This window comes from Cricetulus griseus, chromosome 2 (genome assembly GCF_003668045.3).
Source record: "Cricetulus griseus strain 17A/GY chromosome 2, alternate assembly CriGri-PICRH-1.0, whole genome shotgun sequence".
NCBI lineage: Eukaryota > Metazoa > Chordata > Mammalia > Rodentia > Cricetidae > Cricetulus > Cricetulus griseus.
Window position 1 is genome coordinate 96093764 of NC_048595.1, and position 144179 is coordinate 96237942.

The window sequence follows — 144179 nt, forward strand, 5'->3', positions numbered from 1 at the left end:
TGCACCATAGACCCTGGAACTTCAGTTGGACTGCATAGCTGGATGTCATTTTGGCCGTCAGTCCTTAAAGACGCAGTGAATCTGTTTTATTGAGTTGAACAGTCTTGGAATTGTAAATGAGGAAATGTTCAATGTGTATTTGTATGTGTGTGTAGTGTTTAACTTAAGGGATAGGATGCAAGGGACAGCTTTTTTTTTTTTTTTTTCCTGAGTGTCTCATGTAGCCCAGGCTTGCCTCAAGCTTACTATACAGACAAAGATATCTTGAGATTCTGATCCTCCTACATTTATCTCCCAAGTTCTGGAATTATGAGCCTGTACTGCCATTCATGGTTTATGTGGTGCACTGACCGAAGCCAGGGCTTTGTGCGTGTTAAACAAGATTATTACCAATGAAACTACATGCCCAGCCTTAGTGGGCAGGGATTTTGTTTTTGTTTGGAGGGTGTTGTTGATGTTGCTTTGTTTCTTTGTTTTTTTCTGAAACAGGGTTTCTCTATGTCTCCTTGGCTGTCCTGGAAATCACCCTGTAAACCAGGCTGGCCTTGAACTCAGAGATCCAACTGCCTCTGCCTCCCGAGTGCTGGGATTAAAGGCATGTGCCACCACCGCCTGACTCAGTGGACAGTTTTAATTGTCACTTGTCCCTTCTTTTTTTTTCTATAGCATCTTCCTTTCCTTGAGGAACTGCCCCAATACTACCCATAAGTACATATGTGGAATGTGGGAAGCTGAGCATATTTTTTAAAATATTCTTTTTTATTTCATTTGTAACTAGTGAAATATTCAGGTTGTCTGCATCAGCTGTGCTCACAATATTTTTGTAGCATATTACTCATTGTATCTGCATCTTGAATTCAAATTAATAAATTGTAGATAGGGTCTTTTATACTTCTACAGTACCTTTTATTTATTCTTTGAGAACTTCACATGTATATATAATGTATCTTAATCATAACCTCCTCCAACAGACCCCTTAAAATCTTTCATATTTTAAAATGGCTCCTATGTCAGTGGTTTATATTTTTACTATAATTTTATTCATATATGTTTTTCTTTCTTTTGCCATAAAAATGCTTGCCAGACTTGCATGAGGTATTCTCTGCCTTGGGCCATTAAACAAAATACAAGTTAGTGAACATTTTGAAAGTCACTCTATACTGGGATGACTACTAAATGGCCAATGGAGTGTCCTAGTTTTATTTCTGTTGCTGTAATGAGGTACTCTTGACAAGAGCAACTTTAAGGAGAAAAGGATTTATTTGGCTGAGAGTTCCAGGTTATAGCATGTCACTGTGGGGAAATCAAGGCAGGAACTGGAGGCAACTAGCCACATCTGCAGTCAACAGCAGGCAGAAAATTCATGTATGTTTACCGTGCCTTCTCCACTCTTACACAGTTCAGGGCCCAGCTCATGTAAAGGTGTAACCCACATTCAGGGTGGGACTTCTGACTTCAACCCAATTAAGGAAATGGGGGTGCAGATATGGTCTAGTGGTTAAGGGTGTTTGTTGTACCTGTAGAGGTGCTGGGTTCATTTCAAGCATCCACACAGTGGCTCACAGTCATCTATAACTCCAGTTTCAGAGGATCTGACAACCTCTTCTGACCTCGAAGGGCACTAGGCATGTACATAGTATGAATACATATACACAGACAAAACACTCATACACATTGTAAACATGTATGTATATGTATGTGTGTGTGTGTATGGAAGTTCCCACAGATATGCTTACAACTGGTTAATCTGGTCTAGACAGTTCCTCACTAAAACTCTTCTTAAATGGTCAAATGACCTCAAGTATGTCAAGTTGACAGTTAAAAACAACCAGCAAGGGGAGGGTGGCTATGCTGTCCAGAATGATGTACAATATAAAACTTGTGAATAGTTTAGGTTGTCATATTCTATTTAATATTTCTGGGTGGCAGGTGGCCATGGATAAAGAAAACTATAGAAAACAAAACCCATTGATAAGGAGAACAAAATGGTGCCTGGGGCTCTGATGACAAGGGGTAGAAGTCGTCTTCTGAGGGGTGTAGTAAATGCTGCCTATGACAACCTTGGCCCCTTTAGCTTAGCTGCAGCCATAGCTGTGATACATGGCTCTGAGTTAACTTGTACTGCTAGGATTCCACCTCAAGACACACCCTATTGCATTTTTTTCCATGCTAGGAAGCAGAAGTGAAAATTTAGTTATGTACCATTCCAGCAATATGCCATCCTAACAATATATAACCAACCATATGCATCCTAGCCATATACTTCCTGATATCACCCTAACAGTACACATCCTAACCATATACCACCCTAACCATGCATATCCTAACAATGCACCATCTTAACAACACAGTCCTAACCATATACCATCCCAACAATATATCACCCAAACATGTCCATTCTAACAATGTACCATGATAACAATTACATCCTAACCCCACGCCACCCTAACAATATACATCCTAACCACATACATCTTAACATACCATCCTAACCACATCCTTCCTAACCCTGTACCATCCTAACAATGCACATCTAACAGCATGCGTCCTAACCACATATGGCCTGTGCCATTAGTTGCCTAATATCTTTCCTTCATCAAACACTTTAAGTTTTTTATGTATCCATTTTAGTTTCACATATTAAATGAAAATAAATGTGAAAGTATGAATTTAATAACTACTTACAATTTTTTCCTAACGCATGTCAGAATAATAAAGTAAAAGGCACCTTAGTCCAGATGATGTATACATATTATACATTAGAAACCACTGGTTTGAACATAACTGTGAGTTATTCTGACTTTTTGACCTCATTAGATTTCTATTATGGTGCTTTGACCTCTACTGTGTGAGATCTCAATTCTCCATCAATTTTCATTTGGTTACAATTTTCCAAAAGGTTTTTTTCACAGCTGGGTACCTCCATGTGTGTATGCATGTGTGTGTGTATCTGTGTGTGCGTCTGTGTCTGTATATGTGTGTGTGTTCACATGTGTACTTTTATGCCACTGCACATGTGGAGGTCAGAAGACAACTCTCTAGAGTTGCATCTTTCCTTCTATGATGTACTTGGGGCTGAAGCTCAGGCCAGCAGGCTTGTTCGGCAGCTCTTTTACCCAGTGAGCCACCCCACTGGCACATTATTTTATCTCCAAGGACTGTTGCTGATCCTCCTAAATTTATCTAATTTCTTGTCCTCTAAAATTTCACTGAGAATACAAATTTGAATTTACAAAGTTGTCTCTTTTTTGTTATAATCTCTCTTTTAAATAGAAACCATTGGTTCTGACCCATCTGCTAGTTCCTGCTTGAGAGCTGCTGGGATGCCTCGGATGACTGACACGATTGTTGCTGATGTTCATGAATATGGAAAACTAGAGATGAGTGTGAGCAGCTCTGCTGAGGCCAGGCTCCATGACACAGGTGTCAGAGGAAGAGATCCCCACCTCTTCCTCAGCATGCATGAGACTTCAGGCCCTGCTTGCAATGGCCAGCAGTCAGAGCACAACTGGGGCCCAGGCCTGGTCTTTGCTGAGGTTATTCGACACTCAGCCATGCCAGATTCCTGCTTCTCAGGAAGCATTCAGTTTCGGGCCCGTCGCTGTACTTGTAGGTTGTCGCCTCGTCCTCTTCTTTCTCCTCCCTTTCCTCCTGCTCTTCTTCTTCCTCCTCCACCATCTCTTCCTGTACCACATCTTCATTGTTTCTTCTTCTGTCTCCTCCACCACCTTTCCCCCTCTTCTGTCTTCTCACCTCAGTAAGGTTCTAAAAAGTCGTAAGCTCAATTTGTTATCTTGAAATCAAACCTGAGCGGTTTCCTGAACGTGATGTAACAAGTCTTGGTGCACCACCCATAAACCTCTAAATTCCTGTAAGGGAACTTCTTGCCCTGAGAGCTTACTCTGACCCTCAGAGCCTACTCTGTGTGGCCAGCTGGAGTTTGATACAGTACCATGACCCCCTGCCACTCACACCCACACCTTTCAGTAACCAATTGGAGTTGGTCTACAGTTCTGGAATAGCCTAGCTTCAGTGTACCAACCAGGACTGGTCCCAGTGTGCCCGGAGACTGAAGAAAAGGAGGCAGACAGATCAAGGACTGGAGAGAAAAAATTTTAACCATATGTTAATGATGAAAATATGGTTCTTGAGGGCAGCAAGACCAGTCGAGTTCCCAAAATTTGGGTGAGAAAAAAGGTAGATTTGTGGGTGAGAGCAAAGTTGACTTCATCAAGGATGGAATGCGTCTGTGTTTTCTTCAGATCTGTGGAAGAGTCAGGAATGTCTCTGGAAACAGGGTTCAGTTGTAAAGCTCCATATATGTTTGGGGTGAAGCCATCCACTATAGTTTGCTTCGGGAAACTAGATGCAGGAAAAGCTGACTAGTGTTACTACAGAATGCTGGTGGCTATGATTCAAGGTGACTGCTGTAATTTAAAGCTGAATCCACAAATACATGAATACCACAGTACCCTTGTTCTGTGGAAACTCTGAGGTTCCTGAATATAGGTCCTAGGGTTCCCGAGGGAAGAGTGTGAGTTAGCTACCCACAGCAATAACCAGCTGTACCCTTCATGTCCTGCTATCTATCCCTTTCTCAAGGGTTTCCAGGAGCACTTCCCTTTACGAGATGGTTGTAAATGAATCCCTTCTAAAGGGGAGCCCAAGACAGACTGATGTAGTATAGTAGGGTTTTTGTTTCTTTGATTGTTTGGTTGTTTTATAAACTGTCTCTTCAGGTATGAAGAATGAACTGAGAGAGAAGTTAAAGTCCAGAGGCAAAGAAGGGAGCCAGCTAGGCATGAGTTCTAAAGAAGACAACCACGTGCACTCAGAAAGCCCCAGGTATCTAAACTCTTAAATATCAGCAGGAGGGGCTAGAGAGACGGCTTAAGAATGCTTGCAGCTTTTGTAGAGGACTAGAGTTTAGATCCCAGGGCCCACATTAGGAAGCTCATAACCGCCTGTAACTCCAGCTCCAGGGGATCCAACACTCTTCTGGCCTCTGTGGGTGTTTGCATACACACCCATACACACAGAGAGATAACCACACATATACAAAAATATGTTCTAGCATAAAGTATCTAAACTTTATCTTACAAGGAATGAACAGGCCACATTGGGAATAAATCTTTTAAAAAACCGAAGTGGCCGTCATTTAAACGACTACACTTTGTTGGATCTACTTGTCACCTTTCTTGTGTGTGAGACAAAACATCTACCTCCCCTTTCTTCCTACCTCACCCCCCCCCCAAGAAGGAAGGCTTATTTTGGCCCATAAACTCAGAGAGTTTTCAGTCCGTGGTGGTGGGGAAGCATGGGGGTTCGAAATGTTCCAGCTGTGGCAGCAGGAGCATGAGGCAGAGACGGTTCACATGGCTCACTGGCAGACATAACCTTAAAAGGTCAGCCCCCAGTGATATACTTCTGCCAGCCAGTCCCCTAATTCTACAACTTCCACATAGTGCCACAGGCTGGGGACCAAGCATTCAGATCATGAGTCTGTGGGGAACATTTTGGATACAATCCATAGCACCGAAGTCCTAAGCACTTACTATTTTTCGATGTTATGGTACTAAAGGGACAGTCAATCAATAACTGCTGAACAAAATGGCTGGTGAAGGAGACTTTGGATCATTTACAACACAAAGAAATGATAGATATGGGAGAAGATGTGATGTCAATCATCCTGATCTGATCATTACTCTCTGTATTTGTGTATTGAAACATCACACTGTCTGTATATCATATGTAAATATGATTTCATTGCATCAAGTGGAAATAACACAAATATTTGTTGAATGAGTGAATAAATGACTTTCCAGACCCCAGTTAGATGTTGGTGTCATTCATTGAGAAGGAGAGCAACTCTAGAAGGAGAACAAAGTGGAAAGTTTCTTCCTACTAGAGTTCTGGATTCTTCTTGGAACTCAGGGCACTGGACGGCTTGTGCAGGAGATAGTAAGTCTACTTAACAGTATAATGTATGTTCCTGCTAACCTGAAGGAATCTAGCCCTAGTATACTGAGCTCTGGAGTCCCTACTAAGCAAGATGATAAAACATTTTAGTTGTTGGATTGTGGGAAAAGGAGTGGAGCAGGGCATCCAGGGTACTGGTGTTAGGGATGTTACATATTTAACAACAGCACTCACGGTAGTACCAGTTAGGCCATGGTAAATCAGTCCTGGGCTTGAAGATGGGCAGAGTAGCTAGGCTGATTGGAAGATACCATCTAGAAGAGCTGGGGGAAGGAGACCTAGCTTCTCCTGGAGACACCTGGGTAGGCCAAGGATGATGGGCACACTGATGGAGTGCTTGCTTGGGCTAGCAACTCACTCCCAATCCTACCAGTGAGCTCATCCAATGGAGGTACTTTCTGTGTTTCCCCCAGTGTTTCCTCAGAGGGAAACACTGAGTTGCTGGGAAGGATTAAGAGCAGGGATTGTATTCAGTACCTTGGAGAACTTGCCAATGATGACACTGACAGCAAATGGCAGAGCCAAATTCAGACCTAGGTAAAGACCTCTCTGCATTCAACTCGTGTGATTTACAGTACAAGATGGAAGTCAAGAGGGGGGAACCAGCTGCTGGCTATTACAGGACTTTGAAGAGGGTCAGTGGTACCCTGGTGACTCAGGAGCTCAGAAGTAAGAGCAAAAGTCTCTAGCTGCTAGGATAAGCAAGACCTGAACAATAGATTTGTCCCTACTGTAGGGTTCCTGAGTGCTTAAGGATGCACGTGGAATTCAGAACTGTCTTGGTCAGGTTGTATTTATATATTTATACACACAGTAACAAATAAAGAAGAGGAGGCCAGGAATTTGAGGAGTCATTGGATGAGATGGAGGAAGGAAAAGGAATGAATGGAAATGATGTAATTATGTTTTACATTTAAAATGTTAAAAAACGGAAGATGTTGGTGGACTTGAAAAAGAGAGCCATCATTTATCTTTGTGCCTCCATATTGAAATATGATTATAAGTAGAAAGTAATTATCTCAGATATTTCAGAGTAGATGAGCAAATTAACAGAGCTGATTCCATCTCTTCCATTCTTCCCAATGTGGCCTGTTCATTCATTGTAAGATAAAGTTTAGATACTTTATGCTAGAACTCAGGGCTGGCATGATCTCACTTTTGACTGTTACTCCAAGCCCACCCTATCCCATCCCTATTGCTGGGTATGATGAGTCTATGTTTTGATCTTTTCAATGTTCTAGTCATTTCAAAAACCTTAGGCATTTTGGATTTTTTTCTGCACATATCATCTCTGGTGAGGCCTCCAGTCACAGCCCAGGACACACAACTCAAACGGGGCCAATAGCGGTCATTTTAAGGAACTGATGTAATCCCAGAGGGAGAGGAAGCCTCTTCTTCCCACTGTGGCTCTTGGTTATTAGAGGGCAACACAAGTCTGAAGCCCTGCCCCACAAAGGCAGCTTGTCTTTGGCTGGAAAGAAGAACATATACAGAGAAAAAGCAGAAGCAAGCCAGACAGACAGACAGATGGGAAGATGGGCACACACCCTAACCCAAGTGCTACATTGCCAGATTGAGTCTGCATTCCATGTCCTACTTCTTGGTCTCATGAACCAACTCATTCCTCTTTTTTATTTTTACTTTTTTGAACCTTGGTTAATACTCAGCCATACCAGGCTGCTGACAGATCCCATGATTCTGCTCTTATCCCTTTCAAATTCAAGTGGCACAGCCATGGGATCCAGAGGAGACTGGAAACATGAGGGTGGTTCTTGTGACCCTGTTTCTTCATCTTACCAGGTCTGTTTTGGGCCACATCATGGGACCAAATAAGATTCTCCAGACCATCTTGTTGCTGGCTGTCCTACTACCACAGGAGCTGCCCAGTTCTTTTGCTACTTTGTCCTCCTAAGTTGTCTTCATGGCATCTGGCCCCTGTCTACAACATGGGTTGGCAGCCCTTCCTTCCCCAGGTTCTATTGCTGGTGGAAGATTCAGGAAGCTTGAAGCCACAGGCTTCAGATCTGAAAATCTTTCTTACAGACTCAGAGCAAGTACCCCAAAGCCCTCCACCTTATAGAGGTTATTAGCAATGCATGCCAAATCTTACTTCCTGTGTTTGACCAGAGTGTGAGAGTTGGCTTAACAGCCTTCTAATACCTCCAAGTCTTTCAAAAAAATGGACAGTGAAGATTTAGAGACCCTTAAGCCATTATAGTTTAACTAGCTGAGTGACAAATCAGATGTGAGATACACCAGACATCCAGAGGGAGGAGTATGACACCAGGTAGGCAGGTCTAAGTAGGAAGAGGAGGAGAGGGAAGGGAAAGGGAGGAATGGCACACTTCGTGATTGTGGCTTTTCCAAGATGGCACAGGGCAGATCAGGCAAAGGCAGAGATTTGGCCAAGACTCTTGAATGCCAGGCACAGGGCTGTGATGGTTAGTCAGAGGGCATGGGGCTGCAGTCGACTATGGAACTCCATCTTTGAGGTTCGGTTCTCTAGTGTGAGCAGGGGCAAGCCTCAAGGCCCTCTCCTAGAGTCAGGAGAAGTGGATGTCTTTCTTCCTGGCTTCTCTTCTCATCCCATTCATCCCATTCCACCCTGTCCTTTCTGTGGTCTTGGGTCTTGTGGCATCTATACTTCCTGACTCAGGATCTCCCTATCCTCTCTCCTGTCACTGTTGTCCATGCCAAGCACCCCACCTGTAACTCAGCAGTGGGTCTACCCTCAACCATCCGTCCCTGGGGCTTTCCCCTGCAACCATTTTCAGTTCATGACTCATTAGAGAAATTCCAACTGCTCTTCCTACCGTGAAATCTGAAGTGGAGGTTCCTGGACTGTTATTTGTGTCTTGATTTATTTATTTATTTATTTATTTATTTATTTATTTATTTATTCATTTCCTTCCTACTTCAAGGACTTAGGAGGATGCATTCACTATGGTGACTTTCTGGGCCAGCCCCACTGAATGGGAAGAAATATCTCAACATGCTTCTTGCCTACTAATTATGCTTCCAGAGTCACACAGTTGGGGTGGACAGGGGCCAACAGGCAGCCATATCCAGTAGTGCCTTGGAAAGACCTTGGTCACTGAAGAGAGACAAAGCCTAAGTCTGAAGCCAGCCCTGCACACGCCAGTCATGTGACTGGACCCAGGAAGGACTTGTGTTGGGGAATATTATTTTAAGGTGTGTGATTTCTGTTTATGTTGCATTTGTTTAACTCTGTGAAGCTGTGATTCTTTGCCTGTCTAAAACACCTGGTGGCCTTAATAAAGAGCTGAACAGCCAATAGTGAGGCAGAAGCAAGCATAGGCAGGGCTGGCAGGCAGAGGGTATAAATAGAAGGAGAGGAGGACATTAGGGGCCAGTCACTCAGCCACAGAGTAAAAGTAAGATTTACAGAAAAGAACAGGAAAAGCCCAAAGGCAAAAGGTAGACAGGATAATTTACATTAAGAAAAGCTGGCTAGAAACAAGCCAAGCTAAGGCCATACATTCATAACTAAAAATAAACCTCTGTGTGTGATTTACTTGGGAGCTGGGTGGCGGGCCCCCCAAAAGAGAAAAAACAGCTTACTACAGAACTGAGCCAGCCCCTTCTCTCTTTTTTCTTTATTTATAAAGTGAAGGTTTAAAAAAATACTCACTTGGCAGAAGTAGAGGACCTCTGATGAGTAGCATTTACTCAGTAAAGCTGATACTGATGCCTATCCCAGTCTCCTTGAGACAGAAGAGCCCACTGTCATGCACTGAGACATTGGTGCAGTCACAGCAGGGCTTGTCTCCCACTCAGGCTCATCTGTCCCACCTCCCCCCCACCCCTCTTCAATTCTGTAATGAATCATCCCCAGTGCTGGTAACAAGATTAGCACATCCACCCAAGCCACTTCTGCCTCAGTGGCAAAGAATAAAAGACCCAGGGGAAAGAAGTCAAACAGAAGAAATTACCTGGAAAAGATGTCTTTATGTTCTTACATGGAAAAAGGCAGCAAAATCTATATAGCACAATGATACAGATTTTTCAGATAGCTCATCTCAACGAATCTGTTTCAGCTGCAGTAGTAATTCAAGACTTGCCAAATGGAAACCAGAAAATTGGGGTGGGGGATGGGAAGGAGGACCAGCAAGGGAAAGGTAATGATTATGTGTTGTGTCTTTTCTAGAGTCTTGACTTTCCCAGAAAGTCAGAATTACATAAACAGATGCCACGCTCAACTATGATTGGGTAAACATGCAAAACTCTACAGCATGATGGCAATAACATTTTAAGGGGAAACCATACTAAAGCCTGATAGAAGAAAAATGAACGTGACCTTTGGATGGATGGATGGATGGATGGATATATATGGAATCACCAAGCACTGGATTCACACATAACTTAGAAAGGGGCTGTGGGTCTAAAAGCTGACCTTGTAAGCAAACATGAAGGACATCTTACACTCAGTCATGGTTGGAAGGAAGGAGTTACTTTCTGAAGAATGCACTGAGCAATCACTCTGGCCTCTGTTCTCAGATTGCCCTACTCTGGGTTGGGATGTGTTCACACTGCTGGGGGCTTCCTGCAGAGTCTAGCACCAATATGTGGGTTGGATTTGACTTGGATCTGAGTCCTTTGTGTCTTTCCTTTTGAGTATACTGAGGTATGTTTTCTTTGGTTTCTCTTTTGACAGATGTGGAATATATATAAAAAAAACCTGTAATATTTACAACGTTTTAGACTTCAGTGTTAACTCTTCACATGAGAAAAATTAGAAAACTCTTTAAGATTCATGGGAAGGCTATTACTTCCTAGCGTCTGTCATGAAACTGTTTTCAATACACAGGACAATTAGCCTATTAGCACAGCTATAAGCTTTCTGGTCCAGAATCTTCCCTGTGCTCAGTGGGGAGGCAAATCCCGTTACTGCCATGTCTGTGGTTCGCCAGGCTTCACAGTACTTATCCACAAGACGGACACCTCGGGGGTTGGATCCATGCCAAATGACTTTCTGGGGCCTAGGAAGGAATTTCATAGTGTTACTTTTTGAGTGACATTTTTAATAACATGAAGTTCTTTATTTCTTATTTTATTTTACAGTTATTGTGTGGTTCGTGTGTGTGTGTGTGTGTGTGTGTGTGTGTGTGTGTGTGTGTGTGTGTGTACACATGTATGTGGGCATATGCATGTGGTCAGAGATCAATAGTGGATATCTTCCTCAAGCATTCTTCACCTTATTTTTGAGGCAGGGTCTCTCACTGAACCAGGAGCTTGCTAATTTAGCTAGATCTGATGGCCACCAAACCCCAAGGATCCATCAATTTCTACCACTCCATGCTGGAATTATGGATGCATACCACCTACCTGGCTAGTCTATGTATGATGGGGATCTGAATTCAGGTTAGCACACTTATGCAGCAAGCATTTTACCCCCTGAGCCATCACTCCAGTTCTAAATAGCAGTTCTTTGTGGTATAACTTGGTAAGTGAATTGGCATAAGACTACGAACTAAGACACATTCCTCCTCATCCATAGTCCATGATCCAATGCCAAATCCCTTTTTTAGCTTTGTGGCTGTTACCAGCTTTCTAGGCATACTCTATTTCCAGCCATACTCAGCTTTCAACCATCTCCCAATAGCACCTTTAGTTTTCATGAATATGGACCGTTGCTCCTGAGGTCACTTCTTCAGGAGCCACTTTTATGATCAAACTTGTGACTCCATCACCTTAGGGGCCCCCTCTTGCTGGACTCTACTTTTGATTCTCACCCTCAAAAAATGAATGGCTCCTCTATGATCCTGTTGTCATCTTTCTATTTTGAAATTACAAAACTGTCTATATTTATATTTGGCCTGTTATCTATTGTCCTTTGACTCTGAGAACCTTTAAAGTGAAGGGGCCATGTAGGTGTACTACTGTGCTTTCCAGACCCAGCAATAGAGGTGTTATAGCATGGGCATGGAGTATTCTGAAGAACACATATTGTTTTCAGAGACTGAGAGTACCATTTATAGGACAAAGCTGCAGGATCACCAGTCACATCATGTCTACCGCATACTGTATTTTCACCCTCAGTCATCTGCACAACTGTCCTGTGGTATACACACGCTTGTCGACTCATTTGACAGAAACAGAGGTTCCTAGAGTGAATTGCTCTGCCCAAGTCTTATAGTGAGCTACTAGACCAGGGTCTTCCGGCTTCAAAGCCATGGCTTTCCTATGACTCAGCTGCCTCCCTGTGGCAGTATTCCAGGGTGGTAGCTGATAAAGGCATTTCTTTGTTAGAGAATATTCTAAAAACACCTATCATGCTATATAACAGGGCCCCAGCCTGCACTTACCAAGAAGGATCGGTCATCACGTCTCGGCCATCAAAAGAATATATTGGAATGTGGGTGTTGAACTGACCTCCATCACCAGAAAATATTGAGTCCCAATTGTTAAAAAGCACTTGGCCCTACAAAGAAAAATGCAACATTAGTAGTTTTATGCCATTGGCTTACAGCTAGGCTTTTGCTCATCCTTGAGGGTTCTGATGTCAGTTCTGAAGTCCCCAGCTTGGAGAGGAAAGTGATTTGAAAAGTGGGAAGGTATGGCTTTGGTTGAAGGCAAATGCTTGGGTCATTTGAGGCAGTGATGAAAGTTTATCTTTACCTTGAGGTTCACAATTGGAAGGCTGAATCTCTCTGCTTTCCTCACAACTGTGGAGAGATCCTGCAAGTGGGATGACAGGAAAGCTCTGAAGGTGGACAGCAGTCCTGCTGCCCGGGCCTGCTGGAAGCACTGGAAATCAGCTCGGATGTCCCCAGCCACTGGTGTGTTCAGAGCAACCAGATGCAGCTGAAAAGAGGAAGACAGCGTAGTTAGCAGCCCTGCTATCATCTCCTATTTTGGCTGGAAGGTGTGGCATAGGCTTCCCAACCACCTGTAATTATAGTGAAACTGCCCATCCCCAGTAAAGATAGCCTTGGTGCTTCAGCCAGCTCATCCCAGCCCTGTGAATAGCCCTTGGGGTGGGAATCTTGCTTAGATTTAAAAAAGGATGCAAAATTCTCTTTGGACCAAGTAAAGTCCTTTGGAGATATGGTTCCAGCCTGCAGGCCATGCTTGAGCACTCTGGATATGCTCCTAGCTTAATTCTCAGCATGGCTTCTAAATTGACTTTGTCCTGGCTCCCAAGTTTCCTCTAGTTATTATTTCTTCCCTTACTTCTTACTTCTTCCTGGTCAGACCAGGGGCTGATCATAGGAGACACCCAGGGATGGACACACAGCATTTATTATTAAGACTGTTGGGATGGACCCTTCTAGAAACGAGGCTCATATAGTCATTCTAGGCTTCCATTCCTGACACCCCGTTCATCAGCCCCAAACCAAAGCCATTCTAGACGGTTTCCTCTCATACGCTGGCATCCATTTGTTGACCTCCCCATCAGCCCTTTCTGCTAGCATTCCATATGAATTACAGTCCAGGGCCTGAGCATGCTCCCTCTCCCTGTCTCTAGCCTCATCTCAGGGTAAGACGTTGGCACTGACTTCCAAAAGCATGTGCACACACACACTCTCTCTCTCTCTCTCTCTCTCTCTCTCTCTCTCTCTCTCTCTCTCTCTCTCTCACACACACACACACACACACACACACAAAGATATCATAATAAAAATTAAAACACCAATATACTGCATTAAAACTCCATTAGCCACTTCACTAACTTTTGGCACTAATTAAGGGTTTACCTAAATTCACTTCTCTTTTCCTTGAGCAGTTGCTCCTAGAATCTTCTTGGTCTCAGAAATGCTTTGCTCTCTCTTCTAAATCCAAAGGGCCTCTTTCAGTCATTTTTGTGTCCCCTTCCCCAGCAGCCTGTGACTCCTGAGTACCTCGTATGGCCTTCTTTCTTTGTCTCATTCGACCTTGGCTTCTTATTTGCCTCTCATGTTTCTTCCACCAGCCTCTCTGCTTTTGTCCCATATAGACTGTCTTTGGGACTCCTGCCATCCCCATGACAATGGCCATAGCTCTGCTGAAGGCAGGTTTAAGACATTCATATTCTACCCCTCCTTCCCACTTTCCCCTGAGTGTCCTGAGGCCACTTCAGACTTACTCTGCTGACCTTAAGGTCTTCTCTGGAGGTGTCAGTATTCCAGAAAGCATATTTTTATGCTGTGTGGCTGGCTCTTTAAAGGCCTTAGGCCTTTGACCCTAACTCCCCGCTGAGACTGCTCCCCCTCCCCCACAAGAATCTAAACTGACTTGGGTAGATTGGGCTCTGTAGCCATAAGGTAAGAGAGTTAGGGCATGAGATAGGGCTGTGGAAACCCAGAGCTGTATGCAAGCTCATGTATGCCATGCCTGTATGGGGGACAGGAAGAGAGACTCTTATACAAGGGGGTCTGTGGAAATAGCAAAGAGACTGAGAGCAGGGACAAGAGCTCCCAAGCTGGCTGTACTTTCTGTTATCAAGTTCTATGAAGTCCCTGAAGTGGCTGGGACATGGTCTTTATTTACACTAGTGAAGGAGTGGGGTGTGGCTCCAATCCCCACCATGGCAGATGATGGCTGGGAAGGAGCCTGTGACCACTGAATCACCCCAGTGGGGATTTGGCCATTATCCTCCAGCTCACTGATTCTCCTGGCAACACATGCACCAGGTGACCAACCTGGCTTCCCCTGTCTCTTCATGTCTCTCCCACAAGCCCTCTTCTACAGCCTAAGCCTTGCGCCCCTGTTCCTGTCCCTTCCAATGGACTTGTACACTCAAACCAAAGTCATTTCAAAACACCAACCTTACTACTTATCCTTGTTCTACTTTCAACTTATCAGTAACTCCCACTGATTGCAGAAAAGGGTCAAAATCCCTAGCTCTGGCCCTTGTGGACTTCTACAGACCAAACTTTTTTCTTCGATGTAAAGTACTTCTCTGGCCAGTTTGAAATGCAGTCAGGATGGAGCCGCACACACATCCCACCCTTCCATGTTCCTTCTTCTCCTCTTCTGGGAATTACTCCTTTTTTGTCCCCCTGCCTGACTCACTCCTGAACTCCCGGGTCTTTAGGTCTGAAGCCAGAGGTCACCTACTCCAGACTGACTGCCTTCGTCTCTCTGGTGTGCCTTCCTGGCTAGTTTGTAAGCAGTTGGGTGGTAAGAACTATTTACCAGGGCTGAAGAGATGGCCCATCACTTAAGAGTACTTGCTGCCCTTTCAAACAGTCAGGATTTGATTCCCAGAACGCACATGGTGGCTCACAGATGTTTGTAATCCTAGTTAAAGGGAACATGATTCCCTCTCCTGACCTCTACAGGCATCAGACAAACACATGGTGCACATACATACATGTAGGCAAAAAAGAAAGAAAGAAAAAAAAACACACTCATATAATTGAAATAAAATAAACCTTAAAAAAAAAACTTAGATACTGAACACAGGGCTTAGCACTTACGGGCATGCTCACATACTCATTATCTGTAAAGCAAACATATAACTTATACTTACAACAGGCCTCTCATAATTGGCACTTAAAATGGGGTTCAGTGGAGGCTTTGGCTGGTATGGCTGTAATATGAGATGGGAAAGGATAAAGTATGAATACACACTCAGAATTTACACCGTACTCTCCAGAGTCCAAGGAGGTATGAGTCTAATGCCTTCTGGCACGATGCTCTACATGGCTGGACATTGCCTTTAACTGTGATTCTTCAGTGGGAGGATTTTCATTGCCAAATGAAAAGGTCATCAGGAAAGGAGGGAGTGTTCTCAAGATCTTTAAGAAGATCCCTGAGCTGGGGAAGCAGAGGACCTCAGCGTAAAAGCCAAATGTCCACCTCTTCAAAGGTTCAGTTTTATAATCTGAAAAATGGGGTGATGGTAGTGGTCTCAAAGAGTTGCAATAGAATTCAACAACAGACTATGCCAGTTGTCTGTGCTCTTTAACAGTAGTGAGTAAAAGTTAAGAGTTTGCCTGTCAGGTGTGGTAACAGAAACCTTTAAGCCCAGAATTCAGGAGACAGAGGCATGTGGCTCTCTCTGAGTTCCAGGCCAGCCAGGACTACTAGTCTGATTTTGTCTCAAAATAAGTAAATAAAGGAGGGAGAGATTCTTCCAGATGGCTTATGGGTAAACTGGGAACAGGGGGTCTCCAGCCTTTGCACCCGGCTCTCCCTCCACCCTGTGGTGATGATCTTCTGTCTAGTAAATACTAGGTTTCCACCAGTTGCTAAGTCACACAGAACAGTCTAGGCCTGGAGAGCTTGGTCCAGGGCACTGGGAACACTCAGGGAGCAGGTAGAGAAGCTACTCACATTGCTAGAAAGTGCTGGTGGTGGGGGACTGTCAGCAGGAATGGGGATCAGTTCTCCCAACTGCAAGAGAAGGAAGATGCTGAAAATGAAACAGCTATAAGAAACAGTTTCCAAGACAGAAAACTGGCACTAACGGGGAGTTATTTACATTGAAGGGTATTTGGAAGGGAGCGAGCTATAAAGGGAGTTTAAGAATTACCTGTAATTTTTTCCAACCATCTCGGACACGAATGAAGAATTCTGCACTGTCCTTCAGGTAGATAAATGTCCCTTCTATGACCAAGTGAGCTTTCTGCAGCATGTCACCCATGTCGCTGAGTGCCGTGACCTGTCAGGGCATTTTAAATTCCAAACTGTCACCAAACAGAAGCAAAATGTGATACACCCTCCCATCTATAAATAACCCCTCATTCAAGAAGAAGGTTTGTTGCCTTGGACAGTGATGCGTCACTAATAACTAAAGTCTGTTTTCAGTGTTCTGACTCAAACCCAGGCCTGCACATGCTAGGCAAGTGTTCTACTACCCAACTGCATCACTAGATCATGGTTGTTCTCTCTTTCCTGTGTGTCTGTGTGTGTGTGTAGTGAGGTGCCAGAGATAGACATGGGGTCTCTTCATCACTTGCTCTCTATCTTATCGTTTGGGACAAAGTCACTCACTGAACCCAGCACTAACTGATTGTCTACACTGGTCAGTCAGGAAGCTCTGGTGATCCACTTGTCTCTGCTTCCACTCCACTAGAACTGGGTTACAGATGTGTGCAACCACACTTAGCTTTTATTTTACTTATTTATTATTTATTTATTTATTTTTGTTCATTCGTTTGTTTGTTTTGAGACAGGGTTTCTCTGTATTGTTTTGAGCCTGTCCTGGAACTCACAGAGATCTGCCTGCCTCTGCCTCCCGAGTGCTGGGATTAAAGGTGTGTGCCACCAACGCTGGGCAGCTTTTTATTTTTAACAGTGAATGCTGAAGATCTGAACTGGGATCTCCATGCCTGTGTGCGAGGTACTTGTCCCACTGATCTTCTCCCCAGCCCCTAGTTTTTTGAGACGTTGTCACTATGTAGCCAAGACATGCCTTGAACTCATAATCCTTTTGCCTCAGCCTCCCAAGTACTATCATGCTTGGCTAAGGGAGTTCTTTTCCATGAAATAAAAACATGCATTGCTTTGAACCACAAGTCTAAATTATAAAAAAGAATGAATAAAAACACATGATAATTTCCTGTGAAGATAAAGATGTAGCAACAGAATTATCTTTGCTAGGTTTTGGTTTTAGCAAAATCATCAGTACATTGCTTTTTTTTTTTTTTTTTTCTGCCACTTGCATTGATTTTTAACACAGCTCTGTAGCATCCACACTGGCTAATGGAGTCATCTCACATTCCTTAGTGACTTTCAAATCCATTTTCATTTGGGATAAGAAATGCAAGCAAGTGGGCAATTATACTTAGCACTTAGTCTTTAGTCTAGCTGGATGGTTGCAATATTAAATATGTGTTTAAAAAGCGGGGGCTTACAGCATCTCTGTCTCAAAAGTTGCCTAAAATAAGAATGGCAGCCGTTTAGCATATCTAGAAGCAGATTCAGGAAGCTGAAGCTGCAAAAAATATTCTGAATAGCACCAAGTCTCAAGGAACTATCAGCTGAGTCTCATTGTAACTGAGAAAAAGTACACAAAAAACCCCCAAAACCTATTATCTCACCTTGAGATAATAACATTCATCAAAATGGCATAGAAAACCCCCAAAGAGGCAAATAGGCAAATTTTGTCATCTGCTGGACAGTTCTGTCTTTTGAAAGTCAGTCTTTTTAAGAATGAAACCCAGTAGTCATAAAGAGGCTTCCTAGGACTGCTGACAGTCTGGTAGGTGTTTGTCTGTCTCGCTGTGCATTGTAACAATCCAGGCAAGCCATACCGGCTGCAGTGCACTGAGGGATTGTGAATGCACATGAGCCATGCTCCAGGTGATTGACAACCCAGAGTGAGTGTGACCATCAAAGCACCTGTGGTATTGTTTACACATGTGTGGGTGCTGTTTTCAAAAACAGAATATGATTGGGTTTTAGTCACTTAAAGATCTACAGATTATAACTTCAATAATCGGTCATTATTTTTTCTGTAGCTCTTTATTGAATAAGCCATCCTAATAGGAAATAAATGGCAATCTATTACTGGTGGCATGGCACATTCTTTTGTCATGGAATTTGTTTGTTTGTTTAGAGATAATGTATTGTGTATCCCAGACTGGCTCTAACTTGTATAGCTGAGGACAACCTTGAATTCCTGGTCTTCCTGCCTCCATCTCTCAAGTGTTAGGACAACAGGCATCTGCCACCAGGAGTGGTTTTATGGTGGTGCCAGGGATCAAACTATGCCTCCTACATTAGGAAAACAGTTTACCCACTGAGCTATATCTCCAATACCTGTCAGAGAGTTCTAATTTCAAAATACAAGGTGTCCTGTCCTCCAAAACACTGCCACCTGAGTCTGAAGTCAGTCTATCCAATGTGAGGTGTCAACTGCCCAAGATACTGACCAAGTTTCTGGATCCCGGGAGTCCTGGCTGTCCCGGAGGGCCAGGTGGGCCTGGAAGGGCCACAGCTGGGACAAGACAAAAAAGAGAAAAGTTATATAAAGCATAGTGTTTGGCACAGGGGGCCCCTGTTGATCCCTAGAATGATGCTCAGAGTCCTTTCCATGTTGTGGGCTATCCACCTTGCACCTAGAATCCAGGGGCTCTGACCCAGCAAGAGATTAAGCCATACTGATGGGCTTGGGGGAGGAGCTCAGATTCTTCACCATCACCATGGATGAAGCTGTATCCAAGACTTTTCAGGATTGTGAGGAAATCCCATTGGTGGCTATTTGTAAAAGCCACTTTGAGTCAAATTTTCTGTTACTTGCTCCTGAAAAATACCCTGACTCATACAACTTGTTCAAGAGACAAAGCATGTGACCACCAAGCAGAGGAAGTGGGCCACAGACAGGGAAGAGCCCAGGTCGATGGTGACAGGAGTGATGACCAGGTTGTCAATTTCCATTGTGCATCTAAGGAAGCAGCAGGCTCCCAAAGGCTGTTTGCCAGATCTGGGCAGACATTCCTCCTACTGTAACATTCTATTGGCATGTTGGTGACAGCCAGTGAAATTCAGGCTAGGCATGCACATTGCAGTCTGCCCAGGGTTTCTTAGTTCTTGCAGTGTCACAGGACCCTTAAAAATCAACTCAAGGCTGCCATACTGATTCCCAAAAAAATGAGGGGGCATGAGTGTCCCTGCCTCAGGCAAACACAGAAGTATTAGAATTTCCCCTTTGTTTTTCTTCTGACTCTCTTAGCCCCATCCCTTCAGTATCTGCACAGCTCTTGGCAGACATAAAGATGTCTTTATGAGTCCTAGAAAACATCCGCATTGACTCTTCGGGACACTGCAAGCAGGTCTTCAGCTCCAACACAGGGCTTGAATGTCCACACATAGGTGGTAAGTGGCCAGTGGATACAGGGTCAGAGGAGGACTTGGATGTGGTAGCAACCATGTGTCCCTCAGGCATGAATGACCTTGAGCAAGTCTTATATCCTCTCTGAGCCTCAGTGTCTGCCTCCTTGGAGTTACAACATTATCCACTTCATCTCCCTTCTGCATCTCTGGTAAGACTATGTGGGTAGTGTCTATGCAAGTGTTTTATAAACTGTGACCTGTCGTGCATTAGGTGAAAGGCATCCCTGCTCAGTGCAGCAAAGTATCTGTGTACCCCTAAAGTAGTGCTTTTTCAGACAACAGATTCTCTGTATCCTGCATTCACTCTGCCAACTGTCTATATCTTCTGCAACACCTATGCATCCACCAAGGCCCTGTTGGTACATCTGGTTTTATCTTCCCAGCACCCTTCTTTGCAGGATCAAAGTCCTTATGGTCTTCTCCAGAGGTCTTTCCCTTCACACCCACAACAGAAAGAGCTACTATGTTCTCAGGTGGTCCTACCTCCTCATTATAGATGATTGGTCCAAAGTTGGCACCTAGCTCAAGACAGGCCAATTAGAATTTTTTCCTGGAACTGCCATAGGACTAGATATTTCAGACTAGAGCTGAGAAAGAAGCTCATGATTTCCAGCTCACAGTGGAAGCACTATGCTGTCAGTAACCATCTTCCCCTCTGTGTAGAGGATGTGGTCTGTGGGGAGCAAGGAGGAAACTGGTACAGAGAGACAAGAGATGGCCAGAGCATCCTTACAGGGTGTAAGTCTTAGCTTCTGGCTGTTCTTGGGGTCCAATTTCCGGTCTACTCGCCTCACAAGCTGATTGCTTAGCCCCTCCTTCCAGCCAGCAGCAAACTTCCCTTTCACTCAGCCTGCTTTGAGCCTGGCTTCTGTTTTCAACCAGGAAATCCAAAGCCATGTTAAAGCCTGCCCCAAGGTCGCCCTCTGTAAGGCTCTCTCTGACACCCAGGCTCTGTGGGTCTCCACCAGGCATGCTTCACCATATCTGACTCCTGCCAATGCAATTATCAAGAAGCAGCCATGTGCTTATTGCTGCTTCTGGGTGAAGGTGTGTTTCAGAGGTTTTTTTTTTATTTTTTTAAGTTTTAGAATATTTACATATACATGAAATATCTTGGGGCTAGGGTCAGCATTATAAACTCAAGGTAATTTCATATTTTATTTATTTATTTAGGTGTGGTTCTGGGGATTGACTTGAGGGTTTCAGATAAGCTAGAGAAGCACTTCACCACTAGGATAAACCCTGAGTCCTCAATGATTTAAATCATGATTTTCGACATTGAACAGTCTCGGGGTACAGAGCTTCCACCTGTGGCACCACACTGCTACTCACAAGGTTTGAGATAGTGGAGTACTTCACATTTTGAGCTTTTGGGACTAGGGGTGTTGAGCTTTATTGACCTTTATAGAATATCCACCATGTACAACATTAAGAAAAGCATGAGCCTTGCAGCTACAGGTATCTGGGCTCTGATGTTGTGGGTGCCACTTACTAGACATTAGATGAAGCTACCACTCATCTTCTTGTATGTGTGTTTGCATCTACACACACACCCAGGGTGTGTGACAGTCAGAGGACAACCTCAGGTGTTAGCTTCTCTCAGGTGCAACCTGATTTTTGTTTTTAAGACAGTGTAAGTGTCTCTCAATGGCCTGAAGCTCACCAATTAGGCCAGGCTGGCTGATGTCGAGCCCCAGGGATCTTGTCTTTATCTCTCCAGCACCATGATTATATTACCTGACTGTTTTGTAGAAATTCTGGGGATCTTGGATCCCCACACTGGCATAGAAAGCACTTTGAGTGCTTCCATGAGTCACCACCCCAAGCCTCATTATTCATTTTCCTGAATTACCAGAGAACTGTAGTAAAATGGTCTGCAAATTCCTGGCAGTTGTTATTGTACAGTGAATGAATATTTTCTTTAATTCCAATCATTTTTTTTTCATTTGCATCCTAGAAGTTTCAAGGGTTGAATGGAATTCTGCACCAGCAATGACAGTTAATGCTGGTCCTTAAGCCAAGTTTATGTTAACACAAACTAAAGTCATCGGAGAGGAAGGAACCTCAATTGAGAAAATAGCTTCATAAGATCAAACTGTACATAAGCCAGTAGGACAATTTCTTAATTAGTGATTGATGGGGGAGGGCCCAGCCTGTTGTGTGTGGTTCAATCCCTAGACTAATAAGAAAGTAGCCTGAGAAAGCCATGAGGAGCAAGCCAGTAAGCAGTACTCCTCCATGGCCTCTGCATCAGCTCCTGACCCCAGGTTCCTGCCTTGCCTGAGCTCCTATCCTGACTTCCTTCAGTGATGGACTATAATGTGGAAGGGTAATCCAACTTACTTTTGGTTGTGGTGGTTTTTTTGTTTTTGTTTTTGTTTTTGACAGGGTTTCTGTGTGTAGCTTTGGAGCCTATCCTGGAGGACAGGCTGGCCTCGAACTCACAGAGATCTGCCTGCCTCTGATTCCCGAGTGCTGGGATTAAAGGCATGCGCCACCAATGCCCGGCTTGGTTGTGGTGTTTTATCATAGCAATAACCTAACTAGGACAGTCAGATTCTTAAAGCATTGGCAAAACAGCCAGAAAAGTTCTAGAATATGTGAAAAGATGCTCAGCACTATTGTGCACTCAGGAAACTCAGAGCAAACCACAGTGAGCTAGCACCTCACAGCTATCAGCACTGCAAAGGGATGACCATGGGTGCTGGTGAAGATGAGGGAAGACTGGGACCCTCCTCCACTCTGGCAGCAATGTAAAATGATGAGGTTGCTTTAGAATGTAGTCTGGCAGGTCACAAAGAGTTAAACAGAGTTCCCTACGACCCAACAGTTTCACTCTGTATGTGCCCCAAAGCATTGAGGCCATGTTTACATAAAACCTTAGATTCCAGTCTTCATGAGTAGTATTATGCCAACAGCTGGAAAATCAAAGCAACTCAAACAGATGGGTGACTAGGCGAAAAATATATAGCAATAAGATGGCAGATTATTTGGCCAGAAAAAAAAGTAGTGAAGAACTGAAACATACTACAGCATGGATGCAACTTAACAACATCATGCCAAATGAAGGAAACAGACATAAAAGGCCTCATATTATATGATTCTGTTTATATGGTATCTTAGTTAGGGTTATTGTTGCTGTGATGAAACACCATGCCCAAAAGCATCTTGGGGAGGAAAGGGTTTATTCACTCACAGTTTCATATAACAATTCTTCCTCAAAAACAGTGAGGGCAGGAACTCAAGCAAGGTAGGAACCTGGAGGCAAGAGCTGATGCAGAGACCATGGAGGGGTGCTGCTTACTGGCTTGCTCCCCATGGCTTGCTCAGTCTGCTTTCTTATAGAACCCAGGGCCACAGGCCCAGGGATGACACCACCCACAATGGGCTGGACCCTCACCCACCAATCACTACTTAAGAACCTGATTTTTTGGAGGCATTTTCTCAATTGAGGTTTCCTCTTTTCAGATAACTCTAGGTTGTATCAAGTTGACATAGAACTAGCTAGCACTTATTGCTTATATATAATGTCCAGAACAGGAAAATTTAGAGACAAAGTTTGATCTGGGGAAGTAACTGCTTATAACAAAATCAGCCTTCCTTCCTTCCTTCCTTCCTTCCTTCCTTCCTTCCTTCCTTCCTTCCTTCTTCCTCATTTCAGTTCTGAGAATGAAACCTAGGGCTTCCCCAATACTCTACCACTGAGCTTTATCTCCATGCCATGAGGCTGCTTTTTGGTGTGATGAAATGTCTAGAATTAAGCAATTGTGATAGTTACATGACTTGTGAGTATTTGCAACATTACTGAATTGAACATTAGAAGTGGATGTATATTATAATATCTGAACAATATCCATTTTAAAGAAAAAAAGAAGGTAGGCTCCATCCAACACACAGCCCTGTTAGACAGAGAGGCTCTGACATGCCATTCAGGTGTGCCATCCTGATCACAAACGCTGAGGCAGCAGGAATGAGGCACCACTCAGTACTAACCTGCACCCAGGATGGCAGGAGGTCCTGGTGGCCCAGGGGGTCCTGGTGGTCCAGGGACACCAGGTCTCCCAAAGCCAGGTGGCCCAGGCAGGCCTGGAATTCCTGGGGGGCCCTGGGGCCCCACAACAGCCTCTCCTTTCTGTCCCTGTTGAGGCAAGCACATAGTCATGGAGAAATCTCTTTTATGAGGATGTTTGTTTTCTTCCAGAGGTCCTGAGTTCAATTCCCAGCAATCCCATGGTGGCTCACAACTATCTATAATGGGATCTGATGCCCTCTTCTGTACTGCAGGCATTTGTGCAAACAAAACACGTAAAATAATAAATAAAATACACAGAAAAAAATACATAAACGAGGATGTTTGTAAAATCCAATAATTGCAGGAGGTGTCAGCCCCAGTGAGTAGCAGCTCAGACATGGAGTCCAAAGACACCAGGGAGCCCAGGCAGCCAGAGGGCCCTGGAGATCTATTCTGGCTTTTCCACTCCATACACGAAGAACTGAACCTTTGGTGTAGAGAGGACTTGCCTCAAATCACAGTAAAAGTTAGGACTGCAGCTGGAGCTGAAGTCAACCATGTCGTCCCCAAGGTCAGAGACCTGGGGCAATCTTTGCTCTTCTCTTGCAGCCGGCTGACCCGCCCACCTGCCCCATCTAGAAATACCAGGCCTTTGGATAAGCTCTACCTGCAGTCAAATGTCACAAAAATCAAAGAGTCCTTACTATTGATAGCTCTGTTCAGAGTGAAGTATGTGTGCATGCCTGACTGGTGCCTGTGGGTTTACTAACTGTGTATAGTCTGGGCAGTTCTAGAGACTTTGATAATGTCCCACCAACCAACACAGGAGAAGAACCTGCTCATGCCTAAGTATGCACTACACTGACTTCAACTCTAAAACCACATACTTATGTTGGGGGTGGAACACAGGAAAAGCCACAGATTCCCAGGGAGTCACTACTCACAACCAGGCCTGGATGTCCTGGTAGGCCTGGAGGCCCAGAGACAAAGAGATTGTTGCTGGACTCTCCTCTGATTGCTGCATCTCCATTCTCTCTCTAGAAGAAAGACCATGGGAGGTTGCATTAAGACTGACCTGAACCTTTTCTCACAGAAACTTAAGAAACTGAGTCTCAGGCTGCTGTGGTTTCAGTGGGACCCCACAAAATCCACATGTTAGAAACGTCATCCTCAAACTTGTACATTGCTGGCACTGAGAGGTGAAGTCTTCGGGTTAGCAGAGTAACTTGTGACCTAGGGAGTGGCTTTGCTGTATAAACAGACCCACTAGCATATTTGTTCCATCTTGTAATATCATTCTTACATAGTCTCAGGACTTTGCAGAATCTCAACCAGTAAGTCGTCCTAGGCCTCCAGAATCATGTGCTAGAGAAACCTTTACTCTTTCAAAGTTACTCAGTTTGTGGTGTCCAGTTATAACAACAGCAGACTAGGATAACAGATCAAACATTTAATAATGAATATTCACCTTCAAGCTGTGGAGAAAATGTCTCAGGTAAACTGGATCAACCGGAGGGCCTGAAGAAGAAAAGCTTTGTAAGTTTTCCACCACTGTAATGGCAGAGATTTCAAAGAGTTTCCATGTTAGTAACCATGATTATCTCTTAGTAAAAGTGACACTAACTACATTGGTTTATTAGGGTTGACACTACGCTTGGAGGCATATCCAGTCCTAATCTAGGTCCTACTACCTAGGGACTGTAGGATCCTGGGCAAGTCCCTGGTTCTCTTAGTGCTATATTTTACCTATGAACAATAAGAGAAAGTGGGTCCTCTCCCTCTGACCCCCACCCTGCCTGTAACTCTGGGGCTGGATGTCAGGGACCTGAATACACTAAGCAGTACTCTACCTTCAGCCCTTCAGCCCTTGCCCCTGGGTCTCACTAGGACCAATAGCACTTGTGGGCAGGGTGACAAGCTTCTGTAGCTAGCCTGACTTAGCAAGGTCTTGAACAGGAACAGGCATACCTGGTGGTCCTTGGGCTCCTTGGTCCCCCTTTTCTCCTTTTGAACCAGGAAGACCCCAGGACCCTTTCTCTCCTTTAACACCTGTCACCAAACACACACACACACACGTTTAAGAACAAGAAAAAATAGGTTGTGGGGAATCAAGTTTTGGAACTATCCTCTTTGGCAAACTCCATCAGACCAAATGTTTCAGGGAAGGAAAGGGCCTGGGAGGGCCATGGTCCCTGCATCAGACAGGGTTCCAGATCCTGACCCAGTTACAGGAATGTAGTATTGTCCAGAGAAGAGGGACAAAGAGTTGAATCCAGCAGGGGCTGTTGTGACTCAGCAGGGGCTGAATTTGTACTCCCTAGGGACAGTGGGTGAATACTGATGGAAGCCCCAGCTTACTCAGATCTCCAGGCTCATCTCCCCTGGGCCTGTGCAGCCTGGTGTCTTGAGGAGCAGATAAATCTCCCAGGGGAGATGACACAGTGCAGCTAAGGGGGTTGAGTCACTGGCTCACACAGCTGGATGAGGGGATGAACACCCACTTTGGGTCATATGTCACCCTAAGTGGCAGGAAGTGAGTCTGAGGGGCTGGCCTTCCACACCCACCATTTCCTCTGCTCCTCATAGGGGAGAGGCATGTGAGGGAGGCTTAGAGGAAAACAGTGTTTGGTCCCCGCTTGATGGGACCTGAAGGTGGATACAAGACCTCCCAGTTTATGAGTGCAGCAGATAAGTCTTCCAGTGTTCTCTAGTCTAGAGATGCTGTCATAAGGTTGGTGGGTCCAGGCCTCCTCGATGTAGGAGAATGGTCAAGAGCACCAAAGGTGTGATGAGGGAGCAGCAGGGAAGTACAATCACATGGCCCCAGGTCCTACAGATGCCCAGGAACCACTAAGACTAAGGGCATAGGCAGAGGATTGTGGGTTCCCACCTAAGCCTCAGCCAGCGGTGAGGGAGAAGATGATAGTGAGGAGGGAACCACAGGTGCTCCCCTGAGAGGCAACAATAATCCCAGAAGCACTTATGGAATACCACTTCTCACTAGGGCTAGAACATCCAGGAAGTTCTGTTCTTGCCCCCTCCCCCGACCACAGGGTAACCTCACAGGACAGGGAGCAACTGAGGATCTGAGAAGGCAAACCCAGCTCCCCTTCTTACCCAAGGCCTACCACAACCAAACAATAATAATAAAACAAGCCAAAGGCACAGTGATGTTCACACCTTTAATCCCAGCTGTCCAGTGGCAGAGGCAGGTGAATCTCTTTGAGTTCAAGGCCACTCTGGTTTACATTGTAATTTCCAGGCCAGCCAAAGCTGCACAGAGAAAACCTTCTCTCAAGTGACAACAAAACCCCATAAAAACAAGGTTCACTTGACACCAAGGAGAAAAGGACCTTGGGAGCAGGTCTGAGTACTAGGTCAGATTATGGCCTGGACTTGGCAATCAAAGTGACAAAAAAAAAATACAGAAAGGCCCATGAGGGAGACCCCTACCTGGCAGACCAGGGTGACACGGCCAAGATGCAGGGGATTTCAGATTAAGAAAGGCTTTTCCTTATTTAAACTGTGTTTCCATTCTTCCATCAAATACCAGCCATTGTGTGACAAGGAGTGGAGGTGGAAGAGGATTAGTGACTGCTCTCTTACAGGCCTGTGCCTCTCTGGTGTACTCTTGAGAGGCTGAGCATGCTAACATTTACTAACCACCCCCTCCAACCACTCACACATGTATACACACTGAGCAAGGTTTCTCACAAACTCCACCTGAAGACTAGGAGAACACAGGCTCCGATGGATCAATGAGGACAGATGCTGACCTTGAACTTGTGATCGTCCTGCCTCAGCCTCTTGAGTACTGGGATTATAGGTATGTATCATGCCATGCCTCACCCTCTCCTCACAGCACTGATGATCAAACCTAAGGACTCACAAATGCTAGGCAAGTGCTCTTGATCAACTGAGCCATTATTTCTGTCTTATAACTAGTTCTAATGGTTCCTGGCACCTGAAAGGTTTTAAGGACTGAGGGGGCAGGAGAAGCATGGGGCAGCACCACGCAGGCATCCGTGGCTGTCTTCTGAACAGATTAGCAAAGGAATGAACACAGGGAGAGCTTCCTGTTACCCAGGAGGCTTTTCGAGAATGCACAAGTACATGGGATGTATCCCACAGCTCAGCTGCCACTTCTTCCCCAGGCCCAGTGAGCCCTTCCCAACTACCTCATCTATGGCCAGCACTAGACACATGTAAACAACTACAGCCACTAGGTCAGGAATGTCCCAGAGAAGCTTAATGAAGAAAGTGTGTACCGTGGAAAGTGACAAGCTCTGGGTCACCAGGGTGAGCAGTACCAACCTGGAGAGAGAGAGAAAAGCCTGGTCAGACATGAGAAGCCTTGCCCCAGCTTTTGTCTGGACACTCACAGTCTTGGGGACATATTGCAGAGGAGATGACACAGGGACGGGCTTAGACTTGGCTCTGGAGCTCCAGATCCTCCAGCACCCTCAACACAGATACTCCAGGCCTTTGGTGGAGAAGCCCGTGATGTAGCTGACCTCAAGAACACAGCATCAAGACTTCTGGCCAAAAATCTCAGCAAAAGGGAAACCCAGGGCCTTCAGATAGTGTTGGTGAGAGTGCTGGCCAACGCTGGACATCTTGGCCTCCTTCCTTATCAATTAGGATTGGCTCACGAGTGAGGCCAAGCGTCTGAGCCAGCTCTGAAGCTGGGCCAGTTGTCTGCTACTGAGTGTAATCAAAGACAGGCACAAGGCACAGGTCCTGGCAGGAGTCGCAGTGATGAATTACAGGGCTGTCATTAGATTGGAGGGGCTATTATGGACTCCTCATTAGGCGACAGGGGTCTGGAATCCAAGCAGTTCTGGATAATATAATTCTCAGTTCTTTCCCATATCCCTGCCCCCACTCATCTCTCCCCTCCCCGCCTCTCTTTCTTTCTGCATTGTATAGGTCAATCTTAGGTGTGATTCTTCAGGAGCTGTCCACTTTGGTTTTTGGGATATTGGCCCGGAGCTGGTCAGTGAGCCCCAGGCATTCCCATCTCCACCTCTGGGGCACTGGGATTACAAACGTGCAACACCATGGGTTCTGCTCATGCAGAACCCACTTCACCAACTAAGCCATCTCCCCAGATCCCCATCTATTCAGGCAGAACCACCTGCGAACTGTTGTTACTGTGACAGGACACCCTAGCAAAAGCAGCTTACAGAAGATAGGATTTATTACTATAACTCCAGATTACTGGAGTTATATTGCTAGGGATTCAAGGTAGCATTGCAAGAAAGCAGCTAGTCACATTCAACCCATAGTCAAGAGCAGAGAGCAAGGAAGGAATGTATGCGTGAGTGCTTGGTTGACTCTCTCCCCCTCTTACACAGTTTGGAATCTCTTGCCTTGGGTATGGTGCCAGCCGTAGTGGACAGGTGATACAGATAATACTCTACAGACAGGCCAATCTGATCCACACAATCCCTCATCAAGACCCTCTTCTCCGGCGATTCTTGATTTTGCTGGGCCTACTATTAAAGGGAACCACCAGACTCCATTTCCATTGTCTCCCCAGCTGAGTGATAGTACTCCTCCTTGATCCAGGATCTTTCTGTGCTTATAAGTGGGGGTTTGCCAGCTGCTTAGGGGTCATCATGAAAGGAGGAAGAAATCTTCCAGAAAAAAAAAATAAGGATGAACATTGCAGAGATTCTGGTTAAGCAGCATGGTCATCATGAAAGGAGGAAGAAATCTTCCAGAAAAAAAAAATAAGGATGAACATTGCAGAGATTCTGGTTAAGCAGCATGGTGGGAATATAAACTGTGAGTTGTGAACTGTCATGATGTTAAATGGCTGGAATTGGAAGGTGTGTGTGAAGTTCTGGATATGTTTCCGTTTGATAATGTCCGCTTTGAGGGCTGTGTAGGAAACATCCATGCCTCCAAATCCCATGGTGTCCCAATGTGCCACAGGAAATTAAAACAAAACAAAACTCATTCCAAATACTCTAAGCCTAGCAGCGGCTTCTTTTAAAGTAATTCTGTGACACTACCCCCATATGTGGATATTGCACAAGGTCCTACTATAGGTCATGTAACTGCAGTAGTATTTTGCACAACACTCTAAAGTTTGTGGTGGGCTGTCCCTCACTGGGTGCATTGGGATTGCTTGTGGGAGGTGGTGATGAGGCTGGGCTCTGTGCTGGGAGAAGTGACCCTCAACACTCACAGACAGTGGGGCCTAGGCAGCCTACTGCCCCTTCATGAGCAGGTGAGTGCCCAGCTGTCTTGAAGTATCTCTAGAACCTGCACTTGAATCAGACGCTGCTCTGCAGTTATCTGTATAAACATGACCTTGGTGCTGCTGTTGGACCTGCTTGGAGCTTCAGCACTGAACCCAGGTGGATCCCATGCTCTGCCTTCCAGGCTACAATGCTTGGCTGCCCACTTGGATGCCTCAAAGGTCAGACTTGGACATTTGCCTAAGGCAACACCCAGCCAGCCAGACTGTGTCAGTCAGAAGTATCAGAGTCCAGCCCCATCACCCCTCCCACAGGAATCAATTCAAGCCCACTTCAAAGAAGATTTTGAAATGATCATTTGCAAACTCCAGAAAGCAGAGACCAAGTCTGTCTAGGTCATCCCTGTGTCCCCAGGGCCTAGCAGAGTCCTTGGCACTGGTGAGAGCTCAGTAAATATTTACTGAATGAATGAGAGAATGATTACTCACAGATCTGACTCATGCCTGTCCCCGTGTTTCCTCACAGAAATAAATGCTTCTCTATGATACTGGCAAAATCCTAGAGACAATGCTGCCAACTGCCTGCATATGGGGAGGGTGTGGGGGAGGGGCTGGGCAAGGGATCACAGTGCCTGCACCTGCTTCCTGATGACCAAGAGATCTGAGCTATGGTCCTAGTTGCTCCATACCCCATGACCTTGGGCTAGCCAGAGAGCTTCTGTGGGCAGTTGCCTTCCCAAGATGAAGGGGAAAGATAACGCTTGCCTCTTGGGGAGGTATGGTAAGCAGTAACACAATCCTCAGAAAGGGTGGAACAAAGTAGCTACAGATTTCAGCCCCAAGTTCCCAGCACACAGGCCATGAGTTGGCATCACTTCTTCCTGTTATATGGGTTGTATTTTGCAGTTTTAGGCTCCTCCTGCCCATGAGGCCAATGCAGTCTCACTAACAACAGTAGCTGTACTGGTCATATTAAAAGAAGCCAGTGTGTACATATTTCATTACCAGGGTCTATCATCTAGAAATGTCTAGACCTTTAAGGGTCCACATGTGGCTAGAAGATACCAGGCTAGACATCCAGAGATGGAAGGTACCCAAGGCAAGACTGGTCTATTTCTTTGAGTGGGCACCTGTGCTTAGCCTGCTGCTGAAGACAAGGATGTATGTTACTTACTGGCGTTTTGCAGTGTGGTCGGGCAGGTATTGGGAAAACAGCCTGTAGGAAAGAGAATATAAGAAGTAAGGCCACCAGGAAACCCAGCTCTGACTGAGGCCAGTCTGGTGCCATTGCATGGTCCCCAGGAAAGCCTTCCCCCACCCCCAACTCCATCCTAACTTACACCTTTGATGTTAACCACAGCTCCAGGGGGTCCTGGGGGTCCTGGGGGTCCAGGTAGGCCAGGTGGACCCTGAAGGAAAAAAATAAAAGCTGCTCCTGAATTTGGAGATTGGGGAGTAAGATGCGACTACAGGATATGCCCCACACTCTGGGTTGGAAGCTGGGGAGAGAAGATCCTCTGGAGGCAACCAACATCTGCCTCTGGTCTACTAGTCCTATCCACAGAGCACTTACACATCTGGGCCATGTTGCAAAAAATGACGGTAAACCGTGAGGAAGATAGCAGAGCAACTATGTCATCCTGGTTGACACCCACCCATAACGAGGCCCAGAGAGGGGACACAACTTGCTCAAAGCCATACAGCAGATTACAGACAGCTGACATCAGAACCCAGATTCTGGTTTTAGGACAATGCTCCATCAACATCAGCATTCCCAGGGCTGTGTGCAGGAGGGAGGAGGGGACACTAGGATTCTAGGATGCTCCAGTTCCTTTCCCCTTATGTCCCCCTTCATCTGGTGTCTGCATGGGGAGACTGATACTCTTCAGCATGGACTAGGTGGCTCAGGACCCTTCTGAGAATGAGATGAGGTTAGCACTTATGTGATGGTGGGGAAGGGAGCACACACTCCCGAACATGTATTCTACAAGCCCCACTCACTGGACTTCATGGTACTGGACCCTCTCTAACAGGGTCTGGTAAGTACTCCAGCTCCAGGGCACGTGAGATGGGGGAAGTGGCTGTAGCACTCACTGGCATCATGATCCCTCGATCTCCTTTGGCACCCTTGAGACCATTCAATCCTGGGCGACCCTGAGATAGATGCACACAAGACACCTTAGTGAGCTCTTGCTGTGGGCCAGTCTGGTCAACCACATGCCCCATCTTTTAGTGGGCTAACACTGATACCTACAGGTCGTCCGGGGAGGCCAAATTCTCCTTTATGTCCTGGTGGTCCCTTAGGTCCCTAGAGGCAAAACAAACACCAGGGTAGTAAATGACAGAAACTCAGGCTCCAGAGATCTGGAAGGTTGGGCATCCTCTTGTAGGCGGTAAAGTAGGGATGGAAGGAAGGAACATGAGCAACAACCCTGAAGCACCCACCTGCCAATTTCCTGGTCTCCGGCCTCTCCTCACCTAGAAGTGTTTGCTTGGTCCTTCAGTTCTCCCTGTTTTTCTGACGGCTATATACTCAACCCCTCAGTCAGGGTGAATGGCATAGCAAGAAACCAGCAGCTCAGTGCCTCAAGTCCCAGGTGGCCACATGCTAGAGCTTTGCCATTGGTCAGACATTCCAGGGTCCCCAAGTCCTCTATTCTGAGTACTGCAGCCCTACCTTTCCCTATACTCGTATGCTCAAGAACTGGCTGCAGGATGTGGTCCTGCCAAGCTCCTACTCATCTTGAGGTATACCCTCAGCATGGTGCCCCTGTGCTCTTACAGAGTCCCTGACCCACAGACCCTACTTCAGTGATGGTTTTCTGGATCCATATGCTTCTTGAGTAATTGCCCTGATCCAAGCTCCCAGCAGGAATCATCTTGCCTACTGGAGCCTAAAGAATGGCAGCTATGATTATGTCTGGGGGCCTTAAGCCCCTCTGCCCACCACCATTAACATAGGTAGCATGTCCTGAAAGATGACAAGGAAGTACTGCATTAAGACAGGGTCTGCCAATATATGAGATCATGGCAGGGGATCTAAGACCTAACACTAATGCACAAACTGACTTAGTGGAGCCCATTCTCTATGGAGAGATACCATGCCCAGCATAGACATGGGGGTTTGGGGGTGGAGAGGTGCCTTGGTCCTGCCTCAACTAGATGATGAGACAGACTTAGTAGACTTCCTATGGGAGGTCTTACTCTCTTTGTGGAGCAGATAGGAGGAGGGGGGAGTGGAGGGAGTGGGGAACTAGGATTGGAATGTAAAATATAATAAATTAATAAATCTCTTCAGGGTCAGCATGAAAAATCTTGAGTCTATGTTACTCTTAGAAGGAGTTTCCAGGGTATGGGCCACATGGTGGGTGGTTCTTTGGAACACTTCATGAGTGTGCATGTACACAGAGTGTCCTGAGTCTTGTTAAAGTGCAGATCAGTAGTATCTGAGCTGGTATCTGGGCTGGGGCCTGCAGCTCTGCATTTTTACCAAATTCCCAGGTGATGTCAGGGATGCTGATCCATGGACCACACTTTGAGCAACAAGCCTTAGCATATTTGTAAAAGAGTTGTAAGCTACTCTGGTCTCTAGGGCCACAGTTAGCCCAGATGGAAGCATTATGCAAATTAAAAGGTGCCCTTACTGCCTGTGTTTGGCAAGCTGTGCACAAGCTGGCCTTCAGTGGGATACCCGCCATAGCCATCTGTAGCCGCCTGCTGGCCCCACTACTAACTGTTTGCATTTCCCATAGAACTGGAGGTTACTTAGTGGTTAACCAGTTGGGAACAATTCTCTCCCATCTGCCTTCACTCTCAGCCCATGTACTCTATATTCAGTCTTTTCTGCCTGACTTCAGGGACCCAAAGCCTCAGAAGGTTTTCTGAAAAATGTGCTTGGAGCACATAGGTGTTCACTTCAGTGTGAGTCTTTTCCCCATGGCCTAAGATCCAGCTTCAGTCAAACAGACCCCCCTACCCCATGCAATTTGACAGTCCACAGTGCTCCAATAAACAAACAAACAAACAAATAATAAAGGGCAGCTTATCTTTTGGAAGATGTGTGGGAGCATGGGGCGGGGCAGAGAGTATGGATACAGAGCATGCTGGGTTGGCCTCATCTCCCACCAGCCTCTTTATTACATCTTGCTTACCCTCTTTGAGCCCTGTTTCCTTGTCTGGGGTTGGGGGTTATGTGATCACACTAGAGGCTGAAATGAGATGTCCCACAGGAAGCTTACACAGTGCCTGACCTACAGTGGTGATCCGTACCTGAGCTTTCTTCATTTCAGGGGGAATGCATGACAGGGAAGTTTAGGGTTCATTCTTGGGAGAAATAACTCAGAAGTTTTCAAAAGTCTAAGTACCTGTTTCTAGAACAGCAAAGCCCAATAGCCTCTAATACTATCTAACATGAGTCCAACCAATTCAGCATTCAGATGGGCATACTGAAGCCTAGAAAAAGAGAAAGGGAGGAGGGCATGTCCCAGCCTCATAGCAATAAAACAGCAGCACCATGTGAAGGTCCTTGGGGGGGGGCTCCCTAGTGCTTGACAATCAGTTCTCTTCTGTTTCCTGGACACACAGCTCCACTACACATTTGAGTCCCCCAAGAATCTGAGTTCTGACCAGCAGAACATGCTAGAAGTGATGGTCATTACCCTTCATAGTCTCTTCCACTTTCTCTAGTCTTAGCCTGACCACTAGACAGTTCCTGTAATTTTGAATCCAGAAGATACAGAGTCACTGCTTGGAGGGGAGAGATCTGGCAGGAATTGGCCACAGTGGATTGTGTAAGAATGAGGGGTCTGTTTGTCTGTTGTTTAGAGTTATTATTATATGTAAGAGGGTTTTGCCTACAGGTATGTATGTGTGCCTCATGCATGTCTGGTGCCCACTGAAGCCAGAATAAGGTGCTAGGTCCCCTAGAACTGGAGTTATGGGTGGTTAATCCACCATGTGGGCACTGGGAACTGAACCTGAGGCCTCTGCAAGAACAGCAGGTGCTCTTAATTACTGAGCCATTGCTCTAGCCCTGTTTTGTTTGTTTTTCAGAGCCTCTCGTAAGCCTGGCAACCACTGAGATTTCTGTGTCACTGTAGTTCGCCTCCCACAAACATGGACACATGTTTTGCCACCTGTCACTATCTTACTCTTTATATTTTCACAAGTAGAACAATCTGACTGAGCTAGGCTTGAAACCCTTATTCCAACCCAGTGGAGAGATGCTCAGCTTACCATGGGTCCTGGGGATCCATGCATTCCAGGTTCACCCTAAGACAGGAGATAGGCACTTGTCACTCAAAAGACACTGTTTATGATACAACTAAGATGGCAAGCCAAAGCAATTATATGCCCTTGGGCTGTGGTGATGAATTACCTTTCTCCCCTTCACCATTTCCAGAGGAATGTCTCCTGTCAGTATCGCACCTGGCTCTCCCTTCTCGCCCTGCAACACAGAGAATCTTTTAAAGTCCAGCCTCCTCCTGCCACCTTGTTCAAGAGGTCATTAAGACCTCTCCATTCTGCCAGCATGACTTCTCATCTTCAGACCATCCCTCCAGCCCCACCACTCTAGTGTAGCCTTCTTGCTAGAGGAAATAACAGCATCTTACATGATGGAATGCTCTCTGTCAGCTGTCCAAGTGCACTGTCCAAGTGCACCCTCAAGGGCTCTAACCAAGAACAGATATATACCCTCACTTTCAGACTCCACTCCTGCCCCAGGATGGCCATCTACTTCTTGCCATAGAATGCCCTTCCAGGAACCCCTGGCTCCTGACATATTTGATAATTTGCTTTCCTGACAACTTGAGATCTGTCTCCACCAAGAATCCTTATTGTTTAAATAGCTGAAATCAGGAGAGACAAAGCTATAAGCATGGTGCTTCTCTCAACACAGGAGCCATCTGTTTTAATGCACAACTGTCCTCCACTCACCAAATCTCTGTGCAAACGCCTTATTGGTTAGGCAAAACTAGCCTAGATGCTGGGAAAGAGATGATGGCAGACAGGGTTAAGGATGCAGGATCCTGTTCCTAAATCCTGTCCTCAATAGGGTCATCTACTATCCCAAGACTTCCAGAAAGACATTCATGAAGAAAACAAGGCCAGGTGGAGAAACTGGTATACTTCTGGGCCTCCACATCAGCCCTGGGGAATGGGGTTGGATATACAGCAAGCTGCTTTCCATAGTTGGAAGTGCCCAGGCAGGGTACCAAAGTGAGCAGAGAAGCCCCTCTCTGCATCCCCCCAAACCCGTAGCTGATATGTGGGTCTTACCACTTCTCTGGCGAGGAAAGGCAGTCCCAGCAGCAGGAAAAGGCAAGCACAAAAGCGTTAGAGGCAGAGCGACAGGAAGTGCAGGTGCTGTAAGGGCTGGAGCAGAGCTGCCTGGTGTCTGTCCCAGACATTCAAAGTAGCAGAGGATTAGAGGCAAGAGTAGCCCCTGGGATCTAGAGTCTAGGTCCACCTACTTTGCCACATAGGAAAAGTAGCATTGAAAGCAAGACCTGCCAGAGCCAACTCAACCCCATTCCTCCTCTGCAAGCCTGTGACAGCGACAGCAGCTCAGGCAACACCACTCTCTGTGCTTCCAAACTTTGCCCAGAACATCAAGCTCTCTATGCCCTAGTGTTGAAGGCAATAGTCTCTGGGGCCCTCTTTTTTTGTCCTGGGGCAATGTGGTACAATTGGGACAAAGACATAGAGAAAATTCCAGTCCCCAATCCTTCTAGACTCCCCAGGAGGTGTAGCCTCCTCTCTGCAGCCTCTGAGACAGCCAGGTGCTCTGCCCCCTGTCCTGTTTTTGTCTTCCTATAATACTTGGCATAAGAAACTGCTGGGCCCCTTCAGGGATCAAAAGATGAGAGGAGATAGCACACAAAGAATGTGGGACTAAGAGACTATAGTCCATTCATAGATGTATATTATATTCATGGATATTCCGGTCCTCCTCAGCTATGAAAGCCTACCAGGAAGTTGATTGTAAGAGGCTGTGGGGATACAAAGGGTGGCTCTGAGTCCTGGGGTTCTCCAGTGGTGCCCTGCATAAAATTTACTTCAACTACACAATGTCCGACTTGCAATCAACAAATATCCATTTCATTCACTGGGTTGTACATTCTTCTGTGTGGCAAGGGTTTGGGGTGTCATTTGTGAGCCAGAGTCTGTACTGATTCCAGAGTTCCAGAAAAGTCTGTTGCCAGGAAACACATATGATAACCAGGAGACTAGACAGGTCAACATGTGAGAACAACCTCCAGACATACTCTTTTTTCAGATGGGGGAAGGGCGGAATCAGCAGTGCCCTCCAGACACCAATATGAGATCAGGGAAGTCATTAGCTGGAAAGTGACTGTGAAAAGGCATGGGATTTCTTTGGGAGGACTTAAAAAAAACATTCCACGGGCTAGAGAGATGGCTCAGAGGTTAGGGGCACTGGCTGCTCTTCCAGAGGACTGGGGTTTGATTCCCAGAACCCACATGGTCCCAAACAACCTTCATTATCTTCCGCTCCAGGAATTTGATGTCCTCTTCTGACCTCTGTAATCACTGCATGCATGTGGCACATAGACACCCATGCAGGCACAATACTCACACATACAAAGATAAAATAAATTTTAATTAAAGAAAGCATCCTAGAATTAGAGAGTAGTGATGGTGGAGAATCTTCTGAATGCAACCAAATTTCACTGTAGGGACTGTGTCTCCAGAGGGAAACAGCTGGCCAAATGGAAATGGTCAGCCAATTCCAAGCACATCCCCACCCAGACACCAGGCCCTTACCTGTTCTCCTTTTAGACCTGGGAATCCAGGCACACCGGTGTCACCTTTTGGTCCTCTGGGGCCCTGCAAAAAGTCATTGGAGGCCACTGTGTTGATGGTTAAAAGGGTTTGCACAAAAAGAAAAACATCTCTGTTTCTGTCTCTCTCTGTCTCTCCCTGTTTCTCTGTCTGTGTCTCTCCCTGTCTTTGTGTGTCTCTCTGTCTCTGTATCTGTGTATCTCTCTCTGTCTCTGTGTGTCTCTGTCTCTGTGTCTCTGTTTCTCTCTGTCTCTCTCTGTGTCTCTGTGTGTCTCTGTCTCTCTCTATGTCTGTCTCTGTGTCTTTCTGTCTCTGTCTCTGTGTCTCTGTGTCTCTCTGTGTCACTCTCTGTCTCTGTGTTTCTTTCCTTCTCTGTGTCTCTGACTTTGTCTCTCTGTGTCTCTGTCTCTGTGTGTTTCTCTCCTTCTTTGTCTCTGTCTCTCTCTGTCTCTGTCTCTCTGTATGTCTCTGTGTTTCTCTCTCTGTCTCTGTCAGTCTTTCCTTCAGAACAACCACTTATCAAGCAGCCAGAAGCCATGATAAGCTCTGATCTTTTCCTAACCAGAAGAAGATTGGAGGCCGGGGACAGAGCCCATACTGCTGTGGAGATTGAAACATACTTTAGGGGTTAATCCAGCAGGGCAGGTCAGGGGCTTGGCTAGGGAATTCCTCCTAGGAAGGCTATTCATCTCAGGTCAATGTGTTTTTCCTTCCCTGAGCCTGGTGCAGTTCCCACAGTGGGGGCTGAGGTCCTGCCATGTTGGTCCCTCTCTCCTCAAGAGGATCTATTTCTTTTTCTTCTCCCCTGCCTTTTTCTTTTTGGGTGCTGGCCAGAGCCCAAGGATGCTTTTTAAAGTCCCTAACGAAAGATCTGGCTCCCTTGCTCTGTTTCTAAACCCTGCTCCTGCTCTGTGGCTGCGGGCCACCAGATGGCTGACCTCCAAGTTAATCTTCTTCTTTCTCCTCCTCCAGGCAGCTGTCTACTCTGAGTTTTCCTTCTAGATGCTAACAAAATACCCCTGTGCTTCCCACTTGAGTATGTTAATTCTTTTATTAATGAAACTAAGAATGCCATGAGGAGACCACAGTTTTCATGGTATATGATGGCTCTGTTGATAGGATTCCCCAAGACTTCCAGTAACACCTCTTTCCTGCCTTTTAATTCTTTGACAGAGAAAATGAGCCTGTTTCTGCACACATAGACAGTATCACTCCTTTGAACTTTGGTTTCCTACAGGAGGGCAGATGCTACTGGATCTGCTCTCATCTTGTCCTGGGCTCACTCACAGTTCCCCTGGTGCATCCTATACCTACCACATATCAGCTACGGGTTTGGGGGGATGCAGAGAGGGGCTTCTCTGCTCACTTTGGTACCCTACCTGGGCACTTCCAACTATGGAAAGAAAGTTGTGGAGCATAACTTTCGCTCCACAAGATGGGATACAGCATCCTAGCCCATCATTAACCTTGGCAGGACCTCACACTTAGTCTCCCATGCTCTGGAGGTGACTCCCTTCCACTGGCATCCTCATACTGGACCTGCTGTCGCTGTATGAAAGCTAGTGAGCTGCTGAGCTGCCTCACACCCTCTGCACTCTGCAGAGTCAAATCCTGCACACCAGCCAGAGGCCATGCCCTTCAACTCCAATAGACACAGAACGTTTGTAACAGTAACTTGCCTACTCATAGCGTCCATTGTCCCAAGGCATTTTGCTGCTCTATTACTATTAAACCTTCTGCAAGCACTGTCTTGCCTCTAGGTCAGTGGATGTGCCATCCATCACAGCGGGGAGTTGGAAATATTTGAGTGTTATTTATTATTTAGCAGTTAACTTTTCCTTCACTCCCTTTTCAAATAACTTTAAAGGACAAATTGGCAAAATCAGTTAAGGGAAAATCTCACATCTGGGATGTGTGGTCTGGATCCTGCCCATGACCCATTCCCCTCCGCAGTGGCCCCTCAGAACACAGAGCCATTTGCATGGAGGAAGGCACTTTGCAGAATGTGCTCTGAGTCTTGAAGTGGCCACCTTGGGAGCTGTAGCTGAGAGGTCAGACCTCTTCAGCTAATTAGAACACTGCCTCCTCTCCACCACTTCTGTTCTAATATCTAGTGAATATGATTTTTTTTACCATTGTCATAGTTTATGGTTTAGAAGTAAAAAAATGTTTCAGTATATTAAAAAGGAAATATGAAAAGTTCAGAAAAGTCTGAAAAGATAAAAACAAGATCATCTACAGTTCAGTCATCAAGGACAAGCTTCTATGACATTTTTAACCATTTCCTTCATTTGTTCCAGAAGTGGCCCCTCAGGCCTTTCCAAGTTGCAGAGTTTCAGAGAAGCAGGTCTCACCCTGGGGCCAGCCTTGGCCTTCTGCATAGGCACATACTCTAGACAAAAACGATCACTTCTTATGCAAGAACACATGTCCCTCTAAAAAGGTGCACAAGGCTGTTGATTACAGCCTTCCTTCCATTCTGGGGCTGTCCTCTGTCCTCTTTACACCATTGCCTTCCTATGTCTTGAGGGACTTTATCTGCACAGACTGTCATTAGAAACGCTAGGGTTATCCAGCTGCTGCCTGCGGTTGATGGCCCAGAGGTAGAGATATAATACCTAGCCCTCTAGAGCTGTTATTGAGTGCACACACACACACACACACACACACACACACACACACACACACACACACACACAGAGGAGAACCTGTCACTTCAGGCAAAAAAAAAAAAAAAGAATCACAAAATGGTAAAGATAAACCCTATAGGTCTTAAAGGAAGGAATGCTTCTGGGGAGAGTATGAAAAACATATGAATGTGTGCGATGGTGATGCAGCTTGGTCATGCATGGATGGATGGAGCAGTATTCCAGCGGTAGGATCAGAATGAGCATAGTGCCTGAGCACAGATGGAAGCTAGCCACTGCAGTACTTACTGGAAATCCTGGTAGCCCGGGCACACCATCTGGCCCCTGCAACACACCAAGAACAAAAAGTTCTCAGAGTCAGAAGTACTGTGCCCCAGCGGCTACTGTACCTCAGGAGGGCCAAGCTTGGTCCCAGGGTCACTGCTTCTCAGGACCCTGCCCAAGATCCAAGCTTATTTCCACCCAGTGTGAATCACTGTCCCACTTTGTAGAAGGGCATGCTGAGGACTGGGAGGGAAAGTGCCACCAAGTCACACAGCTAGTTAAGGATGGAGGCAGGGACTATCCTCAATCACTCACAGGCTCATGCTGCTCACATGATATGTTAATAAATTAGATTTTAAAAACAACTAGATAGAAACAACTGTCTTAACCCACTGAATATGCCGGTGCGGGGGAGGGGGGACATGAAGGTAGTGACTTGAGTCCTCTTAGGAGGAAGTTGCCACAGAGTAAGGTGAAGCTTGGGTCCAGCTTTAGGGATGAGGGGGGCCAGGACTCACCCTCAGGGAGGACATTGATGAGGAAGAAAGTCAGGAAGGTGAGGGCTTGAGAGAAGGACCCAGGCTCAGGGCCTAGACCACAGGGATACCTTCTTGTGGTTAGGCCGTCTCCCTTGATCTACTATCAACCCACCAACACTCTAAACCTCTCTTTCTAGCAGTTCCAGGGAGAACCAGACCCCCTGTGAATGAATTTTTGTCCAGTATCTGGCCTGCCTTAAGCTTTGAATATTGGGTTTTTGGATTATTCATTTCAGAAGCAGTCGATGGAAAGGGGCTGTATGGGACTCAGCATAGACGAGGTGATGAGATGAGCCCCATGGATGCTGTTCCACAGAAGGAGAAAGATGGGGCAGAGGCTTCTCCCAGATAGCCACAGAAATCTTGAGATATGATCCAGGTCCTCCCCCAACAACATGGTTGGCCAGCCTCCCTGGGAGCTAGGGGGTAGCCTGCCCCCCCCCACCCCAGGCATCTGCTAGGCACAGCTGTGGGCATGCACCTCTGGCTCCACAGTGACTTGCCACAGTGTGCCAAACATTTTCACCTCCCCCACCTCAGCTGTCCCAAAGCCTGGAAAGAGAACCGGGGACTCTGAGTGGCCTGCAGAGATGAGGCTAGACCCCAAGGCTCCTATAGCCAGCACTTTTCTCCCCTTGATACCCATCAGATACGGGGGGGGGTGTTATTGAACAAAGGGAAACTACTTCCTTCTTTTGCGACCCTATCAAACGTGGTCAGCGCTAAAGCCTTGGGCATCATGTGAGTCCCTTGTATGTTCATTTCCTTGTCTCTAAAATGGTGTGAGAAAGGCTGAAGTGGGTGTCAATCCTCCTTTGGCTCCACTGTCCCATTAGAAGAGTCCTGTTCTAAGAAGTGAGGCCGAGCTGACACATGTAGGCCATGATGACAACATCACCCAGACTGCATGGCATGAAGAGCTCTCCGATCTCGCACAGAGCCCTGGTGCACGGGATTGAAAACTTCCACTCCACTGAACACAACTCTGCATGACGGAATTAGTGTTATAAAAACTTCTCAAAAAATTCAGGTTTCCTTCCTTTCAACTTTGATAGACTCTGGATCCAGGAGCTAAAAGGATTCTAACCCAAGCCAGCACTTCCAGTGGGGACATGTGGGTAGAAGCCCACTCAGGGGCAGCAACAGATACAAACCGGAGGTCCCACAAGCTCAGGAATGTCGGAGAAATTCATGGATCCATTAGTGATGTTGATCAAAGACTGAAAGAGAAAAATTACTCAGTAAGGACAAAGGACAGCACATGCTCCCTCCTTGCTTCTGGCAAGGAGGCCTTAATTGAAGTCACCCGCATGGAGCACATTGATCACACCCTAAAGCCACTGCCAAACACACCCAACCCTCCCTATCAAACAGTCCCAGCCTGCCTGTCACATTTCCTTTTTAATTAACTTTAAAATTACCTAGTAGATGAATGCCTTCTCTCTTTTAAAATTGTAAACATATGTACGTATGTATGTATACACACATACATATACGGGTGTCCACATGTAATGTATGTATGTATGTATGTATGTATGTATGTATGTGTAAAATAACTCATGTATGTCGTTATTTTACATAAATGGCATCAGGCTGTGTGAACTCCCTTTCAACTCATTCTTTTCTACTCAATCATCTTGTATGGAGAGCTTTCCATGTGCAGTTCTGGAAGACATCTATTTTTAGTTTGAACAGACTGTCAGGGAGCCCTCCAAAGGGGCCATGCAATTTACACTTCTCCCACAAGCACTCAAGATCGTTTATTTCCCCACATGCTTGGCACTTTTAAATCACACTCTTTTTCCTCTTTAACTCTGGTCATTCTTTTTCCAGATCTTTGGGACTTTTTTGGGGGGGGGGCTTTTTCTTGTCTGCCTACCTGGTTGTTATTCTCTTAGAAATACCTTGGTCTCAAAGGCAGTGACCTAGTATGTGCATATCTGATGGACAGAGGGATGGATGGATGGATGGATGGATGGATGGATGGATGGATGGACAGGTAGGCATACAGCTGATCCAGGCACAGTTTAGCTTCTCTCTATCACTCTAGTCATTCCCAAGCCTGCTACCCATTTTAGTGAGTTCCTGGTGTACTGGCAGCACAGTTCTGTCTCCTCCCTTGGCTCAGAGTGCCACTGCCACCAGAATACTGAGAGTCCTATCCTCATGCCTCCCCAGGCAAACCCTCCTCCCTTGTCTAGGCCCTGCCCAAAGATACTGCATCCAGAAAGTCCTCCTTGGTTTCTCATATCCTGAACCCACTTTCCTCCCCTCCTCTCTTTGGTCTCTGTCCTCTGAGTCACACTTTGTCCCAGTCATCCTCTTAACAGCCAGGAGTGTGTGCTTCTTAGTTATCTTAGACCCTGGGTCTGGTACACAGTCTTGTGAGTGCACGAATGTTTGCATCAGGGTGTTAATAGTAGGCACAGAGATTTAAATGACACTCATGTGCAGGCAGAAGACATGGAGCATGTAGGAGGACAAGCATGCTACCAAGCCTTTGCTTTGTGATATGGATTAATGATGACATCAAAACCACACATTACTACTTCCCCCGGAATGGGGGTAAGTGTGGGGAGAGGCTTGCTTTGCTCATCCATGTGGAGAACTTTCCAAGTGAAATTTTGGAATCTGTCTATTATAGTTTTTAAAGAAATTGCCAAAGAGCCATCCAATGAGCTCATCTGAGGATGCCTCCCTGACAGGAACTGGCCCTCAGGGGTATAACTCTGACTTCTCTTGATCTCTTTACTTCCACCCTGGAAAATGGGGGACACTTCCTGATGGAAGTTTGTGGGATGTCCTTCTCTCTCTCGCCTGACTCTGGAATTAGTGAGAAGCCATGTATGGCTGTCCCATGGCGTGGAGGCCATCAGCCTCAACACACACTACCATCAGTGAGCAGGTGTGTATAGCTCTCACACAGGGTGAAGCCATTAGTACACCCTCTGCCAGCAGTAAGCAAGCGATCTCAGGCCTGTGTCTCTAGCTTTGACTTTCCTTTTTAACCAAAAGGTTCTGAGCCAGTTAAGGAAAGTCAAACTTATTTGGGGTTTCCTCAAGACTCCAGTATTTTCTAGGCTGCTGTCTGACCCCTGATCTCGCCAAGCAGAAGATCAGACTTTGCAGGTTATATATAGGAGAGTGGTGGCAGGGAGTGGGTAGGGACAGATAGGTGAGCATGCAGGCAGGTGCAAGTTCTGACATTTTGTATAGCCACCAGTCCTGTAGTTCTGAAGGGTCGGTGACCTGCTGCCCCCTTTAGCAAAGCAGAAAGCACAACCAAGCTCCAATCTGGATGATACTCACACTGGACAGGACCTCGACACGCCCAGGCGGTCCCCTGGGCCCAGGGGGCCCCACAGTACTGGTTCCGTCCATTCCCCGTTCGCCCTAGTTACAGCAGAGGGATATAAGAACAAAACTCACAGTCTATGAATAATAGGAAGACCCCACCTCAGATGGGCTATCTTACCTTGGGTCCTTGCTCTCCTTTTTCTCCTTTGGGACCCTGACAAAAATAACCAAACAGATGAAGAGACATTCTTTGGTTTTCTCCTGTCTGCTGGTGCAGTCTGACTACTTGGCATCTTGCCATCTCTCTCTAAGCTCTGCAATCAATGCTGTCCCAGGTGATGGGATCAAAAGGTGAAGGGAAAAATCCCCCTTCTAGGGTCAGAAGAGAAGTGCCTATAGAGGGCAAGCCCCAGAGGCCCTCTTTTAGCATGGAAGTATCCTCTGACTCTGCCCTCAGATCCTGTGTGTACAGGAAGCTTTATTTTCTGTGCCACAAGAAACTCCCTGGGCACTTGGCTCTGGGTTCCATATGACAAAGATCATAAGATCCAGTGGAGTGTCTTCAGACCACATAGGACAAGGGCAGTGCCTTCTGGGGATGAGGGAGCTGGCAGGGCACCTGCTGGGAGCACAGGGCTTTTAAAAGGGGCAAAGTGTCTCTAGCATGGTGACAGTAAGTCATGAAGGAGAGATGCTCAGTAGTGAGGAACTGGCCAGTGGGGCAAAGATGACTATCAAGTTCCCCCTACATGAGTCTATGCAAAGCTTCTATGTGGCCCTTGGAGAAAGAGCCTGAGATGAATACCTTACAGGCTGTACAGCTTGGGGCTAGAGGCATAGTGAGTGTGAGTCATCAAAAAGAGAAAGGCCAGGGTGGCCCCACAGCCTCCTCACTCGGGATGACAGCAGGACAGCGCTCATAAAAGGGTTCATAAAAGTCTACCTACACTTGGAGAAGCTGTCCCCAAGACTCTGGGTTTGCTCAGCAGCTGGATGTCCCCCGAGCCTTCGATGTCCTGGGGAAGAAGGAGAAGCAAGGATCTCAGAGTTCACTGCTAGGCACCTGCTCATACCAGGTAGAATGTTGGGAACTGGGGTTCACAGGGGACTCAGCAAAACCTCTACCCTGGAGTCAGTCTCCAGCATGCTGTGCCTTCCAATAGTCACTCTTCAGAAAGGGCGAAAGTACCTCAAATCCAAGTTCTGTTGTACATCCAGGGCCTGGGGGTCCAGGGGGTCCAGGAGGCCCTGGTGGTCCCATGACTCCAGGAGTGCCAACTTGTCCATTTTTCCCTGGGGGCCCTGGCAAGCCTCGATTGCCAGGGTCTCCCTGTAAGAAAGAAGACAGGATAGTTACCAGCTGCAATTCCCCCATGAATGGAGAGCGTGTAAACCTGAGTCAGAATGACTCCTTGAAGCTAATTAAGTTGGGAAATTCTCTGATGGGAGCTGCATGATGGCACAGAACGGCTGTCTCACTAATTGGCATTTCCCTAGACTGATGTGCTTGCTAGAGGGGTGAGGAAGGGGTAACATTGCAGGGGTACGTTTGCCACTGTCGCAGCTGGCCTATCTTCCCTGAGCCACCACTCTGAGGAGTGCTTCTCTTTGCTCTGTGACATTTATGGGCTCACTCTGCTGGCCCAGGAGTACACTGATAGAAAGGAAAGAGGAGGGAGGGAAGAGCTGTTCTCAATTACCTTCTCACCGACCGAGCCATTAGGTCCTCTTGCTCCCTGAAACACACAAACACAGGGGCCAATTAGGATTCGTCGCACTAGGCATGCTCAGCAGAAAATACAGAATTACAGTCATGCAAATAGCAGGGTACCACAACAGGACTGTCTGGATTTGGCTGGTGTTTCTAGGCTGAGCACATTACCATGGGTATCAGTCTACTGAACAAATCAGACCCAAACCTTGAGAAACCCGTTCCTCAATAATTAACCAACACCCCTGCCCCCCCACACATAGCTTGAGAGTAAACTAAAGCAGTTGGCACGAATCAGGAGATATCAAAACAGTCTCTTGGAGACTCACACTGGGGCAGCTGCCCCCCCCAGCCCTACCCCACCCTCTACCATGACAGAGGTAAGGTGTGCTTCCAACTTTAAACCAAGGGAAGGGGTAATGGCTAATTTTGATTATCAACTTAGTTGGGTTGAGAAGCACCTTGAAGATTTGTAAGCACACTTCTGGGTGTGTTTGTGAGGGAGTCTCTAGAGAGCATTCATAAGAAGAGAAGACCTGCCCTAAATGAGGACAGCACCATCCCACAGGCTAGGGACCTACAGGCCAAGTTGGAAGAAGCAGGAAGGCCGCTGGCACAGCATCCACAGCACACCTCTCTCTGCCCAAGAGAGTTTGCTGCTTTGTTCTGCTACGTCATGTCATCTTGCTGCCATGCTTCTGCCTTAGCATGGCCCAGACACAAATAATGGAGTTAGGCAGCTAGGCCTGAACCTCTGAAACTGTGAGCCCAAATAAGGCTGTTTTCCTGCAGGTGACAGCCCAGCCATTACGTGGCCACACAGAAGGCGTGACACTGATTATGACATGCCTGCCCCCAAAGACTGCATCTGTCCTTGCCCCTTTCCTGGGCTAGATCAAATCCATAGGAGTAACCTACATCACCCATAGGATGGGTAGTGAGTCTACGATACTCATTCTCAAATAAGATGGGAGTAACCTGGCCTGAAATAAAAAGGATGTCAAAGTGAAACAGACAGGAAGCTGACAAGGCCTCAGCTATGGAGAGGAACCACAGAGACCGAAATGCACTTCATGGTGGTGAACACAAGAGCAGAAGGCAGCCCAGGAGGAGGCAGAGGTAGGGGTGACCCTGGAGGAAGCAAGAAGCAGGGATGGCCCAGGAGCCTCTGACACAGAGACAGTTTGAGTTTCTACATCAGGACAGATGTCCAACACCAACCAGTTCCCCACACCTTCTAGACACACCCCTGTCAAGGAGCACCTGTGAGTGCCGTAGTGCCACAAGAACAATAAGAGTCATTTTCAGGGGCAAAGAGAGGGCAGGACTCTGGAAGCCTAGAAGGCGCCTGGGCACCCAAATGAAGTCAATTTCAGAAGAACCCTGTTGATGGACATTCTACTCTTTTCACTCTTACTGAGAAACTCAAGAGCCTCAGATGTAGCCACTGCCCACTTCCTTAATGGTCTCTGCCAACAGAGGCCTAAAAACTAAATGAGATGCCAATTTTGAAAGCAAACACGTAGGAAGAATCACTGATCTGAGGGAAGGCAAAAACACTATGAAGGAGACAAAGTCAACCAGAGAACAAAGGAAGCAAATGCAATCAGAACATTAATACTCTCAGAGAGGAAAGGGAAGACATCAGATAATCATGAAACAAGAACCAACTATTATGAGATGAGAATTATCTCAGAATAGTGGTCATGAAAAAGAACCAATTAGGAGTCATGGATATAAGAACATATCATGGTTGAAATGAAGATATCTATAGGAATAAAAGAGACATATCCCGAAGAGAAAATTAACAGAGAAGACCAAAGACCAGCCTTCAGAATTGCTTCAAAAAGCAGTGAAAAAGAATAAAAGACCTAGAAAGAATGACCAAAGAGAGTTCAGAGGATAATTAGGAATCCTGATATCTGATCACACAGAATAAAGAATAAAGAGAACAGAGAAAGCAACATGTGAGCGAACAGACACTGGAAAATACTGCACTTGACCTTAGCAGAAAGCTAGCATATGCTCAACATTTCTGGAAAAAAACTAACAAACAAAAACAAAAAACAAAACACCACAACCCAGAGGTCTCCAGATTAAACAACGACACCCCACCCCAAGGCTATTTAGTACCAAATGGGAGAATGCATCTTTTGAAGAATCCATATCTAGTGACAATACATGGGGGATTGCAATACATCAAGCAAAGAAAAGTGACTCCTGAAATTTGCCAAAGGGAAAAGCCAGAGGCTTCAGGAAGGCTGAGAGTGGGGGTGAAATCTGAGTCCATCCCAGATTAACAGCAAAGACTACCTTCAAGTCTCAGGGGCAAATGGTTTCAAATTTAGAATTGCACACACAGCTAAATAAAACACGATCTCATTATTATGGTTTGGAATTTCCTATCTAGACCAGGCTGGCCTCAAACACATGGAAATCCACCTGCTTCTGCCTTCGAGATGCTAGAATTAAAGTCATGTATCCCTACACTAGGCTAAAAGAATTTTAAGCAGCCAAAATCTAGAAAGTTTGCTGTGTGAGTAGACCTCTGAAAACAACACAAGGATTTGGTCCTGCAAGACTAGTTGAGGAGGAAACACGAGATGTGGGAAGCAATGAAAGGTATGCTCCTTGACTGCTTTTGTAACTACAAATTCACCCAAAAGGCTGAATAAGGCAGGACTTCATTGTCCTTCCATCTGAGCCCAGCACACTTCCTTGTCCAAGTGGCATGCTCATCCAAGACACAGGTAGGAAGCCAGGAACCGAATAATTTTCAGGTTCCTTTCAGCTGGCTCCAGGAACACTTACTGGAGATGAGCCTAAACAAAGTTATTCAGATAGACAACAAAAGTGAGAATACCCCTGGACAGCCCAGCACTGAGACAAGCCACCCCCCTATCTCTTTTCAGGCTCTCTGCTCAGCAACTTCATTGTGATACTCTTACTCAGGCCCCCAGGGTGGGGGAAGGGGGCTCCTTCTGCTCAGTACTTGGGCTAATAATGGTGGCAGCGCAGGTGACAGCAGGAAAAGTGTTGGGCCTGTCAGAGGAGGCACCCAACTCCCAGGGCAAGGAAAGCATGCTGGAGTGTGCCAAATTGCACACTCAGAACTTTCTATAGCTGGTCCTAGGCAGCCCTGTAGAACCTCCAGTGCCTTCCTAGCCCAGGAGCCACCAGAGATGCCCTGGTTCTCTGGGGAGGCAGCAGGAAATGGAACACTAAGCATGAGAAGTAGTAATGGCCAGAGCCATCACCCCCACCCCAGTGGCTAACACAGGCAAATTGAGCAATTGAGTGGGACTTCCTATTTGGCGCAGAAACGTGTCTCAAGTAACTGCTTTCCTGTTTAGCTGCTAAATGTGGAGGCTGCAGTTTCTTAATTCTGTTCCTCTTGGGCATGAGCAGCTACACTATGGATAATACCTGCTTCAGCCCCTTCCAGCCACGCATCAAACCCCGAGCAGGGTTCTTGTGAACCACACCTAAAGTTGCCCCATCTCTGAAAACATTCAGCTGTATTTCCAACTGATCCTGTTAGTTAAAGAGAATTATTACCATGAAGTGTGAAGCCACATTGCTTTCCCAAGTCCATTTAAGTCAAATGCATCTCAGCAGATTGAGAGGAAGTTCTAGAAGCCATCTTAGTCCCTGATCTTTCTCTCTGATTAATTTAGGCAGCTTGAACATGCTGAGAAGGTAGGGCGTAGGTCCAGTTCACAGGCTCACAGGTATGGGGCCAGCAGTTTGGGACATGAGCCGATTAGCCAGGGGATGGAAAACTCTAACCTATTAAAACTTTCACGAATGAGTAGGGTGAAAATCGAGAACTTTGACAAATAGTTCAGGAAATAACCTGCTTTTCCGAAATGGGACAGTAGCACACACCACTCCTTAGCTGGAAGGAATTTGTGTGCATCGAGTCTAGGCACTTTCTTGGAATCCCAACTAGTAAAGCCGTGTGGTAATGAGTAGGAAATGTATCGACTCTGTCTCTACGGCAGGATGAGTAACAACAGTGCTCTGTGTCACAAGATCGTAGTTTAGAATTAAAAAAAAAAATTCCCCCTTTGAGACAAGGTCTTACTATGTAGCACTGGCTGGCCTGGAACTGGCCTGGTAGCACTGAACTTACTATGCAGACCAGGCTGACCCCAAACACTTAGAGATCCTCCTGCTTCTTTCTCCACAGGACTAAGGTTAAAGGTGTGCACAACCATGCCTGGCCTGCAGTTTAGAATTTATGTTGATAAATCTTGACTGTCAGCTTGATTGGACTAGGAGTGTTGAGATCAGCAAAGCACACTTCTGGGCATGTCTGTGATGGTGTTTCCAGAAAGGATTAAATAAAGAGAAGACTCCACCCTGAGTCTGAGTGGCATGTCCCATAGACTTGGGGTTCAGATGGAATAGAAGTGGAAAAAGGAAAGCTCCTAGCTCAGACAGGCACTCTGTCTTCTTGGCCAACATGAGCTGCTCTGCACTGCCCCACCATGGACTCCCACCATGAAGGCATGAGCCCTTGACCCCTGCACCACCATGGGCTCCTACCATGCTGGGCTGGAACCTCTGACTACCACCCTATCATGGGTTCCCACGATGAAGGCCTGAGCCCTTGATCCCTGCTCCACCATGGGCTCCCACCATAATGAGCTGACATCTTTAAACCTGAAAGCCAAAGCAAATCCTTTTCTTGGGTGTATTGTCACAGCAACAAGAAGGCTAACAAAATCCATTAGAAATGTTGGCTTATTGTGGCAAACTGAATTATGAAGGACATGTCAATATACAAGAACATAGAAGAAGCCAGCAGATATGTGGCCTCTTTTATTTATTTTTTTTTTGTTTGATTGTTTTTTCAGGGTTGTCTGCTGAATTTGCTCATGGGGTTGGTGGTAACGAGAATTTCAGCTCAGTAGCCCCTACAGACTGCAGCTGCTTTGGTTTTGCGGAAGCCTGTCGTGCAAATGTGCCAAATCCAACTGATAATGAAAGAGAAGATGAGAAGCCAAGCCAATATTGTGATGTGCTGGACTTCAAACACAGCTGGTTTCTGGATTCTTGGCAAAGCGGCTTGATGCCCAGAGTCTTCAAAGGTACCCTGATGTTGTTACATGAAGCATGTTCCAAAGCAGATTGGGATTGCTAAGAGACAGGGACAGTGGTGATGACGTCATCCAGTTTCTCTTCTAGCTGACAGGAAGGGCAGAAGCTGGGTCTACAGTGACATTTCTAGCTCAGTGAGATTACTCAAAGACAGTTCTTGGGAGCGAAAGGTTCCCTAGAAATTCTGGGTAGTTGAGAAAACTTCAGAGTACAGATTCTCTCTCATGTGGGTGTCTCAGAAGCTAAGGCTGAGGAACAGCATGGATGGCCTGGATCCTGCCCACTTTGTGCCCTCATTTGTTGCAAAGCTGGAAGCAGAAGCTGCAGTGTATGAAGGAGTGATGCCTGAGGACCCTGCTCTCCAGAGGCTCCTCAACTTCCCTACCAGATGTGCTCTGCAGCTGGGAAAATAGGCCATTTGCCCTCTTTCTTCCTGGGATAAAGGTGTCAGTTCAACTTAATGTGGGGGAAATAAGAGACACTTCTCTTTATACTAAACATCATAAATAATCTACTAGAAACATTCTTAATGACCATCCACACTTTGATGACAGGTTTATGCTTGATAATAATGGTTATATGTAAGTGTATTCAATTTCCCAGACAAGTAAATGAGTCTTATTCATTATGTGTTCGGGGGGGGGGTGGTGGTGGTGGTTATCTCACTCTGAGCCAGACAAGGTAGTACACATGTTCAATTCCAGCATTTGAGAGGGAGAGGCAGAGTTTTATGACAACCTGGGCTACATGGGACCCTGTCTCAGAACAAGAACACACACACACACACACACACACACACACACACACACACACACACACACACTTGGATAATTGCCTAGGCTGTTCTGTGTGCCTGGCTAAAGCATGAGAAAAGAATTCCTACAGCTCACCATATCCAGCCATGGGAAGTGCTGCTAAAGCCTTGTCAATGGGGCTGTGTGGGTCAAAGAGAGATACTGGCAGGAGTTGGGGGGTCAAATGTATCAATGGACCTAATTCTCATACAGGCCCCAGAGGCTCATTTCTGACTGTCTGGTTCCCTTTCAACTCTCCAAATGGGAATGTGCAAGTCCTTCTAGAAACTGCTTTTGCTTAGCTAAAAATCAGTTCATGTACCCAGTACAGTATTGGGCGTCTTAACACATCCCAGGAGTAAACCTGCCAAGCTGATCTCCAGCAGTTATCCAGCGCAGGGCCACTCTTCCTGCTGCTCTATGAGCCACCTGCAGCCAATGGGACATCAGTGGCAGCACATGGGTGTCTTCAGGCACAGACAGTGTGGGAGGCTTAGCAGCTGGTTTGGAGACACTGGCAAGGTAAGTGTGGGTTGGTGGTGCTTCCTGCAGACCTAGATTTCTTATGAAACTGTCGGTTTGTATAAGATGAGTTTCCTAAAATTTAAGTTGTTTCTTTTTCTGAGAAATTCATTTGCAACAAAAATCAGGTTATTCTTTCCATTAAGCTGACGGAAACTGGGATTTGATTGAGTGGCCATGGTGTCCTAGCAGGAAGCATTTCAAACGTATTCATAAAGGTGATGCACGGGGTCCCGCCTCCTGTCCAGTGGGTTTTGAACCCTCATTCACCCCATTAGTGCATCACTAGAGAAAAGTGGCTTGTTTTTGTTTATTATCTCTCTTGGCTGGGAAGGCTGCATGGGCAGGAATTGCCCTCTCCTAAGAGCACCAGCATGGACAGTAGGCAGACAGACCTGCCAAGAAAGATGGAAGGCAGGCTAACTAGAAATGGTAGCTTAAAATGGCATTTGAAGAATATTTCATTTATTCATAAAGGATTAATAGAGGTCTGTACTAGTTGGAAGAATGCAGGGTACACACATGCTGGCTAGAATCTTCTGTGTCACTGACTAAGAAGGTTCTCAGTGACATTAACCCCATGCTCACAGAAAGAAGAAGAAGGAACTGTGCTGGAAGAGTTGAGAGAAGTCAGGGATGATGGAACATCTATAATCCTAGCTCGAGATGTTTGGCAGAGGGATCACAAGTTTGAGGCAAACCCGGGCTAAGTAGCATGACCCTGTCTCAACAAATCCCAAACAAGATACTAAACCCAAACGAAAGAGTGAGGAAGAAGACATTCAGTACCCCCCTGACCTTATCCACAGTTCCACTCTGTGTTTTCAGTTAGCCAGAGGCTGAAATTATTAAATGGAAAATTCCAGAAATGAGCAGTTCACAGGCTTTAGATTACACACAATTCTAGACAGCATAAGGCAATCTTACAACTTCCTGCTCCATCTTACCTAGTATACAAGCAATCCCTTGGTCCAGCATATCCATGTTGTATAGACTACTCACCTGTAAGTAATTTAGCAGCTGTCTTGGTTATCAGACCAAGTGTAGTATTATTCTCCCAATCACTAACCTTTATTTTACTTGATGATGGCTCCAAAGTGAAGAGTAGTGATGCTAGCAATTTTGTTATGTTGTTATGATTATTCTATTGTACCATTAGGTATTGCAGTTAATTTTTTACTGTGCTTAATTTAGAAGCAAAATAGATATGGATATATGTACAAAGAAAAAATAACAATATATGTGTGTGTGATGAGGAGCCTTGCAACACAACCCTTAGGATACAGGAGGGTCACTATATCTGAACTGGGCCTTGATGACAAAAAGAAATGGTATTCCAAATAAGGCAGATGCCACATGCAGAGGCTTAGAAGCTGGCAGAGAGGAGCATGAAGCAACTGGCTTGTTGCTGAGAGCTATACCAGTGAGCAGGGCCGTGTGCTACGGAGACAACTGGTACTAACCAATAAGGGCACTACAGCTTTGCCCAACAGAGTGCCACTAGCATTTTTCAGAATCTGGTTAGTGCCTGCTACAGGAAGGTGGACAGGCACAGGTAGGGGATAACTGTAGGTGGAAAGGACATCAGTGAAGGTCTAATGCTACAGGGTAGGCAGGAAGAGATGAACGTCTGTTCAGGATGCACAGAAAGGTCACAGGCATGGAAGTCACTTTTGACAACTAGACAGTGGTGACAGGGAAGGAAAGCTGAGAAGAGGGAGCCAGGAAAGACAGGCCCCAGGGTAGATGGTGGCACTACCATTCACTGATGCTAGGGCACACAGGAGTGGGAAGGAGAAACAGATAAGGGAACTGTGAGTCCAATCGTGGGACATCCAAAAGAGATGACCAAAGAGAGTAACAGAGGAGACAAACTCAGGTTAGGGGTCAGAGAGTGGCCAGGCTGGCTCCCTGTGTTGGAACCTCAGACCGTCCCCATACCTTCTCTCCTTTCATCCCAGGCTTGCCAGAGGCTCCATCAAGTCCAGGCTGTCCCTCAGGGCCCTAGGGAATATCAAGTGACAATCAGTTCACAGCATGTCTGCTAAAAACCACACAAAACGCTACCTAGAGAGGAGGGAAGGCTGGGGAACTTGAGGCTAGCCAGCACAGGGCTAGCTGCTTGTGCCCCAAGACAAGCATCCCTTGCTCTCCCAGTCACATCTCAGAGCAGGAGGGTACCAGGAGCAGGACAAGGCCAGATGGTCTCCAAAGCTTTCCCATACCAGGTCTATCTCTGGTATGCTGCGACAGGTTCCAAAACCTGCATGAGCCTGCACTCCCACCCCACCATATAAATCAGGAAAGCAGTGTGTACAGCATGTTCTTGGCTGTCCTTACGTGGAGCTCTCAGCAATGACTCAGATGGGGAAGATTTTGGTCCCCAGTAGTGCTGGGTAGTGCTGGGCCTATAATTTGTATGTAAAAGAAAGCCCCATGATCACAGAGTGAGGGAGGAGGCATCAGTTGCTCACCTGAGGTCCTGGCTCACCAGCAGCTCCGTCCTCTCCAGGAGAGCCAGGGGGTCCCATGAAAACATCAGTTCCTGGTTTTCCTGGAATCCCAGGTGTTCCAGGGGGGCCTGGAGGTCCCGGAGGACCCTGAAAGAAGCAATGAGTGAGGGTGGATAGATCAAGCATGCTTCTTACCTTCTGTCCAATCCTTGCAACACTCCCATGAGGAAAGATTGAGGTTCTCGCCTTGTACAGGGAGAAACTGAGACTCAATGAGACAACATGACTCAAGGACTCATACACACATCATTGAAAAGCAAGGGAGCTGGCATTTGAATGTAAGGTTTTCCAAGCAGAGCACAGCAGGCTGTCTCCCAAACGGTGGAATTAATGGTCTCCCAATTAGCTGGAATCCCAGAGGAGCCCTGGTTAATTCTGCTTTCTAATTGACTGTAAGGTCAGCCAAACAGCCTGTGTTTGGCCTCGTCCTGAGGCACTTTCCAAAGTGGACTTGTTTCCTCAGCCTCCTGCTGGCTGTGGGACTTCACCAGCCCAGGCTGTTCCTGGTAGATTCCCTGGGTTTTCACACCACTGAGCCCAGGGTCTTTCCAGCCCTGGTCACGAGTAATGGGCAAGGATAGCTAAGTGAAGCATCAAGCTGGGGCAGCACAGGGGGATCAGGGGAAGGGCTGGAGAGAGGGTTAGGCCCAAGGATAGAGTAACAGCCTCATGTAGAACCAGCCACACTCCCCTATGGGCAGTTTAGGGAGGACCAGTAGAGTCCAGCCTTGGGCAGGCCAGATGTGCCACAGACACCAAGAAAGGGCCAAGAGTAGACTGGGGACCAGGGAGAATTCCACACCAGAAACTGAGTGTGAAATGCTACCAGACAAAGAAGGGACCAGGGTAATTCTTTCATAAAGAGCAAGGTAGGAGCCAGGGGTGGAGGCAAAGGTCAATGAACAAACTTGCTATGGAGGAGACAGGAACAGCTTCCAGTGGAAGGAGGAGGGTGGAGAAGAGAGAGAGGGAGAGATCTGAATGCAAATCCAGGCTCACACTTGGCTAAAATGAGGCAGAAATCTCAAACATGTAAAAAGTAAAGGGGAATGTATGATGATCCCCACAGACTCCGGGAAACAGTCCCCAGGGGACTAGTCTACTTTCATCATTTGCCTGACTCCACAATCTTCCCTCCCAGATCCCCAACACCAGCTCCAGTACCCCTAATACTCACTCTCAACAGATCCTCATTGTCCACAATGTCTCCAGAGCCTGAGCCCACATCCAAGCCCCAAACATGGCCTGAGCCCTCAGCCTCCACTCCTACCTGCAGAAAAAAGAAATACCCACAAGTAGATTCAGGCACCAGTCTCCATAGACAGCAATTCCACCTTAAGTGTTCTCATATTCTGTCGCCTTAAAATGTCTATGGCCAACTTCCCTTCTGGCTTCACCTCTACTCCCCTTTCCAGGTGGAGTCCTGTTTCAGCCTCCCCATCATTCAGCCTGCAGGTGGCCTGATCTCAGCATCCTTTCAATCCTTTCTGTTTCCTCTCCAGATTTAGTTCCTACGTGGCCTCCAGAGTGAAACCTTCCTGAAGGTAAAGGCTTGGACATGGCTTTATTTGATCATTAAGTATGTATATGCTGAACCCCTGCTGAGAGGTTCAAGAAGGATCGGGTTGCAGGTTAGAGCTAAGAGCAGGAAATGTCCTAGCTATCAGAGATAGCTAGCTAGATGCCCTGTGGCTATCAGAGAGCTCATATGTTGAATACTTGATCCCCAATTAGTGGAACCATTTGGGAAGGATTAGGAGGTGTGGCCTTCTTGGAAATGTGTCACTGGGGTTGGTCTTGAGGTTTCAAAAGTGATGCCAGGTCCAGTCTTGATCTCTCTTGACCCATAATTTGGGGATCAGATGCCTGCTTGCCTGCCATCATGCTTCTTGTCATAATGATAGTACACTAACCCTCTGAAACTGTAAGCAAGCATCCAATTAAATTTCTTCTTTTATAAGTTGCCTTGGTTGTGGTGTTTCCTTCCAGCAATAGAACAGTGTATAAGACGGAGATAGTAGTAGAGGTAAGGAGACCCACTAAAGGTTGGTGCTCTCATTTGATGGAGGAGGGAGTACCACACAGCTAAACAGATGGAGCTTAGGCTCTACCAGAGGCTTGGCATCTGCAACCAGTGGCATGCTCATTCTACCCACCCCTGAAGCCTTTCTGGGTCTCGACTCCTCTCAGACCTGCCTTCCTGAAAACATGCGCTTCTCTAGGGAACACCCCCAGTCCTGCAGCCTGGCATAACTGGCGTTCAGAAGTGTCCATGTGGGAAGGAGGGGGAGAGCAAGGAGGAAGAAGAGGGGGAGGAGAGGAGAAGGAGAAAAATGCACCTATGAGATGTCAGCTGCCAAAAGTCTCCAGAGAAATGACTCTCCTGACAAAGAAGATGAAAGAATGGCTGAGGAAAACCTAAGGAGAGTGGAGAGGGCATCATCAGTGAACCCCCATCCTCTTCTTAGAGATTCACAGAAGAATCTGAGAGAAGCCTCAGCAGATAAGACCAGGCACTGCACACTCAGGGATCAGAGTTTGGGTCCTAGCACCACCAACAATATGTGCATCCCTTGCATGCCCACAACTGTAGTTTGGGGTACTGTGTGGAGGAGAGTTGGTAGGACTTGTCAGCTTCAAGTCTAGTTGAGAATATGTGGGGCTTCAGGTTTAGAGAGAGATCTTGCCTCAAAAGAATAGTTGAAGAGTGATAGCTAACACCTGATGCCCTCTTCTGGTCTTCGCTCATGGCACACCCCGCATAAATAAATTAATTAAAGTGTTTTTTTTAAATTCTGTCTTAAGGGCTAGGAATATAGTTCAATGGTAGAAAGTTGGCTTATCATATACAAGGATTTATGTTCAACCCCTAGTACTACAAACGCAAACAAACGCCAGTATATTAACAACAACCACAAAAGCTACTATAAAAGCTATAAGGCCCCTAGCAAAAAGCAACAAAATTAATGAAGAACCTAACAACACCCACAGTCCCACCATTTTGAAGCAACCCTGCTAAATTCAGGGAGGGCCCTTCTTTCTAGAGTATGTATTTCCTGACAGTTAAAGCCACACAACACACTGGAGTTTATAAACATGTTCTTTCACTTAGCATGGTATGGTAAACATTTTCCCCAACATTGGGTACAAATAAGAATAATTTTAATGATGTCTAATGTTCCATTATTTGAATAGACTTTAATTAGTCTCCTTTTACTGGCTAATTAAATCATACCCAAGTTCCCTCTATTGTAGACAGATATTAAAGTTAATGTCATAGTAAACAAAATTCTTTGTGACATATCAGGGTATCTCAGTTGAGGAGGTTTCTTAGAACCAAATTCCTGGTTGCAATTGTGCAGTGGTTAATTTGTGGTTGTTAATATGCAGTTTTAGGGTTGCTAATATATGTGGTCAGAATTTCCCAGAAGCAGTAAGCATACTTCATGCCCCACGCTGGCCCACTCACACCCCCCCCCCCCACCAGTATGGTCCCTCCAGCCTGACTTCTCAGAACAGAAAACTCAAGGATGCAAGGGTGATTGGTCAAGTTTCTCCAAAACACCAAACAGAAAAAATAAGGCAGAAGACATAGACAAAAAGACACTTGAGAGATGTATCTGTTAGGTCCAAAGGAGACTCCAATTCCCCAAACTCCAAAAGGCAGTTCACATATGCAGAAATGGGCTCAACCTGGTCTGTAGGAAGATTTCTGGGGGTTAGATGAAAGTCAGCATTCCCCCAGAAACTTGTGAAGCTGGTTCCCCTCTAATAAAAGGAGTCATTTCCCTTACCTTGGACAAAAGGGACATACGGCTACCTGTGGTGCCTGTTAACTTATCAAAGTGCGTGCTGGCCTCCAGGCTCCCTCAGTATCACAACTACCCCTTACATATTTCAAAGTTCATGCTGGCATCCAGGCCCTCCTCACCTCCTCCCCACCCTAAACTCCCTCCAGCTCACTGGCTTCCCACTCCACAGCTACCCATTCTCCTTATAACCCTGCTATTCTTTATATAGTCTCTCTTCCTCCCTCCTTCCCTCCCTCCCCTCCCTTTCTTTCTCTCTCTCTGTCTCTCATCTATAATAAAAACCTTCCCCTTAACCATATTGTGGAACAGTCATGTCATTACTTCATACAGTATCAACACATGTAATGTGCAGACTGACGATTCATAGTCAAATAACTGGTGATAGGCACTAAAAAGTCCCATAAGAGAAGAGGGAGGGGAAACTGTGATTGGTTTGTAAATTTAAAAAAGATAAAAAGGAAAAAATCAACCTGAGTATTAGAGAATATGAAGAGGCTACTGTTTTCTTAGATGGATGATGATATTGTGATTATAATAAAACAAAAACAAACAACCTAAAGGTCCCAAATCCATCTACTGTCAATGTACCATGAACTATTTACGTGTTAATTGACTGTGGTGCTTAGGGTTTTCCAACAATGTTCCTGGCTTCTCCATCTCGACTCAAAGTGGTAGGAGGGAGAAGAGCTAAGATAGATGGACACAGGTTGGTGATTATGGGAGGTAACTATGCCATTATAAGCCCCTTTGTAAAGTTTCTAGGTTGTCAATAAGAACATTTTCAGCAAAGAGCAGGCTCTGCTGTGCCTGGAGTGGCATCATCGGGAGCACAGTGCGGACTTTACACAAATTGTATCATAAAGAGCAAAGGGGCAGAGGAGAGTGTGAGGGAATAACAATGCTTGATGAGCTGGGGCAGCTCCAGCAGCTGGTGGCTTTCAGTGCTGCCTTGAGTAGCTCTGGGGAGTGCCAGCCCAAGTTTCACTCACTGGGATTTCAATAGGCTTTGAGCTGCCCAGCTGTGTCTAACATTCACTGAGGTTTGAACCCAGAGTCCTCACTTTTCTTCTTTTGCCAGTGATGATGACCATTGCAATCAGGTCATCTCTGGAAGTGGTACCTCGTTTCCTGCCTCTCTCTCAGGCTCAGGTTCTTTCCTTTCATCATGCTCTTGGATATGAGGATGCAGGAGGGTAACCATGCACAGAAGCTGGGCAGGCTGGGGACTCAGGGTGACCCCAGCCCTTTCTCTCAGATGCAACAGCTGGCAGGTATCCCTGTCTTATCACAACCCATTGCTCTCACCTAGAATGGAGATCACCCATCCTACAGGAGCCAAGGGCAACTCTAACCACAGAGAAGGGAAGCTGCCTGGAAACCAGCCAACCACTGGAAGATGCTCCTGGACAAGGACCATTCAGGAGTCTCAGAGGGCTCTCTTGACCTCTGAGCCCCCAAGCACAGGCCACTGGAGTTTTGCAGCTGAGGGGTCACATGGCTGAACCTTGAATCATGGCTTTCAGAGTGCCACTCTAGGAAGTGACACACTGAGGTGGGTGACCTGCAGGAGGTTCTCCTTGAGAGCTGCCTTCACCCTGAAGAGCAGTTCCCACAGGCCTGACTCTGAGTTGCCTGCTTCTCTGAGGCAAGGAACCACCCCTAAGCTGGTACCCGCATGTTTGTGCATAAATGGTTCTGAACATTTTCTCAACTAACTCCCCAACTGTCCTGTGTAGACCAGAAGCTGGTCTGCAGAAACCAGAGGATGGTTGAAGGTTAGGAGTATCAGCCCACAGCCTCAGACCCTCAGCTGGGAGGCCCCGGGAGGTCCACACACCATTCATGCTCCCTGTCTCTATAGAGCCTACTGAGCCCTACACTCAGGATTTATACCCTGTGACACTGCTAACCTTGATGTAATTATAAAGCAATTGGAGACCAAAGAAAGCCCACTCTATATTTATTTTTTTCCTTTTCCTACCCAAACTGTAGCCTCATAGGGCTCCTCAGGCCAAAGGCCCCCAAATACACTCTTCACAAACCAAGATGAGAACTGATCCTGAGGTCAGGGTGGCCTGTCTCCACACTGAAAGATCTGCCAACTGAGTCCAAACTCCCAAGAACTTACCAGAGTGACCTGCCTCTCAGGAATAACTGTGGGTGTAGGAAGAGGAGGCCCACTGGGAGGTGTGCTGTCAGACCCCTCCTCTTCAGCTTCCTCTGTGGAGGCCACCAGGCCTTCTCCATCTGTCGGTGCCTATAAAGGAGATCAGCAAGAGGGGTCATTGTGGTTCCAGTCCACAAGGCTGCAGAATTTCTGGGATGGCAGTCCAATATCAAAACACTTACTTACCTACCAGCATCCTACCCAGCTCAGTCACAGAAGTGACTGCTAGAAACCCCTCCTGTCTTTGGGACAGTGATCCGTAGGTAAGTTCTTAGTCAGAAATAGGAGGTAGCCAATTGGGACAAAACCCAACACCTGGCTCCTTTTGTCATTGTCTTTCTTCCCTGTTCAATTGGAGTTTCCCAAGGTCTCACAACAGAGCCAAAGCTGTGTGTGCCTCTGCAGGGAACCTTAATGGCTCCTGGCTCAGAGTTCTGACTTTTCTGCCCCACCCCCTTCATGAGTTAGGGAGGATGCTAACTGGGACTTACAGCAGTAAACACTTGCTCAGGAGCCACTGTGGGTGCGAGAGTGGCCTGGGTGTCTGTAGGACTCCTGCTGCCTTGCTCAAGGACCACTGGGGGTGTGAGAGCATCCTGGATGTCTGTAAGGGTCCCACTGGCTTGCTCCAGGACCACTGGGGGTGTGAGAGCATCCTGGATGTCTGTAAGGGTCCCACTGGCTTGCTCAAGGACCATTGTGGGCGTGAAGGCATCCAGGCTCTCAATGGCAGTCCCGCTGGCTTCCTCTTCCTCAAAAGCACCAAGGGGCACTTTAGACACAGCTGGAGTTAACCATTCTTCACCATTTGGACCCTGGAATAGAACTGGCATGAGATTATGCCATGTGATGCCCACCCTATTTTCAGTGGCTGTGCACAACATACATGCTATAGAAAGGAAACCACTGGGACCATCAGCTCTCAGCAGCTCCTTTGTGGCCTTCCCTGTAATCATCAAGGGAGGACTGTAACTGAGTGAACAGGCCTCTGGGATCAGAGTCAGAATACACCTTCCTGGACATGGTCGTCCAGCCTCTGGAATCCATCAAGCTGTATATCTCTGCTCAGTGTGTATCTGGGCTTAGTTTGTATACTTCCAGTCATCACCTCTGCAGGCAGCCCTCCTATTTCCAGACTATTCTGCTGGCTCACCTCCAGCTTCTATCAGGCTAAGACTGGAGCCTGGTCCTTGGTTTTCTCCTGCTGTGACACATACTTTGTCTTTAAGAAGAAAGAGGAAGAAGAAAAGAAAGGGAAGGAACAGGAGACACTTTGTTCTTTGAACTCATCCATGTGACAGTCAGGTGACCTGAGAATTCTGTCACTAGCCTGTGTGGATACAGGAGCAGACTACAGGGCTGACTGCCCATTGTGTATAGACAGGAGAGCGAGTAGGCAGAGGAGCTTGGAGGTGGGTTGCTGACCTTGGCGATCTCTGCTGCCTCCATGCTTTCACTCAGCACACCCACCGCTTGAAAGGAGCTAAGCAGATTCAGGAAGTAGAGGCTACGAAGCCCTGTCCCCACCAGACTCACCATCTGCTAGGGAGCCAGGGATGGAGCTTTTTACCAATACAATTAGGACAAGGTCTCCTAAGGACAAGGCCCAGGAGCCTTCACAACTCATGCCAGCACCTTCCTAGGGAAGCAGTGTTGGGCCGACTCTGTAGGACAAGTAAGAAGGTGAATGAAGGGGAGGGGGAAGGCTCTCTGCAGAGAAGAGGGGTGTGGGAAGGCTGCAGGACAAGAAGAAACCAAGGGAAGCCTGAGGTAGGAAGCTGTGGTTCAGCTTAGGACACAGAAGCCCCAGTGCAGCCAAGAAGGCCAGTGACTCTCAAGGGAGCTAGGTCAGCAGGTCAACGTCAGTGAAGCATCCCAGAAGAGGGGCAACAGCCAGCCAGGCTTTGCGAGAGAGGCTACAGAGAGATGCGAGCAATGCCTGGCTGGGGAAAGAGGTTCCTCAGGGCCTATGCCGCTGAATTACAGACTTAGGTAGAATAGCAACAGGACACCATTCTCATGGGATATAGGGCAGAAGGCAGAGGGAAGATCCTTCTGCCTGAGGCACCTGGGATAGGACTGTCCCATTCACATGGGGTGGGGACCCAGGAGTGGCGTGAGGAGGCAGGTTTGAATCTGGTGGGTAAAGAACCTTTCTGTGATATCAGAGAGACAGACCAGTCAATGTTCAGCTGGGGTGTGTGTCCAGCCTTCTCTGGACTTCAGGCAGCTTGATCTTGTCCTCTACCCTGTCAGACCTGCCTGTCTGCACGATGCAGGCCTTCTCCTGACAGCCTACAGCAACCTCTTCTCCTCACACACAGGCCACACCCATGACCCCTGGCCCCTGGCCTCTGCTGATGGGGACAAATGACTCTACACACAGCCCTAGGACTCCTCCCTACTCCTCTGACCATACTGATGACCCCTGTCTCCCTCCAGGTCCTGCTAGACCACATGGTCTGAGCCATATACATAGCAATCCTGGCAGGCAAGTCCCCCCTTTAAACTATCACTGGGCAGAGGTGCTCCCACACACCCCCTACACACACCAGGGCATCTAGGCTTGCTGAGTATCAGGCTGATAAGGCTGTTCTAATGCTTCATACTCCTTACCAAAGTGGCCTCTTCTCTTGGCTTCTGGGTTAGCATGGACAGGGTTGGCTCTGTAGTAGACATGGTGCCAGCCTCTGCATCCCCAGCAGTGCTGGTGGGCACCTCGCCATCCCCTGATGCTGCAGTTGCTAGATTTTCTTCACTATCTGGATCCTGAATAGGAAGACATCCCAAAGATCCAGGTTAGTGGACCACCAAGGCCCCTTTTGTACCTGTGTCCTGTCCCTCCCTTACCTTCACAGCACTGGCACAGCTAAGACCTGCCCTTTGTCTCTGCCCTCACTGGGCAGACTGTCTACAGCTGTCAATCACCCAATTGCTTCCTGCCTCCTGCTCCTCTAGCTCAGTACCTCCCACATTTAAAATCGCCCTCACCAGTGCCACTCAGAATCATGCTTACAAAATCAAAGCGTGCTTTTCAGCCCCTCACTCGCTGGAACTTTTGAAAAGATCTGACATGTTCATGGCCACTCCTGATCATCTGGACCTGGGTTCATCCTCTCATCTCCATGTACACAGGCCAGCTTCCTCCACCCTGTCTCCACTTAGAAGCCGGGTGATCTTTCTAGAATTCTAATCCTACTAAGATCTTTTCACCTGTCCTGTGCTTCAGTGGCTGCCACTTCACTAGATGCTTTAAGCTACCCAGAAGAAGCCTCCATGCCCTGGGCCTCTCCAGCCCTATCTTCTCATCTTTGGCTTACAGCTGACACCAGGGACCCCTGCCGACCCCATAGACACCCTGGACTTTGTGGCGATATTTTGTTTATGGTCTAACAAATAAAGCTTGCCTGAAGATCAGAGTGCAAAGCTAGCCACACTAGTGAGCCATAGAGGCCAGGCAGTGGTGGCACACACCTTTAATCCCAGCACTCACACTAGTTAGTGTTAGAAGCTGGGAGGTAGTGGTGCACACCTTTAATCCCAGCACTAGAGAGGAGTATAAGGAAAGAGTTCAGAGTTTCATTCGGTTTTCAGTCTGTGGATTCCTAGAGACAGGATTGGGCATTCAGTATTCAGTCTTTGGTATTCAGTCTCCAGTCACGCTGAGGACAGGATCACCCCAGCCTTAGTAGAGGTAAGAGCTAGTAGCTGGCTGCTTTGCTTTTCTGATCTTCATCTTGAACCCCAATATCTGTCTCTGGGTTTTTATTATTTGTGTTACAGTACATCTCCATTCCTTGTGGTCTCTGGACCTTTGTTCCTTTGGCCCCCACTTGTAACATCTATCTATCCCATCTGTTTGGCGACTTTTCTGAAACTTCCAGGCTCACCTTCTGCCTCTCTGACCTGCAAGATCACTCCCAGAGCATTTTTGGAGTCCTTTGTCCTTTGACCCCTGTGTCTTGGGAACTAGGTCTATTCTAATGACCATCAGCCCTGGCAAGCAGGACCAGTGCCTGGTGGAGCATGGCTCTCTGCAAACCTCTCCCAGTGAGTGAATACCCCTACAGCCAGTTGCTCATAGCCCCCTGGGCTCACCCCATAGTGCTGCCACTCCGAGTTTTGCAGACAGGAGGCTAGTACCTGCTTCTACCCAGGACAAGACCTAGCAGAAGTGAAATGTGTGCTCAAGCTACTCACCAGTGTGGCCTCTTCCCTGGTGTTTTGGGTGGACACAGCCAGGGTGGGGCTCCCAGTAGGCATACTGCCAATCTCTGCTTCCAGGGTAGTGGTGACAGGTACCTTGGCCTCCTCAGTTGCTGTTGCTGATAATACCTAGAAGCAAGGACATGGTGAGAGACCCTGACATTGGTCCCTTAGCTCTGATTAACAAGCCTGTGGCTGAAGAGAAATGAGTGTCTGGGCCACTACATGACCCTGGCATCTGACATTCCTGCAGCTTTCTGACCTTAGGCACCTCCATATTTATGACTTCACCCATCTCAGAACAATCCCAGACTTGTAAAAGCCAGGAGATGGGAAACATCTCTGAGGCATTGATGTCTCTCATTTCATGCTAACATCTGTTAGCAGACCCTGTGACCATAGCCTCCTGAGTCAGCTGGCTCCAGCTCTGAGCATTCTGGGTAGACACACAGATCTCCTGTGACCACTCCTGTACATCCATCCACACATACGGATAATGACATCGCTCTCCACGGTGCTTCAGCCATGAGCAGGCAACACGCTGTCCTCCTCAGCCTACTCTAGCCCTAACATTACCTTTCTCTCTTTCTTTGTAATTTAGTTTCCTCTAGGCAAAGAAAATATTTCTATAAAGTCCCACAACAAATGGAGAAATACAGCAGCTGTGGCTGCCAATGTCATTAAAAGAGACATATTTGCCATAAATGACACCTTTAACCCCAACACTCAGGAGGCAGAAGCAGGCAGACTTCTGTGAGTTTGAAGCTAGCCTGATATATGTATTGAGTTTCAGACAAGCCAGAATTCGAGGAAAGACCCTGCTTCAAAACAAATGGGTGGGGAGGGTGTGAGTGTGTGTGTGTGTGGGGGGGGTAGGGTGCATATGTGCATATGAGTGCATTCACATGCATGAGTCTGTAGAGACCAGAGATCAATATTGGTTGTCTTCCCCCACGGAACTTGACCTTATTTTTTGAGACAGGGTCTCTCACTAAATCTGGAGCTTGCCATTTCAGCTAGACTGAATGGCTACGAAGATCCTAGGATCCTCTATCTGTTCCCCTGTCATCCATATTGGGATTACAGACATTCATCCCTGCACCTAGCTTTTACATGGGTATACTAGGGATCCAAATTCAGGTCTTCACCAAATGTGACCCTACCAAATCAAGTGTTTCTCAAACTGGCTTTGTAGATATGAAAGACAACTGCCAACAATCGTGTAGAAACACCCACAGTTAACAATGTTTTGTCCTGAGGGGGTTGTGGTCTTCATAAGGACCCAGTATTATCACAAAGCATGGGTAAAGACAAGCTGGGGTTGGTTCTCCTCCACCTATGCTGGTGTACCCCTGAAGCTTGGCCATTGTGCTTCCTCTAACCATGGGCACATCGGTCCTGAGGACATTCAGTCATCATCAAATTGAAATAAGCAAGTGAGTCTCCTATTGGACCATAATATCAAACTTACCACTCACTCACCTGACCATCAGTGACATTCAACAAGGCCCCATCCCCTGAACCACCATCAGTACTGGGGTCCCCATCCACAGCAAGGACCTCCAGTGTGTCATTCAGAATCTCACCAGACCCTACAGGAAGCAAAAATTGTGATATCAACGTTTTGCAGTCTTGGAAAAGAACAAGGCCACTCTTTACCTAGTAACCTAGGAAGGTGTCCATGATTCCATAATGCAGTGTCAAGAGGAAAGGGCCAGCCCAGACAACAGGGCAAGGCCCTAGGGCCTGGTGGCATCATGGGCTCTGGCACTGTCTACTGCCTGGAATTCTGCTTTGCCAATTCCCAGAATATGACTCAGGGCAAATGCTTAACCTGTGCCTCAAGTTCCTTCATTTACAAGTGGAGATCATGATTCCCACCTCATTGAGTAGAAATTGCCCTGAGGATTATGCATCATTTAACCTAGCTGATATGGGGAAAGTCTTGGGGACAACACCTGGCACATAGCACATATTCATTGTCATTTAGAGTTCTGTAGTCAATGAATGGAAGAAAGGACTACATATGAGTGAGTATACATGTGATTATTCTATTACATGTTATGCAGTACTTATTACCTGGCACACATATTATTTATGTAGGCATCTATATATTGATGCGTATACATAATTAAATCACAGTGATGAACATTGGCTTCTTCCAGATTATAAGAGTGCAAAGATAATGGGAGGTTATTATTATTTTGTTATCATTGTTGTTCCTACAACTCCGTATTCATTGAATTGTTACCACATGCACACCTATGGGGCGGGCTTCAAAAGGCAAAGAGAATCCTAAAAGCAAAGAAAAGTTTCCACTAGCATGAATACATGCCCTTTATCCTGCTAGGCAATCTTTCTCTTCTCTAGGAACCATTCCACCAACCTCTTGCCAGACCAGAATTCCACATTCTCAGCTTCCTCCATAGCACCCCAATGCAGGTATCTTGCTCTAATCACAACTTTAAAATAATAATAATTATTAATTACTAGTACAATTAGTAGCAGTGTTGAAGACTGAGGATTTCATGCAAGCTAAGTAAGTACTATCTCTGAGGGCATCTTTGGCTCTCTCATGAAAGCTCAGTTAAGTACTGTCTCACTGAGATGTCGTTCCAACCCTTTCTTATGTCTTTATTTTGAGAAAGGCTCCCACTAAGTTGCCCAGGCTGGGGTTGAACTTGTTCTGTAGCCTAAGCAGGTCTTGGACATATATATTCCTGTTGCAGTCTTCTAATTGGCTGGGATAACAGGCTTATGCTACCAGGCCTCTCATAATTAGCCCTCTTCTGCAAAAGAGTACTGGCATAGCGAGAGTAGTGGTTAGGAGGGGCTTTTTAAGCCAGTCAGGCTTGTCTCTAGACCAAAGTTTCTCCACACATGTAGCAGTTACATATGCCCCAATGTCTCCAGAAGATCCCGTGTGGCTTCTGTTTTTTTCCACAGAACTCCAGGACGGTCTGTCTGACGTTGGCCTGTGCCTGAGTCCTCCCTCCTCTGACCACCAGGGGGTGCTGTGTAAGCAGCTACTGGCTGGCCCCAGAGTCACCCTGGATGGAGCTGGGTGGGGCAGGTGCTGTCAGAAAGCATGGCATGCACATGCCTCAAATACTGAAGAGCTTTTCCCATGCAGAATGACACTTGGGGTAGATGCTCCCTTCTCACCATTAACTGGGCTGTCTATTCATCTAGAAAAGGAACACTTGAACCAGTTCTGGGGTTTCCCTTTGGCCTTCTGTCTGCTAGATGAGGAGTAAAGCTGTTCCTGGGTATGGGTGAGAGGCTCAGGTGGGAGTCTCAGCCTCCATTCAGATCTCGCCTTCTTAGACTGGAAGAGCCATCCTGCCCATTGCCCTGCTGAGAGGCCCCAATCCGCCCAACACTATCTATAATCAATAATGCTTCTGTGTTGCAGGAACATAGAAACCACAGGGCAGCCCACCTTCCCATTCACAGGGAGGCAAGAACAGTTACAGTCCCCAAGAAGGGTTAAGAAAGTTTGCAATGTCAGCCATGCCCCAGGCCCACAGCAAATAGATGGCCAAGTAGGGCTTCTGTCAAAGCTGTGTCAGGCTCCTCCTACCCCTCTGAGGCCAGAGGGGGGGAGAAGGGGGAGTGCTTCCCACTGCCACATCATCAGACTCCTTAGTTCCATTGTATTTTTATTAAATTATTTATAATTTTCCTGTCTACCCACAGACTCCTCAAGTTCAGTTTTTAAAATAACACTCATTAGCTGATGGCAGAAGCAAAGAGAACAAAGCTAACTATTACTGTAAATGACATTTCAGACAGAAGTTTAACAGAATCTAAACCACCTGCAGTCCTACTATACTTTGTATGTTAGACCAAATGGGTAATGTATTCCACACACCTGCAAATAACATGTATTCAAAATGGTGTCAGTAGCAGTTTTGAAATCTGCTCCTATGGGAAACACTCCATCACTCATTGGGTCATCCCCATCATGTAGATGAAGGACATCGACTTTGTTCTACCAATCTCTGCTGTGGGCACTTTGGGTGAACAGTGCTGCTGGAAATGACCTTGCCCTTACATCTCAGAGCTCTGGTCTTGGCTGAAGCTAGGGTCACAAATGACCACTCTCTGGGAAAAGGTGTTCACGGGCCTTGGGTGTGTGTGAATCTGCTGCTCTGGGGAATCACACATATTCTCTGGGCTTTTGCTTGTGCACCTTGGTTTGGTGGCAGACGAAGAGGTGCAGTGGGTGGGGCTCTAAAGCCTGCTCTCCTCTTCAGGTTCCCATTGATCTGCTAGGTGATCATCGGTTAGCTGAACAGATCCTCTGAGACCCAGACTGCTTGTAGCAGAAGTCAAAACAAGTGAGGATTCTGAGATGAGCCTATGAGCTTGTAGACACATTGCCTGCCCCCTTTTCAAGGGTTAGCTGTTCCCACCTGTAAAACTGCAGGTAGCCATATTGACAAGAAGGCATACTGGTGGACCTGGAGAAGAATATACATACTTGGCCCACAGTAGGTACTCAATTAGCAGCAATGGTTCTATGTAGGGGGAGCAGAGGCAGAGCCTGAAAGCTAAAGGCTCAGACATTGGAGAACAAGTGCCAACTCTGCCACTCTCAAGCCACATAGTCTTGGCTAGGTTACCTAATTTCTCTGTGACTCAATTTCCCTGTCCTGTGTTTAAGGGGAGTGGCTGTCATTCTTCCCTTGAAGGGTGAAGGGATGGTGACATGAGTTCTGTATGTTGCATATGTGATGATCACTCCATGGCAGACCACCGCTCTCATGGGTGTGGCAGGACTTGCCTTGCTCAGGGCTGCTTTGCCCAATGATGCTCAAGTTGGTTTCTGGGGTTCCTTCTGGCACAGGTTCACCAGAAAGCTCCGTGTCCTCAGCAGGAGAGGATAAAGTAGGTGGCATGCTTATGGGATCAACGTGTACTTCTTTAGGCTGAAGAGAGAAAAATGAAATTTATTCTTAAAAGAATCCTTTAAGTAAAAAAAAAATGATTTACCTAACAGTGAAGCAGGAAAAAATATGGAAAGTAATTTATCCACAGAATCCTGAATAATCACAAATTGGCTATGTCTCTGGGAAGCATCACACCTCCCAGACCTGAAAGAAGTACGTGCTGGGTGTAATTCCAACCCACTCAGTATTAGGGGAGATCCTAATACTGAGTTGATACCAGACTAAGGTCTCTAAGCTCAGAGACCACACTTCTGTGATGTCTGAGTCCCAGGCAGGTAGAGAGCAGATGCTGGTTTCAGGAATGGGTGAGTAGTTGTGTCAGTGAGTCAGGCTGCATGAGCAACACCCTGTAAATCCAGCCCCAGAGTAGCACAGTGGACAAGGCTGTGTGGACAGTGATGGATGTGTCTGCTTCCTTCCACGGAAGCTCCTGCATCTGCACAGCTTCTCCAAAGCCAGTCAGGGCTTAATGAGTCTTACCAGCCAGGGGGAAACAAAACCCAACAACTGGAAATAAAGCAAGCTGGAAATCCAGGCAGGAAATACAATGTCACTCCTAACTGTCCTCGGATCAACCCTTGATTCGGAGAGCATTGGTCTCTTCACTTTCTAAGCTCTGGGTTGCTGGAAAGGATAGAGGGCTGAACTTAACTGTGGAAAAGGAACACATCTCTGCTGTGTTAAGACACTAAGGCTTCAGGACTTGTTTGTTACTGCAGCACTCCGTGTGCATCTAAACAAGAACAGGCTCTCTCTTACTGCTGGACTCCACTGTGCAAATAGTGAAACTTTGTTCCATCATAACAGGGAAGTCTGTTAGGAACCTTGTGACCTTAGAGTTCACGGTTCAGTCCTTACAGTAAGGCTTGGCTTGAATGCCTGATCTGTATTTAGTTGACTGACAAATCAGATAGCTTCACTGGGCTTAAGCTTTCTCCTCCATACAATGGGACACTAAGGCATGCTGTTCAGAGGATAGGGTAATGGCTCAGTGGTTAAGAGTACTGGCTGCTCTTCCAAAGGATCCAGGCTCAATTAATTCCCAGCAACCATTTGGTATCACAACTGGCTGTTGCTCCAGAGGAGCCAATGCCCTCTTCTGGCTTCTGTGGGCACTACGCAATATAATGCACATGCATACATGCAGGCAAAACACCCAAACACATGAAATAAAAATGAATAGATCTGAAAAAAGAAAAAGAAATGTTCTACAGATGAGTAAGAATGTTTGTGTATTTTTGGTAGAAAGTTGCGATTGAGATGAACGAAGTCACGAAACAATGACTCTGAGCACCAAACCTGAGACACTGCCAATGACTTATTGCAGTGTCATCTCCATGACAAAGATGTGAAGGAAGGCTGTAAGGACCAAGCCTTGCTGAGTTCCATAACACAGCAAAGAGAGAGTATTGAAGACATAGGGTAATGGCTCAGTGGTTAAGAGTACTGGCTGCTCTCAGCTGGCTGAGCTGGGCCAGAGCCATGGCTGAAGAAAACTTTCAGGTCAGAGACTATAGAAGCCACACAATGGAGGATGGCTCAAAGGAGAGATGGGTTTGGATGCAGGGCACAGTGAAGAGGGTCCCAGTGGCTGGAAGAGTCTACACTAGGAATGCTGGGTCCAGCCCAGGAGGCCTTGGTGGGGCACTGAAAAGGCTCAAAGGGCAGGAGCTAGGCAGGTTGTTGAAAGAGTGGGAACCCCCAAGGAAAAGTAGCAAAACCCAGCGAGGACTGACCAACCAATCCTGGATACCTTCTTCCTCCATGAGGGGTAGAGGAGGAGGCTGTTTTCCATGGGTCCCTGATAGAGCTAGGAAAGTCCAGGGAAGTCCAAATATAGCCTCCAGGGGTGCCAATAGTTGGAAGCCAGAGTACTTTGTAAGATATGTGGGCCTAGGGACAGATTCTTGGAGTAGGTGAGGCTGAGCAAAAGAGAGGACAAGGCTGAAACAGGTTGAGCTGTTACTCAGAGATCTCAATTGAATCCTTGACTGCCTTTCAGCTGAAATCTAACCGTGAACCTTATCTGCACAAAATCTAACAGTGAATCTTACCAGACCACCATAGCCACCAGGGCCCTGCTCTGGGGAAAGCTGAGACTCCAAGGAGTTGACTGGGGAGAAAGTGAGGTGAGCACACACAACTGTTGGCTTCAGAGATGACATGGAAGAGGAACCAAGTGTGGGCTGTGACAACAAAGAAATATCTAAAGAGTTTAATACATTTTCAGGGTATTGTGGAGGTGTTTTGGGTCTTTTTTTTTTTCTTTAGCCAACCCTCACAGTCACAATGAAATGTACTCATTCCACAGATAAGTTTCTGTGGATCCACTGTGTGCCAGGTTGGTAGCTGAGCCTTGGGGCTGGAGAAAGGAATAAAGAATACATTGTGCTTACCCTCCCCACTGCCAGATCACAGAGGGACACTGACCAGACCCCAGCAGCTGATTTCATGGGACAAAGGATAGCAGAAGCAAGGGCCAAGCTAGGGAGGGGGTGTGGCAGGAGAGGCCTCACTGGTGAGGATTTGGCCTGGATCCTGAGGTGGGTAGGAATTTGCCAGAAGGAAGGAAGGGTGGGGGTGGAGTGTGGGGGGGGTTCCAGGCAAACAGAACTGAACAGGGCTGTTGGGAGGAAGTCCCAGATGGTATGTCTGGGAAGCCGAGAGCCCTTAGGTGTGGCTGGAAGAAGGCCTGGCTATGGCTGGGAATCACCCATAGAGCTCCCTGCCAATGTGGATTCTTGTTCTTCACTCCAGACATACTGAACACCCAGGGAAGCCGCCCCGGAGGCTCCTTTTAAAGACCTCAGTCCCACACAGCTGGGCACAGGGGACGCACATGCATAGCTATGTTAACATTAACTCAGCCGAAGATAAGGTTTCCATAAATGCAAAGGTATGTGAGCAGCAGCCAACTGGGTAGGAGAGACAGGCACAGAACGGCAAAGGTGCTGACCCTAAATGGGAAGTGGGGAGAGGGAGGGCTGGCAGGCCGCCTCTGGTTCAGTTTGCTCGTTAGGGCCCGTGTCCTGGAGAGTGGCAAGCTACAAAGGCCTGGCATGGGGAAGTGAGATTCTGACTAAGAAAGAAGCCAGACAGAGAAAGGAAGGTCTGTCTGAGACCAAGAGGGGAAATTCCCTGTGCTGGAGGGGTGACTGCCTAAAGAGCCATAAAGCCCTTCAGGGTAGAGTGACCGAGAGAGCATTCCATGTCCACAGCCCAATATCACCTTCAGGCTGGGTAGCCTCAACAACAACATGATTGTCCCATGCCTGCTCCTATAGAATAGACCTCAGAAGCCCTCCCTGAGATGACACTAAAGGCAAAGCAGCAAAGTCTCAAGAGTGAGCCACCTGTGTAGGTATAGGGACACCTGCAGGACAGAAGAACCCGAGGATGGTATCCAGCACAGGGATGTTGGGCATCAGCAGCTTTGGGCCAACAGGGACGGGCCTAGGGGAAATCCTCTTAGAGCAGAGGGCAGCCATGGGGTTTGGCATAACAAGACACCAAGAAGCAGGTGTGTGGTCCCAAAGGAACAGGAAACTCAGTGTCCTGCATTGAGTCTGGCCCTGAGCTCCCTGACCTCTTAGAATACTTGCCGGCCAGTTTCCATGACAAGCCTTCACTCGTTACTGCTGTGTGTCAAGGATTACTTGTGTGTTTGGACCAGGTGCTTTGTCCACCTCTCATACTAACCCATGGAGCAGGCATGTTCCATGCTAATGGGGGAAGCTGTCTTGGAAAGGATAGGTAGGTCTCTTGCTGAAGGCAAGACAGGGACACCAAGGCTAAGACCTACTCTGGGTAGGGCTTGGATGTATAGCACTTCTCCCAAGTCCTTAAGAACTTGAAAAAGGGAAGGAATGGGCTGCCCTAGAGACTCCAAGTGCACCATACCACCCGCCACTTTTCTTCCGTCACTTCTTCAGGTCCTCAGAGATCAATGTCACAACCTCTCTGGGCTTGTGCTGTCCCTCCCCCAGCACACACATCAGTCTCTGTACTGGCAGTGCTGTTGTCATGGTGTGTTTATGTTGACTTGACACACTAACTAGAGTTACCTGAAAGGAGGGAAACTCAATTGAGAAGACACCTCCATAAGATCTGGCTGTAGGGAATTTTTCTTAATTAGTGATTGATGGAAAAGGGACCAGTCCATTGTGGGTGGTGCCATACCTCAGTTGGTGGTCCTGGCTTCTATAAGAAAGCAGGCTGAGAAAGCCATGGGGAGCAAGCCAGTAAGTAGCATCCTTCCATAGTCTTTGCATCAGCTCCTGCCTTCAGGTTCCTGTCCTGTTTGAGTTTTTATCCTGACTTTCTTCGATGATGAACAGGTACATGGAAGTGTAAACCAAATAAACCAAATAACCCTTTTCCTCCCTAACCTGCTTTTTGATCATTGTGTTTCTTCGAATCAATAGAAACCCTAACTAAGAGGCATGGGAAGAGGCCCAGGAGGCCCGATATCTGCCTCTGCTACCATCTGACCCTGGGGAGCTGCTCATTTCTACATCTGCACAGTGAGTTATGATACCCTCTTTGTAGGGTGGTTGTAAGGAAGAAGTGACATCATATCTGCAGAAAAACTAGCTCTTATCTTCTGCTTCCCCCCTTGTTCAAACTGCCTGTTTCTACTTTTCCCTCCTAAAATCCTATCCCATTCTCACCCTTGAGACCCTTCTCAAACTCACAAACCCTTCTGTCCTTTTATGGCCCTCTCTGGGGAATGCCATGGGTTGTTAGCACCTCCCTCTGTTATGGACCTGTATACCACGAAGCAGCATCATGCTCAGAGCCCTGTGCCCAGAACATGCCCATGCATGGCTAGGCCTAATGGGCACGGAAGACTTCAATACGGCCCCAAGCAGTGCATGGACTCCTTGGCTTCCCCATCTCAACCAAGATTGGCCAAGGTCTTGGGGGCACACTTCCACAATTCCACCCAGACCATAAACCCAAGGAGATCTGTGCTCCAGCCTAGCTTGCCCAGTTTCTCTCTCTGGATCTCTGCCCATCTGTAATATCGGCAATTTGTTATACTTATCTGTCTAAGTCCTTCTAGTTTTAACAGAATATGGTTCTGTTCTGCTACACCTACATCCCTGCTCCTGAGGTCTATAACTTACAGTCTCTGCCTTATTTCTGTCTCTCTACTTTCTATCAGAAGTGCCTTCATAGAGTAATGATCCCAGCCTAGGAGCTTTCTTAGCTTGCAGCTCCTTGCTAGTCTAATTCTCTGTCTGTCTGTCTGTCTGTCTGTCTGTCTCTCTCTCTCTCTCTCTCTCATACACACACACACACACACACATGTATGTGTATGGACACGTGTGTGTGTGTGTGTGTGTGTGTGTGTGTGTGTGTGTGTGTGTGTGTGTGTGTGTGTGTGTGCTCCTTGCCATCCCCATGGTCTAACTAAGACTTTGGAAACCCTTTCCTCTTAGCTGCAGAACACATTCCCAGGAGGAAGATGTGAACACTGAGATGAGGGTTGCTTTCACATGGGTTCAAGGCAACACTGAGTATCATTCAGGGCTGTTTCCCTCATGCCTGAGACTCACCCCACCTGCCTCATCTAATTCTCCAGGGAACCCTTGAGATACAACCAATATTATCATCACTCTGTAGTGTAGAAGACAGCTGAAGTTCAGAGGGGCTGAGAAAGATCTCCAAGGCCCAGAGCATGTCTGTCTTTGCACACCTTTCATAGTAATATATGCAGGTGGCCCTGGGTAATTGTTATGTTTGCTTGGGTGTGGGTGTGAGGTTGCAAAGGACCTTCTTGACACCCTCCTGCCACCCTACCTCCCCAGAGGATCTCACACATCTGACTACAGCCTGGGACAGTTAACCCACTTACCGGAGCTTGAGTATAGGTGACAGCTTCCATGATCTCAGCAACTTCATCCATCTCCTGAAGCCCACTGGCCTCTCCAGATGCCTGTGAGGAGGTAAGTCATGCCATACACTAAAAGGAGTCTTTCTCTGTCTTGCCAGTCCCCAAATAATGACATGGAGATTTATTAATTAATTATGAAAGCTCTGCCTTAGCTTAGGCTTATCCCACTAGCTCTTATAACTTAAATTAACCCATTTATTTTAATCTATGTTCCAATGTGTTGCTCGTTACTTCATCTCTTTGTACTGTTCAGGCTACTTCCTCCATGTCTGGTTGGCTACTCAGCCTTCTCCTTCCCAGAGTTCTCTCTGTCTCCAGAAGTCCGGCCTATACCTCCTGTCTAGCTATTGACCATTCATTTTTTTTATTATACCAATCACAGCAATACTTTTTCACACAGTGCACAAATATCCCACAACAACACACAAAGCAGGAGAGCAGGTTACACAGCATTGGGACACTTGGAAAGGTCAGAGACTGACAAGCAGACTCTGGTGAAGGAACTGTGTGAGCATGTGTGCACATTTGCATGAGCATGTGTGAGGTTGCATACATGTATGCATATGGGTGTGATTGTAACTGTGTCCATACATATTTGTATAATATGTCTGTACGTGTATATGTATGTGAACACATGTTTGCATGTGTATACATGTTTGTGTGGTATGCATGCATACACATTGTGGTGTGTATACTTGGGCATCAGAGGTAGGATGGGAAATGTCGTATGCACTGTTGGTTACTCTATTTCCATCCACACTGTCATTGCTACTGTCTGTGTTACTTCATTTTCTAACCATTCCCAGGCTCCCTTTGTTCTTGATCTATGCATGTTGCTCATGGGAACACATTCAGGGAGCACTCGTGCAAAGTGGCTTCCTGGTGTTGCCTAACCTTCACAGCTAACCCCCTATGTCAGCCCAGGATCCTGTACTGTAACTCTGCAGTGCATCCTGTGCTCTGAGACTCCTGGGTTGTTTGTACTTCAACATGAACGAAGAACAGAGACAAATATTCGACAACTCCCTTATTCCCTCCACTTGCTCAGGAGTTCAGACATTCAAACAAGCCCCAATGCTACCTTGGGGGTACAGATTTCTTTTTTAACACCAAGTTGATGAAACTTGCTTCCAATTTGTTCAGATGCTGACATCACTTAAAGAGCAACAGTCACAGGAAACACCACTCTGCCTGCATCTGGCTTTGGCAAGATGCTCCAGTCTGTCTGGAAGGCCCTTCAGACAGCACCTCGGCCTGACTGATTTCTGTTTCCTCCCCCTGCCCCTCCCTCCTGCTCTCTGACCTGCTGAATTGGTCGGAGGCTCAGTCACTAAGTTGTGTCTTCAAATGTGTGTCAGATGATGGAGGAGGGGCTAGCTCCTAAAGCAGGTCCCCTTATCCCCATCCTATACCCAGGACTGCCACAACCAGCAAATCCTGGAGGAAGGAAGGAAGGAAGGAGCCATCTTTCCTCCTAGGCCCCCACCCCGCCCCCAACTTAGGAATTGATTCACTTGCCAAGCATAAAAGGAACCTAAATTTAGGCTCATTTTTATAGGACTCTACACCCAGAATATCTTAGCATTTTAACTCTGATTTTAGAATCCTGACACCCTTCTTGGCAGGAAGGCTGGAAACCAGGCCATTGACTGCCACAGCCACAGGAACACCTCATAAGGCACACAGCCCCCACTCCAAGGAGACTGAAGAGCTGAAGAGCTTTAAAAAGTGAAAGAAGGCCAAAAGCCCAAAATAGGACTCGGGCAGTGCTGGCCATGATGAGAGGATTTCAGGCTGCCTGACGCTGAGGAGGAAGAATGGCTGGGCACCCAGCCTTCCCCTGGCTGACTGGGGCATGAGGGTGCAGATGCTGGGGGATAGGCAGAGGCTCACCGAGGACTCTTGGGCTTCACACAGCTCCTCGGGGGTCCTGGGGTCAGAGTAGATGGTAAGCTGCTGTATGGAGCCCTGAGGAAGAGAGAGATAAGAGGCAAAGGTTACACGTATACATCACAATGCCCAAGGAAGATGGGAGTGCTCAGAGGAGGAGAGCCCTGCAAAGGACAAAGGCCGGGCATGGCAGGTGACAGGAATGCTGGGCACACCCCACCCAGACCCTCCATCCATTCAGGGGACTCTCCTTGTTTGCTCCCATTGCATATGGACTCCCCTAGCATGTGTTCAGACTATGGACAGCCACAACATGGAGTCTAACATCTCCATGGTCTTGCAGGTGAACAGCAGACCCTGAAATGTGTCGTCTCTCCCCTCCAAAATTCAAGATTCCCTTGCTGGACATTCTTGCCACACAGGAAGAGCTGTCAGCAGCTTCCCCTTCCCACTCCCGCTGGCTCTGTGGATCTGGTGCTCACTCTTCAAAGGTCAGCAATTCAGGCAGGTACACATGTGTAATGTGTACAGTGTACACACGGCCTCCGCATCCACACTGAGCTACAAATAAATTCAATTTCTGCCCTCTAGTGGTGCCTTTTTTTTTTCTTTTTGGTTGGTTGGTTGGTTTCACGAGAGAGAGAGAGAGAGAGAGAGAGAGAGAGAGAGAGAGAGAGAGAGAGACTATGTTATATAGCTCTGGTTGTTGTGAAGTCACTATGTAGACCAGGCTGGCCTCAAACTCACAGAGTTTGGAGTGCTGAGATTAAAGGTGTGCACCACCATGCCCAATTTTGAGAAAGAACCTCAATCTGTAGGCAAACCTTGGAATCACTCTGTACCTCCGGCTGGCCTAGAAGTCATGACTCACTGCACTCTGAGTACTGGGATTTCAGGGATGACCCAGGCCTCTTGCCTGCCTTAGTATGTCAGATAGGGGCACCCTGGCTCAATACACGTGTGTGTTAAATGAAAACCTCTGATTACTTAGTTATTTTCTTTAGAATGGTTTTAACAGAAGCCCATTCTGGTAGTAAAGTTGGTCCTTCCAGTTTGTTTGTTCAAAAGAAGAAAGGGAAGTTACTTCTCATTGCAACCATTCAAGTGCATCCATCTTTATGGAAATTATTTCAGCACAATTGCCATCCACATCTAGAAATGAAATCACCTGAGAGTAGCAAGCTGGACTCTCTTTTAGTCATGGTTTTCACTGAACAAAGCAATGTTTACTGTTTTCCCACACAGGCCTATAACTCACTATGTAGCCCAGGTTGGCCTTGATTTCATGATCCTCCTGCCTCAGTCTCCTGAGTGAGGAGATTATGGGATGCACTAAAACACCCAGCCTCAGGATAGGGCCTTTATGTCCACACTCAGACAATAAACAGATCACATAATACCGCACTGCCTAAAGCCTGCTGCCTCAGTTAATAGCAGAGCACAGGGATCACTGGCTCTCAGGCCTAGAGTACTTCCCACACGGCATCCATGCCTTTGGAGGGCATAAGAATAAAATAGCAATGGTCATTGCTCTTGCTTGGGGTATGGGAACTCATGTCCAAGCTTCTCTGGTCTGTGGGGAGTGGACTGAAACTCACCGTAAATCTCTCCAGCCCTGTGGCTCCTGCATTGCCTACAAATATCCCGGCACTGGGCTCGAACATCAGAGGCCGGGCAGATCGCTGGAAAAGGACGTGGCTGTGTTCCTCACAGTCCATGAGAAGGGCCACTTCTTCGCCCTGGACAGTCACAGCAAAACGATTCCACCTGTTGGTCATCACAGGCACTGAAAAGGCAGCCGCTTCATGGGACACATGGGAGCCTGGTTCCGTGTAGTACAGGATAACCCGCTGGTAGCCGTCCTCTACCCTGGAAAGCCGCAGGCCCAGGTAGATGACTTTCTGGAAAGCGTCGGTAACAGCGAAGAGCACACCTCCTTGGGAACTACTGGGCTTCACCGCCACACTAATGGCGAAGTCCCTGAAGAAGGTAGGTGGGATGAGGGTCCTGGCTGGGCGGCCAACATTGGCACCAGGCCCAAAGCTGTAAGCCGGGAAACCACCATAGCCGGTGACAAAGGACACAGATGAGGGTAATGGAACACCAATGAGCTCTGTGAGGTCCAGATGGTCCTGGGCAGCTGACCCTGCAGGGAGGAGGAGAGACCATGATTCTACCTCACGGGAACAAGGAGCAAGGAGCCACAAACTCAACCGGATCCCAAGGGAATCCCTGACACTAGGCTTTCTAAATGACAGCCTCCAATAATGAAATGTGATGTGCAATGTGCACAAACACATATAAATATAACTCAAAGCACCATAGTGACTGAATACTCACCAGGCCCTCGACTATTTTCTCCTCCCCTTTAATTATTGTTTATCTCTTTTTTAAATTAAAACCATGCAGTAAAGGCTTACTGATTGATTTGATTACCCACTAATGGGTCATGATCTACAGTTTGGAAAAACATTTACAAATCATTTCTAGAACATATAGTGCCCCCCATTAACTTGTAGATTTCCTTCATTCCTTAACAAAGTGGGATCAGATTGTATCGCTTGGTTTTTAAATGGGGTCTTCTGTTTACACGCCTCAGAGAGTAGTGGGAAAGAAGGCACTAAGGAGGGTGTTCCTGCGAGTTCAGCACAATTGAGCTTTGCTTCATGGTGGAAACCACGCATCATCAGCAGCCCCAGCAACCTCACTATTATCCATATCCCAGCTCTTTCTGTACCAGGTACTGCTCTGAGCTCTTTACATAATTAAACTCATTTCTTCCTCACAACAACCCCCATGAGGTTAGGTACCATTATTTCTGTTTACTTCTGAGAAAATCAAGGCTGCCAGAAACTAACAAATTTGCAAGCAAGATTCAAGTACAGAATTCAGTCCTAGAGTCCTTTAAACCAAGTGTGTGCTCTTCACCAGCACCCTGGGAGGGGTTGACGGACCTCCACTGCAGTGACCTGAAAAAGAACCTGGGCCTGACCATTGTCTCTGGATGAAAGCTACAGTCTGGTCCAGTGGTTTGCCCATATCCCTGAGCTGATACAGAAGTGGCAGCAGTTAGTGAGAGAGGTAGAGCGGACACATCCAGTGCCACTGAGCCCATGGACAAGGCTTCAGAAACAAAGCTAGAGCCTGAGGATTTGGCCAGGGCAGAGGACCTATAATGACGAGCCTCAGGATAGAGCCCTTGAAGGCCTGAAGGCAGGGTATATCTCTTAGTGGCCACCTGGGCAACAGCCAAAGGTCAGAGCTCCTAGACCATAGCTAAGATTCTTCCTCTATCACAAGAAGAAGTCAGAGGGAGGGCGACCCAAATGAATGACTGAGACCATTTCTGTAAGGAGAAACCCTGATTAGAGGTACCTCTGACCACACTTGAGTAGTCAAGGGGTTTAAGAAGAAAGGAGGCAAGCACGTGGCTCTCTTTCACCTGGCTGAGCTGACTGGGAAGCATTTCTGGGTCCGTTCTGGCTCCCTTGAGTGAGTATCTTTCCCCAATAAACTACCGGTTATCAACCTATCTCTGACTCCACTTTGTAATCAGCTATACATTTCTCCTAGTTAGCTTCAACTCTCAACTTGACACAGGCCAGAGTTATCTGACTTCCGGTCTCAATTGAAGGATTCTCTATCAGTGTGGTCTGTGGGAGCACGTTCTTGAGTTTCAGTTGATGTAGTGGGTCGGCAGCTCACTGTGGGTGGTGTCAACCCAAGGCAGGAGGTCCTGGACTATATAAGAAAGCTAGCTGAGCCAAGGCTTGAGAGCATGTAGTAGGCAGTGTTCCTCTGTGGTTCCTGCTTAGTGCCTGCCTTAAGTTCCTGCCACACTTCCTTCAGTGATGGATAGTGTCTTGGAAGTGTTAAGATAAAATAAACCCTCCCCTCCAACAGGTTGCTTTTTGTCTCAGTGTTTATTGCAGTAACAGAAATGTAAAATAGACCACCATCCATGTAGCCCCATGTCAAACAAAACTGGCAGAGACACAACAAACCTTTTTGCAACATCTACTACAATCAAGAGGTCCCTACACAGGGAGCCCCCCCGAAACCCGTGCTGGGCTGGGGCTGCCTCTGCCCTTGAGCTCCTTGTACAGAGCAGTCCCTGCTATTTTTCATCTGTTATTCCCTTTATCCTCACAGCAGCACTGGGAATCAACTGCTGCTATCCCATTTTATGGATGGAGAACTGAGACTTAGAGCATGAGATCCTGGCCTGAGGATATCCAGTCAGTGAGGGGAGGAGATCTGCAGGCCATAGCTAGCCTGGCTTCCAGGTGACTCATTATTATCTGCAAGTTTGATGAGGAGAGGTCTTTCTCCAAGGGTTCTGGCTGAGGCTCAGCTGGAGAGAGAGATGCCCTGAACACCGACAGGACCCTGAGATAAGGTGGCCACAGTTAGCAGCAAGCACCTGAGTATGTGTGTGTGTGTGTGTGTGTGTGTGTGTGTGTGTGTGTGTGTGTGTAGCTTTGGTCATATAGAAAAGTATAAAGAGTAATATGGAGGCATTCAAAAGGGCAACACAGAAAATCATGTATTTTTAATCACAGTGGAAGACACAATGGGCCTGGGAGATGCCTCAGTCAGCAGTGTTTACCACAAAAGCATGAGGACCTGAACTAGGATCCCCAGCAGCCACATAAAAAACTGGGTGTAATGGCACTCCCTATATGCCCAGTGCTAGGGAAGCAGAGGCAAGAGGATGCCTAGAGTGGCTCCCAGATGGCCAGTCCAGCCAGATTGAATCAGTGAGCTCCAGGTTCTGTAAGGGACTGTGGAAACTGTTCAACCCTGACTCCTGGCCTCCAAGTACAAGCTCACCTCACACACATACATACATGTATACAGACAGACACAAGTGCACACACATACATACATATATACATACATATAGACAGACGCAAGTGCATACACGTAAATTTTAAAGAGAAAAGCACAAGTAATCACACAGGATTGTTAAAACTGCATGGGGTGCTGGCCCACAGCTTATGATCAGTAAATGGTGGAGCTCCTTCACTTCAGCCATACTCATCACTATCATCAGGATTTCAGGTTTGGAAAGGATAGAAGCACCACCTAAACTGTGCTAACCCCTCCTTGTCTGGTGTGGGAACCCCTAGCCGAAAATAGCCATTTGAAATGTGGGTCTTTCCCCCTTGAAGCATGCTGTTTGAAATGCAAAAATAAAAGACCCAATTTGGAAAGCAGTATAGCATAGCTATAATTAATAATTTTCATATTGGTTATGATTTGAAATTATAAGTTGGAAATTTGGGGGTTAAATGTTATTTCAAAATTTGGGTTACACTGTGAGTTCAAACTCATCCTGGGAATTTTAATAAGACCCTGTCTCAAAAATAAATAGAAGAAAGAAAGGATTGGGTAGCTAGGCCTAGTGGCACACACTTTTAATGCACTCAGGAAGCAGAGGCAGAGGCAGACAGATCTCTGAGTTTGAGACCAGCCTGATCTACAGAAAAAGTTCTGGGATAACCAGAGCTGCACAGAGAAACCCTGTCTGGAAAAACAGAGAGAAAACAGAGAGTGGGAGGAGTGAAGAAGGACAGGAGAAAGGATTGGGGATAAAACTCCCTGGTTCAACACTTGCCTAACCCTCTGTTCCAACCCCAGTGCTGAAAAAATTAAAATTAAAGAATGATAGGTGGAAGTAGCACATGCCCAGTACTCCCCTTAAGAAAAGCATCACCCGCCAGCTCAGGTGACCCTCTCCAGGCCACTCCTATGCCCAGGCCCCTGGAGACCCACTCTTGGGACTCCAGTGTCACCATTTCCAGGCATGTCTGTGTTTGCTATGCAAACTGCGTCTGTAATAGAGCACAGAACCCTCATATAAATGCTGGTGTGCTGTCTATGTCTGTGTCCCCCCCTTCCCTCCCTCCCTCCCTCCCTCCCTCTCTCCCTCCCTTCCTCCCTCTCTCCCTCCCTTCTTCCCTTTCTCCCTCCCTTCTTCCTTCTTTTCTCCCCTTCCAAATCTGTAAATTTTGGATTAATCCTTGTTGAAGCCGTGGTCTTGCCCTTACCATGGTACTCATGGGGTGAATAAGCCACAATGGGCAGGTTCGCTTTTCTGGTGATGGAGAGGAAGGTTTCTGTGGCTTTCCAGACAATATTGCTACAGATTCCCTTATCCCCATCTCCTGTGCTTATAGGTACAGGACATGGGGTACAGATGACAGGGATTTGTGGGCAACATGGGTCTGTTCACTTGTTACTTCACTGACTGCTGCTGAAGGTCTCTTTGAAGACACTATGCCACTGACCCAGCCCACATATGGCCCAGCTTGCCCATGTTAAGGGGGAAGCAGAGAGACTTGCGTTTAGAGAGATCCACAGGGCTTTTCCATTGCAGTGACATGTTTGGCTTTTAACATTTGATCCAAGGAAGTAGTCACTGTATTATTGTTGTTGTTATTGCTTTTAGAAAGGGTCTTACTAGGTAGCCTTGGCTGTCCTGGCCTGTAGACCAGGTTGGCCATAACATCATAGAGATCTGACCTCCTCTGCCTCCCCACTGCCAAGATGAATAACATGTGCCATCATGCCTGCAAGTATGATGGGGGAAGTATTCTGTACATATGTTTCTCTTATTGGTTGATGAATAAAACAACCAATAGTGAAGCAAGATAGGCGGGACTAGGAAACAAGGAGGATTCTGGGTAGTGTAATAAGAGAAAAGTCGCCATGTGATTCAGGAGGAGAGGGCACATAAGTCTGGCGTTCTCGGTAAGATAAGACCCTATAGAAATATATACATTAGTAGTTATGGGTTAACACTTAAGACAGAGCTAGCCAATACGAAGCCCTGGATATTGGGCAACAGCATTCTAATTAATATAGTGTCTCACATGTTATTTGGGGGCTCTGAGATGGCTGCGGAACCTGGCAAGAATCCCCTAACACAAGTATTCTTCAGAGCACACTTCATTGGAAACATTTCACAACTTTTATAAAGACAATCACCCTATTCAACACAGAGAAAATCTGATTACACAGATTCCTTGCTTAGAAATCTACTATGGATGCCTGTGGTCCTCAGGGTCAGGCTGGCACCCAGTGACTTGAGAGACTTTTTCTGTTCTGGGACCAGCTATGCTGGTCTGTCCTCTAAAATAACCTACAATGGCTCCTGGAGTGCTTCTCTACTGTCACAGATCGTGTACCTCTACTCCATGTCTTTTCTGTGTCGCTCACTCCATCTGCCCCAGTTGTCTTTCAGAATAACTCCTTCTCCTCAACACTCAGCCCAGCCCTTCTCACCTATAGCCACTTCCCCTCCAATACCCATAAGTTCTTCTTGACAGGGCTTTAGGGCTACGCTGGAAGCCCAATGCACGCACACAGGGAGGTCTCTGCCATAGCCCTCTCCCCCTTTCTATTTACAGTAGATGATGAAGACAGGGATTTCACCACTTGTTGTTCTTGGAGCCCAGCCCAGTGAAGATGAGTGAATAAATGAACAAACTAATCAGTCAACAGAAGGACAGATAGACGGAAGGAAGGAAGGATGAAAACGTCCAACCTTCTAGTTTCACAAAACACAAAGTCAAGGTTAATGGAGGGAAAGTGTCTGATGATCACAGATACAGATTTAATTCTCAATTGAACGCTATCATCTCCAGTTTGCAGCTTGCTTAGACACGGACAGGCATCCATTGGAAGTAATTTGGGCTTGAGACTCAAACTCCACAAGGCATAGGTTAAAAGAACAATAAATCTGGTTAAATTTAACTAGACAGAAATAAAATTCTGCATAGCAAAAACTCATAATAGTGATGACATAAATTTGACTACAAAGGAATGAAGATCTGAGGACCAAAACATTTTTAAAAAATCATAATAATATTACTCCCTACAATGCCAACTAAAAACCAAAAACTGACAGAAAGAACAGAATCATAGCATCACAGACAACAAACTCACTTCCCTAACGTGAAAAACAAATGGATAATGCCACAGTCAACAGAAAGATAGCCAAAGAGCAGGAAATTCTATCTATGGCAAAAGAAACAAAAGCAGCTCATACGTAAGTATATGGAAAATGTTTGCCCTCGTAATGAAAGAAGTGCAGGGGCTGCAAGGCAAAACCATTTTCCTTATCAGATTGGCGGCATTCAGAATGTTGGCTAATCAAAAATGCTGGCAAGAGGATGAGGCAGCATGAGGCCCTCTTCTGCACCACTAGCGAGATCCTAAATTGTGTCACATCCATGGGGACAGGACGCAACGTGACATACAAATGCATATGTACTCTTTGACCAGTATAAATAATAAAATATATTCATGTGAGAAAATTCAACGTAGCCTTCAGAATTATGTGAGTCTTTGGGTACTGATCTGAGCAGTAGCCAGGACACAGTCAGTAAAAAGACAAAAATAATAAGGCACAGAATAATTACTATTAGTTGGAAATATCCGTGCTAGCATATAGCAAATACAGGGATATGTAAAGGATATTGAAGCCCATAGTTATGTTCTATATAAGGTTCAGACCAACAATGAGCTACATGAGTAAGGTGGCTCAAGAGCTTGTGCTGTCTAGAGGTACCAAAGTTCAAGTACACCGTGAAGTTCTCACAATGGTGGGACTAAGTGTGTACTTCTCAGAATGCATCCATCGTTAATCAATGCATGACTCTTCGTGTATTATAATATATTAGGATATCTCTGGAAGGATGCCCAAGAAAGTGGGACGAGAGATTATGTCCAGGGAAAGTAGAAGAGGCAGGCAGATAGGAGCTATTCCTCTTCACTGGGTACCTTTGCGACATTACACCATTTCCTTGGTGTGAAAATAAAGATATTTACATAGTGTTAATGCCTTGAATTAATTTTTATAAATTCAATGACTAATGCCTGGCATAGAGGTGCATACCTTTAATCCCAGCACTCAAGAAGGCAGAGACAGGTGGATTTCTATGAGTTTGAGGCCAGCCTGGTCTACAGAGTAAGTTCCAGGACAGCCAGGGCTACATAGAGAAACCTTGTCTTTAAAAAGAAAAAGGAGAGAAATTTAAACTTAATGCTTTTTCTCATTGGAAGGTAGCCATCTTTTTTAAAAATAAAAAAGAAAATAAAGAAGGGAGAAGGAAGAGAAAGGGATCAAACACTCCAGTCAGGGTTCCTCCCTCCCCACCACACTTCTAGATAAAACGAAGGCCAAGCCTAGATGGTGTGACTCCCTTCTTTGTCTCACCCTCTCACCACCCTCTTACTAGAAGGAGGTGAAGCCCTTTTCTGGTGGGATGCTTCAGTGTCTATAGAACTAGTGGTTCTGTAAGGGTAAATGGGCTGGCCCACATCCAATGATCTATTTCTGAGTGGACTTATGGGATCAGGTGAGGGACAGGGGACACAGAGCAAGGGATCATTTAAATCAGCCTGGGCTTGTCCCAGGTCAGGCACACCTAGACTTACATACAACAACTTTGTGAATTTCTATTTCTGGGCATCCGCTTAAAGTTTTTTTTTTTTCTTCATAACTCTCTCTACCCAACCTCCTTGTTTGATGGGTCAGGGGACTTGTCATGAGGAGGAAGAGCCATGGCCATGAGGCCTAGCGGCAAAATGTGGGGTGACCCAGACTCCAAATCACAGGTTCCAAAGAACCCTGGTTAGCCAGCCTTTCCAGGCACTGGCCCATGGTAGAGAAGGAAAAAAGAAACAGGCTGCAATGGAGGATGCCTTCAGCTTTGGTCAGGGCTGGGTTCTCTTCCAGCTACTACTCACTACCAAATGTGCAGCCTTTGGGTAAATGGCCAGTGTGGCATGGAGCCTTCCCACCCATGTCCCTTATGGGAACCCTATGGGATGGTGGCATGAAGCAGCTTTCAAGGTGTAAAGTTAGCAAAAGTCATAGTCTGAGGGCTCTCTAACCACCTCCCTGCTCCAACCCTGACTCTAAAGTCTCAGGCCTGCAGGGGAGGACCAGTGTGCAGGCACTGGCCCACAGGCCCTGTTTCCACTGACTCAGACACAGTCAGAACACTAGACTTCCTCAGGCCCTAGTCCTTCAGCCTTGCCCTCAGCAGCCCCGCCTTCCTACACATTCATGGTCCCATGGCGTGGTATGGAGAGGAACGACCCCTGGCCTGGAGTGACCCACACTCAGGGCTGGGCCTGTGCCTGCTGGCTCATTTAGCCCTGGCTTCCAGTGGAAAGGCCACCTGCTCAGACAGAAACCAGGGGCGGGGAGGAGGAGCCTGGGAGCCAAGAGAAACAGGCTCAGCAATTTGGTCCATGTCTTGTCCTGGGATGGCTTTGTCCTGGGAGCAAGGGAGAGAGGGAGGTCACAGCTGGTGGGACAAGGCCTTGGAGGCTGGGAACACTGCTGGTGGGGGATGTTAAGAGAACTCCTGGCCCTGGGGTCATTGAAGTGACTCACATTTCTCCGTAGATTTTAACATCTGTCATAGGGCAGCTTCAGTCTTGAGCAAAACTGAATAAATAGAACACTCAGCATACACTTCTCTCACTGTTACAATTATCTTGTTATTTCTCCATGCAGTGGTTACACTGGAGATCAAACTGTCACAAATAGGCTCCATCCTTGTCTGTGTGTTCGTGTGTGTGTGTGTGTGTGTGTGTGTGTGTGTGTGTGTGTGTGTGTACATTTGTATGAATGCATATGCATGTGTGAAAGCCAGGGATCAACCCGTCATTCCTTAGAAACAATAATCTTGCTTTTTGAGACTGGGTCTCCCACTGGCCTGGGGCTGCTGACTTGGTTAGGTCAGCTGGCCAAGGAACCCTAAGGATCCATCCACCTGTCTCTCCTGGGCTTAGAAGAATTCTGTTTTTTGTTTTGTTGGTTGTTGTTCCACAGATTACACTCATGGTTATGTGGCAGGTACTCTACTCACTGAGCTAACTCCCTAGCCCATCCTCCTTTAAACTTTGAGCTAAGGTCTCATTATATCACCCAAGCCAGTCTGGAACTCTTGATCCTCCCTGCTTCCAGTTATTAAATGCTGAGATCATGACTACATGTCACCACACCTGGCAGGTCTCATCCTTTCAAGCCTGTTCCTTCTAAATGAGACAATGTTCCACAGGTCTCGAGGCTTCTTATGACACCACCCTCACCTCCTCCATGAAGCCTTCCTGGACTCCCAGATTGGCAAGTCTAGGCACTATATCTGACTCTGACTCTAGGCAGCATGTATCTTTTCATTTCACATATCTTTTCTCCATCTTGGGAGACCGTTGTATATTGGAGCTGGGTGCCACACTCTTTGTGTACCCAGCACAGATCTTGGTCCTCAGCTCCAGATGGGCTTGCTGGCTGAGCCAAAATCCCAATGGGGATCATTGGGGCCAGACTCCAACCCTACAACCACCTTCCTGCACGTTCTTATATCACCTAGGCATGCAACCGCCTTCCCATCTCCCAGGGAGCCTCTTTGGAAGCTGCACAGCCTCAGAGCAAGCAATGAGGCAGGAGAGGTAGGGCTTGAGTTCATGTCCCAGCTGTGCTCTTGGGCAAACTGCTCACCTTCCCAGATCTCCGTTTCCCTATCTGCACCAGGTTGAACCCAGGGGCTATCAGTGTATCTCTGCTGCCCTCAGACCCCTCATGGGGTTAAATCTAACTTCAGCCTTGCTTCCTTACTTCTTTAATGCAGAGGAGTTGTTTCATTTCCCTTGGTGGGTGTTCAAATAAAGCCCTCCCCACACTGTGCCTCATGGAGTGCTAAGATACGGGAAGAGCTGAACCCAGACCATTTGTCATCAAGAAGTTCATTGTCTAGGTGACAGCAGTTGTCATTCACATGCCTTGTAAGCCCCAGAGCTTTCACTGGCTCCCTGGTACCTTCAACACTGAGTCAAATTCCATTCCAGACACATATGGGGGTAGGGATAGGTAGAGCCTGCATACATGAGGCTCTGGGTCTATCCTCAGTAGTGTGGAGACATACACCCGTTTTCATCTCCTCATTCTCCTCTCTTCCCTCCTCATTTTCCTCCTCCTTCTTTTCTCATGCTGTTGGCTCAATATTATTTTTTAAAGTTTTTTTTTTTTAATGTGTATGGGAGTTTTGCCTACCCTTTTGTGTTCCATGTGAATGCAGTTCCTGCAGGGGCCAGAAGAGGGCGTTCGATTCTCTGGAACTGGCATGAAATGGTTATGAGCCCCTATATGGATGCTGGGAACCCAAGTCCTCTGTCCAGAGAAGAGAATGCTCTTAGTCACTGAGCCATCTCTCCAGCATCCTAATATTATCTTTTGCATCTTCTCACTAGTATTTCCAGGCTCAAGCAGCTGTACCCCAACACAAGGAACTCTATTCTCGTCCTATAAACAGAGCCCCAGGCGTCTCTCCCCTCACACACTCACAGGGTTTGGCAGAGCTGGCAGTCTGCAACGTGGCCCGAGGAAAAGAGCATAGACAGAAACGGGCTGGGCCTCTTGCCCCTGGAAACTTCAGTTCAGACTCTTTGGGGATTTCAGGGTGGCCCTTCCCTAGGATATAGGGAGGAGTCATTAGAGGGCTTTAGAGAAGGACCCTGTGAGGAAAATCTGAGCAGTCCCCACAGGGTGCCACTTTCTTCCCAAGGGTCCAAAACCAGTTTCCATGGAAACCAGGAAAGAATTCTAGCACTGATGAAACAAACTGGACTGTGCTCAGCCTTTGAAGGAGGTGAGAAACAAGAACCTTCTCCACTCATTCTCTGTGCCACAGGCTCCTGGAACCCGCACCTCCCTTTGCACTCCAGCCTCAGTTTCCCTTTTGGTGCATTGGGGAGACCAGCTTTTCCATCTGTGGGGTCCTAAAGCAGTCAGTGCCCAGGGCTGGTCTGGGCTTTGGAGCCTGGTGTCCCTAGAGAACTGGCTTTGCGAAGCTCTATCCCACAGATGGCCATCTGGGACCTGAGCCCAGGGCTCGGGTTTGTCAGCATTTAAGGTCCCAAGAAACTAAGTTGCTTTTCTTCTGGCACTGGGTCAAGGCCCTCTGCGGAGAAATCCCAAGAGCCTGGCTCAACAGCTAAATAGCGGAGACCGCTCCACCACCAGGCGCAGCAGCGGCCTCTAGCGGCCTCACGTGGACCCGCGTCTTCTCCGAACTTTCTGCCTGGGTCCGAGAGATGCTGCCAGTGCTTGGCTTAGGGAACCAAGGAGAACCCAGATCCCATCCACAGAGTAGTGGCCAGAGATTTGAAAGCGGCCCAGGAGAGCAGGCATGGTGCCAGGTAGTATTTTGTGACCATGCGGGGCCTAGAACCAGATGACAGATTTAGCCCCTGTGGTCAAGGACTCCCCATGATGGTTGTAGCCTGGGCTTGGAGCCAGCATACATTCTTGGGGGTGTGTAGAGTAAGACCCCACATGTCCCCTCATGGCCCCTCCAGCCCAGAATTCCCTGTGCTTACCTCAACTACTCCTTCCAAGCCTGAGGAAGAACCCTAGTATCCTGCTTGTTCCTTTCCAGCTATCCTACTGAGAATAGTAATGCCCACTCTCCTTGGGATCAATAGATTTTGTATTCACTTCTGAGTATCAAATCTGGGGCTTCATGCATGCTAAGCAAAGGCTGTACTGCTGGGCTATGTGCTCAATCTGCTTCACTTTTTGAGTTGGATTTCACTGATTTGCCCAGGTAGGCCTTGACTTTGGAAACCCCATAGCTGAGACTATAGGCCTGTGACAACAGACCCATCTTAAGACTTTTCCTATCCAGCTGGACACCCATGCAGAGAGGCAGCACTCCCCCTTACCTCCTACATACCTATCCCACCCCACCCCACTCCAGGCCTGTGTTTTCCCTTGCTTTCACCATGGAAAGACAAAACACTAGGAGTTTAGTAAGCTGTAGACTTCTGACAAACTGGACTCTGTCCTCTTTGGGGACAGAGTCTCTTCCAGTGCACACCCATCAAAGGCCACCTGGTTCCTGCTTGCTTACCTCCACTGTTGGAGAGCTCACTCACAGTTAACAGCCCTAACTACCAGAAGTTCTAAGTCTTCAAGAGTCTTTCTCATGTTGAACTAAGCCCATCCTCCCTGTGACTGCCCCACCCCTCCAGATGGCAAAGCTCTGCCCCTTGGGACCACAAAAAGTCAGCTTCCATATGGTGGTCTCTCAGATGTCACAAGGATAATTAAAAGGGCACGAGCCTAAAGACCACCTCCATCACCAACTTAACACATGGGTTCAGAGGTCTCTTTGCCTCTTCCAAGTCTCTGACTCAGGATCTGCAAACTGGAGTCTGGACTAAATGCTTTCCCAAGGCCCTTGCCAGGTCGGAGTGCCTCCAATTCCACATCCTCATCTGCCTTCCAGTTTTTCTAACCACCCTAGGCAGCCGTTCCTTCAGGCCTGGAAGAAATGACGCCTACAGAGACCAGGAGAACACAACTCTCCCCTACAGACCTCCTGGTCTCTGGACAGCATGGCCTGGCCAGTACTGGGAAGTAATCATGTCCTCGATAATGTCATTGCATTCTGCCTGTAAGGAACCTCAGCCCCTCCATTAAGGAAACTACAAGGACACTCCAAGTCTCCAGAGGCCCTGATGCTACCTGACTCCCTTCGGGAGGGACATGAACACAGAACACTCCAGGCCACACAGCATCAGTCTGCATCCAGCAAAAGTGCAAGAGGTTCTTGGACAAACCTACCTCCCAAAGCATTTCTTAGAAGAAGAATGTTTCCCTTCCAGGGAAAAGTCTTGGACCCACTTAGAAAGGAGACCTGGCCGGGCAATGATCAAAGACCCCATTTTTCTGAATTACAGAAGAGCATTTTTCTCCATGTAAACTGAGAACGCCTCTTCCTTTTTCCGGTTTTCATATATAGTGAAAGAATTTTCCTTCTCAATGAAGTTACTGTGTGAGCACTCCCTCAAGCAAGTGCTCGTGCATGCTCGCTTTCTCTCTCTCTCTCTCTCTCTCTCTCTCTTTCTCCCTCTCTCTCTTTCTCCCTCTCTCTCTCTCCTTTCCCTCTCCCCTTTTCTCTCCTTCCTCTCTCATGCCCCCTCTTTCTCTCCCTTTTCTTTTCTCTCCTTCCCTCTCCCTCTCTCCCTCTCCCTTTCCCCCTCTCTTCTGTTCCAACCAAGAGAGAACGGTTAACACTGGTCTAAGATCTGGGGTGTAGGACTACAATTTGTTCCTCTGCTCTTCAATGGGAAGGTATCAGAGGTTACCTGTGTGGTACCCTATCCAGTCTCCCCATCATCCCCTCATCTGCTCCTCCCATAATAGGTTAGCAGGTGGGGAACATACTTTCACTTCTCAAAGAGAGACTCCTAGAGAGTGAGAGGACAGCTTGCTCAGTACAGGATCAGCAATGAGGCTGGAAGAGGACTCTGTCCACCTTACCCCTCTGTCTCCAAGATTCCCATGGGTTTCCCCAAGGCAGCTTCCTCTGTGCTCTCAGCACCTCACAATCCTTCCACTTAGGCACCCTCTCCCTATGCACTTTTTTGCTCATGTCCAGAACTTTTGAGCAGTTTGCCAGGCCCATTCCTCTTCAAACATGACTGTGAGGCAGAAGGTACCATTAGTTCCACCTTATAGGTTGGGAACCTATGGTTGGAAGATACTCTATTATTGTTCTGGGTCTAGAAGGGTCATGCATGATTGGAGTCGGCATGAAATGGGCTGATAGCTCCAGCTTACACCCCTACTGATTGGTCTTAAGGAAGTACAATTTTCTAGGATCTGGCCTAGGTGGGTTTGATGCCCTGTCCCAGGTAACAGTCACAGGAAAGGGCCAATTTCAACATCAGGTATATCTGAACTGAGTCCTGGGTCTGCTGCTAACCAGCTATGTGGCCATTGACTCGCCACTTCTCCTCTCTGGGCTGGGGACTTCCAGTCTGTCTAGTGCAGCAGTGGGAGACCCTGGCTGAGAATGTGAGACCTGTCACTCATTGGGAATTGTGCTGAACACAGGGCCGGCATGCACAGATCACATGTTTATAGTCAGAGGCCCGGATAAGCTGATTTCTTATTGATAACCCCCCTCCCCAAATTCAACATACCACATTCTGAATTGGCCTCACAAGCACCCTCCATAGGTGAGCCACAAAAGAAAGAACGTGATTGGCTAAATAGAGCCAGAGAGATATAAACTGCAGAATTCAAGCTTGCAGAGCATGGCCCCACTCCCTCATTCTGGGGCTGGACTTGCTACCCTCACCTAACATGTACATGTACGCACGCACGCGCGCACGCGCGCACTCACACACACACACACATACACACACACACACACACACACACACACACACACACACCAGTAACCAGCCTCCCCACAAAAATTCGTATCTGAGTCTCAGAAAGTGTGCAGTGGGCTCTGCAGTGACAAACTTTGATCCCTCCATCCATCTGCCTTCCCACACCTGATTCGGAACCTGGGTATGATGTCACCCAGAGATCGTGTGAAACAAGTAGCACAGTGGACCAGGTACAGCCAAGACTACCAGGGAAGAGTTTGCCATCAACTCCTCTAGTCTGAGGAAGGACTTTGCTTTTCCATTTGGGGAACAAAGGCTCTTTGAGACTGAGCAGGGCCTTGACTCCTGAAGGTGACATCATCTGTGGTGAGTCACCATCCTGCCCCACAGGCAGCTCTGGAGGGCTCAGCTCTGGGCTCTGGGGGAAAACAGCTCAGAGAAGGGCTCTGAACACCTTAATTTCAGACTTCTGGCCTCTACAATTGCACAATGGTAAATCATTGTTGTTTTAGCTACTCACTCTGTGGAGTTTTGTTATGGCTGCTCCAGGTAACTCAGACATCTCCTGATGCACTTCAAGCACTATTCCAGTCAATGCTCACAAGAACACAGTGAGGAGGTTACAGTGACCCCCGCTTTGTCGACAGAGATGGATGTGCAAAAGGATTCAACCTCACAAGTAAGGTAAGGCTGAATCTGGACCTTTATGGCCTGAGTTCAAATCCTACAGCCTATTTGCTTTCCTAGGACACTAGAGGTTCTTCAAGTATCACTCATAGCATCTGAGTACTTACTGGATCTCAGGATCTACACCAAACACCACAGATTTGGGAGTGGAGTTCTGAATGACATGCATTTACCAACTCTGGAAGTATCTATGGCTCACACTTTAAATTTGAGGCTTTCATGTTGCTGAGGCTAATACGGTACCTACACTCAGTCTTGAGGAGTCACGGAGCTGAAAGCAAACAGTGCAGGAGTCTGCGGCAGGGCTAGAGACCCAGACTCAGAGTTCAGGGGTAAGAATCCAGACGCTTCTCCCAAGAGATAGATAGATACAGGAAGTGCTCCAGGACTACATGGGAAAGCTGAGCCTTCCCTGAGATATAGCAACTTAGCAGTTGAGTGGCTTCCCAGCCAGGCTGACTGTGTGTATAGCCAGATTTTACAGATGGGAAGCAGTGATGTCCCATGCTACATGCACCCCACTGAGGAGAAGAAAGCTGGCTAGCAAGAAACATATTTAGGGATACTTCAGATGTACATGGATAGAGGAGGGGCTTGACAGACCCAGGCACTGTTAGACAAGAGTTCTGCAGCCAGCCACAAAGAGTTGGTGGTTTCTTGGTGTTGCCCAATGGAGGGACTGTCCAGTCCAGAGCAGTATGGGCCCATTCTCCCCCAGGGGTTTGAAGTACCATTTATTCAGCTTTGTCCCAGTCTCTCTTGTCCCACATAGAGTTAGAGATGGACAGACATCCAGGGAAAGTCACTCCATCTACAACAGATGTGGGCTAAGAAGACATTCTGCACAGGACCCTTTCTGCTCATCTATGTATCATACCATGTCCCAGGAACAGCTCTTCCCCTGCCCAGTTTCCAGGAAGCCCCACTTTTCCACAACTCTGTTACCCTCAGTTCACAGGCTGGTATCTCCCACTGGCCTGCAAGTGATGCAGGGCATAGCTGGTATCTTTTGCATCTCCTCTAAAGCTTCCAAACTCTCCCTACACCTTCCTGACTCAGGGTCTTGGCCAAGAGCTGGCAAAAGCCAAACATTAGGTGGATGAATAAATGAATGAATGAACAAATAATGCATAACTGAATAAGTTTAATGGATTCTGGACAAGAATAACTATATGCCCACCTTAGTATGGCATATTTATTATCATTGATCATAAAGCAATCTTATGAAAGTCCATCATTGTTCCACCAACACCACTTATTTAACATGTACTTTATAACCGGACCTTCATCTGACCCTGCTGTCTAGACTTAATGCAATAATAATTAATAGCATATCAATATCCACAAAGAGTCTAGCTGTTGACTCACTGGAGGGCTGAAATTTCACATCTTCAGCTGACCCTTTAAGCAGGAAGGTTTGGAAGATATAGCCTTCTGCAAGATGGCTGCCCAGGACTCTCCCTTCCCAGCTGGGCTGGAAGTGCCTCTGAGACACACTGGATTCTCAGACTTTAGACCAAATTCCAGCCGCCTCCACCTTCCCTCTCCCTGGAACAATGTCCTGGGTGGGGCTTGTGAAAAGCAGCCGATTCCCTTTCTCTGTGCCTCTGTGGGGGAGGGTGCTCATGGCCCATCCTGGTGCTAGACACCAGCTTGGGCCACTGGGCAAGATGAGCTGAGTCTGCCCAGCCCTCTGGCACCAGGAGTAGAACTCTGAGGTCCCTGGTTCTCTTGTATGGATAAAGCCCAACCTCATTAAAGAGACAGGCACTGGGTGGGTGTGGCATGAAGAGATGGGAGGAGTATGAGAAAGTTGTGTAGGTCTGGAACTTTCTTGATTGTAGCTGTCTGTAAGTGAAGCATGTTCTAGGGTGCCTCTTGAATCTTTGGACACAGCAAACCTCTTCAGGGTGCCCAACCACAGGCCTCGGCCCTTGGGGATACAGTCACAAGGGAGATCAGAGCTATGAGGAGGAAATAAGAGCAGCCTTCCCATCACTCACTGTGTCCCAATCCTGCCCAGGTTTGCCCACAACCAGCATCCCTCACCCAACCCTGTCAGGACTTGGCCTAGGCAGGGCTCAACGGCACAGAGAAAATGAGAGATCTGATTAGCAGCTAGTTCCCAGTCTAGTCACCAATATCCACAGCCTTGATATTGAAGGTCTGGGTCTGAAGACCATGTGCCAAGGACAGGAGAGGACCTGCAGGACTCCCCACCTACTGAAATTTCTAGGAAGTGGCCTGAAAGAGGGGGAAGTTGGCAGGATCTAGAAGGTTCTGTGTAGCAAGGCCAAGTGAGGAAAACTACGATTTTGAGTGATTCGGAAAGGGAAGAAAAGAGGTTGGCAAAGAACTGCCAGGAGCTAAAGGCCAGAAATGTCAGGCCACCCACAGGCCACACTGGAGCTAAACACATGAGCACATTTAATCTGATGAGGGGAGGCCATATTCCCCACTTCAGGTGAGTGGGTTGAGGGCAAAGGAGATGGAGCCCATCTGCCTTCTTTCTTCAGAGCAGAGGTACTTGACCATCAGATCCCGGAGACCTAACTTTACATGAGAGGCAGCAGGGCGTCTTGGAGGGCTTCTGAGGAAGGCTCCCCTGACCATTTTAGGAGGAATCCCTCCTTCTCCTCCAGCAGTTGCTCTGGCAGTCAGCCCCCTTCCTTTCCCTTGCCAAGGAGAGGGTGGGACTGGGTGACTTGGAATGCAGAGCACAGGCGGGAGTTTGGCAGTAGCAGGAGACACACTTGCCTGCAGTCTCTCAGCACTTGGCATGCATGCCTTGGGCAAATCAAGCTGCCCTGGGAATGGCTCAGGGCGTCCCCACAGATGTGCTTATGTGGATCCAGCCAGGGCAGGCAAGCTGGTATAGCAGAATGAGCTCACAGCTGTAACAGGCAGTGTGAAATCATGCCTTCACTCTCTAAAGCAAAGAAAAAGCAGGGTCACCTTGAAAGCTAGGAAGGATCTTGGAAAATATCAGGTCCCTAAGATGAGCAAAACAAGGCCCAGGCTGATGGCATGATAAGGGCAAATACAATGTCAAATTCCCAAGCTACCCTGACCACACCCACCTGTGGCTCCAAAGAAAGAAGAGATGGCAAAAAGATTTGCAAGCTGCTTGGTAGACAGCAAGGAGATGGACTATGGAGAGATGAATGCATTGAACCTGTCCAGGGGCTTGTGGTCCTCATGTAATGATTTGGATGTTGTTGATGAGGAGACAATAAACAACGAACATTTTTTTTTTTAAAAAAATGTGTTCTGCAGTTGTTATCAAACACACTACATCTTTGTAGAAATTTCCTGGCCCAGTCATGCAAAGAGACCTGCCCTCAGAGAGATGCTGGAGGAGAGCTTGGCTCTGAAAGAGGATTTGCGTTTAAGGGAACATCCAGGACAGATGGTGACCCTGAAGTCATAATGTGAAACAGACTGACTGTTGTTTAACTAGATGAAAGGACAGCTTGACAGTCTCCAAATGTTTTCTGGGGGAAGAGCCTGTGGTCTCTAGGATACAGTGGGGGAATCAGTAAGGTGCTAAGGCATCAGAAATGGAATGAGGAGACAGAGATCTTGGAGGGACCAGAGGATGGCCAGCCTCCCCAGCATGGTACAGAGAAAAAGATATGGAAGTGGATACCAGAGAGACCTGCCAGCAAGACCCTGTTCGATCGCTTCCTAGTCAGGACTTGGGTTCACTCTTTAACTTCTCTAAGCCTTTGTCTCTTTATTCCGGGCACTGAGATGATGAAGCACCTAGCTCTCATGGCTGCAGTGCAAGGTGAATGTCAGGAGTATCATGATCAGAAAGTGCCAATCACCGCCAGTCCTGGACATTTGGAGAGAACAGGACAAATGCAACCCTCTGCCATAGCAAGCTGTTCACGCTGAGTTCCCCACTTTGTCTGGGGAGCTGCAGCACCTGGGATCTTCAGAGCACCCTGGCCTCTGCCTCAGTTGGAGTTGGGCAATGAGGCCCAGCCCTTGGTATTTCAAGATGCTCCCAAGGCTGCTGCTGTCCAGCAGAGTGAGGTCCAAGGTCTCAGGAGCATCAGTTCTGTTCAGCTTCTTTCCTCAGACTCAGCATCCCAGGCTGACTATCTCACAGTGTGGGAGGCAGGATCTCTTCTGCTCCTCTGTCCAGATGTTGGTCCCAACACTGAATATGGTGGTCATGTCACAACACTAGTAAGTGACAGAGCTGGGATCCAAAGTCCATCTAATGACTGCAGAGCTCGGCACTAGCCGTGCCTACTCCCTTCCTTAGAGGAGACAGACAGACAACTCACCTGTGTTCAAAAGTCCTTGGAAACTTCAAAAAGGGGGGATGCACTCACCCAGACAGCAGCAGACACCTCTAGACTAAGTTCTGAAGCCTAGTATTGATGACATTCTGTGGCCACTCTTTCTGCACTTTCCTTTTCCCATCTGCGATTTGGGAAAGCCCAAGTAGATAATCCCCGATACCCAGAATTTTCTGTCTTCTAGTTCCCAGAGGGGTCTAATGAATGGTAGGGATGCACAGGACCTACTAGAAATGAGGCCCAGCCAGGCAAGGTACAAGAATAGCAAACTGTGCCTTCAGCCACAAGGAGCCAATGTGCATCACAGACCACACTGGGTAGGAGGCCGCCTCCAAAGCGTGATTCTTCGAAATCTTGAACTTCAGGGCAGGACTGGCTAGAGTCCCACATGCATATTCATGGCCTGAATTTTTCACATTCCACCCAAGCTTCCCATGTGAGAGCAGCCCCACTCACTTATTCCTGGAAAGGTAAACACAGACAGAGCAGGCAAGCTTCTCCAAGCCATCAAAAAAACAAAAACAAAAACACCCACACCCCTATTCATGCGGCAAGTATTTATGGAGCACCTGTTGTATGGCAGGCACCAGGTGCCACTCTGGGTGCTAAAGGTCTAGAAGTGACAGAGACAAAGTCCTTTTGGGACTGAGAGTTCTCTTACAAGAGCTTTGGACCATGGTGATCTCCATTTTGTCGTCAAACTCTAGTCCACTTTCCCCAAAACACACATAAGCTCTGAATGGAGAAAGTATTTTTTGCATGAATAGGTCCTGGCACCCTGGACAACAATCTGTGCCTCTTCCACAATTTGGGAACCTCAGATCTACATAAAATAACATCTCCACCCAAGCTTCTCATCACCAGAGAGAGGGAACCCTACACCTGTGGGCCTGACTTAGCCAATGAGCCCCAGGAGCTCAGAAACTCAGTGAGAGCATCCTGCTTCAAAGTTTTCACTCCATAACACACGGGTGTTTGTTTCTCTTAGTGATGTTCTGGATTATTCCCCAGTTGTAACTGGTCTCTGGCCCCAACTTCCCAACCGCTGAGTAAAATACATGCTCCAGGAAATAAACAATGTGACTCTTTGCAGGCCTTTGTCACCCCGCCAGGAACCACTGCACAGCAGTGGAAGAAGCCATTAAAGAGAGGGCTGGGAGAGGCGGCAGCACAGGGCTCTCTTCCCACAGGTGCAAGTGTCTCTGAAGGAGTTGCTCTTTAGCTTTCCCATCCAGACACTCCCCTCCTCTGCCTCAGCAAGAAGGGCCCAAGGCTCCATCACTGTATTTGCATGTGTACATTCTCAGCACCATCCACAGAATGATCAAGAGCTGGATGACATCTAGTACCATTGCACTGAGGGCCTCGTCACCTTCCCCATGCCCCTCTCCACCTCTCAACCTGCAGTGAGCATGGCCTGGGAGGAGCTCTTGTTTGTTTCTGTACCACAAGCCACTCCCAAATAACCACTTAATATTAACTATAAATGCTCAGCCAATAACTCAGGCTTGTTACTAGCTAGCTCTTACATTTATGTTAACCCCTATTTCTTATCTCTGTTTTGCCACATGGCTTGGTCCCTTTTTTCAGAACAACATGTCCATCTTGCTTCTCTCTGCATCTGCTGGCAACTACTCCCTAGCTCCACCCTTCATCCCTCAGCATTCTCAGTTTGGCTCCCCTGCCTAACCTCTACCTGTGCAGCTATTGGCCCGTCGGCCTCTTTATTAAAACAATCACAGTGACATATATTCACACAGTGTAAAGAAATATTCCACACTCTTGCCCATGGCTCAGGGATCTCACTCCAGTCCTGCTTCTCTAATGTTTTTCTGTAAATCTCTGAAATTCTGCAGGGGTGGAGCACTTCCATCTTCCACCCGAATTAGTGCATTCTCCTGTAAGCAAGGATAGAATCAAGGCAGGTAGCCAAGCCCAGAGTCCTACTCTGTGCACCTACAGGACCCAAGACTCTCATTCTATCCCCACCCCTGGGCTGAGAACAGCATATGGAGCCTGAGGGGCCATGGTAGCTAGGTTGGGCTATTGATGGAGCGTTCACCTTCCTCCAAGGGATCCCTCTGTCTTCTCTCCCTCATGTGCTCTGACCAAGAAGGCTGCTCCTTTAAATCATTTTTAAAATTTTATTTTATGTGTATGGGTGTGCTGCCTGCATGTATCCCTCTGCACCACATGGGTGCCTGGTACCCGTGGTGATCCCCTGAGGCTGGAGTTACAGACGGTTGTGATATGACACGTAGGTGCTGGGAATTAACACCTAGTGTTAAACGCTGAACAAGCTTTCCAGCCCTAGCAGGCTGCTTTTTAACTTTCTCCCCATCTGGATCCCTTCAATTGAAAGTCTGGATCACTCAGCTCGACCTTCCCAGGACCCTTCCCTGACTAATTCCATTCACCCTTGGAACCACATCTTAAAGGTCACTCCATGGCCAGGTTTCCCCAGTGCCTTCATACAGATGAAAGTTTCCAGGTGTGTTTTTTCTTAGTGCCCTGTACTTCCATTTTTCTTGAGACCAGGTCTTGCTTTGTAGTTCAGGCTGGAACTTGTACACCTCCTGCTTCCTCCTGAGTACTAAGCTACAAGCATGGCTTCTGTGCCTGCCTCCTATTCTCTTCCAGAACCCAGTTTGTCATTTATCAGTGCCAAAGGATTGTTTGGCACAAATTGGTAGTGTCCGTATCCCTCACTGGAACCAGGCCTGCCTTGTCCACCGCTTCGTATCAGGCACAACATACATTGCCTTGCATGCACTAAGCAGTCCAGAAATGTTTAAGTGAAAATGAAGGAACAAATGGACGAGATTTTTTAAAATCCTACCAGGCTGCGGGGTGGTGGTGGTACACACCTTTAATCCCAGCACTTGGGAGGCAGAGGCAGGTGGATCTCTATGAGTTCGAGACCAGCCTGGTCTACAAGAGCTAGTTCCAGGATAGCCTCCAAAGTCATAGAGAAACCCTGCCTCCTGGAAAAAAACAAAAACAAAAAAAGATCTACCAGGCTTCCACAGGTAGGACAGCCTAGAACTTCGAAACTATTCCTATTCACCCATCCAAACCTGGCACGGCTTTGCTTAGGTAACTCAGCTTTCCCACATCTGATCGCAATGGTGGCCTCCTGGTCCCTGAGGGCTCAACAATCCTAACCTCCAAAGGTGAGTGACACTGGTGGCCTTCCAGGTCCTTGGTGAAATGGGATTGCAAATGAATTCTGTCCGCTGACAGAATGAACTGATGTAGAATGAAGCCACAGGAGGGTTTAGAGATGACACTGAGGCTGAACCTCGGCCCTGTGATCTATAAAATATCACAGAATCCAGCTTCTGCTCGGGCCACAATACCTTCAACAGCCTTTCCTCCCTAACAGCTATCTAAAATAAGGCACTGGGCTGGCATCATGGGTTCCTGGCTGACAAACTTCCTGGTGCCAGGATCTCTCACTTGGCAAGTGATTTGATGTTAAAGGGGGTATTGGTAGCCACACATCCTGCTCCCCCACCCCTTTCCCTGCTTTTGCCTAGGAATCAGAGACCGTTTTCCCCCTCCTCATAGAGTTACAGAGAGACCCTCACTTCTGCCGCATGGGCCCTGATTTCCTCCCTTCAGACCCCCACCATGCTGTTGTCTTTCTGTCCGTGGTGTTAACAAATGTTCTGATAAACTCCATACTCTCCAACAACTTGTCTATGTCCCTTTCAAAGCCCATATCTGAGACCTTTCACCCCTTATTGAGTGTTTACCACACACACTGTGCTAAGAGTTTGGGGTGGGGGTTGCAGCATATTGATCACAGTAGCCTGAGATAAATCCTATTCTTATCTCTGCCATTACAGATGAAGAAACTGAGGCTCACATAGGATTAGTAAGGCATCCAAGGTCACCAGCTGGTACTTGTGGAGCCTGGAATCAAACCAGCTCTGCCAGACTCTTAGCTGCCCAGCACTCAGTGCCAGACTCCTCATTGTCCAGTACTCAGAGCACTGTGGCTCACACTTTGGCATCAAATGCATTGCCTGGGGGCATCTACAGCACAAAGCCTCATGCTGTTGCTCTGGGGCAGGACCCAGGACCCCACATTCCTAGCAAGCTCAGGGTAATGCCTATGCTGCTAGTTCAGGGACCACAGTTCAAGGAGCAAGTCTATGACAAACATAAGACTAATGAGGCTGAGAAAGGATCCTGTGTGTGATGTCAGAAATTAGCAAGGAGTTCAGCATGGCTGGAGCCAAAAGCCAGGAGAGACACAGGAGGGGAGGATTTGGCGATAGCCCAGGTGGTATAGAGCTCGTTGCTGTAATGGAAAGCACAGAAGGATTGGAAGAAGGGACACGAGAGGACATGCACTTTGAACAAGCCTCTCTGCTTGCATTGAAATGAGCCAGAGGTCAGAGAGAGGGGACTCCTGAGTGTCAGAGATATGACCCCAAGGGTGGCAAAGAGGTGGAAGACAGTAACGGCATGCAGGAGATGCCACACAGGCAGATTTCATGTCTTTCAAACACAGCCACAGTTCTCTTTCCAATGCTAAAAGTGCCCCAGTTGTGCCATGCACAGAGCACCCAAGCACAGACCCACAGCTGGTAGCAGGTGTGAGCTCCCATCCCAACAGCCATCACAGAACCAGCTGCCCTTAGAAACATGCCCAGTAACCACTCTTTCCCATCCAGCCACATGGGCTCCGTCTCAGTAGCCGCTCCCTCCCTTTTCAGATAAAAGTGTCTGCCTCCACAGAGTGAACAGGACTCAGCCAGGCCTAGAGCCAATCAACTAGACCAAGAAGCCATTGCTGGGCATCCAAGAGCAGAGAAGATGAAGAACTTCAGTTGCAATTCTAGAACCAGCTCACACTTACAAATATTAAACCAACAGAACCATTGTGTTTTTAAATCAGGAAACCTGAATCTCAAAAGGGGGTCGGGAGCCTCTGAAATGGAGCCATTGGCAGGAGTCAGCTTAACCTGAAGTAAAATTAGAAAATTTGTCACATGGAAAAACTGTGCAGAGAGAAATGATTCGTTTTTCCCTGTGCTAGCTGCAGGAGAGTGAGTAATTTGGCATTTTGACTGGGCAGCTAGAGCAGCTGAAGTCTCTGTTTGGTACCAAATATACACAGTTGTCCTGAAGATTTGTGCCCAGCTCATGAATGGGCCATCAGTGAAAGGCAACGTGCTTGGGGCCAGACAGTCAGGCTGGGCCCAGCTCAGTCACATTGATGCCCTCATTTGTCACAAAGTTGGGCCAAACTGAACTCAGACATGCTAGAATGTTCTTGCTAATGATGATGTAGGGTTCACCTGGTCTGACCTCTGTGTTTCCCAGACAGGGAAACTGAGACCCAGGGAGGTATGAAAATTTGCCCGGGCAGAGAAAGAGCAGAAGAATGCCAACACAGGCTCTGACTGGTCTCTACTGTACCCCTCCTTGTGGCCATAGCTGCATCTTGCACATGGTGGGTTGGGGGAGGGGACAGTTCCCTGACTGATGCTCCCCTGGAGTGAGGTTGCTTGAGTGACTTCTTTAACAAGGGTAAGGAGTCCAAGATCAGCCCACAGCCCAGATGCAGTGCTAAATGCTGAAGGAGTGACCCAGATCCTTGGGGAGTCCCATCTCACATTCTAACCCTGAAAGCATGAGATCAGGGTGAGAAGAGCCAAGGTCTAAGAGACCAAGCAGAGCAGCACTCAGTAGGTCCATGGAGGGAGCGACTGTGATTGATTAAAAGTTCTACTTTTATCAGTCACCACGAACATGGAGGCTCTGATCAGCAAAGATTCAGCACTTTATAGCTCAGGTTAGAGAGCCAACGTAAGGATCAAGGCATCAAAGACAGGATTTTTATTTCTAGAAGCTTTAAGGGAAAAATCTGTCCTCTTGCTGTGTCCAGCCCTTTCGGAGTGCCCACATCCTTTGGCTTGTGACTCAATCCTCCAACTCCCAGACCAATGAGGAAGACTGGTCAAGTCTTCCCCACTTACCCCACTCTGGGCTCTACATACTTTTCCCTCTCTCTTCCACTCAAAGAACCTTGTGATCTACTGGATCCAACCAGATAATCCAGGGTGTTGTTGTCCCTTCACCTGCAACCTTAATTCCTCTTTGCCACATTGCCTGATATAGGACTAGGGTGAGGCATGGACTTCTTTGGAGGATTGTTGCTCTGCCTACTATAGTGATTATTGTGGGAAGAGTTTTAGGCAGGGGCAACATAATCAGAGACAGGCCATGTTTCACCTTGAGATCAGAAGAATCTCATTAAATGTGGATTCTGATTGACTGGGTTCCAGATGGGGCTGGAGACTCTGCCTTCCATAGAGTCCCCAGGGGATGCTGGTTCACGAACCACAGCTGAACAGAAAGATGTTAGAGACTGAGGAGGGTGCAGTATAGAGGCCTGCCAAGGTAGACACTGGAAATGGGACAGGCATCGGCATTCCCATTAAGCTGTGGCTGAACTCTCTCCAACCATAGGGCTGTTGGGAAAGTTGGATGTGTCACACACACACACACACACACACACACACACACACACACACAGAGTCACTCACAATGCAACTTATAAGTACACTATACATACCTGAAAGCCAGATACATACAAGGACACAATATATAGAAGCTTATATATACCTACAATATATGTATGAAACACAGATACATATAGACACTATGCATATAATTTCTACATATAACATACACTTACATGTAAACACAGTTGATAAATATAAAATGCACAAAAGTAATATGTATTTATAGCTGATATATATGAAATAGGCACCTTTCTATAACCAGAGGATGTATCTAAAACACAGAAATTCCTCAAACTCCTCCCTTCAAGTCTCAGGGACCTATTCAGAAGATGAAGCAGAAGGATTGCAAGAGCAAGAAATGGTTGATGACTTCAAGGAAACAGTGTCTTCCAACCACATCAGGACTGATGCACATATGAAATCACAGCACCTATGGCAGCACACACAAGACATATGCAGATTCAAACCAGACAAATTCCTAGTACTGAGAAGGCCAAGTGGGCACAAAGTCCCAACCCTAACAAAAAAGCTATTTGCAGTTGGTACCTGCTGAGAAAGGGAAGGTGAGTTTTCTCCAGTGGAGAGTCACCCGGTAGATCAACCACACTCCAGGTCAGATCCTGTATTTGGCCAACACAACACAAAACAAAAACTGTGCTAGTTCTGGAGAAGCAGAGGGTGCTAGAATTATTTTTGTTTTGTTTTGTTTTTATCTTTTTGGTTTTGTTTGTTCTGATTTTCACTTGTTTTGTTCTTGGTTTGATTTTCTTGAAGAGAGGGGGGCACAAAGTTGGGTAGGCCTAGAGTTGAGGGTCTGGGAAAAATTGGGGGAAATTGATTCAAATATATTATATGGAAAAAATTAATAAAAATACATAGAAAGTAGCATATGATTATCAGTACTCAGGCCCATGGAAAGCTCTCTAAATCCCAGAACACTAAACTAGGAGCCAGGACGCGGGCCTGTTGCACATGTAGCTGTTTTCAGTTTGCACCATGACCCCAGATAGCTGAGCTAGTTACTGTACTTCTCTGGGCTGGACAAAAGGCAAAAGCCAAGCAGCCATAAGTCAGTGTGACTGATGGTGGAAAAGCATAGGCTACTGATGGAATGAGCTGTTTAGTCACCAGCTGGACCTCAGCACCTCTGTTCCAGTGGATAGAGCAGTTATAATTTCCAAGCAAACAGATTGTCTTACAGGAAACATCTTGTTTAGCCCAGGTTGGTCTCAAAGTCAAAGTGAAGCTGAGGTTGACCTTGAACTTCTGTTGAGTATACCACCATGTGGTTTATGCAGGCCTGGGAATTGAACCCAGGGTTCTGTGCATGCTAGTCAAGCCCTCTAATTCTGTGCTACATTCCCATCCAGCAAACGTATGTTCTTCCTGAGGTATCTCATCCCTTCACCACCTCCAGCAACCAGAATGGATGACTGAGTAGCCTCCAGTGCACAGATGGTCATGTCAAAGGGCCTATCATGCTGGATTTTCTCTGAGGTCACCTCAGCCCCAGGCTTTGAAGATTCTTTCTTTAATGAATTCAAGAGCTCACTGTATCCTTTGGGTACCATGGCATAAGCTGGGGAAACACAGGTAAATAAAACAAAGGTCCTGCCTCCAAGGGACCCATAGTGAGGTGGGAGGGGGTCAATGAGGCATTGAACTTTGCCATCAGTGACAGACTCCTGACTCATCTCTAATCCTGTCCCAACCTACAAATAAGGACTGAAATTAGCCACTCAAAAGGAGACAGCAGAGCTAAGATTTGAATCCAGAACCTTGGAGACCAGAGGCATGAACCACATCCCAAATCTCTCCTTTGGCACTAGGCCTCCCACCTGGGCTCTCTTGGAGACCCAGGAGCCATTGTCTTCTAAAGGAAGCTGAGGAGATGGAAGATTGCCTGGCTTTGTGTTTGTGTCTGTCTTATTGCTGTTTTGAGACAGAGGCTCACTATGCAGCCTAGGCTGGTCTTGAACTCCTGGCAATTTTCCTGCCTCAGCCTCATAAGTGAAGGGATCACAGGTGTGAGCTACATGCCCAGCTTAGATTGGCTGTTGGTAATGCTGTTGCTCCTTTGCATTGATTGAACCAGACACCCTTAAAACTCACTGTGCAGCCCAGGTTGTTTCTAGGGGTCAGAGACACCAAGTGTGTGACCTGCACATTCACATTCTAGTTTTCTGGAAAACCCTTATAGCACTTACTACAAGGTACTAAAAATGGCTGAATTGATGGAAGAGATGAGCCCCATCTCTGTTTGGCTAAGGTGGGGACATGAGGAGGCAATGCAGACCCTGGCCCCTTGGTTGTTGTCATTTTCTTGGAGAGGCAGCAGCCCAGGTTAAAGGCAGGAGGCAGAGGCATTCTCATTGGCCATGGCCTGAATGGTAAATTACCATGGCCTCGCCAAAGACTGCAACAAAACCTCTGATGATTTGTTGTAGAAATGTGTGGTCACTAATAATCACAGTAGTCGTCAAACAGAGATGCCATTGTGGTCAGCACAGTAGGATTTACACGGAGTCGGCAGCAGCAGCTAGAAGCCTACAAGAGGGTGAGCTTAATTGTTGTATCTTCACTATAAAATCCTATTTCAAGCACAAATAATATTAAAGAATGTTTAATATTCCCAAGGAAGCATCCAGATGATTATTAAGGAAAGAAGGCAATCAATGAAATACAATGTGCCATTGATCCAACATATGTGTATTCACATGTGGAAAACAATTGTGAAAGTTCCCCAAGTGTGAGTAGGCTTTCTTTATGCTGAGTCACAAATAGCATGTGATCTGTATTTAAAAACGGAATTTTCCTTTTTTTCTCCGTTTTTTTAAGATTTATTTATTCATATATTTTGTGTATATAAATGCTCTGCACACCAGAAGGAATCTGATCCCATTACAGATGGTTGCAAGCCATCATGTGGTTGCTGGGAACTGAACTCAGGACCTTTGGAAGAGCAGACAAGTGCCCTTAACCATGGAGCCATCTCTCCAGCCCCTTCTCCAGGTTTTTATAATGACTATGTATTACTTTAATCACTTTTTGTGGTATTTTTAAAGGCTGACTATCAGGTATGCTAGTATGAGCAATTCCAGGGATATTTGCACACTGTGTGAAGATGCATTGCTGTGATTGGTGTAATAAAAAAACTGAGTGGCCAATAGCTAGACAAAAGGTATAAGGGAGATTTCCAGGGAGAGAAATGAAGAGGAGGAGGAATCGAGGCAGGAGAATCCAGGAGACATGGAGAGGAAACAGGAGATACAAGATGGAAGAGAGGTAATGCCACATGGTAGAACGTAAATTAATATAAATGGGTTAATTTAAGTTATAAGAGCTAGTTGGGGACAAGCCTAAGCTAAAGGCCAAACTTTCATAATTAATAATAAGTTTCATTGTCGTTATTTGCAGGCTGGCAGTCCAACGAGAAACTAGTACTACATTCCAGTGCTGGGAGGTGGAGACAGGGGGATCCCTGGGACTCACTGGTATAGCCTACTTGGTGACTTGCAAGACAGTGAAATACCCTGTCTTAAACAAAACGAATATAAAAACATGAATTGTACCTGGGGATGACACCCAAGTCTGTCCTTTGATCTCCATATGCCTGCACACTTACACACACACACACACACACACACACACACACACACACACACACACACACAGTTTATGTCCCTTTATCTCCCCCATTTCCAATTGAAATGTATGTCCCTATTTTGGAAGGGCACAAGCTTTCTGTCAGTCTATGAGAATACTCATAAGCCCCCAAGGGCGTAAGCCATCTGCTACACTCAAGCTTCTACTACTGTCTACTGAGTCTCTCCCAGGATGGACAGTGGCTCTGATGAAGTTCTCTAGCTACTCCCCCAATCTCCACTCCAGAGAGCCCCTAAGAGAACAGGACAACCAGGAAATATGGGAAGAAGACAGACATCTCTAAAAATAACCACTACAGAAAACAGACCACTCGAAGACATTGCCAGGAGGTCCTTTGGAGAAGAAACTAGTTTAAAGAGACTTTGGTTGGTTGGAAGCCTTTTCAGCTGGACTGTCTTTGAGTCCCTCATCAATAGGAAGACAAATCCTACAGAGGCCTAAAGCCAGGCTGCTACCTGCAAGCCAGACTCCAGCCAAGCTTCTCAAACCCAGAATGGGGATCCCTAAATTCTAAATCTAGTCTTAGTCCCTTAAGAACTGGGCCTTCAAAACAGTTTTCTTCTGTCCCCATGTCACCATGGATACAAAAGACTGACCTAGATTAGGATGGATTGAGTTGAGCTTGTTGCGTTGGGTTGTACTGAGTTAAACACAGTTGAGTTGGGTTGAACTAAAACTGAGTTACGTTGAACTGGACTGTGTTAAATGGAGCTGAAAAGACTCAGATTGAATTTAGAAGGATTGGTTTGTGTTGGACTGAGTTGGGTTGAATTGAATTTGTTTGGATTGGGTTGGGCTGAGATAGGACTAGTTGTGCCGTGATAGTTAAGTTGGAGTGAGGAATTGATTGATTTTGTTGGATTAAGTTGAGTAGAATTGAGTGAGTTCTGATGGAGATGGAATGTGGGCTGCACTCACTGAATTCCACTGGCTTAGTGGAGATGGCAAAGTGATGTCCCTCACCTGACTTTTAAACAACAATCCTCAAAACTATGTGGGCTTAAGCACACATTCACACATACATATACTCAAACACACACACACACACACACACACACACACACACACACACACACACACATACACACACACGCAGCAACATGCATTCTCAAATGAAAGTAACCAGTAATATAGAGATTAAGGAATTAAATTTATACTGTTAAATGGAAATAATGTACAATGAAACACAATGAGGACAACAGCTCGCACTAGGTAATTTGGGGAATCCTGGCTCCCGTCTGGACGGAACTGACTTCAGCTTACATCTTCACTTTTGGTCCATTTTAAATGGATCAGGATGAAGCCATCAAAGATAAACCCAGAGGCTTAACTAGAAGAGGAAAGACAACATCCTACCTTTGACTACATTGGCCATCAAAAATAAGAGGATGAGCTAGCAAACAAAAGGGTCACCTAGCTCATGCAATCAAAACTGACAAAGAGCAGGTGACATGAGTACCTACTTATGAAGTTATGGAAGGAAACTGAAACTAAAAGCCCCTTAAAGTTCTGTGATTGTTCATCCAGTCACTATGCAGTTGACAGAGCTGAGGAGGGTTTGGCATGGCTTATGTACCATGGAGGATATGGTAAGATGACATGTTAGGTGAAAAGTCAGATAGGCCTCTCTGCTCCTGCCTGGATTTATTAAAAATCTTTCTGTGTATCCACTTGTGCCAGGCCCTGCCTGAGATTCTGGGATCCAGAGTGGGGCAAGGCCCAGGCCTATGTCATGGCTCTTCCTTGCAGCAGGGGATGCAGGTGTTGTCAATGGTCACCATGCAGTCTGAGTTCCCTGTCACTGAGAGACACTTAAGGTGCTTGGGGGGAGAGGGTGAACTCCCTCTGCAGAATCCTAAGGGAAGATGGGATTGCCAGGTAAAGTGGGACAGAAACATCTTCAAAAAGGGATTGCCTGGCAAAGACAGGAGGATCCCTGGGGCTTACCGGTCAACGAGTCTAACCTAATCTGTGAGCTCCGGGTTTAGGGAGAGACCCCATCTCCATATTTTAAAATGGTCAGTTCCACATCAGTTTTTAAAAGTCAATCAGGATATCCAAATGGTTCATAAACATACAAAAGGTTGGTCAGCTCCAACTGGGAGATGGATCCCAGGGTCTGCCACACAAGCATGAAGACCTGAGTTCCATCCCCAGCACCCAGGACAAAAGCTGAGCACAGTGTACATTTGTAACACCAGCACTGGAGAGGTGGAGGAGGAGAGATTCCCTAAGGCTAGCTTGACAAGTATTCTACACCTTTAAGTGAGACTGCCAGTGAGAGACCTTGTCTTAGAAAACAAGATGATGGCTCCAGAGGAACAGCCAAGATTGACTCCAGAGCATGCGCGCACACACACACACACACACACACACACACACACACACACACACACACACACACACACAGAGAGAGAGAGAGAGAGAGAGAGAGAGAGAGAGAGTCATAGTCATAGACAGGGAGAGACACGCACACATATGCACACATAGGGGGAATATAAATTAAGGCTTCATTAAGACTCTAACTGGTGCCCGTTAGAATGTTGACATTAAATGCAGTGATGAAGCTGGATGCTGGCCAGGATATGAGGATGGGGAATTTCACTTCCCGATGCTCATGTGTTTTGGTACAAACACAGATGAAGGCATGCCAACAGTACCTGTTTATCTGACTATGCACCCCTGTGACCCAGCACCTCAGCTAGGTAGGAAACTAAAGGAAATGCCTACACTTGTGTCCAGATATCCACTTGAGAACAGTCACACCACACTGTCAGATTCCACAGGCCTATGACAGCCCACATGCTGTTGGAGAAAAGTGGAGCAGTCACAGTAGGTATAATCACAGTGTGGGCTATTATACTACAGTGAAAATAAACTATTGCCTCATGCATGGATCTCAAAACCTTAACATTCAGAGAAAGAAGTTGAAATGGAAAAGTACATTCTTCATGGAAAAGGCTCAGAGTCAAGGAAGACAGACCAGTGTGTGTGTGTGTGTGTGTGTGTGTGTGTGTGTGTGTGTGTGTGTTGTTTTTGTTTTTGAGTGAACAGAAGAAATAGCTATAAAAGTCCAGGTGGCAATCACACCTGAGAGATGAGAAACCCCCTACCCCGGCCAGAGCAGAGCAAAGCCAGGGTATTCTATTTCTTGCTGGGCTGTACTTTCTGGGTGTACTCTTCTGAATGAAGATGTTACCTCACAAGAAACCAAGAGAAGCAGACAACTAGCACACATCAGCATTTTATTAACAGGCACAGCAGAACCATCCCTGCTCCAGCAACAGCCCTCAAACCCCCAAACCAGCAGTCATTCCCACCAAGCTAGCTTCATGAGACAAACCCACAGTGCTATCCTGCAGCCTAGCCCTGACCCTTCAGAGACACAAGGGGCCATGATGGTGATGTTTCAATGACTCAAGGAGAGGATGGTGACTGCCCTCAGGATGAGGTAAATGTGGGGTGAGGTGTGGGCTTTTCTTTCTGACTGTGAATTCAGAACCCCTCGGGAGAGATCTGGACCTGTCTCCTTTCTATCCCCAGTCTGCTGAACCTAAATAAGTCTCAAGCTGGGTAAATAACATTTTGTTTCCCAGTGTTCAAAACTAGAAACATAAAGCTGAGCAATTCTTGCCACCCCATTTCATAGATGGGAAAATTGAGGCTCAGAAGGAGAAGTTAGTCATCTCAGTTTACAGAAAGAATGGGTCCATGATGAAGCTTGGGTTTTCCAATGTTCAAAACTGGATGGCTGAGGGACAACTAGGAAGCTTACAAAGATCTAATTTTTAATAAATCCACATATGCAGATTAGCATACACCTGTGTTCCATCCTATAGGAGCTTTGTATATGGTGGCATCCAGGGACAGCATAGGCAATAGAGCCAGAGACCTGGAGAAGCATCCGGGACTCAGAACAGCCTTCAAGGGGCAGTAGTACTTGATGGGGCTGGCATGCCTTGAGTGGCCAGCCATGTGCCACTCCAGACCAGAAGTCTCACCTGAGTTTAGATGCCTGCAAAGTGCATTATTCCATTTTTCTAAACAGCTTTGTTGAGGTCTAGTGTGCAGCTTGTCCTGAAGGCAGCTAGATCAGTTACTATATCGATAGAGCAGCATAGACACCACCACCACAGTCCAGTCTTGGATCATTCTGTACAACGTCTCCAGCTGCCCATTTTAGTCACCCCTGCTTCTTTCCCTAGGACTAAGTAATTATAGATGTCCTCCATATCTGTAGTTTTTCACTTTTAGAAATTTTGTTTAAATGGGCTCAGACAACATGCAGGTTTTTATCTGGCCACTTACACTTACCATGTTGTAGCTTGCATCTGTGCTCCCTCCCTTTTTATTGCTGAATACTATTCCATTGAAAAGACATACCGTGATTTATTCATGTAACAGTTGATGAGCCAGTTTGTTCTATGCTTTGTCGTTATGTATAATGCTGTTATGAATGATCATATAAAAGCTTTTGAGTGGCATATGATTATGTCTACTTTTAAGGAGTAGACTCACTAGATAGTGGTGTAGTAAATATTTAGTACTTAAGATGCTGTTTAACTACTGGGGAGATGAAACAAGCTTAAACATTTAGCTTAGTGGTCAAGAGCATAAATTCTTCCAGCTGTACTTCTGCCAATGAAGGTCATGTGCTCTTGGACAAACGACTTTGCCTTGGTATCCTCATCTGTGAAACTGCTTCTGTGGAGCTGGTGTGAATTCTGCAGGCTCCTACAAAGTTATAAAGTCTTGGGGCTGGTTGAAATGTCATCTAGCCATGTAGCCCAGGCCAGCCTTGAAGCTCTGATCCTCTTGCCTTAGCATTCCAAGTGCTGGGATTGCAAGTTCACGTCACCACACCCAGCACACAAACCCCTTTCTCTTCTTTTCCTAATAGATAGTTGAGCAGTAGCCCTGTGGGAAGAATCTCCCAGAGTCCATAGACTTGCAGGTTATCCCAGATCTACCTTGGAACAACTGAGCAGCTCTAGGCAAACTGCATGTTCCTTCCAGGCCTGCTCTGTTAATCTGGAGATGACCCTCCAGCACACCAGGCTATAAGAGCTTTGGAGATGCACTGGGCTCCTGTCATGAGGACACTCCCATTAGAGCATTCATCAGAGACTGCAGGACCTTAAGGCCATCTCTAGGAAACTCCTTTGGTGGCTGACAGCAAAGGCTCTGGAGTGAGGGTGCCTGAATCAAATCCCACCCCAGACACTTAGAAAGCTGTGGCTTGGATTCAGAGTTCTCAGAATAGAAGAGCTCCTGGAATGATTGATGACTGAGATGGGAACTTGTAAATTGCATGGAAGCTCTGTAGAGCTCAGGGCTCCAGGAGCCCTCTTCAGATCCCAAAGGAGCACTGAATGTTGTCAGCTGCCCTCTACTGCTGACTTGGCAAAGCCCTGTGTCATATGGGAAATTGCAAGGTTTCCACACTGGACATTCTCGGGAGAAGCCAGAACTCTGCTCCAACTGCCCTTTGATCTGCAAGAAAAGCCAGGCTGGAGTCCCTGGCAGGAAAAACTATCATTGCCTCTGTGTCTTCCTACCTCATAGACCACAGGCCGGGTGGTACTAGGCTTCTTCAAGAATCTAAGGAGTTAAACAATGCCACCAATCCCAGCCCAGCTTTCATCAGAGGACTATTACATGCCTCTGGAGCCTTCACTTACTCTACTGGGTTATGTGCTAATCCTCTAACTCAAAAGGGGTGAGAGGCTGTTGTTCCAAAAGTCTGGTTCTGCTAAATGCATAGCGCAAAGGCTGAGCAGGAACCGGAACCTGCCCAACTGGGTTTGTGTTCTGGCTTTCGGAGCTGCCTGCACTTCCCAGCCTCCCCGCGGCAGGGGCAGTGCTTTCCAACACACAAGTTGCTGCGAAGAGTTAGGTATCTTCCGTCTCTTATTTTCTGTACCCAGAAGCATGGAAAGAGCATGACTTCCCCCTCTGTCCATTAGACTTCACAACATCCCTGGGAAATAGGTGGTAGGTCTAGTTCATCCTTTTCAGATGAGGAAACTGAGGCACGTAGATGGGAAAAGTATTGCCCATGGTCACCCAACAGAGGCGCGACTCACACCCAGGCAGCCAGACTTTAACCCAGACCCACTTTAATTCAACAGTTTCTGAGTCTAAATGGTGGTGGTGGGGGGTATGGAGGCACAGAGAACATGAGGAAGGATCACTTGTCCAGTCTTAGTCCATCACCCACCGCGCTTCTGCCCCTCAGGGATGAGGACCATTTGTAACTGGTCTGAACCAAGCGCGCGAGCGACTCTGTTCCGTTATGTTAGGAGAGACTAGGGTGCCAAGGTGTCCCTGCCGGTGACCGTGCTTCCTATGAACCTTATGGGCATCGGATCTGCTTAGCCCGAGCCCGGCGCACCAGGTCATCAGCGCGGAAGCCCAGCGCTCTCTGGGACCCTGTTCTTTCTGGCAGTGTGGTGTCACTGTACAGCCAAAGCTCTTCTCTGCCCTCACTAGGGAGCCGCGTCCAGATGAGACACCCTGCGTGCCCTGGCTAAAGGGATCGCCCGGTGCCCAGAAACCCGGGGGCCCAGGAGGACCCGGGGTAGGATAGCCAGCGCGCTGCGCCAAGCAAGCACTCCCTTTTATGTCCAGGAATGAGGCGCCGCCACCGCACCCACCCGGGCGGGCGCAGAACCGGCAGCCGCGCCTTACCTGTTGCGGAGCGTGTCTGCAGTACGGCGGAGAGCAGCGCGGAGGAGATGATGGAGAGCAGCCACCGCGGGCGCTGGCTCTGCGCCGTCCTCCTGAAAGAAGCGATGGCAGAGAAGGTGAGGAGGCAGCGGAGCAACGAGGCCACGGCGCAGGGACGCCGGGAGCGAGTCCTACCTGGGTGCCATGGTGCAGCCGCCTGACCCCAGCTCCACTTCGCCCGCGGAACAAAGGCGGCGCTCGGCGGCGACGGCGGGATCCCGGCTGCCGCCCGCCCGCGCCTGAGTCACCCGCGCACTGAAACCCGACTCCGCCGCGCCCTGCTCTCCCCCACGCGCGGTGCCCCACCTCGCCGCCGGTCCCCGCCGAACCTCCCCACGCCCCCTTCTTCCCTCCACCCCAGAGCCTTAATGTAACCCGTGAAGAAAGCCCCGTGTGCTGACACAGCGCCCTACAACCCGGGCCAGCTGGGATCGCTGGGGTTTCCTTACATGACAGACCAGTCTACTAAGGCTCAGAGAGGATCTACAGTGTCCCAAAACCGCACAGCCGAAGTCGCTCCCGGCCACACCCAGCACACTAGCCTGGATCCCTTGCATGCCCCAGAGTAGCGGCAGTGGGGATGAAAGTCATTCATAGAGCTCAGACTTTGAAAGCCACGTGGTGTGTTCCCCGAACATTTTCGAATCCCAAAACCTTGAGCAAGGGGTGACCCAGAAACCTGATCTAGCCTCCCCGCCTGTTCCCAAGTTCATGATGGAGGGACTGTGGTTCAGAGAAGGCAAGCGATTTATGAAGATATCCACCCAGTGAGCGACACAGGGCAGGAGACCCAGTATACACAAGGACAGGGCAAAGTCTCAACATTGACCAGGACACCTAGAGTCAGGTGTATCACCTGCCTGCTGGGGAGAAGATATACCACTTAACCAACAAGCAACACAGAAGGCAGGAATCAGGAGCTCAGCTCTTGGACACACTATCCCCAGGAATCCTTGCAGTTACTAGTGCACTGCATGAAAAGTGGGGATGAGGACACACGCCTCAGGCCAGGGAGCATCTTGATGTTAGTAAACTACAACAGAGAGGCCAGCGCAGGACAATGCTCCCTGTAAGTCTGCTCTGCTGTGGGCACTGCGCTGACCATATCCTCAGATGGCAAGGACCAAGACAAGCAGGGCCATAGGCACTTAACCGACTAAGGCACAAGGAGCCAAAGTGACCCCAGAGCCAGGAAGGCTCCATGGAACTAACAAGGAAGATAGGGCATTCTAAGGACACTGCCCACTTTAGGTGAATGATATCCGTTCACAATGTCTATGGATGTGAACGCTCTCTCTCCCCCATTGCAGCCCTCTGTGATGGGTGTAATAGTTACAAATCACTAACCATGGGGAAATTGGCTTTCTTGGGTCTGTATTTCTCCATTGTTGAAAAAAAATAATGCATCAGCTGGAGCTGTAACTGGATAGATTTTACCTGGGAAGACAGCAGCACCTCTGACTGTTCTGTTTGATAGTTAGAGCCAGCATCTATAAACTGGTGTTCTGGGCTCCATGTGCCCCACAGATAGCTTTGGGTTGATTTGCTGGGCAATACTCTCCAAATCAAAGAGTTGATAATGACAATATTTTATAATTATGAAATGTCCATTAAGATCCAGATGGGGGGGGGACTGGATAGATGGTTCAGAGGTTAAGATCATGTGCTGCTCTTTCTTGAAGAGGATCCAAGTTCAAGGCACCCACACAGAGTAGCCCACAACCACCTGTAACGCTATCTCTTGGGGATCTAACACCCTCCTCTAGACTCTGTGGGTCACCCCTACACACATACACACACACACACACACACAAACACACAGAAAGAGAGAGAGAGAGAGAGAGAGACAGAGACAGAGACAGAGACAGAGACAGAGAGAGACAGAGACAGGCACACAAATTGATAAATAAATCTTTGTTTAAGACTCAGATTTATGAATTTTTAAAATTCAGGTAAACACAATGACATGGGGCCTATATTTTCCAGATCAAATGTTATTGGAATTTAATCAGTGACGGCAATACTCTCCAGTCAACCACCATTTCCTGTTTCCCCCAAAACCAAGACAAAGAATCAGTTCCACTTAATACCACACTTAAAGTCTGTCTTTGCTCATAAGAAAGAGTGGAACTAGGTTGTGAGTTCACCAGCATGCTCCAAACAGGCAAACAAAAGATCTATGGAGGGAAAAAGCTGCATTTAAAGGAAGATGGAGGAGAGCATATATTTGATACACAGATAAAGTTTAATTCAATATATACTATTATTATGTATTATTTTATTTATTTTATTTAATTGAGCATATAAGATGGCCTGCCTCATTTCTGTGCTGCCTGCAGGATGAAGGCATACTTGCCCTTAAACTGATGGGCTTGCCTGTGCTTCAACTTATCAGTCCAAAGTGTGCATGGATAATGCAGAAAATTCCTTTACAACTCTCTCAGCAAAGTCCTATGTACACATCTGTCGATTCCAGGTAAGCGCCTAACACCTAACTCCTTGGAATCTGAAGACCACGGTCCCTGCAGACCTTCTCTCACATGGTGACTGAAAATAGACCCTTACCAACAGTGCTGATTTGCATCTATTTCACCTGAAAAGCCAGACCATGTTCATAGATGAGAAGACTATTGTTTTGGATTTTGGCCTGAAGGTGGGAGTTACAACCTAAGACTGATGATGGGACAGGGGATATCTCAGGCCTAGGAGCTGAAAGGGATGGGGTGGGGGGCAGTCTCAGCTGTGGGTGTGGGACAAATGGGGCAGGAAGCCAAGCAAGGCATTCCACCTCCTGCCAGACAGTGCTGTGAGGGCTTAAGTGATTTCCTTCCATTCAATGTGAAGTTGTAGAAATAGCCAAAAGGAAGCATCATGTCATACTCAAGCTAGTCTAAATTGTTTACCACGGTTCAGGCCAATCTGCAAGACTGGGACGTGTGGGGATCAGGGATTTAATGTCCCAAATTCTTCAGAACTTGACTAAATGAAAAGGCTGTCCATTTTCCTATAATCCAGCCAAATGTTCCAGAAGGTTCTATATCCAAGGGCATTCTTCATACTCTCTCCAGTAGCTGGAAGGGCACAGGGACCTGGGAGAAGCATCCCAGGCCTTGTTTGGAAAGAAGTTACCAAGAATCAGTGCACACCATTCTAAAAAGGACTTTCTTCAGTACGTGGGTATGATGTGTCTGTCTTTTGTATCTCACCGGATACACAAAGCCTGTCCTGATTAATGAGCAGAAAAGGCAGACTTCACTAGCCAACTAGAAGCGAACTTACTAAAATAGGCAGAGAAGAGGGCTGCCTCTTGGATAATCAAGAGAAAACCATGACTGTTAGTTAACACAGCTGCTGCCTAGGGGAGGGGAGGCTTGTATTCCCATGAGACCTTGGCTGTGTCTACACAAAGGAGGCTGGGAAAACTTGTTCAGCATGCCATACAATGATGGATGTGAAAATCTGAGGAGCCAAGAGTGAGGGGGACAAGAGAAAACGGGAGGGAGGGTATGACAAAGGGTTCCTCAGCACATACCCAGTGCCCTGTCCACGAGTCCCCCTCTCTTTTATGTGCATAGCTGGCATCATGCCCCTGCCAGTGCCTGCATCCCCTTACCTGAATGCTTTCTCACAACAGAATTAAATGCTCCCTTCCAATTATTTAGCCAACAGAATCTGACTAACACGTTTTCTTTCTTCCAGATGTTGTGTGCCAAGAAAGTAACTTCTTTACCTTGCTCTTACTCTTGGTTTCTCCCTCTCTTCTTCCCTCCTGGGAATACTCCCAGGTCTGACACACAGCAGGTAAGCACTCTTCTCCTGAGTTATACCTCCAGCCCCATTTTGAGGTTCTTCTTAAGGCATTTTGAAATGCGGTCTCACAATACCAAGTCAGGCACAGCCAATGCCATTTATGGAAGGGCTGGTCCTCCTTTCTGGCCTCATGCCCCCCTCCTTCACCCCTGCCCCTTAGGATGGTACTCACTATACTACAGAGGCGCCTAAGACTTGTCTAAGATGCTGTTTGTCTGAGATGCCCAGGATGAGAGAAGGTAGTTTATCACCCACACTTTCATGTATTCACAAGTCTTGGCCCAGTATCTGACGTATCATTCACTTACTGCTCAAGGCTCCTGTTAGAATGATGTTACCAACATAGAGGACAGACAAACCTTACAGAGGTATATTCCTATGAGTTACATGATAATGAATATTGCAGATCATGTAGCTGTAGGGCAAAACAGTAAAATACGTTCCCATCTTTGCCATGTGAAAGTGCACATTTTGAAACCTTCCCAGAGACCCCGCTTGCCAGATCATACTGCAACTCACTGCCAAAGGCTGTGTTGATCTGTTTTGGTAAATCCCCTGCATCTGTCCCAGCAGCTGCTATTGATGCTACCATCTGGCCAAGCTCAGGACAAGCTGCTGTTGTATGCCACAGTCCATTTGGCTCTTTCAGAGGCCCAGGGCACCTTTGCCTTTCAAGTCCTGGTGGTGACTCTGGTGTCTTTAGTACTGGGGTCTGGATCACTTCCGCTTTGCTATCTCAAAGTGGGGAAAGTAGTCTCCAGAGCATCCACTTTACTTTCCCTGCAGAAGTCAAGTTGCTAATTAATGCAAAGGCTCTGCTGGAAGCTCGGTGTGCATGAGAAGGATGTGAAATGAGAAGTACCCGGTGAGGTACTTGAGATTAGGTGTAACGGTAACTCCATCAGCTGCCTAGATTCTGCCGCCACTTTAGGGCCCCCAAATAACACACACAGTCTTGTTAGTTACAATGCTGTTGGCCAATGAGTAGGATTTTTTATTTGGTAGCTCGGTCTTAATTATCAATCATAACTATTAATCTCTATATTTTTATAAGGACTTATCTTACCGAGGATGCCGGCCTTATGTGTCCTCTCTTCCTGGGATCACATGGTGACCCCCTTTACTACATTTCCCAGAATCCTCCTTCTCTCCTAGTCCCACCTATCTTGCTTCCCTATTGGCCAACAGTGTTTTATTCATTAACCAATGAGAGAGACATATACACAGAAGGACTTCCCCCCATCATCTCCTCTTTTCTGTCTAAATAAAAAGAAGGGTTTTAACATTAACAGTAAAATATATAACAAAACAGTTATCAAGTAAGAACTATAGTTACAATAGTTAGTCCATTGACATTTAGCAAGACTTAAAGAAAATATTCTATCATCTATCCTATCTTTGTGAGTCTAAGGTCTTATATGTAACTTATCTTTTATAATAACTAAAGAAAACTATGACCATAACTATCTGTCTTCAACTCTGTCAAAGACCACAGAAGGGTAATATATAAACTCTAGAACTGATAGAGACACCTCACTGCCTGGACAGTCACCTGAAGTTCCTCTGTGATGTTGGAGCATCCATCTTCAGCCCATAGGCCACAGTGTGTCTGGCAGACTTCTCAGTGAAGCAGGAAATTTAAACTGTCTGCCTCCATTGGCAGTTTGTCAGTCAATTTCCTCTGTGCCCTGCAGAATGTCTGGCAGACTTTTCCATGAAGCAGGAACCCTTCAGGACTGTCCATCTTGTTTTGCAAGTTCAGCAGTCACTTTCCTGTGGGTCCTGCATGCCCAGTTTATCAAACAGTCCAGACAAGAGCAGTTTCTTGCCTAAATGGCTAATCTTGCCATGTTGAAGGCAAACTCCATATTGAGTTTCTTTGATGCCCGTCCTCCTTTCTGATGTAATTGGTGTGCCAGGAGCAGTTGTGCCTCACTGTGAAAAACCCTAAACCATTTAAATGCCATATATTCTGTAGGTCTTTGAAAGGTTTGAAGAATATCTATCCATCTCAAATACATCTCTGTATATTTAGAAAACCTAACTAACCTAATTGTAAGTTTTGACTATTATACCTGACTATATACAATCTGTATTTAATGCATTACATTTTAAAAGATCTATATAAATACAATACCTAAACAAGAGGAGAAATATACATATCACAAAATTGACCTTAGAGATGTATCAATAAATGAAAATCCATACCAATGCAAAGTATTCATTTCTATATCCTATTCCCTTTTTTCCATTGAAACGAGATTTATTGTGATCATTGCCATTTATAATCAACCCCATTTAAACGAAAACAAACATTTATAAACAATATTTGGGTGTCATTCATTCCAAACTGCTTCCTGCTGGTTGGGGATGATGTCCATACCCTGGGGATCATAATAAAACACAGAAACCTGGCCAGGTCCTTGTTTTTGTAGTCTGTAAGGCTGTATCATCTCAGCTGTTTTAGATGTTGGATCACCTGGGACACTGTTTCAGGGGGTCTTGCTTCATCAAACCATATTAGTCTGGAAGGTTTACAGGAAACATAAGCAAAAACTCTTTTCCCAAGTAACCTGTCCTTATTTTTAAGTTTAGAAGTCAAAGCATTTTTAAAATATATAAGTTGGATAAATTTAGCAGCACTTGTAATCAAATGTCTTTTAGCAGCTGTAGTTCTTTCTTTGGCAATCAAACAATTTAACGACAACAATATAGCATGTAGTATCCAGACTCCCGGGTATTTTTCATCTTTACCTGGCTGTTTATTATAGTATTTCTTTTACTTCCTTTTTTCTGAGACAGGGTTTCTCTGTGGAAATCTTCCTGCCTCTGCCTCTGGAGTGGTGGGATTAAAGGCATCTGTCAGTATACCCAGATACTCATTATTTTATCTCCCAAACCTATGTATATTTTTCTTTAATGTAAATCTGTATCTTTTTATAATCACTTGAGTCTCAGGTGCTCCCTAACAGCCTCAGTTTTGGCTGATATGTAAATGAGAACACTGCTCTTAAAGGAGTCCAGGCGGTGTGTCTCTTAAAGCCTGGGAAACATTGCTCATCCAAGATAATGCTGTTATCAAGAAACTGTGCTTGCCTCTGTTCTTTTTGTTTCTAAAATCCCTTTTTAAGTTTTTTTTTTGAAGTTTTTGTGGAAGTTCATAAAACCACATGGGTGCCATTTGTAACGATAACACTGTTTTATTCATTAACCAATAAGAGAGACATATACCCAGAAGGACTTCCCCCATCAATTAGGCCCAAAAGGTACAGAAAGCACAGGTAAACTATGGGAACTCTTAGGCAGAGTTCCCAAGTAATCTACTGCTTACCATAGCCCCCTTCTTCAACTCACATCTATGGCTTCATGGGTGGTCTCTTGCAACCAGTAATCAAGAGAAGGAGAGAGCCAAGCTGTGTCATAGATAATTCAGGGTGCTGTGCAGGTGCTCCTGGGGTGTAGACATGCAGTCCTGCATCTCCCACCATAAGACCCTGAAGGATAATGTGAAGAGAATCCTCCCTCTAGGTACAGCCTTAAGTTGTGCAGCTGGCCTACTTCTCTGAAGGAGGGAGGAGTGGTCTCAGAGGCACAAAGAAGCCTGAAAAGTTGGTGCAGGTCTTGGATGATGGCCAGCAGTCTGAAAGACAAGGTTGATTCTAGGCAGGGAGATCCAGGGAGGGTCAAGGAGATGTTAGCAGTTCAAGTGCCTGATGTACAAGCATGAGGACCTGAATTCAGAAACCACATAAAAATCTGGTGTGGTGTGAGCACCTATAACTCCAGCATAGAGGCCGGTGGATCCTGGGGCTTGCTGGTCAGCCAGACTATATGAAACGGCAAATGGTGAGATGTATGTTCAGCATGTTCAGCAAGAGACCCTCTCTTTCTCTGAAAAAATAAGGTTGAGAGTGATAGAGAAAGACACCCAAAGTTGATCTCTGATCTCCACAGAGGCAAGCACACATACAAACACCACTAGCCCTCTCACTCTTACCACACACGCAAGAAAACATAGGGCAGAGGAATGTGGACTGGCCTACGCAAGCCCAAAGCCTATGCATCTCCCACTGCTCACTAGAGACCATCCACCTCAGAGAAGACTGCAACCAGCATCCTGTGGAAGGCAGTCAGTCTTCCTTCTTGTCAGATAGCATGGACTCTTCCCCTCTAAAATAGATCTAGTCACTAACCATGATGGCCGTCTAAGCCACCAGCTACAAATGCTCACACTTAGGTCTCCATATGACACCCCTTAGAAAGACCAGCCACCAACCTAGTAACCGACAGACTGAGTGAGGCTTCCTCGCCAGGACCAAAACAGCAGGTGCTGGTTGCCTTCCCTGGATGAGTGCCTTTGCCAGATCTGCCATATCCTCAAACACACAATGCTTGCCTCATCCATCTTGTGCCCAACAAAAAGACCCATTTTATGGTAGAAGAAGAGTGACAGAGGATGATGGTCATTCAAGGAGCACTTCAGTGTGAGCCTGTGCCACAGCACCAGAACACAGCTGGGTATTGTTGTGGTAGAAAAGCCTGCTAAAGGCTCAGTGAGGGCACCAGCTTAAGGACAGCCAGGAGAGAAGTCGTGGTACTCACCTGCAGACTGTGGCAGACATAGTCACTGACTGGCCAACATAGTAGACTGTGTCTCCACAACCTAGGATACAGATATTCCTTAGTATCCACAGATGATTGGGTCTCCTGACGCTCAATCCATAAGTGCTCAAGTTTCTCAGATAAAATGTAATTAACATTTGCCTATCTATGCACACCCTCCCATACATTTTATTTATTTTTTCTTTAAAATTAGAATATAGTTACTTCATCTCCCTCCATTAACTTTTCTTCCTCCAACTCCTCCTTTGAGCCCTCTTTACTCTGTCTCTCTCAAGTCTGAGGTCGTTGTTAGTGCTACACACACATGCACACACACACCATGCTTGCACACACACACATGCATAAATATATAAATACTGCTTGCATGTACATGGTTTCAGGATTGATCACTTAGTATTAGATAACCAACTAGGGAGCTCCCTGCTGGGGAAGACTATTTCTGCTCTCAGCGTCCCTTAGTTGCCCTAGTTCTTTGGCTAGGGGTGGAGTCCCACGAGATTGCTTTCTTCCATGTTAGTATGTCTGTTAGTGTGTTATCCTCATTCAGGCCTTACTTAGCTAGCCATATAACTGCAATCTCTGTCATTTCTAGAAGGCACAGCAGGTTTCCTGGTTCTCTGGCTCTTACAATCTTTCTGCTCCATCTTCCATGATGTTCCTGAGTCTTGGGTACAGGAGTTGTGTTGTGGATGCATCAATTGGTGCTGGACACCCAAGATTCCCATATATCTTAAATAATCCTATGTTACTTACACTACTAACTTAATGTACACAGTTATTATATGACATTGTTCTTGGAATAGTGGCAAGGAAAGTTTGCACACACTCAGTATAGTCAGAATGTTTGGTTTTTACCTGCATGTGGTTGAATCACCAAATGCAGAATCCACATATATGAGGGCCAAATATACTTGAGTCTGGAAATCAAGGGGTAGTATTGGAATTAAGACTTTTTTCTTGTCCAGAGAAGCACTGAAGGCCTGGGCTATCACTAGCCAGGGTAGTGGTATCCAAACAAAAAGTTTTTCCAATGGAATGGTAATTCCATGAAACTTGAAGCTGTGTTCACAACTGGGCCGCTTTGAGTTCCTCATGACAGTAGGCAAAACAGGAAAAAAACGGAGTAGCTATAAGTGAGGACAGTGAGCCTTGATGGGCACTAGGAGGACACATATAGACAGAGAACAACCTAGAGTATTCCTGGTGCTTCTGGATCCCAGGATGAAGGCTACAAGGCCCAAGAGCAGTTAAAGCAATCATGAGACCAGACTTCAAAAAGATGAAGTTTGGAGCATCTCACCAGGCAAACCAGCCAGAGCATCTGAAGTGTGGGCTGAGAACAAAGGGAATCTGGAATGGGTGGAGGAGGAGAGGCTCATCTGGGGATGAAGTTTCCTTTATTGTCTTGCCTTTCAGAGATGTCAGTTGGCTGTGAGCTCACAAGGGACCCCAACTACCAGTCTTTCATCCCTTCTCTTAAAATAAGTGAAGAACATTGTGTTCCCATAAAGTTGAATGCTTTATGTACAGCCAGCCCCCTTATCCCTAGGGGCCATTCCAAGACCCCCGGTGGATGCCTGAGATTGCAGATGGTTTCTGAAGCCTACAAGTACCATAATTTCTTTTTACATATATATGATTTTGATGAACCAAACTCTTGTAACTTGGGCACAGTAAAAGAGTCACAGCCATAAAATATACCCAATAAAAGCCTGTGGATGAAGCCTATCTCCCTCTCCCTCTTCTCTCTCCCTCCCCCCTTTCTCTCTCATTAGATCATATTCCATCCTTCTCTTGTGATGATGTGGAAGTGAGGTAGATAGTGCACACACATGGTACTGTGCAGTGGAAATTTAGGAATTATCCATTTACATTTCTGGGCCACAGTTAACTGCAGGTACCTGAAAGTGTAGATATCAGAACCACAGGATGTCTGTTCAGGAGCGGGGGTCTGTTAACTGGGAACATCTCTGTGCAGCTCATGGGGTAGAGTGCACAGCCCAGGGCACCACTCTGACCCCTCAGGCCTCACTGAGAAACCATTTCTTACCATTACCTGCCTCCAGGTGGCCATTTGCTCCTTTCACAGTACAGCTGTGGCTAGCAAGGTCAGTCTCTGCCATGGGCACAACATGGCAGTGCTTTGACTCTCAGCCACCATGCCCACGTCTCCTTCCTGCTCCAGGACTTCACTGAGCCCAAAACACAAGATGTGGTGGGGTTCATTTGCTGTGCACACATAAGCCTCTTGCAAAGGCACAGAAAATAATACATGGCTGACTTTGAACAATGGCAAGTAGAAACAATGGGTGAATAAGTCTTTTTCCCTTCCTCTCCTGGAGGGGTCCTCGAGAAGCAGCCTCTCTGAGGCATAAGGAAGACAACCCTATTTGTACTAGATGCTGCTTTTCTCTTTCTTCTTCCTTACCTTACTGTCCCTCCATTCTAGAGAATTCTTCCAGAATCAACAACCTGGGGACTTTGGTCTGTCTACCAAATGCTTGGACATGTTAGGGCAATGGAGTCTTGTGGCATTGACTGAGAGATGCATTCTGTATCTTGGTCATAGAACCAGAACAAAGTCTGCAAACACCGGATTTGTGGTGAGCTACAAGCAGGACACTGAAGCAAGAAGGGATCATTTCTAAATCTTATTACCAGACACAAAAGGCCAGCATCAGAGGTAAACACAATAATACTGTCTTTCTGGGAACTTGCTTAAATATCAAAGATGACTTTGGGATTCTGAAAACCACAGAATGGAGGGAGGTATCTGTCATTTCCAGTCTATGGCATATAAGAAATACAGAGTATCCAAAATTACTGGACTTTTAAATCCAGACATAGTCCATTACAGGCTGTGTGACGTTAGGAAAGTTAGTTAACCTCTCTGCTCTTCAAATTTCATGAACTGAAAAAAATAGTCATAATAATAAAAAGTGCCTGGAGTGTTTAACTAAGAGACTCAAACACATAATGTGTTTAACATTTCAGTAAGTATGTTACTATCTTATGATGGAGGAAGTCCTTCTATGTATATGTTTGTCTTATTGGTTGATAGATAAAGCACTGTTGGCCAATAGGGAAGCAAGATAGGTGGGGCTAGGAGAGGAGGAGGATTCTTGGAAATTAGTAGGAAGAGTTGCCATATGATCTCAGGAAGATAGGACACTAAGGCCGGTGTCCTCAGTAAGATAAGTCTTTATAAAATATATAGATTAATGGTTATGGTTGATACTTAAGACAGAACTAGCAAATAAGAAATCCTAGTCATTGGCCAGAAGCATGATAACTAATATAAGACTCTGTGTGTTATTTGGGGGCCCCAATGTGGTGGTGGAACTCCGGGGGCTGTGGAAAGAGTTATCGTTACAATCTTAGCTGTATCACTTAATGATCTGTCCACTCTAAATAATAGGGCTGCGTTCAGGGTCTTAGAATATTGACTTTAGCAGAACACCCAGAGATCTTCAAGGCCAGCTCCACTTACATCCAGAGGGAGGAAGGGCTTGTCCAACATCACAGTTAATCACGGTCCTGACTCCTCTCCAACACCTTTCTCGATACCTCTGGGGCTGCTTCCCAGTTCTCTCACACTCAGAGTCAAGGCTGTTGCAAATCAAGAGAACTGAGAGCTCATACTTTGTGCTTTGTGATGTCCTACAGCTCTGCATGCTCTGCTACATATGGCCCAAGAGGGCTCTGCTCTACCAAACAGAGAGGGTTAGCTGCGGTTGATTTGTTTACTAACGGGAGCCCAGCCTGCCTCAGAACCACTTTGTGGAAAGAAGGCAAAAAGCCCAGGCTCCTAGTTTATGTGCAGTCAGAATGGTAGCTTCATGCTGGGCTCAGGAGTTGGAGATTCATGCATCTCCCAACTCGTTGTGTGAACTGCAACCACTAGTCTAGAGTCAATTATACTGTGGCACCTGGTGGCTGAACCCTGTCTGAGAATCTCTTACATCATTTATGCTTCAAAAACTGTCCCTGCAATGATGTGTTTACTGTTCCCAGTCCAGACCAGATGCATTGCTAATACCACCCCTATATGGATTTCATCCCCCAACCGGCCTTGGGAAGAACAAGGAAAAATGCATTCTGTTGCTTTAATGCTTTTAGGGTCCAAGAAAGGTAGCTGGGACTAAAAGAGACTTCATGCTTGATCTCCATCCAATCAGAGGCTCTGCAGGTCTACTTAATTTAGAGAAGAACTAGGGTGGCTAAGAAATCTCCTGGCTGTCATTGGACAGGAGCCTGTGCAATAGGAAGCAAACAGAAATCCATACCTTCAGGCTGCCTGCCCTCTGTTCTACCTGCCTCCCCCATTTAATGCACAGACAATGGCTGTCCCTCCTTAAATACTATACAAAAGATAAGGCAAATATGATCATGCTAGACAGGACTATTATTTTTGTGTCAAGTATAAAGTTTGGTAAATGTGTCTCTGACCTAAGCCAGAGAGGGGAACAGGACATGGGTCCCAATGGGTATTTTATAAATGGCATGGCCTCATCTTGCTTTTGAGAGTGGACAGTGGCATACCAGCTCTCTGCCCACACCTTGTCTGATACACTGCCTCTTGTCCCTGGCTATTGGAACCTGGCTTCTCTGGGTACCACTGGGAAGTTGCCCCAGGATTGGCAGCAGGCTGTAGCTTTCTCTATTCCTGTTCCTTCATCCCTGCAAATTCAAAGGTTTGTAGCTGCTCAGTAGTGCTCTGGAGACATTTAGAAATTGGGGGTGCTAAAGGGAATCTCTTTTATTACAACAAAAGGGGATTCAATGAGCACTTGGCAGGCCAGTGGTGCAATGTGAGAGGTTGTCCACCCAACATGAAATATTCCAGCAAAACAATGTCGATGGTGCCCAATGAGAGATGCCAGCCAAATGTAGCTGTCAATCTTTATTGATCTGGACCCTCAGGCTCACAATCCCATCTGCACACATAATGCAGCAACACTTCTTACTACATAAGATACCCTTATATATCTTCTATTCTCTTAAATTTTATTAAAGGGGGAAATCAGCTGATCCCACCCCCTCTTAAATCATCTCCATGATCCACAAATAGGCAATGACCCATGTGATGATTTCAAAATCTTTAATCAGTCATTGGATAGGAATGTTGGGCAATTATTAAGAAGAGAATCACTCTTCTGCTCTCATCCTTGACTTAAAAATCACAGGGCTTCAGACTGGAAAGATGGATCGGTGCTTAACAGTATGCACTGCTCTTGCAGAGGACAGGAACTTGAAGTCCACAGCCAGCAGCAAGCAACCACCTAGAGCTCCAGCTCCAGGGAAACTGATGTCCTATTCTGGCTCCATGGGCACCTACACTCATGTGCGGGAACACACACACACACACACACACACACACACACACACACACACACACACACACCACATTTAAAACATAAAATGAGGTCATTGTTTTTTTTTTTACAGTTGAGTAGCACTCCATTGTGTAAATGTACTACATTTTCTTTCTTCCTTCTTTCCTTTTTTTCTTTCTTTCTTTCTTTCTTTCTTTCTTTCTTTCTTTCTTTCTTTCTTGGTTTTTCAAGATGGGGTTTCTCTGTGGCTTTGGAAGCTGTCCTGGAACTAGCTCTTGTAGACCAGGCTGGTCTCGAACTCACAGAGATCTACCTGCCTCTGCCTCCCGAGTGCTGGGACTAAAGGCATGCACCACCACCACCCTGCCCACATTTTCTTTATCCATTCTTTGGTTGAGGGACATCTAGGTGTTTTCAGGTTCTGGCTATTACAAATAATGTTCCTACGAACACTGTTGAGCAAATGTCCTTGTGGTATGATTGAGCATTCTTTGGGTATCACAGGGTCTTGAGGTAGATTGAGTCCCACTTTTTTAAGTAACCACTAAAGTGGCTGTACAAGTTGGCACTCCCACCAGGAGTGGAGGAGTGTTCCCCTTACTCTACATCCTCTCCAACATAAACTGTCATCAGTGTTTTTGATCTTAGCCATTCTAACGGGTGTAGGATGGTATCTCAGAGTCATTTTGATTTGTGTTTCCCTGATGATTAAGGATGTTGAACAATTCCTTAAATGTCTTTTGGCCATTTGAGATTCTTCTGTTCAGAATTCTCTGTTTATCTCTGTACCCCATTTTTAAATTGGATTATTTGGATGGAACTAGATAAAACCATCCTGAGTGAGGTAACCCAGACACAGAAAGACAAACGGTATGTACTCATTCATAAGTGAATATTAGATGTAAAGTAAAGGATAACCAGACTACAACCCACAGCTCTAGAAAAGCTAGGTAACAAGGAGGACCCAAGAGGGACACATGGATGACCCTGGGAAGGGGAATTAGGTGAGATCTCCTAGGTAAACTGGAGGTGAGGTGGGGTGGTAAGGGAGAGGGGATGGGGGATGAGAACATGAGGTCAAAGGATGGTCGAACTGGGGGCGGGACAGGGGGGGAGAGCAATGAAAGAGATATCTTGATAGAGAGAGCCATTATGGGGTGAGGGAGAAACCTGGTGCTAGGGATATTCCCAGGAACCCACAAGGATGGCCCTAGCTAATACTCTTTGCAATAGTAGAGAGGGTGCCTGAATTGGCCTTCCCTAGTAATTAGATTGGTGAATACTCCAACTGTCATCATAGAGCCTTCATCAGTAATTGATGGAACCAGATGCAGAAATCCAAAACCAAGCACCAGGCTGAGTTCTGGGAATCCAGTCAAAGAGAGAGAGGAGGGAATATGTGAGCAAGGGAGGTCAAGATCATGAAGAGGAAATCTACAGAGACAGCTGAACCAAGTTCATGGGAACTCATGAATTCTAGACTGACAGCTGTGGAGCCTCCATGGGACCAAACTAGGCCCTCTGCAAGTGGCAGACAGTGGTGTAGCTTGGTCTATCTGAGGGGCCCCTGACATAGGACCAAGATGCATGAGCTAGCTTGTTGGAGCCCATTCCCTATGGTAGGATGCCATGCTCATCCTTAAAGCACGGGGAGGTGCTTGGTCCTACCTCAACTTAATGTGCCAGGCCTTGTTGACTCCCCAAGAGAGGCCTTACTTACCCTTTGAGAGAAGTGAATGGGAGGGTGGGCTTTGGGGGGGTGTGGGAGAAGGGGTGGGAGGGAGAATTGTGATTGGTATGCAAGGTGAAATTTAAAAAAATGAACAAATAAACAAACTATTCTGGGCCAGTGTGGCCACCAGAGAGGCCCATTAACTTTCCTTTGCCTCATTATAATGGTATCTCCATGTCGTCAGCCTTGTAAACTGTTGTGTTCTCTTCGTGCCTCTGACACCATGACACATCCAAGAAAGAGATAAAACTCTCTCTGGGAAAAATCCCCTAGCTCCTGGAATTTCCCACCTTTCCCCCATCGTAACACATGAATAACCACCCACCTCTTTATTACAGTCTCTGCTCCCTGTCACCCTGAGAGCATGGGCCTTGCTCTAAGGCAAACTTTCTCTCAATTCTTTACTTTGTCTCTTCCCTGAACATTTTCCCTGACAGGGAGAAGAGCCTGAACAGGACAGATGAAGATCTCTGTCATCTCTCTCTGTGCCTAAACTCTCCCTAGCCTTCACCACCAAGACTGTCTGCTGCCATTAAGGCCTCTGTTGCCAATTATTTCATCTCTTTCTCTACTGTGTCTGTAACAATCTTCTCAACAGCCATTCTACCCACACGTTACCCCTCAGTGGTTTGAAAGATACCACTTTCAGAAAATGGAGCCCGGCCTCTCACCTTGGACACTCCTCCTGATCCTGGTTCACAGTTTCCTGCTTCCTCACTTCTGTGACCCCATGTTCCCATACAGATGGCCCACTCTAAAATACTCCCTCTCCTCTATGCCACTACCTCTGCAGCCAGGTGCTTGCACACTCCATCTCCACCTTCACTCCTACTCTGGCCTAGGGAACCCTGCCCTAGCCAGGTGTCCCTACTTCATGTCTTTTCACCAACAAGCTAACAAAAGGAAAGCCTTAGTTCTGCTATGACCTCTGTTCTTAGAATGGAAATGGGATGGTGCTATCTCAGGTGGTTAAGGCTGACAGAATCCTTAGCTCAAAGGACCCGAAGAGCAGTGGAGGGTGGGGCTGTGCCCTCAGCCTCCTTACAGAGAAGAGGAGGCTTCGAGCACTGACTTCCCCAAAGTCTTCCGGCTTCCAACTCACATTTCCTTCATTCCATTTCACTGTCATCCTCCAAAGAGTTACAGAACTGATTGTCTCAAGTAAGACCCTGAGTTCGAGCCCCAGCTTTGGAAAATTAAATCAAAATTAAATAACGTAAGTCTGCCTCACTGTTCACACAGCACAAGAAAAGACACCTTGAGAGTTTTTCTACCAGCATGGTAGTCCCAAAGAAGCCCACAAGGGCCATGACTGACGTGGTGTCTTGTGATTGGACTAGGGTCAGCCCGTGGGGCCCCCATGCCCAAAGCTGCCTGTGGTCTGTGAGTACCTAGGAAAGAACAAGGCTTCTTGAACTCTAGAAAAACTCAGAAGCACAACGTGTCTCAGAAAAGACTGTCCCCAGAAACAAATAAAATAAGACATAACTTTGTATTTGTTTCATTGGAAAAGGCAAGTTTTAATTACTCAGAAAATTATCAGAGTAGCCTTTTGCCAAAATGCTAACATGCGTGTGTGACAAAGGACTTTTTTTTTTTTTTTTTTTTTTTTTGTAAGCCAAATTTCCTCTCTCATGTTTAGGAACCTCATGAAATGGAACACCTACCTTCTTCAAAAGATACTTTGAAGCCATAAAAATGTTCATAGGCTTTGACTCAATAATCCCCTTCTGGGAAGGTAGCCTAAGAAAATACCCTGAAATATGGCAAAAGCCATGTGCAGAAAAATATCTATCAAAGAGCTACTCAGCTAAAAACTGGAATCAACCCAAATATTCAATGAAGAGGAAGGAGGGTAGTTAATTCTAAGCCTTGAAGAAATATTCTATAGCCATTAAAAATGAGGGGTATAAAATTTATGAAGGGTCATAGAAAATGCTTATGATAAAAAATTAGGTGGAAATGCCTGGAAAAATATTCAAATGCGCACAAGTTGTAAAAGCAATAAGAAAACTTAAAATGTAATTGTCGCTATGTCAAAATCCTAGGCCTATGGATTTGTACCTTGTTTTTGATTTTCTCTTTTGTTATTTTATCTCTACCTTTTCAAAACAGTTGGAATCTCTTTAAGAAAAACGAATAGATGTTACTAGTGATTTAGCCAGGAAGAAACATCAATAAAAAGATTAGAAGTTGGGAGGAAGAACTGCCAGTTCCATCATTAACTGCCTTTAGAATACACTGATTTTTTTTTAATGAGGTAAATACAAGTTTATGCAAAAAAAGAAAAAAATTTTAATGTAGTTTTGTTCTAGGCACAAAAATACCAGATTCCACTACTGCAGAAAGCATCCTGCATTTAACCAATCTCTTATTTCTCTGTTGTTTGGTTGCTATGGATGCACATACAAGGGCCTTCTTGTCTAGGAGCTCTGAACTGATGCTGAGTATCTCAGAGTTTCTATTTCATCCATAGAGCTCTCTGTGCCTGGACCAATTGGTTGTGGATACTGCCTTTGGGAAACAAGTCCCAGTTCTCATCTGGGAAACTGGAAGTCGGAAGGATTGGATGGGAGCTTTGGACTAGAAATTTCTTCCATAGGCACTATAGGTCCAGTGATGACGGGGGGGGGGGAGGCAGATGTTCAGGGTCTTCCAAGTATGACAGAGTCAATGTCCTACCCCAGGACTAACCAAGGCCACTTCACACAACAGCTGGAAAAGGGAGGACCCACTAGATGGCTCAGAAGGCAAAGGTGCTTGTGGCTAAGTTGATGACTTTGAGTTCAATACTCAAGACCCATAGGTAGAAGGAGGAAACTAATTGTTACAAATTTGCCTCTAATCTCCACACATGTGACACAATCAACCAATCAATCAACCAGTGTATTTCTTTAAGAGAAGGGAAACAAAGGCATCTGCCCTGGTTATCTGCCACTGAATTAACAAAAGCACCCTAAAATCTCAGAGTATTAGGATACATTTGATGTAGGCCGTGGTATCAAGGGTCAAGAAGGTAGGCAGCACTGAGTTGGGGGAATCTGAGGCTTTGCTAGAGCGTCTTCACAGTGGCTATGTCCCTCTCCTGGTAGTGCCCCCTCCCCAGTCCCAGGCAGAAGCTTCAGGGCTTCCCGTTGCTCAGATTTCTCAGACCATCCACTCCATACTGCTAGTCAAGGACACCAAAGCCAGCCCAGGTTCAGGGAAAAAGGGATTAGAACTCCAGCTCTCAAGGAGAGAAATAGCAAATAGCAAAGACTTGGGGATCATCTTAGGCACACCACAGAATCACACTTAGCATGGGCTCAGTTGGGAAAACATTGTAAACAGGAGGGGTGTGGGCAGGAGACCCATTGCAGACAAGAGCTTGATGGTGGAGCTCATGTGCATGCTGTTGGTACTGCAAACTGGGGGAGCATTTGTTTACTTATTTGTCTATTTGTGTATTTACAGAACCTCAATATTGTAGCCCAGGGGACTGGTCTCACTCAGGACTCTCCTGCCCCAGCCTCCCAAATTCTGGGATGACAGGCATGAGCTGCCACATTTGGTGATGTATTACTTTGAGAAGTCTTCTCAATATGATCATGACACATGACATTACTTATCCACTTGGGTCCTGGTTTCCCACACTAGGCATCTGTCTATGATGGTAAGCGTTCACTGTCAATTTAGAGTCACCAGGGAGATAGAGCGTTGAGTGTTCCCTCTTAGTCATCATTTCCCTAACCCTGCAGTCACTTCAGATTTCCAGGGGTAGCAGAGCCTCCCAGACCTATCACCCCCAGCTTGAGACCAGAACTGGGATAAAGATCAACCAGTCACAGCTGGGCCCAGACTGCTTAAGTCTGCAGTCTTTTCACCCTGCCCCACCCTCCTCCACCTAGTGCTTGCATCAACTCCCAGAGACAGCAGAAATGCTCAGTACATTCCCAGATGGCTGCTTTGATGAAGTTCCTTTCCCACCCTTTTCACCACAACTTCTATTTGCTTTCTTTGGGGTGAGTGGTTGAACCTGACATGTGGGAACCCCCAGAGAATGGCCTCTGATCTAGGACTCATGATATAGAACACCCCTTCTTTTTCAAACATATAAGGAAATCACAGGCCAGAAAAGTCCATACCTACCACATCTCCAGCTTGTGGCAGTGCCAAGGGTTCCATTTTTGTGCCCAAAACTGCTGGCTTCCTTGTAAACATGCTCTTTCTGGTGACCATTCCTGATGTTCTATTTGTGATGGGGATTTGAGGACCTGCAGCAAATGTTCCCTCTAGTTCCCTCCCTGTATCCAGATGTGGCAGGAATAGCAAGCACAGCACTGTCTAGGTCCAGGAGATCCAAGGGCCAGTGGCCCCCAAGGGCCATAAAATAGAGATGGCTGAGTTTCTGTTCTAGGCAAGAAATTTGAACAATTATCCCCGTGACCAGGACATTTTTTTTTTCCTTAGGAAAGGAGGCAGCACCAGGTAGTGCAAGTCTAAAAGCTGGTCACAGCTGGGTGGGAGCTCGAAGTATTTGTCCACCCAGACTTCTTGAGAGAGCGGCCCTGAAGAATGCAGCAGTGTTAGAACCTAGGGCTGGAAGATGAAGCTGGATGTGGGAGGGGTGGAGGGGCAGTTTTAGGAGATTATGGCTGTCATTTGAGTGGGAAACAAGCTCTCTAGAGAATGAAAGGGTTTCCTGTGCCTGGAGGCAGCAAATAATGTAATGAGGACATATTCCCAAAAGGAGAGAGGGAGACAGTCCGGCTTCAGATTCCAGCTGACGGCCATGGGCAAGTCACTTCATCTCTCTGTTGACTTCTCTACAAAGCCAATGCCCATCTCCTAGGACTACGAAGCCCATGAAAGCTGCAAGCCCCAGGAAGACCTCTAACAAATAGTGTCCCCTTCCAGTCAAACTGAACCCAAGAGCAGTTGTGTCCACAGATCTTACTCCAGGGAGGACAATGCAGCCCCTGTACAAAGACCAGTGAAGGTAGTGGGATTCACCAAAAACTTGGTCTTGAAAGCAGGGGTGGGCTGCCCCACCTGACCCTCAAGTTCCCGAAAGTCTGCCCCTGTGCACAATGACTCTGCAGAGCTTGCTCTAGAATGCAGTGGTGGTCTGCATACAGAGACTGTAAAAAGTTTCCCCAAGTGCCCCCAAATTCTAGCAGGGTGAGCAATCCCTCCCATGGACTTTGATAATCCCAGGAAGGAGCAAGTGAATGAATAAAGATCATCTTTTCTCTGATAACACTTTGGAGAGGGATACTTAGAAACAAGGATTTGGAAGGCTAAAGAAAACTACAACTCCTCAAACACCAAAGTCACATGTTTACAGCTAGAGATTTCCCCAAGCCAGGCTTCACTTCATTTCTTGCAATGAAGTGTTGAAAGCTTTAAGAATCTCATGTACTATGCCCCTCTGCTAGACATCTCAGAATAAATTAGAGACCACTTGCAACCCATTGAAATATACTTGGGGGGTATCGTTTTTTGGGCTACAAGGATTGAGAGACAGGATTCTTTCAGAGTAAACATCAAGCATTCTTTTTAGATGAGTTAAGTCCTTGCAAAGGTCCCCACTGCTGGTCAATCCATCTCTAATTCAAACTGCAGCTGCTGGATGGTTCTGCATGAGGATTCCGGATGACACTGCCACCTCTATCCAACCCTGGGAAACAGATGCTCTCATTCCGGTCACAAGCTAGAGGGATCTGGCTCGCCTTCTAGGATTTTTTTTCTTGTGTTCTTAGAATCTTTGAGTAGCCAGTGGATGCAACAGAGTCTGGAGGATGGGTGTTCTCACAGTATGTTCCCTGGGCCAGCAACACCAGGACTGTGAGAACTGTTAAGGGCACAGATTCTCCTGCCCAGGGAAGCAGATTCTCTGAGGTGGGGCTCAGCCTTCCAGGTGATTCCCATCAGGGCACAGAGAGTTACAGTTTATCTGACTGTCAGCTTGATTGGATGAAGGCAGCCTGGGAGAGCTCACTTCTGGCTGTGTCCTAGAGCTTTTCCAGGGAGGACATACTAAGAGGAGAAAACACACCCTAAATGTATCCAGCACCCTCTAACTGGTGGGGAACAAAATTGGGAAACCAGAACAAAATAAGGAGACAGGAAAAACCCAACTTATACATATTCTCTCTCTCCCTTCTTCTCTGCTCTCTCTCTCTCTCTCTCTCTCTCTCTCTCTCTCTCTCTGTATAAGGTGATCTGCCTGCTTGAATCTGTCATGTCCTCTCTGCCATGGCAGACTCAAACCTCGAAAACTGAGCAGAATAAATGCCCCCCCTTCCAAATGGTTTCTCTCAGGTATTTGTCACAGGGATGAGAGAGGGGCACAGACAAACTAGGTATGAACAGAGATTGCTTCAAAATGCAAGCAATGCCACCCATTACTTGGCCAGGTCGCTTTCCACCATGCACCTCAGTTTCCTCACAATGCAATGAGTGGAAACAGGCCCTGCCACTACAGACTGTTTGAGGATGAAGGGGGTGAATTCAAAGAGAGTCTTCACTCTTCCTTGGGCTGGGAAGAGGGTAAGGCCAGGGAGCCACACAGGGTCTTAGAGTGAGTGTCTCTCTGAACATCACATCAGAAGGTGCTTGCTCACCTTGTCGAAGTCCCAGCTAGTCTGTGGTATTTCAGAAGCGCTTCACAAAGAGCTGCTACAGTTTCATGCTGTGGAGGAATCTGAATTTTCACCCATCTTTGCAGCTTTGGCTAGGTAGTGCTCTGGAGTCAAAGGCCTTTTAGAATTTGATGTAGAAGAAAGAACAGTGATTTTATAGTTCATCAGCTGATGTCCTGTGCACAAGGAAAGCCGCACCTAGTTCCCTAAGAAGGGCTCTGGTCACTGTCAGGGCTCCTTCCTTCCTTTCTAAGCTTCCACAGAGATAGTCAAGGCTGTTCTCGGGTTTGTCATCTGTGATCACTGCACTCTCCATATCATATAAGCTTCAATGGTGTATGGCGTCAGTCCCAGACAAAAGTCTCAGAACAAAGAGTCAGAGAGGACAAGGTGAGTCTCCCACCTGTCTAGAGGCTACAAGCTGGTCGTTATCAACCTAACACAGAAAGCTGCTGTTCTTCCCTGAATGCCTGGACAAGACAGACATCAGTGTCTACTCTCTCTGAATCTCTGTTATCTCAGAGAGTCTAGAAAGTTCCTGAAGTCTAGAGAAGTGAAAGGCATCCAGATCAGGAAAGAATCCAAACAACTTCATTTTATGGTGTTATTATCCAGGGAGAAAACCCAGTGCCCCCACAACGAATCTGCTGTAGCAAAGGACCAGTCTGAGGAGTTGCAGGGCACCAGCTCAACACATAAAACACTTCTGTCTCTTTAGACCAGAAACACAACAATTGGAAAATAAAAAATTTAAGTAATACTTCTTTTTTATGAGACACTGTCTTGCTATGTAGTCCAGGCCAGTCTGAAACTTAAAATGATCCTTCTGCCTCAGCCTTCCCAGTGCTGGGATTACAGGTGTGTGCTACCATGTCTGACTAAGAGTATTATTTAAAATAGCATAAAATATAAAATGCTCAGGTACAAATCTGGTTCAAATGTAAAAAGTCTACAAAGAAAACTATACACATTACTGAGAGATCCGGACCTAAAAAAGGCCCTGCTTAATTCAGGAACGTGAAGAATTTACAACTGTTTTCTCTGCCAAGTTGTATAACTTTAGCCTTTATATTCGTACCTTTGACTTACTGGGAACTGATTTCTTTATATGTGTGAAACAAGGGTTTGAATTCACTGTTGCATGTGGACACATTGTTCTAAAGCCCTGGTTGAAGATTGCCCTTCCTGATTCAAATTGGTTTACAGAAAGTCTTTCCTGTGAAGTCTTAGTTCCCAACTCTCAAGTTCTGCCCCCTTGAGCCATATTTCTAACTCTTCCAGTACCACACAGTGCAATAAAATCTGTGATTGTGTAGTAGGAGTCTTCCTGATGCATTCTTTTTCAACACTGGCTTCTAGGTTTGCATGATGGACTTTCCATGAAGATGTACAAGGAGTTTGGTGGAGAAAGCATAAACTTGTCAACACATGTTGTATTAGTTACTGCTCTCTGTGACAACAGAAGCAAGAAAGGAGAGGCTTATTTTGGCTCACAGTTTGAGGGTCCATTGTCCATCATGGTGGGAGGGGATGATAATGGAAGTGTGAGGTGATTGGTCACTTTGTGCCCACAGGGTGACAAACACTGGTGCTCAGCCCACTTCTCCCTTTCCCTCCAGTCTGAGACACTGGCCTGGATGGTACTGTTCCCATTCAGGGCAGCTCTTCCCTCCCAGGAGGAATGTCTCCTAGGTGATTCCAAACCTAAGATCAACTATCACAAATACAACTCAGGACAAGATGGGTAACTATCTGCCTTTGAATTTCCACGCTCCTTTGCCTGTGATTACTTTGTTTGGCTGAACTCCTGCTTCCTGAAATGCTTCTGTTCTTCTAGAAGTCATCTTCTAATTTTGTTCCAAAAACATAAAATTAATTGTTAATTAAGTTTATATATTCTTGGCTTGTGCTCTTTGTGTTCAAAAGCTGTGCCTTATCTCTCCATCCATAGGCCATTTCCTGAGCTCTGGCAGCTGAGACTCTTAGGGGCACATGGCTGATGCAGTCAAAGGAGAGATGCTATGAATGTCTTCTCCGAGTTCCAGATAAGTGACATCCTCTTCTGGCTGCTCTGAAGGGCCTATGTTGTTCCTACAAGGATTCAGTCACCTCCAGGGTTTCAGATACAAGTAGATGGGTGGAGTGTCTTCCATCACATGGAGGGAAAAAGAGCTCCTTAGCCTCCCCATCCACCACCCCCTTCTCCAGCATCACCTGTGACCACAGGACATAGGGAAGCATCCAGTGCACTGGGGTGTCCAGACAACCTGGACCAAATGGGCTTCAGAGGACCTGGGTCAGACCACTAGTAGGAGGGAGTGGGTGGGGCTCCTCAAGTGTGGCCCCAGATTCAGCAGTAGCATTACCTGGGAGCTGGGAGCTGGGATCCCATCATTAACTTGTTGCATCAGAAACTCTGGGCTGTGCCCAGCATTGTGTTTAATCAGCCCTTCAGTGGCTCCAAAGCACCAAGGCTGGGAGCTTGCCTGCTGGTGCCAGACTACCAAGAGCTAACAGCCTGCTTCAGCCATTTCAAAACCATCACTCAAAAGTCTCCAGGTCTCACTTCCCTTTATAAAATTGGGACGATAAGGGTAGCAGCTCTCCTGAGGCTTGTTTCGTTCCTTTTCTTGTTGGTGTGACAAAATTCACAGCAGAAGCAACTTTAGAAGGGAAAGATTTCTTCTGGCTCTCGGTTTCAAAGAGAGTTCAGCCTACCATGGCAGGAGGGGCCACAAGAGCAGTGGTGGCTCCCAGGCACAGGAGCAAATGGGGGTTGTTGCTCTGCACAGAGCAGGATGCAGAGAGCACAGATGTATAACCTCCAAATGTTCTCCCCAGGCGTCCCACCTCCAGCAACCAGGCCCACCTCCTAAAGGCTCCATTGTCTTCCAAATAACCCCACAAGCTGGGCACCAAGCTCTCAAAACATGAGTTGGCACAGGGCGAGCATTTCATGTTCAAACCATAACAAGGCTTTTGTTAGAATGAACATGGAGACTCGTGTAAACTATTTAGGAATGACTTAATCGTTAGCATGCAGGTCTCCCTTGCCTCAGCTGCTTGTAAAGTCTCAATGGCATGTGTGACAGTTGAATAACAGTCCTTAAATTTCGACAGACGCACTTGGAAATTACAGCCCTGCTTATTTTCATAACAAGCAAGGTACTTAGAATCATCTTCAGCGCACAGCTCTGAGGTAACAAACGATCCTTCCAGGGAAATAAAGAGACTGCAGGTCTGAGATGGAGGCTGCTTCCAAACAAAGTATCTGTACCAGGAGTTCTCCATGTGCTGACCTGCAGGCACAGACAACAGTGTGCGGCCCTGCGGTCTTGGGTAACATGGGTCCCTGTCTTAGTGTACTCTGGGAAAGAAAGATGTGATTAATTGTGATAGAGTTAGTGATGTAGAAAGTTCTTTGCAGGAGCCAGCTTGTCCCCTGATTCATGGCTATTCTCTAGCTTTTCTGATGAGATGCTGGACTGTTGTGGTGGCTGGACAGACTGCTGGACTGCAGTGGGGGCTGGGCAGACTGCTGGACTATAATAGGCTGGACAGACTGCTGGACTGTTTTGGTGGCTGGACAGACTGCTGGACTGTTGTGGTGGCTGGACAGACTTGTGGACTGTAGTGGGGCTGGACAGAAAGCTGGACTGTTTTGGTGGCTGGACAGACTGCTGGACTTTAGTGGGGCTGGACAGACTGTGAGACTGCAGTGTGGCTGGACAGACTGAGCCAACTCTCACTTCTGAGACCAGTATTTCTTATCTGCATGCATAAACTTGAACGAGTTATGCCCCCCTTTAGAACTGCCTTCTCCTCTGCAACTTCATTTTTCTCATAGGCTTTTTCAGGCAAGCTTTTGCTAAACTGACCAGGCTGACCTTGAACACACTATGTAGTACTGGCCTTGAACTTGCCATCTTTCTGTCTCAACTTGAGCACTGATATTTTGGGCATATGACCATGGATTGTCTTTTCTCTTCTGTAAAGTTCTATCTAAGCCAGCTCCCAGAACCACTCTGGGTCTCATAATGTGAACATTATGGAAGTCCTCTACAAACTGTAAAGCGCAGGCACCAGTATGGGATAGGAAGGTGCTGAAGAGGTAGTGGGAGAGTTTGTGCTGAAGATGCACACACGACTGGTCCTGCCAACTCCACAGGCCTCTGTGGACCGGCAAGCCTGGCTGAGGTGGGTGGGAAGTGAGGACCGACCGGTGGAAATTCAGGCAGGCAGAATGTGTGGTCTGACCCTTGCTGGGGAGTGGCCTAGAGGCATGGGGACTCACAGTCCCTTCCAGGCAGACCCGCAGGCATGTGCCATCGGCTCATCGTGGTCTACCTCTGCACTGTTTCCCGGCTCAGTGCAGGTCCTCTGGAAGCAGGCCAAGGAGTCCACTTGCAGTGAGCAAGAGTCAATTCACAGGATGGATAAGGACAAGACTCCCTATCTGGTATGTTCTCCCAAACGGGTGGCTGGGCCTCCAGGATCCAACCACATTTCTATTATTCCTCCCACAGAGAGTGCTTGAGTCCCAGAATTTCCCTACCAAGTGCCCTTTCCTAAACAATAGTAAGTGTGCCCCACCCCATTGGACATCTAGACCCCAAACTTAGCTTCCAGGAGACTGATTTCTGGTGGGGAGGATTGGAGCTGGGGTTCAGGCAGCTGGATGTGTGGCCGTAGAGCATGTGCCTTACCCTTTGAGCCTTAGTTTCTCCACCTGCAACACAACAATCATGAGTTGTCAGACCAAGATCAATGAGCTGAGTTGGTGTGGAGATCTGGCTCAATGAGAATGTCTATCATTGCCAACGACCCCACCCTGGGAAAAACAGAGATGTCTGAGACCATAGGGGCCTGTGAGCCCCACATGGGAGCTATATACCTTTCTTTTAGGCTTTTGAAAGAACTGGAGATAGTTCAAGAATCCCCCTGCCCTGAGGTGCATTGGCAGTGGGGGCCGAGGGGAGTGGTGGTGGTAGGGAAACATGGTATCTTAAAGCTTCTTGTGTCAGACACTCTAGGTCCTGGGACATCTCAGCTGTGCTGAAAGCCAGCCAAGCCTCTTGAAAGAAGCCCTCATGGTCAGAGGCAGCTGGCCCTGTGGTGAGTCCAAGGTAGACCACAGGCGGGGCCACAGCAGCGAGTGAGGCAGGCCTCCCAGAGCCAGAGCATGCAGAGGAGGCAACATCAGAGGGAAGCTGGCAACGCCAGTTCTTAGTCTCCAGAACCGAACCTCAGTGCCCTTCCTGCCTCTCTGATGTTGAGCATTCCAAGAGGACAGGAAGTGGTTATTTCAAAGGCTGGGCTAACTCTTTAGCAAAGGGGTCGGAGTCAGAGGCCCCAGCACTCCGAAGGACCTGAAGAAAGTCTTGCCCATTTCTTTCTTCTCCACATCCTTTCGTCACTGGCCTGTCTGCATAAACAGACACATCTTAGAGATCAAGGCCAAGGAGGAGAGACCTAGGTACCCGAGGGAGAGAAAACTCGATGTTTGGTTGGGTAAGGGATGTGGGCGGGGTCTGGTGGGATCTCCTGCAGCAAAAGAACCCCTCACCTCTGCCACTGGCCCATACCTCATCTGTTTCTGCCTCTGCACACCGACACTCTCCGAAACCCAGGCAAGGATTCTTACTCCCATTCCACAGACAAAGAAACAGAGCCAGAAAGATGACCACACCACAATCTGCAGCTGGCTTTCACCGAGCACGCACGATTTGCCAAGCAAGAAAGGTATCTCACTTCTGTACTCTGTGAGAACCAGAGGTCCAATGATATCATCATTCTGCA

The 144179-nt window shown here is 46.8% G+C and overlaps 1 protein-coding gene across 1 annotated transcript; it reads right to left on the minus strand.

Annotated features, from left to right (window-relative positions):
* Positions 1-9942: 9942 nt before the first annotated feature.
* Col15a1 (collagen type XV alpha 1 chain) lies at positions 9943-116813 on the minus strand. Its single transcript, XM_027403132.2, has 41 exons — positions 116762-116813; positions 116392-116620; positions 116218-116309; positions 79709-80256; positions 78114-78188; positions 76182-76262; positions 70156-70300; positions 66849-66958; positions 65361-65495; positions 63777-63929; positions 61652-61975; positions 61122-61250; positions 56359-56451; positions 55143-55268; positions 54610-54672; positions 46236-46271; positions 45725-45865; positions 45483-45551; positions 44714-44749; positions 44548-44631; positions 42393-42458; positions 40724-40759; positions 37770-37832; positions 35362-35430; positions 35220-35255; positions 32239-32292; positions 32079-32138; positions 31325-31393; positions 31159-31200; positions 28045-28090; positions 25745-25825; positions 25245-25294; positions 24721-24813; positions 23758-23902; positions 18804-18868; positions 16460-16588; positions 16261-16320; positions 15455-15514; positions 12619-12804; positions 12306-12421; positions 9943-10979 (listed from the first exon to the last, which is right to left on the minus strand). The coding sequence occupies exons 1-41, from the start codon at positions 116811-116813 to the stop codon at positions 10766-10768; spliced, it is 4461 nt and encodes a 1486-aa protein (XP_027258933.2). The 3' UTR covers positions 9943-10765.
* Positions 116814-144179: the final 27366 nt, after the last annotated feature.

Bases quoted from the DNA above. Each gene is read 5' to 3' on its own strand.
- Col15a1 (XM_027403132.2), bottom strand. From the start codon at position 116,813: ATGCAAGGGATCCAGGCTAGTGTGCTGGGTGTGGCCGGGAGCGACTTC. The intron at 56,452-61,121 runs GTAAGTTCTTGG...TTTTTTCTGCAG, and splicing joins CTGAGAGGCAGGTCACTCTG to GTAGGAGTGGAGGCTGAGGG. The intron at 18,869-23,757 runs GTTAGTACTGAG...GTCTTGTCCCAG, and splicing joins TCCTGCCATCCTGGGTGCAG to CTGTGGCCCTTCCAGGCCCA.